At 44.2% G+C, this 144,179-nt stretch overlaps 1 protein-coding gene and 2 long non-coding RNA genes across 3 annotated transcripts; 1 reads left to right on the forward strand and 2 right to left on the reverse strand.

Moving 5' to 3' along the window:
* Nucleotides 1–17,133: 17,133 nt before the first annotated feature.
* LEKR1 (leucine, glutamate and lysine rich 1) lies at nucleotides 17,134–92,826 on the forward strand. The gene is made up of 12 exons (XM_083504212.1): nucleotides 17,134–17,272; nucleotides 19,381–19,474; nucleotides 38,815–38,934; nucleotides 40,617–40,792; nucleotides 42,600–42,785; nucleotides 62,246–62,327; nucleotides 72,308–72,385; nucleotides 72,867–73,070; nucleotides 79,065–79,158; nucleotides 82,968–83,123; nucleotides 85,718–86,017; nucleotides 91,741–92,826. The coding sequence occupies exons 3-12, from the start codon at nucleotides 38,879–38,881 to the stop codon at nucleotides 92,137–92,139; spliced, it is 1,731 nt and encodes a 576-aa protein (XP_083360338.1). The 5' UTR covers nucleotides 17,134–17,272; nucleotides 19,381–19,474; nucleotides 38,815–38,878; the 3' UTR covers nucleotides 92,140–92,826.
* An 11,412-nt stretch (nucleotides 92,827–104,238) lies between these two features.
* On the reverse strand, nucleotides 104,239–106,408 carry LOC310707502. Its single transcript, XR_014526519.1, has 2 exons — nucleotides 106,279–106,408; nucleotides 104,239–105,808 (listed from the first exon to the last, which is right to left on the reverse strand). It is a non-coding gene; the product is annotated as an uncharacterized lncRNA (long non-coding RNA).
* Nucleotides 106,409–143,197: 36,789 nt separating this feature from the next.
* LOC310707567 lies at nucleotides 143,198–144,165 on the reverse strand. Its single transcript, XR_014526587.1, has 2 exons — nucleotides 143,355–144,165; nucleotides 143,198–143,310 (listed from the first exon to the last, which is right to left on the reverse strand). It is a non-coding gene; the product is annotated as an uncharacterized lncRNA (long non-coding RNA).
* Between the last annotated feature and the right edge of the window lie 14 nt (nucleotides 144,166–144,179).

The following is a 144,179-nucleotide window of genomic DNA, read 5'->3' on the forward strand; positions in this document are numbered from 1 at the left end:
AGTGACACAGCTATCAGGAGGTCTGGTAAGCACCACTGTCCCAGCACACTGTCTGCTACTGGTTGTGGCTCCCTGGCACTTGGTGGCTCAAGGAGACGTTTTCTGTCCTACAATGTGTGAGTCAGTCCTTTAGGCCAGGAGTGGGGAACTTCAGGCCCGGAGCAGAATGTGGCCTCCACACCTATGTCTGCACCTTGGGACTCTCTCCAGGTTCTGCCCTCCCTAGCCTTCCTCAGGTGCTTTTGCCTGGCTGGAATGTGTCCTCGAACTCGATTATATGCACAGTGTGTACACTGAACAAGGTGTGGCCAATGGCTACTCCCTGATGACTGTGCTTGCACGCCAGACATGTTGGCAAGCACGTTTCTCGCGGGCAGGCTTTGCACTTTTAGGTGGTGAAATCTCTCGAGTCTGCCTGCATCCTATTGTACAAAAAGGATCTCGGGGCTTTGAAGAAAAAAATATTTCTAAATTAAGTTGAGCAGCTTCTCTTCACAGAATCACAGAATTGTGGAGCTGGAAAGGGTCATCTAGTCCAACCCACGGCAACAACAGGAGCCACAGCTATTTCTGGGGCTGGTTTCTAGTTTAGTAAGCTTTCCACGTTGCCTGATCTGAGAGGAAGGTGGAGAGAGAGAGCGAAAGGAAGAAAATAAACCTCGTTTATTTTAGAGCAGGAAGGAACGAAAAAGGTGGAGGAAAGGCAGCAGTGGCTCTCCCCATTGTTGTTGCCGCCACCGCCTGGGGCAGCGGACGCGGAGCGGGCGGGCAGGCGGGCGTGTGGGCCCGCGCGCGCCTTGCCTCTCCTCGCGCGCCCTTCTCTCCCGGCCCCCGCAGCTCCCGGCCTCTCACGCTTTAAACTCTGCTCTATACCGATCTGCCGGCCGTGTGAGTCAGCTGTTCCCAGCCGCTGCGCTTTTCAATTTTGCAAAAGGGAGAGCTGGGGCCGGAGCGTCGTTCGCGTGCGCAATTGGCAAGCGCCCCCCTTCCGCCCTCTCCAAATCAGGCAGTGCGAAGAATAGGCAGCCAGCCAGGGTTGCACGTGGGGAAGGAGCGGGGGGGTCCCCAGGCCTCCCTTCCCCTCCCCAGATTTCCCGGCAGGCTGCTGCGTGACTACTCCATTTCACCGCCACAACACTGTGGTTATTTAAACTGATTTCGCTGCCGATGTGCACGACGACACCCTTCGCCTGAAATCTGCACAGCGATAGCGTGAGAAGAGCGAAGGCTGCTCGCAGGCAACTGTCCCCAGCTCCTCCTCCCTCTCCCCATGCCCTCCGCCCGCAGCCCCGATGTCCCCCCCCCTTCTCCGAAACGCTCCCCACCGAAGCAAATTACCGTGCGAGGCTCACGCAGGAGGAACATATGTTCAAAGGGCAAAATCAAACACAGAGAGGAAGGCGCGCCTTTGTTTTCGAACGCTGATCAAAGGCACTGGCTTTTCTCTCGGATACATTCAAGGCTAGGAATTAAATATCTCCAGTGGTGATAAGAATTAAGAGTCAGGGGGAAGGTTCCATTTGTGGCCTCTTTTCTTTGCACGCATCCTGGCCAACAGCATTTAAAAGCAGGGGAGGCAGAGAGAGGGCCATTGCAGTTAGGATGTTCTACCGCTACCTGTGCGGTAGTTATATCGGGATAGTGAAGTTATATTGGGATAGTGAACTGCAGTTTACCTCCAGTTGGCACACATGTATAGACAAAGGCGCATGGGTGAGAATTGTAACCTAGCTGAATTGCAGCTGCTGCTGTTCAGGGTTTCAGATCCAGGCAATTCTCAACCCTACCTGAAGATGCTAAGGATTGAACCATGAACACACAAAAATCTTGGCTATGCCCATGTGACTGGGGATGGAAGTTGAAGCTGGTCTAGCGGGCCAAAGCACCCCCATGTTGTTCCTAACTAGACATTAGGTTGATTGCTACCAACCTGTGTTCTCCCCTCACAAGTCCCGTTCGAAATGTCTAGTCAATGATACGCGTGTGACATGACGTCATCACATCACATCCAGCATTTCCCTGCTCCTGCCGCAAGTCTTTAGGTACAAATTACTGCGTAAACCTGCAGGGGAGATAACAGGCCTCTAATGGATAGTTAGGCCTGGTTGTGAGATGGGCTTTGCCACTGCTGCACAAGGCTTATTTGTTGCTGCTGTTTTCAGTTTTAAAATGTGGTTTCGTTATTATAAATAATGTGATTTTGTTTTATTTTATTTTATTACGCACATTACATTGTACCCCACTATGAAGAGCTAAGCTAGAAATATCTTAAATAAATAAATGCGGTGGTAGAGGGGGGTGTACTTGCCGATTTTGAAAATGCAACATTAGTGAGTATTTTGCTGCAATTAAACGAGAGACTGAGGGGGGGGGATACATTTCAGAAGTGAAGATAAAGGCATGTTTCCTACACTGAAATGCTCATGTATGTGAGAAACAACCTGTTAAGGCATCATCTGAACCATTTCGGATTCCTTTGGCAACTGATGTCAGTGGGCTTATCCACGGTTGATTTAGGACTAAATAGCCAAAGGGGGAAGTCCAAGGATGTTGGAGAGAGAAATCCTAGGGTGGGTAGGTGTTTTAGTTAGTGTTAAAAGATGGAGCTTTAAGCAGTCAATTTTGACCTTTGAACATATGGCTTCCTACGTGACAGTTCACGATTTGTTAATGTTTGTAAGGAGCTTTCACCTTGTAAAGCGCCATACGAGTGCTAAGCAGTGCGCTAAAGTGATGATTTATTAAAAGGATCTGCAAACAGGGAAGGAGAAAGGGCGTCTGGAAATGCGGGATAATCTGACTGCGTAATCTAGGGCTGTACAGAGGGAATTTACAGCCTTTCTATTCATGTTTGCTCAGAAACCCCGGGCAAACTACACAAACCAGAGAACTGTTGGGATGCATGTGTAGCCTTCAGGTTGCAGGTGGGAGAGTTGTTCAAATGCTTCTCCCTGTAAAAATAAAAATCCTTGCCTGTAGAAAAGAAGCATGCCACAGAGAGAAGGATTGCACCGTCTCCAGTCTCCAAATGTTCTACTTTTTTATATGGAGGGAAACGTTACACATGATCTCCAGTCTGCAGTTTGAAGTGGTATAGTCCTTAGAATGACCTACCTGTAGCATTTCTCAGTATGTGCTGCTTCCAGTACATATCTCCCTATCTCATACCAAAAGGAGCAGGTGTGCAAACACACTAAGAACACATACTGCACTCCCTTTTTACCCTCTGGTTGCTGTGCAAGTCAATCCACAGATATAATAAATTAAAGGAAAGTGTGTGTGACAGAGATGAGAGAAGAAAGAGACTATTTCTGGTGCAACAGGGACAGATGGCAATTTCCTTGGGCTAAAATTAATGCAGCCAAAATAAAAAAGTATCTGCATGATCAGATCAAAGCCTTCCTCTCTCTCTCTCTGGGTGCTCTCACAAAGGACCACACTTTCATCCTGGACCACCCCGATTCTGCATCCTGGTAACTCCAAAGGCGGCTTGGGGTCACCACCCCACACACTGATAACTTGATATGCATTGAAAGAACAGGGGAAACCCACTGCCAGCTTTCACTAGGCTTTAGCCACCCCGGTGGTGGATTTAAAGAGATGGGTAATGTGCAGTGCTATTCATGCCTACTGAGAAGTAAAGGCTGCATCCAGCAAAACCATCCTGTTTGCAGAAGGACTTCCCCTCTCTCTTCTCTCCCCATGTTCCTTCCGGAGAGCAGATTGGGTGGGGTGTGGCAACAGGGTGTTGGGGAGGAGAGAGGGGAGATTTGCATTGTGCAAGCAGAAGTCCTTGCATTAACGGGTTGACTTTTCTGGATACAACCCCAAGTCCCACTGGGTACACAAAGGGCTTTACTTCCAGGTGAGTTTGGAATCGCAAGGTTCCCACTTACTGAGAAGTGCCATTGAACTCAATGGAACGTATTTCTGAGTAAAGAACACATAAGGCTGTACTTGAGTAGGCACTGCATACGGAAATCTTGCATAAGAATCCTTTATCTGACTTGGGCCCCAAATTAGAATGTTAACACAGGTGAGACTGCATTTAAGGCAAGGTGAGGTGGAAAGACAGATCTGATCCATGAGAAATTCCCTAAGCATGGGCTACCCAAAAGCAAGCTGGACAAATGCCCACTCTCACTCACCCAAACATGGTGCCTCCTTTTGTTTCACATCCAAAGCACAACAAAACAATTGATCTGTCCATTCAAGCATAGTCACTCAATACAGCAACTATCAAAGAATGAATATGCACCAGGTTTCCAAAGTTAAGGCTGCAATTCCACGCACCCTGGTCTGAAAGCAGGGGAAGTTATTTCCAAGTAAATATGCACAGGACTGTGCTGTTCAATTTCTCCCTTCCAGAGTTCACGTCTTCGTGCCTTTCTTGCTTACATAGCAAGCAACCTCCGCATCCCAAGACTTGCTTGCAGGACACTTTTACAACACTTGTGGAATGTTAGTTTAAATATTTCTGGCAGGCCTGTTGGAACGGCTGCTGAATCTTAAGTAGACCTTAGGTTTAGTCTATATATTGCATTTAATACCACACCATTTTTCTCCAAGAAGCTCAAGGTGGCAATACATGGTTCTCTGCCTCTTCATTTAAACACCGTAACAACCCTGTGAGGTGGGTTATGGCTGAGACACTGTGAGCTTCATGGCTGGGCTAGGATTCAAAACCTCGTCTCCTAGTCTAACTCTAACTTAGGGGTCAGCAAACTTTTTCAGCAGGGGGCAAGTCCACCTTCCCTCAGACCTTGTGGGGGGCTGGACTATATTTTGGGGTGAAATAAAAATGAACAAATTCCTATGCCCCACAAATAACCCAGAGATGCATTTTAAATAAAAGGACACATTCTACTCATGTAAAAACACAATGATTCCCGGACTGTCCGCGGGCCGGATTTATAAGGCGATTGGGCCAGATCTGGCCCCCAGGCCTTAGTTTGCCTACCCATGCTCTAACCACTACACCATACTGGCTGTCTCAGGACTTCTTGTGTGTGATTTTTCAAAACCCATCATTTTTTAATCTCATGGCAGTTTGCGCAAAATGGGGGGGGTCATTCTGAAGGAATAGTGCCGTTTCTTATCTGCTGGGTAGAAAATGGACTTGCTCAGTTTGTTGGGGGGGGCAGGGCTTTTGTTAGAGGAGTGGCAGAACTTCCGTTAGCTATGTATTTTTATTGATTTTTATTGATTTGGAGGAGGGCAGTTGCCCCTCCCTGCCCCCCCCACTTGGCTACACCCATGTGCATAGCTGTCAACCTCCCCTTTTTGCGGGAAATTCTGTTATTCCAGCGCCGTATCCCGTAGACTGTCCCCGGGACAGGTGAGACCGCTGATCCCTTATTTTCAAGGCTGCTGATCCCTTATTTTCAAATCTGAAAGTTGACCCATGTGCCTGGGTAAAGAGACTGGGACCCATGCCATAGCTGACTGTTCCCAGAAGATCACAGGTATAATAAAAACAAATATAGCACAAGGAAATGGCTAGGGAGGAAGGACACCAGGTAAATCAACAGTGTCCATGTATGGTCAGATTGACTCAGAGGTCCATTTTTGTCTGATGTTTAGCTCTGTTCATTGACTTAATGATGCCATGATGAAAAAAAAATATTATGAAACTTAGCAATGTTTTAATAACAGTAGGTAACGCGACCTGTAACATACTTCCTGCACCGTGTCCAGTCTCCACCCAAAACAGGTACCTCTACCGGCTTACTCTAGTTACACTAATGCTTAGTAATAATACTGCAATCGTAATGTGTCCTCCTAGATGCGTACACGTCACGTCTACACTTGCGAAGGGCACTCTGCACATGCTCGTGGGCATCGCCATTTCGCCTAGCTGCGTCGCCGAATCAGATACTCCAGGGGAACGAAACCGCGGCGGCGGGGGGAGTTCCTGGAACAGGTGCGGGGGCTGAGCACCCTTCCGGGACTGGAACCCCGCGCCGGATCCTCCCCCGCGTTCGCATTCCGAGAGCCCAGCAGGGGGGCCCGCGCGCGTGCTCTGCCGCCTTTGTATCTCAAAATAGCTCCGCCGAGTAGGCAGACGAGGTAATTGCCTCATCTCCGGCGATGGCTGCGCTCTCGGGTGTTGACAGTGGCCGCTTCCGGGCTGCAATTGGGTTAACGAGAGAGGAGGGGGGCGGCCGGCGGACGCGTGTCGCGCGTCCCTACGTCAAGAACCACGCTGTTTGGGCGCTCGGGTCGCCTCCCGTGGCAAGGCCAGGGCTCGGGGGTGGGGAGGAGGGGTGAAAGCAGGACCCCCACGGCCTCCTCCTCCAGCCAACCTGTCCCGCTGGAAGGGATCAAAGAGGCCCGGCCGACGGCGCTGCTGTTGTTGCCATTGCCAAGCTCCGGATTAAGCGAGTCAGGCCAGCTTTCGAGTCGGCACGCAAAGCTCCCAGCAGCGCATCTCCAAGCCCAGCCCGGAGGGAGTTGCAGCCTTCGAAGGCGGCTCGACACGCGAAGCGCAGCTGAAAAAGAAATAGAAGCGAGGACGCGCCAGGAGGAGGAGGAGGAGGAGGAGGAGGAGGAGGGGACTTTGGCTAGGAGTTGTCGGGTCGCCCGGGGCGGGTGGGAAAGGGAGGAGCTCCTCCTGGGGTCGTTGTTGCTCAGCGCAGCTGCAACACGAGCGATTAAACCGAGAGAGGGGCCTGAGCGAGAAGCCCTTCCGCCCATCCCCAAAGGAGCAGGGAATGGGCCAATGCTCAATATTGGGAGGGGCGCGTGCCTCTCTGTGCGTGCGCAGAGGCACTCTCGTCATGTCACCGCCGGATCTTCGAAACTGGCTATGGGGCTGAGCCCTGGGGCGCCTGGAGTGGCGTGCGTGACACCAGATCTATGAGCCTTAGTGGGTCAGAGGTTGCCATCCCTCGAACCACACGCCCCGTCCTGCTTTCATCCGCACCGATCGAGTAAGAGGCAGGGCCCAGTAGTTTTAAGCGGTTGGCCTAGAATGAGAAATCTCCAGCTCACGAGCCAATCGTTCCACCGGCTAATCTGCAGGGTTGTTGTGAGGGTAAAATGGAAGAAGAGAATCATGTGCGCTTCTTGGAAGAACAGGTTTTAATTCAGCGAATAACTCCGCACCTCCTTCTCCCCACTGGGCCTAGTCGTCAGTGATGTTGAGCCTGCCTTAACATGTCAGAAGGGGCCCTGGGGAGGGTGGGCGTGTGTGTTGCTGGCCATCGCTTCTGCGTTCACACACATCCAAGGGCCGGATTTAATTAATTTACCTAAGGGCTCAGAGCTCGAATAAAGGGGAGTGCGCCTCTCGCCACGTGTAGAAATCCTCGCCAAGTGAACAGATCGCACGCCCTTTGTATTCGCGCGATTGCCAGCTTTACATTCTGAAAGGGCGCTTGTGTATCTTTTTCAAAGGGGCGTGATAGTAGAAAAGCCCAAACAGAGCGGGGACCCTCTGCAAAATGTAGGGAAAGAAAGCGTCGTCACGCACAGGTTGAATTTCCGCCTGCCTTGTCGTTGCTAAGAGGCATAGGGACCGGGGGTAGGTAGCAACCCCTCTGCGAGGGCAGGTGGTGAACCTTTCACACGTTACTTGAAGGATGGAAATGGCGCACAGCGGGTACCCCCCCCCCGCTTCCCACCAGGATGATCGCCCTCTTTTCTGGATCTCAGCAGTGCTGTATAGCCAGGGAAACAGATCGTGCTCTGTCCCTGCTGTTTCCTTTTATATTATAAAAATACTCAAGATATTGAGGAACGAGCTTCCAAGTTGAGATCTCCCGTGCTTTGCAGTGCCAGCTCCCCCGCCCCTCCGATCGTGACATGCAGTGAGGCGACGGGGGTCTCCCTCTCCCCGCCCTCCCTCCCCTCTCCCCGGTGTGCCGAGTCGTGCCCTGCAGTGCCATCTGGCTCCTTTGCTCCCCGGGCGCCGCTCTGCGCCCAGGCTGCGTGTCTCGGCGAAGCAGAGCATGACTGCTACTGCGGCTGCGATCTGTTGCAGCGCCAGACGCTTCCCCGGGCCGGCCGGATCCTGCCCTGCAGCGCTGCGCTGGGGACTCCCTCCCACGCCCCCCTCCTCCCCTGGGGGGAGGGCGATCTCCTCGACCCGGGCTTGCTTGCGTGCGCGGGGAGGGCGCGGCCGAGTCCAGTGCGCGCGGCGGCGCTTTCCGTGCCGGGCGCCGTCGTGTGCAGTGCCTTGCGTGCGGCGCTGGCACGCAAGGCCAGCTGCCGCTGCCTTCTGGGCTCCAGGCTTGCGTGCTGCGACGGGATCAGCGGGCTGGCGGCAGAGCGCGCACGCACTCGCTTTCCCCTCCCGCCCCAGTGACCCCGGCGCCCTCTTCCTGCTGCTACCGCCGGGCTGGCGTGCAGGTGCCGCGGCGGGGAGGAGCCGCTTAAGCGCTAAGCCGTTGTGACTCCCGCTTGCCCAACGCGCCTGGCCCGGGGAGCCAGTCACGCGAGCGCCGGGGACGAGCAGGGGGCGTTCGTCCTGGGAGCGCGGCGGGAACGGGAACGCGACGTCCTCTCTCTTATCTAGAGAAAAAACGATTGCTTGCAAGCAGCCGTCGCCCCCTCTCATCCCCTCCTCGGCTGGTTGGCAGCCAGATCCTGCGCATGTTTACCCAGCAATACTCCTATGCATGTTTACTCTGCAATATTCCTGTGCGTGTCGATGCAAGTTCCACTGGACTTGCTGCTAGGTAAGCCTGCATAGGGCTGCAACCCGAGGGTGTTCCCCCAACTTCTCAACAGAACTTTTCCCAGGACGGAGGAAGGGAGGTTCCTGCGTTGAGAGATTAAACATTTCCCACGCCTCTCCAGCTGGTGAAAGAAGTTTTGAAGAGAGCGAGGCCCTTTTTAATGCCGTCATTCAGATGGCGGGGGCGGGGAGACCCTCCCCCACATTCCCTCCAGTGTTATAACTCTTGCTTTGAAGCAGTTTAAATGTAAACATGCGTTCTCTGAGCAGAAGAGGGAAAACGAAACAAATGGAGGCTTGGGTGGCTGTTTATGTTTGCCAGTTAAAATTACAGTAGACCTTTCTACAAAAGAAAGGGACCTTTGAAGTTGTGGCTGCCTGCGCTAAGATAATAAACATTTTGAACCTAAGTACAGTACAGTACACACTTTATGAAGCACAACTTAAAGTCCTTAGACTGTAGTGTAGGGTCATTCTTGCATTTTTCCTTTTGCAAAATATTTACTGAATCCACTTTGTTCCCATCATATCTAGGCTATGCTGGTGGAGCTCTGAATGCCGTATGGTTGTCTCGCAAATTATTCACAATAGCTGGAAGACACGCCAGGAGTTTCAGCAAGCCTAGACTTTAATTTGGGCGTGAGCTGTTCCGGTTAGGAACTTGTTATCATCTTGGCCCTTGGTATCCCTGCACAGTTTCTGCTTGTTCAGATGCTTGTGTTCCGTTTTACTTTGCATGTAGAGGAGCATCATCCTCTTCTCTGTGTCTCATTTACACACAGAGAGACACACACCCCACGCCAGAACTCTCCTTACCTCTGCTCTCCAATATGCTCTTGCTTGGGAGCCAGGCTCCAACTTTACCCTTGTCAAGCGTGGGAGGAGAACATTGTGGCAGCTTGGCAATAATAAGTAAACATTTGTTCCAGCCAGGTTGGCTTTTCTTATTGTACCTGGCAAGATCAGTGCTTGAAGAGTCAGCATTTCCTCACAGACATGCTTTGGGCTAGATTAGTCAAGTATAATAAGCTTATCGATTGCTGTTCATCATGACATGGTGAGGCTGAGTGTTCCAGCTCCTGCCTCCACGCCCTGCTTGTCGGGCTTCCTGGCGGCATCTGATTGGCCACTGTGGGATGCTGAACAAGATGAACCTCAAAGGATGCTGAACAAGATGAACCTTTGAGCCTATCCACCCAGCAAGGGATCTTCTCGTGTTGATAAGTATTTGCAGCAGGGACACCATTTAGAGAGGTGGAGGCATGTTTGAGATCGCACATGATTATTATTCAGGAGCACCTGTTTCTACACATGGAGTGACTTGTTCCCAAGAATTAAATGGGCCTGTTGAATATAAAGCATGCGTGCCCAAGGCATATATGTTTCTGCTTGTTTTGTATTGTTGACATTGCTATAGTTACGGAAAAGTACATAAAACTTCTCAATTCACAACATATGCCCTTAAAATCTACCAGACTTTTTTTTCAAAGCAGCATTTCCCCACAGGTTAACCTTCTCTGTGTTGTTGTTTTTAAGCAGGTTAACAGTGTGTGTGTGTGTGTTTAAGCAGGTTAACCTTCCATGTAGCCAATATGGCTGGGCCATTGCTACCAGTCTGGTTTCAACATTGCAATACAGTGGTACCTCAGGTTACAGACGCTTCAGGTTACAGACTCTGCTAACTCAGAAATAGTGCTTCAGGTTAAGAACTTTGCTTCAGGATGAGAACAGAAATCATGCTGCGGCAGCGTGGCGGCAGCAGGAGGCCCCATTAGCTAAAGTGGTGCTTCAGGTAAGAACAGTTTCAGGTTAAGAACGGACCTCTGGAACGAATTAAGTACTTAACCTGAGGTACCACTGTATATCACCAACTAAACATAGTGATATACCGATATATCACAATGTCTGAAGTAAGAATGGAACTTTGCAGAGGTGAACAGTAGCACTGGGCGATACCTGGTTTTCAGCTTTGTGATATATCGCCAGCGAAACATCGTGATATATTGATATATCACTATGTCTGAAATAAGGAGCTATGTAGATAGAACAATATCTGAGCAAGCCCTCATTTCACTGTGCAGCTCACTGGGAGGCAGATGTGCTTAGCAGTATGTGGGGGAAAGACCCTTATCCGGCTTGGTACTAACCAGCAGCAGAGCTTGTTGGGGTTTGGCATGAGAAGAGTTGTATAATAACTCTACTGCCTGTTGCATATTTACTCAAAAGTAGGTGCTACTTCATTCAACGGGACTTACAACTGTGCACCGAATTGCAGCCTGTGATCCTATGTACACTTGCATGGGAGTAAGTCCCCTTGAACTTAATGGGGCTTCTCAGTAGACATACACAGGATTTCGCTGTTGATATCGTATCAGCCACATTCCCTTCGTTTTAGAAGTAACAGTTGGTGGAATTGGCCCTGCAGGAGTGAAAATCTGCTTGACGAATGGCACCACAGTAATGCTGCTTTATTTCCCTTCCTTCGTGCTTGCTGAAAGCCCTTTATAATTCTGAATGGTAGCAGATGCTTGATCAAGAGTTGTGTTACATAATCAAACAGTCACAAGTAAGGAAATCAGTAACACACTTGGTCTCAATTTAGGGTTGCCATATTTTGAAGAGCAAAACAGAGGACACATTTGACGACTTCTACTTTTAACTATGGATCGCTATGACGACTCGTTTTACATACCCATGAAAAAGAGGACCTGTCCTGGAAAAAAAGGACACATGGCACCCCTAAGAAAGTTTAAAAAAATTATATCCTCTACTGTATTTACCAGTGCACAGGGGATGAATTATTTTAAAGTTCAGAGAGCTACAGGGATATAGGAACTTATCAGTCGACTGAGCTCAGTGTCGTCTTCATTGACTGGTAGCAATGAAGGGGTTTCGGAGAAGCCTTTGTCCCAGACGTACCAGGGACCTCATGCCGGTCGTGGGCAGGACCACAAGCAAACACAGGTGTGACACAAAAGTCAAAGGTGTTATATGCATAGACCTCTCTCTTTCATCTAGGCAAGCAAGAGACGCCATCACAGTTCAAGGACTTATTTCAGTCAGACAAAAGCATTCCAAAGAGGGGGCACAGGAGGGCTGTGACCTGGAAAGCAAGCTTGGCCCAGAGAGACCTGGTGTGCAGAATTAAGCCCCTGGGGGGGGTTGAGGTTCTGCATTCAATCAGCCGCTCTATCAGCTATAGCTCTTCCTTGAAACCTCCTTGTCTGCTTGTGGGCTAGCAGCAATCAATAAAGGGATCAGCACAGTCTCCAGGTGTATTTTGGGGAAGAAGAAGAGTTTGGATTTGATACCCTGCTTTATTACTACCCGAAGGAGTCTCAAAGCGACTAACATTCTCTTTTCCTTCCTCCCCCACAACAAACACTCTGTGAGGTGAGGCTGAGAGACTTCAGAGAAGTGTGACTGGCCCAGCAGCTGCATGTGGAGGAGCGGAGACGCAAACCCGGTTCCCCAGATTACGAATCTACCGCTCTTAACCACTACACCACACTGGCTGCATATCTGTCACTCAAAAAACCTTCCCGCCCCTTTGGAGTACCCTACGTGATCATTAGAGCATTCCACTAAGGCTGCAGTTTGTCTCCTTATTCTTCCCTAAGGTTGAAGGTCATAGTTTGGTGGGGTCTGTAGAAGCAGAGTATGTTAACAGGCCCCACAAAGACAGGATGTCACTCTGTGACGTAGACCAGGCCTAGATAGCAGGCAAACCCCTTCCAGATACTTAAGAAACCAGCTGCACAAAACTAGCTGCACAAAACTGCTCACAACAGCTATGAAATGTTGGTTGTGGCTTCTAATGAAAGCCCTCACAGTAGCTTCTGTTAGTGTGGACAAGCTGTGAGTAGGTGTGCAAATCTCAGTGCGTGGCAGTGGTGGCCATACTTGGCCCTCCAGCTGTTTTGGGACTACAATTCTCACTGGTCCTGTTAGCTAGGGATGATGGGAGTTGTAGTCCCAAAACAGCTGGAGGGCCAAGTTTGGCCATGCCTGGTATATGGGAAACGACTATGAGGGTCTTTTATCATTGGTTCACCCACATGTTTTATCATGATTGCAAACTCAAACGTTGTGCAAACGAGCCACCAAATGAGTTCACCCATTCCGCTTCCAGTCCTCAAGGTCTCAGTAACCAAGTGATGTACAAGTCATGTCTGAAACAAGTAGACACACCATGCAACCAATTCGTTCTGCAAACAAGCTGGTGGAATGAAAACCTCTGAGCCAATCTTAAGATCAATCTTGAGACCTCAGACAGTTAGCAGCGGTCTGGAAACAAAACAACTCAGCTGGGATGTGGGCATCAAGCCCTGCTAAGGCGTCTCAGAAGGCTTGACCTTGGTAGGTTTAGAAGGACTAATCACTGAGAATGAAGGGAAAGGTCTAAAGATATGAGTGGAATTAACTCCACTGCGATGGAGCCCTAATAGAAATGCTGCCCACTCCTGAGGATCATCTCCCTTATTAGTTTGTTTCCCTTTGCTTGCACGCTGCTCTGAAAGAGCTTTCCTCCAGGGCTGGCAGAGCAAAGGCAGTTCAAGTACAGGGTAAACAGATGTCCCAGTTTAGGGGGAATGACCTGGGTTGAAGGGACGGCTCAGGGTTCACAGAGAGTTCTAGTGAAATCAGGTTCCGTTAACATTAAAATGGTCAGGAGGTCCCTGTTTTCCTGGCTTCCTTCCTTCCTCTTGTGCCTGAATGTGCTGTGCCCGTCCAAAGCGCTGGCCGCTAATTTTAGCTGGGGGCACCAACCGGGCTGCGGCATCACAAGAGTGCATGCAAGGACATTGCAGTCTGTCGTGCAGCAGCAGTAGTAAGCCGGTAAGAGATGACAGCGTGCCCAGGCCAAGAGTTCATGGGAGCAGAGGCAAAACGCTACAATTAGGCTTAAGTCCCGTTCCGTTGCTCTCGGGTTCACTGGAGTTCAGCAGTTGCACAGCGGCTGAGTGGCAGCAGCTTTGGCATTACGTTACTAGAAAAAGGCTAAGAGGAAAATGAGTGTTGCTCTGCCAGCAGAGCAGACCTGGAACAGCTGCTGCAGAGCGGAGGCTTACAAGATCACAGACAGGGAAACATACTTGGGAGCAAGCCCCATCGATTTCCCTGGGGCTTGCTTCTGAGCGAATATACAGCGGTACCTCGGGTTAAGTACTTAATTCGTTCAGGTCCGTTCTTAACCTGAAACTGTTCTTAACCTGAAGCACCACTCCTGCTGCGCCGCTGGAGCACGATTTCTGTTCTCATCCTGAAGCAAAGTTCTTAACCCGAGGTACTATTTCTTGGTTAGCGGAGTCTGTAACCTGAAGCGTCTGTAACTAGAGGTACCATTGTACGCAGGATTGCACCAAATGCACGGCAATGCCAAGGTCTCCACCCCCATCGTTCTACCCGGACACTGAGGTCCAACACCGAGGGTCTTCTGGCGGTTCCCTCACTGCAAGAAGCCAAGTTACAGGGAACCAGGCAGAGGGCCTTCTTGGTAGTGGCGCCCGCCCTGTGGAACGCCCTCCCACCAGATGTCAAAGAGAACAACAACTACCAGACTTTTAGAAGACATCTGAAGGCAGTCCTGTTTAGGGAAGCTTTTAATGTTTGATGTATTACAGTATTTTAATATTTCTTGGGAAGCCGCCCAGAGTGGCTGGGGAAGCCCAGCCAGATGGGCGGGGTATAAATAATAAATTATTTATTAATTATTATTATTATTATTATTATTATTATTATTATTATTATTATTCTGGAGACCCCCCCCCACTCCCAACAGAGCTCCATTTCCAGGTTTTCTCTCAGAAAGCTGAGTACTTCGTGAGAAAGGCTTTCACTTATTTATATTAATGATTCCTATATGGCAGCAAAGCTTCCAGGACAGTTTTGCAGAACAAGGTAAGAGGAGGGAGAGGAATCAAAAGAAAGCAACATAAACAGCAGCATCTTAAAACACATGTAAACCTGGCACTATTTTTTAAAAAAATGTATTTGCCAGATGCTGATAAGAGGGTGATGTGATCTGCTTTTGCCTTTCTGATGTGATGTGTGTCCATCTGCATGGATACACACACGTTTCGGCCGTAAAGTCACATAGTTGTCATAACTACCAGGTCAGCTGTTGACACCACCAGGTGGATGAAAGGAACTAGGGGAAAATGGTGGAAATTGGGCCTTCAAGTATACAGTGGTACCTCTGTTTAAGAACTTAATTCGTTCTGCTGGTCCGTTCTTAACCTGAAACTGTTCTTAACCTGAGGTACCACTTTAGCTAATGGGGCCTCCTGCTGCTGCTGCACAATTTCTGTTCTCATCCTGAAGCAAAGTTCTTAACCCGAGGTACTATTTCTGGGTTAGCAGAGTCTGTAACCTGAAGCGTCTGTAACCTGAAGTGTCTGTAACCCAAGGTACCACTGTACTTCTCCAATCACAGAGAGTTCTTGATAGGATATACATCTATTCCAAAATATTCAAATCGGCTCCTCTGAATGGCTCTGCAAAGATAGAATGGTGGTGGTATTATGATACAGTAAGCCCATACCTTACATGGGGGGTTACGTTCTGGGGCTTGTGCCTAAAGCCAAAATCACGTACGGTTAAATGCATTGAGCTCAGTGGTGGGTTGGATTGTCAAAAATATTTTCTCCAGGCGCCAGACCCCTTTCTATTATTTATTTCTTTTTTTGGCCAAGCACATAAAACTGAATGCACGCAAGTTAAAAGTGTGTAAGCTGTATATATTTCTGGCCACAATTAGCACTACAGAGGAGGTCCTGCCATACAATCTGGCTTGTGGTCAGCCCTGCTCACTCCCCATTTCCCCCCCTCCATTGTAGCTCTAGGGTTCACTCTCACAGTTTCATCTTCTCCAGCTCCTTCAAAAACCATCCTATCCACCAGCAAGGATAGGATGCTTGAGGGCAATTGAGTCAACCACCCTGGTCATTTCCCCCCATCCCAGATGAAATATACTCGGAGTGGAGAGTGGATTTCATGCTCTTTATTCAGCTCATAGTGGTGAGGAGGAATAGAAGTTCCCCCAGAATGTCTGCTTTATATACATTATTTACACTATGGGCCCCATGTAATTGGCTAATTCCAGGATTCTCCTGTTGGCCAATCAGGTTGTGGATTCACTTACACCTGGAGCTGGATTGGGTGGCTCCTGCGGACCAATCAGACTGCTGCATTCTGGATCCTATTGTTCTAGGACCAATCAGACTGCTGCATTTTGGATCCTATTCAACTCAGTACATAACACCAGAGTTCAACAACAAGGGCATTGTGGCGACCAGTGGTGTCACTAGGGGCTTGAAGGATCCGGCGCACAGGCCTATGAGATAAATTTGCATGGGCCTGTGTTTTTCCGACAGTAGGTCACCCTTGAGTCATTCTCAGGCAAGGCCACAGCTTGCCAGGTGTCCTTTCACTTGCCTGTCCTGCCCCCTAGCTGTGCCTGCTGTCTGGAGCAATGCCAGCAGCTGCATACTCCTTGCATGCTGAGTAAAGGTCAGGTGGTGAGGAGGGAAGGGGAAGAGCTGGTAGAGAACCTGCTGAGCTGCTGTCAGAGTAGGCAGTACCAAGATAGATGGACCAATGGTCTGAGACTTTGTATAAGCAGCTTCCTGTGTCTCCATCTTCGGAGGGGAAAGGGCCAGAGGAGGAGGTGTTGAAGGAAATAATAGAGAAATGAAGGTTTAATATTTCTAATGTTATTAATAAACAAAAGAGGGAGTAGAAAGGAAAGGCATAAGAGGAAAGCTGTTGTAGGAGGGAGAAGCTAATGTAAAAGAATCAGGGGAGAGGGACGGAAGAAACTGTCAGGTATTTTGGGCAGGGGGAATTAAGGTAACAGGTTCAGTTTGAAAGGAAAATGGGAGAAGAAGTTGCTCTCATTGGAACTGCTACTGTATGGATGTTACCACTCAGCAGACATGTAAAGAGCTGCACTCCAAAACTCCATGCGGACTTGAGGGGCCAGTCTCATTGTGGTGAACATAATTTGCTCCCATGAGTAACTGTGTGATTTACGAGGGAATAATGTTTATACCATTGTTGTTGTTGTTATTATTATTATTATTATCCTTTTTGTTTTTTAAAAAAAGAAGTTTTATTGATTTTCAGTGCATAAACGCCATTACCAAGAGTTTTCCTCCAGATCTGTTTTGTTTTTTATGATGTATTTTTCCCCTTCTTATTCTACTTGTGTTCCTAGAACTGATCTGGTCTTACCTTGTACGTAAACAGCCCTGTGAACTTTCAGTGAAGGGCGGTATATACATTTAAATCCATGAAATTGCGCTCAAGCGGTGCTTGCTTCCCATCAAACGCGCGCAGGACCGGGGCTATAAGCGGCACGTGTTGACTGAACGCCGCGGAACGCTCGGCAGCAACGGCGCACGCCCGGTGGGAGGACGCGAAGCCAGTGGAGAGACTTCCGCCCGTAGCGCCTGCCCTACTTCTGGTTTCCTTGCCTGGCGGGCAAGCTGGTTGCCGGGGCAACGAGGAAGCGGCGCGGCCTACTCCGGTGTGTCCGCAGGGCTTACCGCTCCCTCCGTCTCCGCGCTGCTCTGCTCACCTCCTGCTTGGGTGAGTGAGCGCCTCAGTTACCGGGGAGTAAGCCTTACTCGGCGAGGGCTTACTTCTTACGCCTGAAACCCTGGGGCAGAGCAGCTGCCTGTCAGTGTCGGCACTACTGACCTAGATAGCGCAGTGGGTCTTGGCATGAGGCAGTTCCACGGGTCCCTGCGTTTCGCTCTCTGGGGCAAGCAAGGCGCTTGGCTCAGCGATGGCCTGCTTTTTGCCACAAAAGTATAGCCCCGTTGCTTTGGCTTAGCAGATTCCCAGCCGGGCTGCTGAAGTTTATTTTCACTTATTTCGCTTCCCTCGGAGAACCAGAGGCAAAGAAGATGAACATGGGGCCTTGTATTTTAATGGTTATGTGAAGAAGGGAGTGGATTGGGGCAGGGGCAGTGCTTTTTCTCACCTGTAACTTGCAAAATATTCATATTTTTTTTGTGCATTTGTGATTACACTTTTGCCACACTCTTCCTTCAGGAAGCTCTGTGTGCATAGTTATCCCTCCCCTTTTTTCGGCCCTGTATACAGTGATACCTCGGGTTACAGACGTTTCAAGTTACATACGCTTCAGGTTACAGACTCCACTAACCCAGAAATAGTGCTTCAGGGTAAGAACTTTGCTTCAGGATGAGAACAGAAATCGTGCTCCGGCGGCGCAGCAGCAGGAGGCCCCATTAGCTAAAGTGGTGCTTCAGGTTAAGAACGGATCTCCGGAATGAATTAAGTACTTAACCCAAGGTACCACTGTACTTGAAGGAGCATCTCCACCCCCCTCGTCCAGCCCTGACACTGAGCTCCAGCTCCAAGGGCCTTCTGGCGGTTTCCTCACTGTGAGAAGTGACGTTGCAGGGAACTAGACAGAGGGCCTTCTCAGTAGTGGCGCCTGCCCTGTGGAACGCCCTGCCATCAGATGTCAAGGAAATAAACAACTATCTGACTTTTAGAAGACACCTGAAGACAGCCCTGTTCAGGGAGGGTTTTATTGTTTGATGTTGTATTGTGTTTTACTCTGTTGGAAGCCGCCTTGAGTATTATTATTATTATTATTATTATTATTAATCCTCACATAAACCCTGAGATAGTTTAGGCTGAGAGAGAGAGAGAGAGAGAGAGAGAGAGAGAGAGAGAGAGACTGGGCCATGAGTTTCATGGCTGAGAGGGGATTTGAACCTGGATCTCCTTGCTTAACACACTAAACTCTACACCATGTTTATAAGATGGGAGGTGAGATAGGTGAGGCAGCTACCAGCTGCTGCTACTACTGGATACTTTCCTCCCCTGCTTACAGTACATAGGAACTTGCCTTACACCAGGGATGAGGAAACTGTGGCCCTCCAGATGTTGGGCTACAACTCCCATCATCCCTGACCATGGTCCATCCTGGCAGGGGCTCATGGGAACTGGAGCCCAACAATATCTGGCGGGCCACAGGACCCTTGCAGAGTCACACCGTTCTTCCATCTGGCATAGTCCTTTCTATTGTGACCGGTGACTAATATGCACAGGTGAGGTAATCTGTTTTAGTCCAATGAGCTTTATGAAAATGAGGATTGGTTCCCTTTTTACTGTAGTATCCCACGTCCATGTTTTACAGCATGAGGGGAGCTGGTGGGAGTGGCTATAGTATACTGTAGATGGAGTCTTCCTTCCCCCTTGTATTATCCCCAAAGCTTGGTGTTTCTGAAGAATTCAGAGTAAATATTCTAAAGCACCTCTTTTTCTTGATATGTAGGACAGGAGAGGTAGTATCTGTTGGTGCCTTGGACTCAGCCCAATCAGTGTAGTAGGTAACCATCATTGTGAGTGTATATGCTTCAAAACTCCTGCAGCAGCCACCTTCTATCTTCTGCCCACATCAATGCACTAGCAGCACCCTTGTGGGTCAGGTGTCAGACTCTGTCCCACAAACAGCTGATTTTTGTGTGTCCATGTTATAGCTGATTGCTTTTGAATGTCTTTCCATGTGCAAATGCTGTTGTCAGATTGTGCTGTTGGGTTGGAATATTGTACACCTGACATTTGAGCTGCCAAAGCAAAACACAAGCAAGGCAGGTCATACTGGGGAATTTTCATCTCAAACTTATAATCAGTTTTGTCTGTTTATAATCTTTTAACAGTTTTGTGTGCCAGTCTTGCAAATCTGTATATAAACCATAGAAGAATATGGACCGACATATTCCTGTGCATCCGCTACCTGAGGAAATACGAAAGGTATGCTACAGTGAGCAAACTTGGCAGTTTTGCTTTCTGGTATATTTTATTTATTTTATTTGTCTGCGGTTTGTTGTCATGTCCATAACAGAACTATTGCCATAGTTCCATTATGTCTGTTGCTCCTCAATATATATTAATATTTGCACATGCGTGCTGCCTCTTGGAATTGTGCGCCTGGGATTTTTGAAGAAATTATATTGCGCAAATAAACCTATGCACACACACCCAAAATTTGACAGATTGTGGAATCAGTTGGAGAAAAAAGGAACCTTGAGATGGGAGGGTTTGTAAAGCAGCCAGATTTAGCTTCTGCCAACTAAAAGCTATTTGGAAATGAAAGGGTTTGATAACGAAGGAGGAAGACTAGAAAGTTGGCCAGGCAGAAGGATGATATGGGTCTTATGTCCTCTGAATTACAGAAAGGTTTTTTTCTCTTTAATGAGTCACAGGTTTCAACAGGGGCTCAGCTCCCTTGGGAAAGAAAAAATGCTTTACAGTATATGTGTTGTTTATGCATTCTAACACCGTGACACCAGATGGCGCTGTGGAGTTCTGTTTTTGCTAACCTGATTTCTCATGCAAACTTTGCAACTTCTTTGATGTGTCTAGAATCCAGCCCATGAGAATTTTAAAAGTATAACATAAATAGTACTAGATCATTGAATGCAGTGCAGACTGTGCTCTTTTAGGATTGCTGGTATCCCGATTGTGCAAAATACGACTAATACACCATTAGAAGAGAAGAATCTTGCTTTAGACAGATATAAATATTTTCTTCCTCATGTTTAAAATACTCAAAAGTGACTGACATGTAATAGCAGCATAGGGAATGATTTTGTCTTTCTCTCTCAACCCATTCCCTCAATAGCAAACCTCTGTGCACTTAAAGAGATTCCATTTGACAGCCTTTTTCCACATGCTCAGTAATGTGTGATGCACATGCATTACTGAACATGGAGGAGGGACTGGCGCAAAAGTTCCAGAGATCAAAAGTATAAATTATCTAGAGCAATAGAATAAAAATAATTATAAATTAGTGAAAGAACAACAGTAGACGCACAAAAAACCACTTACTAATTAAAATATATAGAATGCATTTCTGTGAAGACCTGCACGTGATACGTATATGGCTTTTCTTACTAGTATACATTCATAAGCCATGCTGCTTGGAGAAGATGTTAAGAAATAAAGTCATATTTGTAATGGCATGCTGTTTGTGCCATGTCAAATTAAGAAGCACTATTTATGTTGGTTTTGAAGCCCTTAGTAGCTGTATAACAAGAACTGCAGATAGAAGTTGTTAATGAGGCAGCATTTTGCAATTATTCCAGGGCAGTGACAAAAATGACCAAAAAAATAAAAATAAAAATGGAAATTGAGTGAAACCTGAATATGCTAGTTATAGAAGAATTCCTTTGTTTCAGTTCAGTTTTTAAATGTAAATCATGCAATGAGATAAAGTACTCTGTACAAGCCAGTGTTTTTGGAAAGATAATTGACTGTATTTCAACAGAAATTGTAGTGTTTTCATATAGCTGTTTTTGAACAAATACCAAATAATTAAAAATGACACTTCGTTTCCCCTTTTAAGCCCTGGCAGAGAGAAGCCAAATTACCATTTTATCATGCCTACTAGAGACTGATGCTTAGGAGGGATTGAACGAGAGTGGGACAGGACTTTGAAGTACAGTAATTTTGCAAAATAGATTAAAGGGGGCTGAGGAGTAAGAAATAAAGAAAAATAACAGTAGCCTGGAAAGTGAGGACACTTTGATTTATATTGATTTTATATCAAGTTTTTTTGTGCTTCCCATTGCTGGATTTTCTGCAGCCATTTCAAGAAAACATTCTATATCTAAGGGCTTCATTCAATGGTTTAGCATTAATGAGCAAACATGCAGGTTCCTATGGAGAAGATCACAGCCGCTTTGCTCCACCTCTGGTCTTGTTACTGTGGTGCTTCTGTGAACTGTTTTAGCATTATGCCCAACCCAGGCCTGTGATTCATCTTATTCCAGTCAAAATACAAGCCATGATCTGTCTGGGAGCCTGCTTGTTTTCACAAGGCTCTGTTAGTATGTACCCACAAACTGGGTAACTGTATCTGCTTGCACTGTGTAATAACAGTATTCAGTGATAATGTTCTTGATGTGTAACTTATCTATTTCATTGTATTGGTAATACAGTCATGTCTAAGCCTGTGATCCTATACCTTTTGGATAAATCCCAGTGGGATTCACTTCTGACATGGGTATCATATATGATCACACTGCACATTTTTCAGCAGCCTTATAAAACAGGAATTATAATTCTGAAAGTTAAAATAATAATAATAATAATAATAATAATAAATTTTATTTATATCCCGCCCTCCCCAGCCGAAGCCGGGCTCAGGGCGGCTAACAACAATAAAACAGTATAAAAGTATAACATAAACAACACTCTAAAATCATTCATTGTAAAATTAATTAATTAATTTAATGAAAAGGCTTTACATGTAAATATTTTGCAACTATCTTTCAGTATGAGCTGTCTTTAAATATGACTATGGATACCAGAGTACACATTTTAAAAACAGATGTGGGTATGGGAACAGGATACAGTGGCACATGAGAGATTTATGTAATGCATAATGTGTCACAAGCCTGTTGGCATTTCATTTTTTTAAATGCAAGATTGAAGAAGTAATACTTTCGTTATTAAAGAGGGATTAGTATTCCAGTTTTCTGCCATATATAATAATTCTTAATTGAACAAGGGAGATTTGTGCAAGCTTCCACTCATAGATTCCCTTGCTGGAAGAGGATCTGCATGTGCATTCAGAAAATATTTATTACCTGTTGTTAGATCAGGGACTGCACTTGCAGAGTTCTGAGCAGGTAATTGGTCCTATTAAACATGACAGCACAAATTACCTGGAGGGGTAGGAGGGTCTTTCATAATGCATTGCGGGGAGTGGAATAAGAGCTATACTAAAATTGTGAGTCATAGAATTGTAGCGTTGGAAGGGATCCAAAGGGTCATCTAGGCGACCCTCCTGCATTGCAGGAATCTCAACTAGATCATAAGTGACAGATAGCTTTTCAGCCTCTGCTTGAAAACCTCCAAGGTCTCATGGGAGTCTGTTCTACTGTCAAACAGCTCTTGCTGCCAGAAAGTTCTTCCTGATGTTTAGTTGGAATCTCCTTTCTTGTAACTTGAAGCCACTGTTCTCGTTCTTGCCTCCAGAGCAGGAGAAAATCCTTGATCATCTTGGTCACCCTCCTCTGCACATAATCCAGTTTGTCAATATCCTCCTTAAATTGTAGCACCCAGAACTGGACATAGTGTAGTCTGGCCAAGGCAGAATAAGACAGGACTATGACTTCCCTTCAGCTGGACGTTATATTTCTGCTGATACAACCTAGAATAGTATTAGCAACTTTTTTGTGTGTGTGCTGCTTCATCACACTGTTGGCTCATGTTAAGCTTATGTTCTACTTACTAAGACCCCATGATCCTTTTCACATGTAGTACAGGCAGTGCAGTACTTTGCTACAAGTACTGATTCCTTTAACCTTTTAAACAATATTTACTCCTGTGTTTCTGTGTGAAGTAGTGCCAGTTCCAGGGGGCCCTTGGGCAAGATAGCTGATCCTCCACTCACGCTGTACCCATCTCCTTCTCCTCCCCACTGTTGCTATATCCATTTGCTTCCCTCTCCCCACCTCAGGCCAAATCCTCACCAACCTCCAGAGAAAGAGAAAGGGAGATGTTAAGTTGTGCTGTGGTCACTGCTGCTTCTCATTCTTTTCTCTGCTTGCTTGGTGAAGACAGGTGAACAGGCAGCAGCAGGAAGATGAGGAACATCACCAGAGCCAGGAGTCTCCAGGGATTGGAATCAGGCCCCCTACTGGGGCTTGATGAGCCTTGGCAGGTCTCCACGATGCTGACCTCTGACTCAATCCCTGGTTTGAAGCAATGTCTATAAGGAAGTAAACTTCTGTTTATAACACAGTTATACTTATCTCCATTTAACCCAAGGGATGGATTCTTGGTTGGATTGTGATAAAACAATACTGAGTTTGTTTCTCCTAGTGCTTTCAGTTAGTACTGGGGTAGGGAACCTACAGCCCACAGACATGGCGTGGCGTAGAAAGGAAGAGAGAGATGGGATGGCAGAGAGGTTTAGAAAGAGCGATGAAATCCTGAAAGGCTGCAAACTTCCTGCCTCTCTTGATTTTTCCTGTGAATCATCAGCCCTTCGTGGGCCAAAGGTTTCACAGCCTTGATTTTGTACATCATTACTTGGTGCCAATAGAAGAAGAACTCAAGAAGGGTCCTGGTGGATCAGGTCAAAGGCCCCTCTGGTCCAGCATCCTTTTCTCACAATGGCCAATTAGATGTCTAAGGGAACCCTGCAAGTAAATTCCTTTGCTTTCTCAAAACTCTCCTGCTTTTTATGGACAACCCTTAGCATTTTCTGTTCCGCGTCCTTCTGTCCCCAGGTCCCTCCCCACCTTAACTCAGCATTCTAGCCTAAAGGATCCTCCATGGGCAGGGCAACATATTCGTGAATGGTGGGGATATACAAATAAAAGGCTTAAACACACGCACGCCTGATGTCATGTTATCCCAGCCTCCCCTATATTCCCATTATGTGTAACATAACAAATTGGAATTGTTGCTGTATAACGTGCAATCTGGGCAAGAGTAGGGTCCTTTGTCACTTCAGAAATCATAGGCACAGACCTGGCAGATGCGGCTCAAATGCATGTTAAGTTGTGATCAAATTGATCCATTATGTTGCCTATGCTTAAAATGTATTATTGGCACTTTTAATCATACTTTAATCAGAGAGCAGTTAAGTTACTTGTGCTTGAAGCATGTATATGGAGAACTAAAATCTTGACAAGTGTCAGAGTGAGTCCCAAGATGCCCACCCCCTGCCCACCCACCCCCATGAGAGATTAGGGATATACAGTGAAAGGTACAATCAAGCTCTTGAAGAGCAAGGAAGATGAGCCTGTGATAATTCTCAACTAAACACAACCCAGTTTCGTTAGCAATGCTAAAAGCATCTTGTTCATTTTAGGAACTATAATGTAATTAACACTTCTGTGACATTTCCAGATAGACCGCAAGCAGGATCCCCCCCCTCCACTCCCCTCTCATACTGGAGACATGAAGTGGAATGTCTAAAACTGTTTATTTTGAAAGACAGAAGCAGTGATGCTGCAAGAAATCACAATGTTCTTTTTGGGATAACAGTCCCTCCCTTCCCTTCACATTACAGCTCAGTTTGTCCCCTTTCAATAAGTAATTTAAGTACTTTGGAACCTTATGGTATTTATTCTGAATAACAGTTTCATATTTCCAAGCACAGGTTGTAACTGCCAGGAAAAACAGAATTAATTTTTCATTTCCTTCAGAGCCACTGTAGCTATGATCAGGCTTCACGAGGCAAAAAGAAGAATTAGGATAAATAAAGGCTGGCATAGTAGTCCTGGAGCCAACATCTCAGACGCATAGTTTTATCAAAGAATACTTAAAATGCATAGCACTGAGGTATGGCATTGGAATGCTTAATTTGGTTATGGCTTGTCTCATAATTACATCTTATTAGTGTTCATTGTTTTGACTGCTGCAAAGCTTGACTGTCTTTTCTTCCCTTTTGCTTACATTTGAATCTCTTTTTCCCTCCCCCTTCTTCACAGGAAACTTTCTTATCAGATAACAGTCATCCCTCTTCTCTCAAAGGCTTTGAGTGGAATATAAAATTAAAATAATTGTAGTATAGTCAAAGTGTTTCTTCATTCATGGAAATATGAGGAGTTCTATATGCTGTGGGGTGGTTTGTTTGTTTTTTGGGGTTTGTTTTTTTTGACAATCTATTTGATAATTTGATGACAGGTCCTGTCCCGACATGGTTTTGGGTAAATAATCATGCAATTACTTCAGCATTATAAATGCTTTACTGGTTTGTGTGGTGATTTAAGCTGCATACATATTGCCAATTCCCTGTGGTGACCATTGGTGATCTCAGAAGAGAATGTCATTCAACTTGCATTGCTTGATAGGAGGCCTCTTTAGGTTGCTCCTTGCTTCTGCTTGCCCCATTCATTATGTTTCCCTTCCATGTGCCTTTGCTCATCTGATGACTAGCCTCCCCTATTTGTCTCAAATTGCCATTTCTTCCACTACTACATATTGCTCTATCCTACCCTTCAGAACCCTAAACTGCCTTCGCTGACTGGGTTTGCAGAGTTGCTGGAGGTTATTGTAATGGCTGCATGACGTTACATATGATCACTCAATGTTTAGAGGCCATATGCTTCTAAGTACAAGATACTGGGGGCAAGCAAATGAGAAAGCTATCACTGCCATGCTTTTCTTGTGAGCTGCCTACCTGTGTTGGTCTAATCTTGCAATACAGTTGTTATGTTCCATTCAAGAACATTGTTTAAGCTAAAGTCTGGTGCCGGTGTTTGTATGATTGTCTCCACAATAGCAAGGTTTCTTAGGTGTTTAAAAAGTAACATGGTCCGGTGGCCTGTGCACATGCAGGAGGGATTCATGCTGTATCATATTTTTATTTTTGGGTGGTCCTCCAGGTGGTGAATTGGTTTGGGGGGGGTGTAGGGAGTACATCACCAGACCTGTTACCAGGACTGGCTTCTGAGTGCTAAACCATAGTTTGCTGAGAACTTTTGTTACATCTGCACCAGATTCTAATGCCAAATTATCATTTGGCAGATTCTGGTAGCTTTAGAATTCAAATGTTTTTGATAAGGGTACCCTAGGAGCACAGATAGAAACATGTGTGCTCACATGGAAGTTCTATGGTTCTTGCCCTCTTTTCTCAAGGTAAAATTTTGCATGTCGTTAATATACCTGAAGTAATCCTACATGCTTGAGTAATGTTGTTTCAGTACTTCTGTTTCTGCACATACACACAAGCAGGAGTAATTAAATTGGGTTGTGATTTGCAGGGGAGAATTACTGAACTGAAAGTGTAGGGGAAACAAAGTTATGCTGCAGGGCTTAAATATATATATATATTGTAAGAAACTCAGCTTCACCCAAATAAGTAATTGTGTGCTGAAATACATCCTGTGTAGATGATTAATAATCCCACACCTGCCAGATTTCATAGTTTCTGTATGACTCGTAAGTGACACGTGCAGTGCATCACATGATGCTCTCTATGAACACTACCCTAATCATGGTTTTGGTGGACCGCAGATGTGGTTTTGTCAGGCAAGAGATGATAATTCATTTGTCTGAAGTGCTCCAAAGGAGTCAATAACTCAGTATCTTGATTTTTTTTTTTAAAAAAAAACCCTTTTAAAGAACAAAAGAGAGCACAAGTAGAAAGAGTGCTGTTGCTTGCAGTCTTCCTGTAGGCATCTGGTTGGCCACTATGAGAACAGGATTCTGAACTAGATGAACCATTGGTCTGATCCAGGAGGGCTCTTCTTACGAGAAATGCTTCCTCCCCTTGTTAGGTTATGTGGAGACCTTTCACAACTTTCAGTATCTTTTAACCAGGGGTTGGAGATAGGGCCCTGCCCCAGTTGCCTGAGCGCCACCATGTTCTATTTTTCTGTTGTCATCTCTCGCTGGTTGCAGCAACTAACAGATGGCAAAGGCAGAGTTGGAAGACTGGAACACAGCAACCCCTGACAGAAGACACTGTTCCCACTGTAGAAATGGCTTCTCCGTCTCTACAGTAATTCTGTTCAGAAGCAACACCCACCTACATGTTGCTACAGCTAGCAGGAAAAGGGAACAGGAGAGCCTCCCCAGATAGAAATTCCCACTCGCAGGGGCTCAGATGATCTTTGCTATTTACAAGTAGCAAGACTCTTCTTCTTTTTGGTCATATCTTAATCTCTGTTTTGTTCCTTCATTGGCTAATATAGCAAGCAGTCTAATTGATGGGGGAAATAGCTGTGATTTCTTGTTCTGCTGCCCCCTAGACTTTTTTTTAATGCTACTACTATCCAGTTGGGAAAGGGATGTAGCTCACTGCTAGAGCACATCCTTTGTATGCAGAAGATCCCAGGACAGCTCAGTTGGTTAGAGCATGGTGCTGATAATGCCAAGGCTGCAGGTTCGATCCCTGTATGGGACAGCTGCATATTCCTGCATCCTCAGGGTCCCTTCTAACTCTACAATTCTATGATTCTATGGACTCAGCTATACAGCTGCAAATATAATGTTTTAAGTGCATTATACAAATGTGACACTAGATGGCGATGATGAGCTTATGGCAAATCAATACAATTTTCAAAACGCTAAAAAAAAAAAAAGCATTTTCACAGCGTTTTTTATAGGTGTCTAGATTCCACCTATGACTCCAGTCAGAGATCCCAGAGATTCATTGCCCGTCAAAGTAAACAATTGAGGCTTGATGTTCCAGTGGCCTAACTCAGCTTTGTATGTGATTTGCTACTTCACTTCATTTAATCCATTCTCTAAATATATTGCTTACCATTTCCCTTCTAGATGTCCCGGGAAGAGACAGTGTGTAAATATTGTGGAGTCAGCTATTTGATCCTCCATGAGTTTAAGCTGCTGGAAGAGAAAGTAAAAGCAATGGAAGTGAAGGTGAAGTTTTATGAAGGCAGCATAGAACGGGAGAAAACACTTCAAGAGAAACTACAGCAGCTAAATCAAGATTTCGAACAGTGTGCAGCAGCTAGCAAATCAAAAAGAGAAAGGTTGGAATGTGCTATTCATCCTTGTTTTTTAAAAAGTAACATACTCATTAATGTCATTCAAGGAAAAGCAAACTTTGGCTGTCTTACCAGACCCAGCTTGCATCCCGATGAATTGATGCTCATTAAACCATAGTTTGACTGATTCTTTAGAGGTCAGTGTCTGTTCCTTGAATTGTTTAGTAACAGTCAGTAACGTCATGGTAGGAAAGTTTTTTTAAATCTTCCGTCATCAGAGGTGAAACTCCAGTTTAATAATTTTCTTAGCAACCTAAAGGTTTGCCCTGTTGTGAAAAAGACAGGTGAGAATATGATTTTGCCCTTCCAGCTGTAACATGGGGAATTCAAACTCAGTCATGGGTTGGTTTGCGAATCAGGAGTCAACATAGACAAGAGTTTCCCCACTTCCTTTTTTATATAAACGCCCCCTTTTCCTCCCTTGTCGGCTTTAACCATGGTTTAGTGTTACATCTGCACTAACACCAACGATGGTAACTGCTTACCAGGGTTCCAATCTTCACTAGAACTTGAAGCTAGGGTTGAAACACATTTGCAAACTCAGAGAAGTTGGTTAATGTTAAGCATTTGATGTAATTCCAAACTTTGAGACTACAGAAGGGGAGAGGGGAATTGTATGAGAGAGGTGAAGGGGAGGGGGAGCAGTGCATGTCATATCGACTAGCTTCTGAGTTCTAAACCATGTTACACAGAAACATAGAAAGCTGGTTTGCAGGCAGCCATTGTCACGTCTACACTGAACACTAATGTCGTTTGGCCAGTACTGGTAGCTTTAGGTTACAAATCCTAATACAGATAACACACCTGGCTAAAACAGAAATACCCCTGTACTTGTTTAATTGTATTGAAATGCAAAAGTTTTATCACTCACAACACTGGCCTCCAAAAATCTTTTTGTGGCACCAGATAGACTAGGTATGACATGAGCAATCTCAGCAAATAATAATAATACCTAGCATTTGAATTGGAATGTTGGAAGCACTTCATACATTATCTTAGTAAAACAGTTCTGTAAGGTAGGATAATAATGATTATGAATGATTCCTTAGAATGGCTTTCTAGTCTAGATTTTCAGTGGCTTGTGTTTCCCGTTACAGGTGGTTGTTTCTTTGCTTTTCTGCCACTCACCTCTACTTCCACATCTATTAAGATGGTTCTTGGCATCATAATCTTGAAAAATGACAGCACCAGAAAGCCTTATTAGAGGAAACAAGGGTGGGATTGGGTAAATGTGCAGGGCCAGTATCCATTGTATGATAACTAAGGCAGGAACAACAGGACATCAAAACTCAGAGGGGAAAAGGTTAAAAAGAATAGGTTTGAGGCCTGGGTGGACATTTGAGGAAGTGCCTTGTGTACAAAAGATAAGGGGCTATTGATCTTTTCTCTTGAATGCACTGCATTCGGAGCCCAGGTGTTGCCAGACAATTGAGCTGTGGACTTTTCTCCAATTTACAAAGGAAGAGTGCAAAGGTCCTTGAGGCAAGAAACACCTGAAGCAGGGGCGGAGGGGGATCTCATTGGCTAATAAGCCTTGCTAATCACCAGGGGACTCCTGTTTGAGAGCCCCAGCATTAACTGATTTGGCCTTGTTGGTCTATGAAGTTTGGTAAGCTGGTTTCATGTTGATTGAATGGAATATGTGTTTACATTATTTTAAAGTTGCTAGCTGTAGAGCTGTGATCTAGCAGGGCCCAGCCGGATGCTATCTTTGTGAAGTGTGGATCTGGATTTTTACCCCTTCTTCATATATTTGAATGACATTTGATGAATGTGTGACCTCTGACTTGGATACCCTCAGTGTGACTCATTCTCAGAAAAGGCTTGCAGATAGCGCAGCTGGAGGTTTTTATCAAGCACGCAGGATCCTGTAGGCTGTGTTATCTGTTTCAGCAGGTCATACCATGTGGGAAATAGGAATAGTTCTGATTGTTTTGAAAGTACATTTTTGGAAACAGAGCTATTCTCCTAAAACTAGTGTTTCACAAAGCATGGATGTCTCTTTACTCTTTCGAGCTAATATGCAAACTTGCTGGTCAGCAGACAGCTCAGGTTTCTTGCATGGGAACATGCTTCTCAATATAGTTATTTAGTCAGGGGTAGATGTTATTCTATAATTGGATTTATCACATTTGAACTGTTATCTGTGTAAAAATCTCCATTATCTTCTGACAATGTGGACTTTAGTTTAGGAAAATTGATGCTACATTAAATCTGTTGTTCTCTAAGGTGCCAAAGGTTTGTTGCTTTTGCTGCAGCAGACTAATATAGCTATCCCTCTTGAGTGCTCTTTATTTGTAATTTACAATTACTGATATTTCTGTCCTACAAACTCCTGTGTATAATTTTAATATGTAATCTGAAAGCTGTCACTTGTGTTCCATACCAAGATATAACCTAGTGCCAGAAGTATGAGAAACGTCATTGTTTTCCTTTTCAATGTATTGTTTTAAATTTAGCTGACTGAGCTTTATCTGACCCATATCTTTGTCAATGTGCTTATCGCCATGTATGTCCTCCCTGAAGGAGGAAATGTTGTGTCTGACAACCCTAGACTGTGAGACTGTGCTATTCTTTTCCAGTGGTTTGCACTACGGTAAGAGAAAACTTGCTGCTACAGTGGTACCTCTGATTACGTCCTTAATTCGTTCCGGAGGCCCGTTCTTAACCTGAAACTGTTCTTAACCTGAGGTACCACTTTAGCTAATGGTGCCTCACACTGCAGCTGCACCACCGGCGCGCAATTTCTGTTCTCATCCTGAGGTAAAGTTCTTAACTTGAGGTACTTCTTCCGGGTTAGTGGAGTCTGTAACCCAAAGTGTTTGTAATCCGAGGTACCACTGTAGTCCAAAGCCAATTCCAGACACAAGAAACTTAATATGTTCCTTGTTTTGAACAGCTGCTAAGCAAAACTCAGAGTCACTTAAACTCTAGAAAGAAACGGGCAAACCTAGCACAAGATGGCTTGCACACAGACGGGAAAATTACAAAGCTCAGAGCCAAACACATTTGTGATTCTGAGAAGGATTTCTTTTGCACAATTATCACCTTATGTCACTGAAAAACCTGATAAGATACAACAGTAACCCTGATTAAACAGTATTATTCTTCCAGGCACTGTATTTTAGTGTTTGCATATATTAATAAATCAATGCCTCCAAAAATATTATTGAAGGAATTGCTTTGTGTTGAATAAGATTATATCAATACAAATCAGTTTCAGATGACTGACAAATCATGATTCAGAATTCTACTTATTTTGCACATCAAATATCTGTATACTTGCTAATCTAAGACTAATTTTATTTATTTTAAAAATGTAGCCACTTTCCAGCTTTCAATTTCTCCACTGATTGTGTGTGCATGTGAAGTAGTCAAGTTTGCCATTGCCTGTGATATACAATACATAGGTAAAGGGGTAAAGGGACCCCTGACCATTAGGTCCAGTCGTGACCGACTCTGGGCTTGCGGCACTCATCTCGCTTTATTGGCTGAGGGGTCATGTGGCCAGCATGACTAAGCCACTTCTGGCGAACCAGAGCAGCGCACGGAAATGCCATTTACCTTCCCGCTGGAGCGGTACCTATTTATCTACTTGCACTTTGATGTGCTTTCAAACTGCTGGGTTGGCAGGAGCTGGGACCGAGCAATGGGAGCTCACCCCGTCGCGGGAATTCGAACCGCCAACCTTCCGATCAGCAAGTCCTAGGCTCTGTGGTTTAACCCACAGCGCCACCCACGTCCATACAATACATAGGCCTGGCCAATTAGCTCTGTGCACCCAGGGCAGCTTTGGGGTGTGTTTCTGGAAGATCAGCCCATGCTGCAGGGAACTCAACTTTTGAAACTGTCATTGCATAGGAATGCTGTTCAAAAGCAGGAGGTGTTGGGGAGAGAAATCCTGCCAGCCTAGGCTTCTCTACAGATGGTTCCCAACTACACTTCTCATCTACCTTTGGAAGCAGGCCTTCAGTTTCTTTATGTGTGCAAATACAAGTCTGTGTATGAAATTGAAAATGAATGTGGTCGCTAAGGTCCCCTAGCAAGATTGTATGGTGTTTGCTAACCATTTACACAGCCTTGAGGAAGGACCCGTCATTTTTTCCTGGATTAGATGCCTGCTGACCTCTTTTCTCCTGCCTTCTATTTTCCTTATCAGCACTGGTTCTCAAGATATCTCGCTTTGTGCCAATTTATCCTGTGTTTAGCAGATGACCATATGCTGGCTGTGATAGCAAGATGTTCAGTTTCACAGTTTATGTGAACTGTGCAAGTGCAGAGGAGATCAGTGTGTTCTTAGTTGTTATTCCCCCCTCCCTTTAGTGCCCAGAGTTAATTATCCATGGAGCATAGTATGCTTTTCATGGTTTCATGTGCTAAAAATTAGGAAAGTGACAAAGAGTTTTCTTTCTCCAGTTTGACTTTTTGATGTGGGAAACACAGCCAGGAGGACATGGTTTTGTTGCACATTTGAACCAAAAAAAATTATAATCAACCTTTGTCATTAAAGCACTGTGCTTGACACCAAGATGCACTGTTCAAGTTGTCATGACTTACCAGTATTTTTCATACTCTCATAGAGTCAAATAAATATATTGCTGAGAAAAGCAGGCAGGTCTTCAAGAAAATGAAGTAATCTCACCTGTTATGAACAGGCCTGTGAGGGGCAGTTTGAGGGGAGCATATCATGACACAGTAGTTGACCATATGTTTACATGCAGGAGGTCCCATGTTTAATCCTAGGTTTCTCTCCAGTTAAAAACATCTCAGACCAATGGACCAGAGGTGGTCTGTCTCAATATTCAGCAGCTGCAGCTTCATAGTAGTTTGAGGAGTCTGACTTTCTTCCTCAGAAGACTAAGAAGCAAAAAACACTTCTGGATGGTACTTGATTTAGGTCTTCACAGCAAAACAACCAGAAGTCCTGCAGCACCTTAAAGGCTTGTTTTATTTAAAGCAGTGGTTCTCAAACTTTATTCTCTGGGCCACACATCCAGGGGAAAAATTTGCTTGCACCACACCAATTTCTTATTTTTAAGAAATACATTGGAAAACAAAAAGATCTCCGCTAGGATTGTCCTCAGTATCACTTGATGCGCCTGCTCTCATTTTGAAAAGATCTATCCATATTGTGCAAAATAATAATAATCATACTATACTATACTGTACTGAAATGTTTAAATGTTTCTTTGATTGTCTTTGAATCTTCCTGCCACACTTGCCATCCTCCCCTGTTACACCTTTTGAGAACCACTGATTTAAAGCATTTTTACCCTGTTCTTCATCTGCAAAGGCTCCCAGTTTGACTTACAAAGATTAAAAATAGGACAGTTCTCAGGCTTACAATACTTTGAACAATAACAGCATAAAACGAACAGGGATTGGGAGGAAGGAGAGGGGAAAGCAAACACAGGCACTAGTTTTCAGTTACAAAGTTCTTAGGATGAGCAGCTGGAAAGGAAACAGTTCAAGGAGAAGGAGGCCAAAGTTGGTGGCTTATCAGCTGAGTTTATAGAGTGGGCCTCCTTCTCCTCCCTCCCTCCCTTTGCCTGCAACCTGACTTAATGGCTGCTGCCAGGTGATAACTGAGGGAGTGGAAAAGTCAGCTGAAGCTGGCTTCTCAGCAAAGCCTATGGAGTGGCCCTGCTTCCCTTAACTGTAACCCAACGGTCTATTTAATGGCACAAGCTTTTGTGGACTAGAGTCACCTTATAAGCTGCACGAATAGTGTAAGACAGGGGTCAGCAAACTTTTTCAGCAGGGGACCAGTCCACTGTCCCTCAGACCTTGTGGAGGGCTGGACTATATTTGGGCGGGGGGGGGGGGAGAAAAGAAAAAATGAACGAATTCCTATGCCCCACAAATATCCCAGAGATGCATTTTAAATAAAATGACACATTCTACTCACGTAAAAACACGCTGATGCCCGGACTGTCTGCAGGCCAGATTTATAAGGCGATTGGGCCCCCGGGCCTTAGTTTGCCTACTCATGACTTGGGTAGGCAACCGAAGGCCCGGAGGCTGGATCCGGCCCAGTCATTTTCTAAATCCAGCCTGCGGACAGTCTGGGAATCAACGTGTTTTTACATGAGTAGAATGTGCCTTTTATTTAAAATGCATCTCTGGATTATTTGTGGGGCCTGCCTGGTGTTTTTACATGAGTAGAATGTGTGCTTTTATTTAAAATGCACTGCTGGGTTATTTGTGGGGCATAGGAATTCGTTCATTTCCCTCCCCCCAAAAAAATATATAATCCGGCCTCCCAGAAGGTCTGAGGGACAGTGGACCGGCGCAGTGCTGAAAAAGTTTGCTGACCCCTGGTCTAAGATGTTACAGAATATTAAACCAGTATCACCCAAACTTCAGCCACGTTTGTCTCTCTTTCACTGAAGGAAGGCAACTTGCAAATGGAAAGTGAGGGAAACTTCCTTCACTTCCCTAGACACTAAGCTTGGGAGAGTGTCTGCTACTTTGCCCTTACTCTTACCCCATTTCAAATGGTTTCCCCCAAGCAGAGGTTGCAAAGCCACCTGTCATGTATGATCTAGTTGAGATTCCTGCATTGCAGGGGGTTTGACTAGATGACCCTTGAGATCCCTTCCAACTCTGCAATTCTATATGTTTCCCTGAAAATTCAGGGTGGGGGTCCCCAATTCCAGTCTACACCACACTGCCTCTTGGAAATTCAACTATGCCTTGAGAACAGCCACTGTCATGTAAACCTCATGTTTGTTTTCTTTTTTCTCAATCACACTGGGGGAACCTCAAAGAGGTGTGTTCCTACTTGGGAGAAGGAATGGACCAGCCAACTTCAGAAGTGCTGATCTAAAAATAATTGATTGTACTCACTTCTTTATTGCACACCCAGTAAGAATTATGTCATGTGCAATTTTCAGCTAAACTGGGAGAGCTGGCTGTTCTTTTCAAGGCATTCCTGGGAGATATTTATCACCCAATCCTGGGAATCAGACAAAAAAAATGCTCTTTTTTTGGCAAAAGAAAATGTGATGAAGTTGGTGGTGGTTCATTTTCCTGTTTATTTTTCAAAAGGGGGACAGTATGTAATTTATGGGTATCAAATGTTAGCCTGAATCCTTGCAGTAAAATGCAGATTAATATAATTACTTTATAAGGAACAATAAGCTCGGTTCAAGAAGTGTCACTGCAAGTTTTATTAGCTTAAGTAATTCAGTTTTCAAAAGCTACCAGTCTCTGGTATTGCTAAAGGCCTCTGTTGGCAAGGAATTGCTGGTGTGCATATTGATGGTGTAACCCTATACTTCCTTATTGTATTTTATACTGCCTTGAATAAAGATTAGATACATGTGTTTCATTTCAAAAACTTTCAGTATGTTTGATTAAAATGTCCAAGGAGAAGGACATTCAGTTCTGCCTTTAATAATGTTTAACGCCTTATTCACAGGATCCTGCAAACATCGGTCATTTTCATTAGAAGCCTGTTCACACACATTAAATTTTAGGGAGAACTCTCCAGTGGGTGCAAGTCTTCAGTGTACGGATTGCATCTGGTTTATTGAACTAGTGTCTTAATCCCATCCTTCTTCCAAAGACCCCAGGGCAGCATACATTATACACCTCCCCGTCAACAACCCTGTGTGTCAGGTTAGGTAGACAGAATGACTGGTCCAAGATCACTGCGAGCTTCATCATGGAATCCAGGTTTCTTCAGTGGTGGTCTGACTCTCCTAACCACTACCATGCTGGCTCCATACTGTTCTCATTGGCCATTCTGTTTTTTTGAAGTGAAATCTTTTTGGGGTCCAGTCAAGTGGTCAAGGTCAGGCTACTGAAAAATAACATAGGGGCTCCTCCATATTTTGGAGATGCATGAGTACACAGAAATGCATACATTTGTGAATTAAATAAAGTGGTTTTTAGGCGACTAAATCCTACTTGGAGTAGACCCACTGAAATTAATGGACATGATGACATTGTTGTTGTTTAGTCGTTTAGTCGTGTCCGACTTTTCGTGACCCCATGGACCAGAGCACGCCAGGCACTTCTGTCTTCCACTGCCTCCCGCAGTTTGGTCAAACTCATGCTGGTAGCTTCGAGAACACTATCCAACCATCTCGTCCTCTGTCGTCCCCTTCTCCTTGTGCCCTCCATCTTTCCCAACATCAGGGTCTTTTCCAGGGAGTCTTCTCTTCTCATGAGGTGGCCAAAGTATTGGAGCCTCAGCTTCAGGATCTGTCCTTCCAGTGAGCACTCAGGGCTGATTTCCTTCAGAATGGATAGGTTTGATCTTCTTGCAGTCCATGGGACTCTCAAGAGTCTCCTCCAGCACCATAATTCAAAAGCATTAATTAGTTATGTTTATTTCATTGAGGCTGCTCTGAGTAGAGCTTCATGGGATGCAACCCCCTGACTTCTAGCCTGGATAGCTCAGTTAGTTAGAGTGTGGTGCTGATAACGCCAGTGTTGCAGGTTCAATCCCTGTGTGGGACAGCTGCATATTCCAGCATTGCAGGGGATTGAAGTAGATGATCCTCAGGGTTCCTCCCAGCTCTATAACTCTATGATTCTATGATTCTCTTAAAAAGTGAAAACTGCTTGATAGCTATCTAAGGGCATCCGATTGGCGGAAGCTGGACGCCAGAGAAAAGGGCACAGCATAAGACTGTGCTATTCAGACACCATAGTTCTTACATCCTTTGGATCTGCTGATCGCGTCTGGTATTTCAGCATGTTTGCAGCTTCAGTGGGATGTGTTTTATAGGGTAAAGAAATGTACTCCATTGTGAGAGGTTTAACAAGGAACACCAAGGCTAGGGACAGATAGCTTTTTAAAAGCTTGCATGTGATTTAAGAGGTTTCACTTTTCATGTTGTATTATTCACATAGGAAACTGGTTTTTTATCAGGAAAAGGGCCCTCATTGTCTATCTAGTTCAGTATTGCCTACTCTGACAGCTAGGGACTTACCAGGGTTTCAGGCAGAGGTTTTTTACATCACTTGCTACCTGATCTTTTTAACTAGAGAAGGTGCTGGTGATCAGACCTGAAACTTTCTGCAAGCAAAGCATATGCTCTACCAGTGATATGGACCCTCCCCATATTTTCCTTTTGTTTTACTGTTGCCTCAGGTCAAACCAGTTTTGCAGGTTTCTGGAGTACAGAAAACTTGCAAATTGGTTTACCTGAGCTGAAAGTGGGGTAAATTAACACACCAGCTTTTTTCAGCCATTCAGAGCTGGAGATGATGGTGGTGGAACATCTTAATAGCAGGCTGTGCTCCCAAACTACACACTGGGTTGCATCCAGACTAAGAGTTGTATCTAGTATGTATGATACTCAGCAGACTCATTGAAATTAATGGACATAACCAACTTGTCTCTTTATTTTGGCACATCTTCTCTGAGTAGAACTTAGGTGGATCACAACCCCAAATGAGTTGAACTTGGGTCCCGTTGACATCAGTGTAAAAAATCATGACTAAGTCACCATTAAAATCAACTTAGCCTGGATTCAAGCTGTTCACAAAATACCCCTGTGCATAGTGGACATAGGTTGATTGGGGGCAGTGGCTGCCCCCTCCCATGCACATTGCCCCCCTTTTGAATACATGAAGATGGCTAGCATGAATCATTTTCAAACTACCTTCAGCTGCCTTTAAAAAGCCAGTTCTGGTTGTCACAAAGGTACCACAAAAAGATGGCTTTACAAAGTGTTTAGCAGACCTTTATTTACCAACAGAAATGAATGAATGAATGAATGAGCCAGTAATCTAAGGCAAGTTGTCTTTGCATGACTGAGTGGTCAGTTCTTCAGTATTCCATGTGTTGTATTCTACTAAAGGAATATCCACAGTAGACCCACTGAAATGAGTGAACTTAAATTAGTTACATCTCCAAGTATGACTTAGCTGCCCTGTCCCACTGCAGCAGGGATGAGCAGCAGGGCTACAGATGTGACAGTGGCTATGTCACTGTCCCCCCGCTGCCTACCAGGGCTTTGAATTGTAGTCTAAGAATGTTAACCACCTCCAGACTTTTAGTTTAATCACCAGGCTTTTAATTAATTGATAAACAGTCTTAAATTTAAATAAACTGTACGTAATCCGAATCTCGAATGCCTTTTGTGGTTATTGAAAGAGGTGTAAAATATCTTACAATTAATTAGTTTTTTAATTTGCTGTTAAGTTCTGCACCGCCACCACCCTCCCCTTATTCTTCCTGCCAAAGCAAAATCATGCCAGTTTCCGGCTGTAAGAATATAGGGAAATGAAGATGAAAATCCTTCTGCTTTAAAACTGTGCAGTGATCAAAAGATAATGGAAAGATCTGCTGTGCCAGCAAAAGAAAAGAAAAGAAAAAGCACTTATGTTGGAGCATTCTATCTGCTGAGTAGAAGATGCTGAGCAAAACATGACTTTACAACTGGTGTTAAAGGCAGATGTGTCAGTACAATATTTACAAGCAGGATGCCGGGGTGTTCCCCCCATCCCTCACTGTATCACTGCCCTTCCATGAACAGAAGATGCTTTTTTTCTCAAGGAAGGGTACTTTTGCATCCAAAGCATTGATTTCTTATTAGGCAGATGGTGGTGTTACCTTTTTTAACCCCCCTCCTTTTTCATTTTTTAAACTTCTTGTAGGATAAATTTTTTATCTCTGGAGCTTGAAAATAAGCAAGCAGCAATACAAAATCTAAATGAACAGATGAGGAGCCTCCAGAAAGAGAATGAAGTTTCATGCAGACAAACACAGCTGTTGCGGTAAGAAATTTCAGAAGGCAGTACGTAGGAGAACTAACTTTTTGTGATGCATGCAGTAGGATATATCTGGTAAAATCATAACATTAGCTGCCACATGTTTTTCTTGAAATGCTTCATTCCAATGATTTTCTGTAAACTATGATTAGTAGATCAGGTGTGTTATATTTGTATTTGGGAACTATGGCTTGTTCCAAACAAAGTTAGTTTAAACAAATCACAATTAAATGGTGGTTTCAGATTCTGGTTTGTTAACAAACTTTAATTAGAAAAACCACAATTCTCTGAGTTTGTGGTTGTTCTAAAGTGAATGTGGAGCCTTTCACTCACCTTCTGTCACATAGGGAGAAGTAAAGGTAAAAAGTACACACCCAAAGGCTCACTCTGGCTTTTTCCCAGTCCACCACAACGTAGATAATCATGTGACCCATGTCATAGGTTGCATCCAGATGTTATGATGTCAAACGAGCAGGTAGCATTCTGGTTTGCAAGCAATCACAAATAACAGATTGTATGTTCAAGTGAAAGTATATTTTGCTGTAACCTGGGATCAGAACTTCCTCATAGGGGAAGAAGGGGGACTGCCATTTGGTGAAGAAAGCAAAAAGACACATAGATATCTCCACATGCATTTCTGGGTTGGAGTTATAGTGGGTCTCAATTCTTTACTTCACCCCGTCCATGACCCCAAAGTGTATTTTTTTAATTGTGTCCAGTATTTTCTAGTGTTCATTATTTCTAGCTCTATAACCTTCTAAATAGATTAAATATTGGCAATGTCCAATGTTTGTGTGCCCAAGAGTTATATAATAGTGATGCAGCTGAGAAGTGAAGCATACATAGTCTTCTGTTGTCAACTGCTATCCTAAATTGAGCTTTGTGCTCCCGTCATCACTGTCCAACTTCCTGAAAGCCTCTGTCTACCTGTGTGTGCCTCTGCTTTTGCTGCTCTACCCAGCTCCCCCTTAACCAGCCTGCTTACTTCTTCTCTCAATTCCCTAGTCTAGCACATAATCCCTGGAAACCTCCTGCACTGGACCACAACAAGTCACCATGGTATTTCCCCATCTTCTCCCTTGATCCCAGTTTGTGGCTGGGAGTAAAAAGGAGAATGGCTTCAGCAAACTGAAAGCCCTCACACAGGAATTCCCTACAAGCGCCTTCATTAATACACATTCATTTGTTTAACTGTGTAGAGCTATACTCCATGAGCCAAAGTTTGGCCATCTCTACCACAAATCAAGATTTTTGACAGACTGATGTCTTTCCAAATCAGAAAATTATCCAAAAATGCAAGATGCCTACAAATTGTTTGGCATTAAAAAAATTAATCCATGAAAATTTTGTCTGAATATTAGCTGTAATCTTTTGTAGAGCACCCATTTTGTCCAAACAATGATATAATTCTAAAAAATCATGCAAATTAAATTCAAAAGTGCATGTGCTAGGTATGCCAGCTGCACAATGAGGTATTTGGTAAAGATAGTCATAATTGCCATATGAAGCTTAGCTGAAAATGTTGAAACATATTCCAAGTATTGATGAATCCAACTGCAAGGCAGAAAACTCAATAAGCTTCTTTTATTGATATAAATCAATATTTTTTTTAAATGCTTCTTTTTCAAAGTGCTATTTTGTTTTTAAAAAACCATTTACCAATTAGTTCTTCTTTTCCTTTTTGGCAGAAAAACATTGGAACGACATAAATTCATCCTAAAGAAAGCCTTTGTTCTCCTTCCCTTTATCAAAGGAGAGGTACACAGTGTTAAAGGAGGAATATTTGACTTTCTCAGCCAATGGAGTGCACTCAAAGGAGAGATTTTTTTACACATAAAAAAGATTAATTTAACAGCATTGACAGGTAAATTACCAGATTACAACTTTCCCCAGCATCTGATTCTTGGTCATTTCTACAGACTTTTAATAGTGATTTACACTTCTGATTTATTTTGTCTTCGCATCACCCTTGTAAAGTATATCAGACTAAAAACTAGTTATTGCTGAGGCAGTAAACCTGTGCACTGCCCGTACTACTTTAGATGGTCGGCTGCGATATGATGGGAACTTTAATTATAATAATGCTACAGAGAAAGCGAGATATCAGGGAGAAGCCTTGTGCCCCAGCCTCACCGAAATCTGTTTTCCTATGCAAATGTGCTTTTTAAAGAAAGTTTTTAGTTACCACTGTGCATTTAGTCTTGTGAGTTTCCACCTGTGAGTTGAAATGGGTACAGCCTTAGCAAGGGCTTCCCACTTCAATGAGGTCTCGGCGTCGGAGAGAATGGCTTCCTCGAGCTTCATAGCTGAGCTCTGATTTGAGTCCAGGTCTCTAAAATCGAAACTCAGCCCTCTCCCTTCCCTGCCAGCTTTTGCCCACAAAAATTAGCTGCATGCAGTAGCTTATGACTGTTGACCGTTTTTTATGGGTCACGTTGAAATGACTTGAACAAAATCCAACACAGGGAATTTTCTGCCTCACAGGAAAAACAACTGTCAACCTTCCCCTTAAGTCATAGAGATGAAGGGTCATGGAATCTGAAGTCTCCAAAGGCGCCTCAAGGGGTAGGCAATGGGAGAACTCGCTGTGCTTTCGTTCGCAAAGGGCAAAAGAGGCACATTGGCAGGATGCTGCCTCTGCCACTGCTGTTCTCTCTGTTTCCAGGTGATCTCAGGTTCTTGTGCAAGTGTTAAATTCACTGCAGCTTTTCAGAACAGAATAGCAGGATATAGGGATATGAGTGAATTATTTTGACATTGGGCCCCGGTCAGACATCTGACTAGATAATATATGTTATAAGAAAATCCATTTTAATGTTGTTTTGCCCTAGATATATGTGACCCTGATTCTTTTTTATGCACATTTTTTATTTTTGTAATCTGCATGAAATCCCAGCTCCTCCTATTCAGATGTGTTGTTATTTTGGTCAGTTAACTACGGAAGGTTTTGTAAATGTTGAGAGCAGCTGACTTGATACATGTGCTTTTCTTGCTGAATACGACACTGTCTCTGGTTTTTTGAGTAGCTGGTGCAGAAATGTTCTGACTATCTTACATGAGGCAAATGTAAAAATATGTGCATGCTTTCCCCATTCTTTCTGTAATACGTCATTCTAAAAGTGCTTCTTTTTTAATGTTGAGTTTGGATGGCAGGAAATTAAGGTTCAGGAACCTGAGAACATTGTACCTCTCTGCATGCAGTGCCATTTTGAAATTCTGTAACTGTTTATGCACTTGGCAATACAGACCACACTTAGAATTACCTCTGATTTTTGGTCCTTCGGCCCTGACTTGTCACAATTAATGTATATTCCAGCAGTGACTGGCAATAACTATGCATACTTAGCCAAAGGAAGTCTGGATAAGGAGCAGCAAATATGCTTGGTACTTGTCAAATACAGAAATACTATACAAATTGACAATTAAATTGAAGCTGGGACAAAGGTATCAAAATCATATTTATTTATTTATAATTTATTTTCACAGTGATGGCATCTTCGTAGGTGTAGGTACTGAATCTGTAGTACTTAAATAGCCAGCAAAAATTAATTGAAATTCATTCTTCTTTCCTGAAGAGTTGTTTCTGTACAACAGAGGACAGTCATTTTTATTGTGATGGTATCTGGAATTTTATTTTTTATTTTTTGATGAGAAATCCAATTACCTTTCAGAAATATCCAGTCTGAACCGAAGCTTGGGTGAATGCCAGAGGGAAAATCTGCTCCTCCAGGAGGAGGTGCAGCGTTTAAGGTTGATATCAGACGCAGCTGAGCAGCAAGCTGAGCAACTCCAGGCGACTCTCTTACGAGAGAGTGAATTACAAAACAGATGTCACGAACTACAGAAGAAAACACAAGGTAGGTGTTAATTTTAGAACAAGCAGCTGGCTTCACTGACAAGCAGCATGTTTAAAACTTCTATCTTGCCGTAGTCGGCCATTCTTAGAGGTACATGTGCAAATCTCCATGCGCCATCATTTCACATGTGCTTCCTCCTCTGTTTCTATGGTTTTCACTTCTGCTTTCAAAGTAACCACAGTTCCCCATTATTTTTGAGCTTAAGAGAACTGTGGTTTCTTTAAATGGTGGTATTGTAGCACCCTGCTTGTGGTTAACGCTTAGCTGGAATGAAATATTCAACGCAGCAATAGAGAATTTAAAATAATTATTTATTTGTCAGACAAATAAATGAGAGGCACAGTGGTATATGGTTACCAAGCTCTGGCCTGGCCTCCTGCCATTATGGCCAGCACTTATATTCCCTTAATCCAGCCCCCTTTGCTCCTCCTTGGGCTGCCTCTGTCCAATCAGCCTGGTTGGATTTCCTATTGGCTGATTGCTATAACCAATCACAAAAAGATACACCCATATCCTTCTGTCCTTATAAGGAACACAAACAGCTATATATTGTTACATCTATAAATGACAAATAAGTAGTAATATATCTTACATGTGTCTCAACAAGGAATCTTAATTACCAGCTCACCTCTTGCCCTCCCTGCCCTATTGCCTTCTAAAACAAATGGTTAATCTTAAATTTTTATCTTAAACATATGTCAAGGATCTTGAGTTTCACATCAACATTGAAATATCTACTTCATTTGAAGGTTTCTAAACAAATGTCTGACAGCTAATATATCAGGACAGCATTTGATGGCGTCTTCTTGTCTGGCAAGAGGCTGGACTGGTGGCTGACTTAATTTCAAGATAAATACAACTCTTCTAGCATTTGTTAAATCCTTTGCATAATTACATTTAAGCCAACATATTTAATACACAACACAGATAGCCTCTTAAAAGGAATAAGGCCTTTTTAAAGTAGAGAGAGAAAGAAAGAAAAGGACTCAGTTTAAAACAGTTTCAGAAGAAGGCTCTTCAGTTTACATCCCCCCCCTTCAGCAAGCTGCTTTTCCCATTATCTGTTTAAGGAAGAAACAGCTTTAAAAAGACTTCCCAGCTAGATGCTTTAAAAAGACTTCCCAGCTAGATGCTTTTTCTCCCATTTGCCTCTGGCCTTAGAAAATACAGCTCAAGGTTTAAAAGAGGCCCATGGTATCATTTTACTATTTGCCCATTCCTAATTATATTTATCTCTGCCTTTGTTATCTTCTGTAACATGTAGGGTCAGTGTCATTACTCAGTCTGTAATTTCAGCTTTTACGACTTTGAGAATTGCTTTCTGCTATCAATCAAAAGGGGCCCCTTGTCTAGGAAGACAGTGCCAGTGTTTTCTTAAGCAGCTAGCCTTCTTGCCTGGCATGAATACTTTTGAAAATCTACTTTTGAAAATCTAAGCCCTCTTTAATATACAAGTCCTGATCAAACATTAATAAAATGCAGGCTTATGCCTGATGCCTCATTCCCCCCTTTCAAGCTCAAGGACCTTCGTCCCAAGTGTCCTTGATAGCTTGACCTTCATCATATTCCTGAGGTAAAGCTCTGTATAGGGCCATGATATGAGGTAGAGTTTCATTTGAAACCATCTTGCTAATTGTACTTCTAAAACATGAAATGATACATGGCATCATACATAAAACCATTACCACTACTGTCAAGAAAAACAAGCAAGACAATAGTATCCCTTTGAGTCCTGTGACATTAGGTAACCAATTGGTGAGCCATCCCATATCCCATCCTTCCCATGTTTGTACTGGGACATGTGCTATATTCTCCATCTTTGTGGCCAACACACGGATTGCCTCACCATTATCTGAAATGTTAAAGCAACAGGCATTCCCTGTCAAGTTCAAGACTCCACATAGGCCTCCCTGCTTGGCAAGTACATAATCCATTCCCATTTTCAGCTGCAAAATGGCGGCTCTACTTTCATCCAACTGTTGTGCAATAAGTCTCAAACTCCGGGCCGTTGCATTGGTTACAAGTTCCACTACTGCTTGCAATCGAATTATTCTGTTTAGATTATAAATAGGATCCCGTGCCCCTTGTATGAGCTCACCAGGATTCCAGGAGGCAGGATCATAATAGGCTATAATGCGCTCTGGTGGCCAATCATCAGTACCGCTCCAACTTTGGGTACTTCCTCCTGCTATACGAGAAATATCAGCGTTTCTTCGCGTTCGCTTGGGCAAATTAGTAGGCATAATCCACATTGGTGGTAATACCCATCCCAGGAAACAAGTCCCACTCCATTTGGAGGGGAGTTTCTTGTATGCCCATTCTCCACATATCCACCACAACCATCGTGTCTGAGGTCTTTGGTACGTGGAGTACAGAAGGCGAAATAGCAAAAGAGGTAGAGAGTTCACAGTGCAGTATGTTAGATTGCCTTTTTCTGTCACAGTTATGTTCCATACCACTTTCCATGCATGAATAAAAGGAGGTGCACAGGGCAAGGCATCCCGAGTTCGATAGGTAGTATCGTGTGCCCAGGTATTCTTAATATTATCCCAAGTATAGTGACAATGAGAAGAGCCTATCATGGTAGAATCAGCTGCATCTGATGATTTATGTACACAGAATTCCCCTTGTACAGGTATAACTCGTAATGGTTTAGTTGAGTTCCATCCGGGGAAATTCTGTACTTCTGTCTGGTGTGGTATTTCGCTTACCATACCAATGGCATCTAATGGTATCGGTAATAAGGGCATACCTCCCTCTGAATCATCTGGCCCGAGAGAGCAAACAAGGCAATTGGTCCTATTTGCAACATTGGCTACCATTTCAGCTAAACCTACCCACATATTGTGGTCATGGTGGAATCCATATTTAGTCAATTTGGCCAGATTCAAGGACCCTTCCCCTTCCCAAGGGATCAGGATTAATAATAGAATCATGTTGATGTCTAGCATATGCATTCCTTCCACAAAAGATTACCTTATAGTGATAGCAAATAAATATTAGTCCCAATATAATTCCCCCAGTGACAGAAATGGGGAACCACCAAGACCAAAACATATATCCCGAGGATCCCCAATGAGTAATATCTCTGATAATTGTTCCACAAAGGGGTGGGCAGTCAATTAATTGTATAAGAGAATCTGTCCTTTCACAATCGCTGGTTCAGATGCTCCTCAAGCTTCAGGCGTGCGCAGGTCAGCCAGCTTCCAGGTTGTGGCTGCAGCAGGCCGGTCGTCTAATGTTGCCCGTGACCTAGCCCGTTCCCGGTAGGGCTAGATACAGGGGTTTTTGGAGAGAGTCAGTTTAAGAGGATTAGAGGGGTCACCTTTGCACGTCCAACTGCCTTCGGACTTCTTCAAACGAGAGTGATGAATCCAGGGGGTCACCTCAGCTACCTTCACCGCTGTTGGAGTAGAGAGCAAGACGGTGTAAGGTCCACGCCACTTAGGTGCAAGTGGATCACGTTTCCACTCTTTCACCCATACGCTATCGCCAGCCTGGAACTGATGAATCGGCTCGGCAATGCTGCACGGCGTGCGCTCGAGGACCCACCTGTTAAGAGAAACAAAAACACGGGAGAGAGATTGCACTTGTCCCTGTGTCACATGGTCTCCTATTTGTTTAAGATCAGCTGGAATATCCTGAACAAAGGAGGGCGGTCTCCCATACAGGAGCTCAAAAGGTGACAACTTAAGTCTTTTTGTGGGTGCACACCGAACACGAAACAGTGTTATGGGTAACACATCTACCCATCCCAATCCCGTTTCCTGGGTTAATTTTGCCAATTGGGTTTTCAGAGTCCGATTCATTCTTTCAGTTTTCCCTGAACTCTGAGGCCTATAGGCTGCATGCAGTCTCCATTTCACTTGTAAGACTCGACATACTTCTTGTACTACTTGATCAATGAACGCTGGCCCATTGTCACTTCCAATGCATCTAGGTAATCCAAACCTCGGGATCAATTCAGTGAGGAGTCTCTTAGTTACCTCTCGTGCCTTTTCAGTTCGGGTGGGAAAAGCTTCAACCCATCCGGTAAGAGTATCTACAAACACAAGGAGATACTTGAATCCCTTAGAAGGGACCAGCTCTGTGAAGTCCACAATTAGGCTTTCCATGGGGACATATCCCACATGTTGGATTCCAGGAGGTTGTACCGGTCCCTGCCTGGGATTGTTTTTAGCACAAAGAACACATTTCTGTGAAATGCAAGTTGCTAATTGTGATAGGTTAATAATATACAACTTCCGACTGAGACTCTCTCTGGTTGCAGTACCACCAAGGTGAGTAGATTCATGATAATTTCTTACAATTGTGCCTGCTAGATGATGAGGTACATAAATCCTATTGTCTGGCAGGATCATCCAACCGTCCTTCACAACTGCTCCTTCCAGTTCAGCCCACTTCCTCTCTTCTGGGGTATAGTGAGGTTTAACTTCTTCTGGAACTACCTCTGGTATGAGGGCTGCTATAAATCCTCCCACAGGCTTTTGGGCTGCCTCTCGGGCTGCTTTGTCAGCAGCATGATTTCCTCTGGTTATTGGATCCCTTCCTCGTCCATGACCTTTGCAGTGCATTACAGCAATCTGTTCTGGAGCCCATACTGCTTCTAACAGGATTTCTACTTCAGGTCCATATTTCAAGGCCTTCCCGTGGGCTCCTATTAGACCTCTTTCTTTCCATAGAGCACCATGTGCATGCAGGGTTAAGAAGGCATATTTAGAATCAGTATAGATGTTTGCCTTACATCCGGCTGCCAATTGCAGAGCTCTAGTTAAACCTATAAGTTCAGCTTTTTGTGCTGAGGTGCCAGCAGGCAAAGCTTCAGCTTCCACAACTTCCTCATTGGTGACCACAGCATATCCTGCTCGTCTGGCACCTTCATGCAGGTAGCTGCTACCATCAGTATAATATACAACATCTGGATTTTTCAATGGTTCATCTTTCAGATCGGGTCTACTGGAATAAACTTCATCCATTATTTGGAGACAATCATGTGATTCTTCATCATCTACCTCTGGTAGGGGCAGCAAAGTCGCTGGATTGAGCATATTCACTACTCGTAGATGAATCCTGGGATTTTCACACAATAGGCCTTGGTACCTAGCCATCCTTGGGTTCGTTAGCCAATAACTACCCTTATATTCCATGAGTGTCAGAACAGCATGAGGTACATTCACATACATTGTCTGGCCGAAGGTAAATTTATCAGCTTCTTTGACAAGGCTTGCAGTGGCCGCTACTGCCCTTAGGCATGGAGGCCATCCTTTTGCTACTGAGTCCAATTGTTTTGACAAATAAGCTACTGGACGATTCCAACTTCCTAATCTCTGGGTCAGGACTGCCGCTGCAATCCCATTCTGTTCATGTACATACAGCTGAAAGGGTTTTTCCGAATTAGGCAGTCCAAGGGCTGGGGCCTCCATAAGTCGTTGTTTGATAACTAAAAAGGCTTGTTGCTGCTCAGGTCCCCATACGAATGGGTCCTTTTCTGCACCTCGAGTGCTTTCATGTAAGGGCTTGGCCAGACTGCTGAAATCAGGTATCCATAGTCTACAAAACCCTGCTGTTCCCAGGAATCCTCTGAGTTGTTTCCTTGTGGTAGGTTCCTTGATAAGGCAAATAGCTTCTTTCCTCTCTGGCCTCAATGCTCGTTGTTGGTGTGAGATGTCAAAGCCCAAATATTTGACCTTTTCTAAACATAACTGTGCCTTTTTCTGGGAAACTCGGTAGCCAGCTTGCCAGAGCAAGTGGAGCAGTTCCTCTGTACCTTCTTTACAGGTATCAAAATCCTTTGCTGCTAGTATAAGGTCATCTACATATTGCAGAACCACCTTTTCTCCAGGTATTGAGGGGTAACTTGTTAGATCCTTCGCCAAGGCAGTGCCAAATAAAGTTGGGGAATTTTTGAATCCCTGGGGCAATCTCGTCCAAGTTAGCTGGCCTTTTGTTCCTGTTAAAGGGTCTTCCCACTGGAAGGCAAATATAGGTTGGCTCTGTGGTGCCAGCCGGCAACAGAAGAATGCATCTTTCAAGTCCAATACAGTAAAAAATGTTGCTTCTGGTGGGATCAAACTCAGCAGGGTGTATGGGTTTGGTACATTTGGGTGCAAGGTCTCGATAGCCTGGTTTACGAGCCTCAAGTCCTGCACTGGCCTGTATTCATCTGTCCCAGGTTTTCGAACAGGCAAAAGGGGTGTGTTCCACTCTGATTGGCAGGGCTTAAGCAGACCATATTTTAATAGGCGGTCCAAATGTTTCTGGATGCCCTCTGCTGCTCGCCGGGGTAAAGGATATTGCTTTACAGATACAGGGGTAGCCATAGGTTTTAAGGTTACTACAATTGGAGCTATATTCTTGGCCATTCCTGGTGGGCTATTTTCGGCCCATACTCCTGGTGGCACCTGTAGAGTTCGGAGGAGCTTGTTTAACTCTGTATCCAATGTGGGTTGGACTTGCAGGGCTGACATTAGGCGCCATGATTGTTCCTTAGGTACTGAGAGGGAAATTATTCCTGCTGCCTTTGATGGCAATTTCATTTCTGGACCTCGAGGAGTGAAGGTGATTTGGGCCTGCAATTTGGACAGCATATCTCTACCTAAGAGAGGTATTGGACACTCAGGTATATACAAAAACTGATGGGTTAAACGATGTCCCCCAATCTGGCATTCCAAAGGTTGGAGGAAAGACCTCTTAGCTGACTGACCAGTGGCACTTTTAATGACTACACTTTTGGATGCCTTTTTCTGCAATAGTTCTGGGAGTACTGAGTATTCAGCCCCAGTATCAATCATAAAGTCTATTAAATGGCTTCCTAATTGAATCGTGACCGTGGGCTCCTGGAAGCCTAACTTTATGGAGTCCGGTCTTTCCTAGTCTTGGGTAAAATCCTCCTCTGCCAGTCCAATGACATTGTCCCTACTCCGTCCTTGTCCAGGTCTCTGATATCTTCCATCTCGAATCATTCCCCGTCCCCGTCCCTGGTTTCTTGGGCCGGAGCCTGGGCCTGGGCCTGGGCCTGGGCGTACTTCTTCCAACCTCAGGGGTTCAGGACACTCCCGCTTCCAATGACCCTCCTTCTTGCAATTTGCACATTGATTCCTTCCCAGTGGTGGATTCCTTCCCCGCCCTCTTCCTCCATTTAAGGGGCGGTAGTCTTGCTTCACTGCTGTGGCTAGCATTACCATCTTTTCCTTCTGCCACTTCTTCTTCTCTTGTTTCTCAGCCTCATCCCTATTCCGATAAACTCGGCGTGCAATGGCCATAATTTGGCTCATCAGCATCCCTTCCCATCCTTCTGATTTCTGAATTTTCTTACGAATGTCAGAAGCGCACTGGGCCACAAATGTAGCAGTAATCATTCTGCTGTTTTCAGGGGCTTCAGGGTCAAAAGGAGTCCATATACGATAGGCTTCTTGCAGCCTCTCTAAAAAGTCTCCTGGACTCTCATTTGGTTTCTGTTCTACTTCTGAGACTTTAGACATGTTAGTGGGCTTCTGGCATGCCCTGCGGATACCTTGCACAAGCGTCTGGCGGTAGGTGGTAAGTCTGGCCAGGTGAATTACATTGTTTGGATCCCAATTAGGATCTTCCAAGGGAAAGTTGTCTTGGAGATGACGGTCAATATTAAAAATATTTCCCACTCTGGCCTGCTCACGCAAATATATCTGTGCCTTTTCAATTATGTCTCTCCTTTCCTCAGTGGTGAACAGAGTATTCAGGAGCTGGCGGCAATCTGTCCAAGTAGGACTATGAGTATTTATTATTGAAGTCACCAAGTCCATCATAGCCTGAGGTTTTTCTGCAAAAGATGGGGTGTGTGTTTTCCAATTCATCAGATCTGTAGTCGTGAATGGAATATATTGCAGGGTCGAAGTTCGAGGTGGCCTTGGTCCAGGTAGCCCGTTAACCAGCACAGGCTCCTCAAGTGCATCAAATACTCTTCTGAGAGGGGCTACTACGTGATCTTTCTCTTCGCTTTGCTCTAAGGGCCTCAAATCATAGGGGATGGTATTTGTCCCAAGGCGTTCTTTTAGCAGCTTTATACGCCTGGCTGTATTGCTTGCTGACCGATTAAGGTCTCCCTGTAACTTCTGTAATAATTCTCTAGGATTTGGATGTACAGGAGTTTGGGGTAGGCAATCAGTTGTTTCACTAAAAGAGACTGTAGATGGAGTTCTACTGGGACTCACAGATGGAATAACCACTTCTGCTTGGGCTTTATTATAGGCCTCCAATGCCTCCTGAAGATATTTATCATAATCTATCAAGGAATCAAGTTCTGTGACTCCAGCCCCATTATTCATTCCACTTTCTTGCCTTGGGGTTACAACTGGTGGAGGGTTTGGATTAGGCTCCCTTCGATGTGGAGCATAAGGTGGAGGTGGAAGCAGCTCTTCCTCTGGTCCCTCAAAAATGGGTTTGAGTTTATTTGGCAAGATTCCTTTCCTAGCTTCGGCTTTTACAGCCAATAATTTGCATCGTTGGACTTTGCATTCCCTTATCCATGGAGGATTTTTATTTAATGTGCTCAGCCAGGAATCTATATATGAAAATTGTTCTGGGCACCCTCCAATTTCTTTGGCGATGTTAGACCAAAGTTTGCTTACTAAATTTATATCAAAGGTTCCTTGAGATGGCCATTCAGTATTTTGCTTCGGCCACTCTAATTCACATAACGTTCTCAGGCGCTCTGGCGTCATTTTGACTCCATATGCCCCTGAGAAGGCTTTCTTAAAATTATTTAACATACATTCAAGAGGTGTATTTTCCCCTTTTGAACCCCCAACTCCCATTGTATGGCCCTGTGAAGTATCCACTCAGTCACTCACACACACGCTTCGTGGGTTTCCTTGCCCAGATGGAGTCGCCTCACTGGGAACCGAAGTACTACCCACTCCACACTCAGGTCAGCTACAGATTGCTCTGTACTTTCTCACACATACAATGCGCTAGATACTTCACCACACACTCTACCTCCCAACTTTCCCTTTTCCCCCACCAGACCACCATCTGATATACCCAACCACCTAGCGTACTCAGTTCCCACTTACTGAGACGCAGAAGTTTGATCAAGACTTCTCTTCCTCCCAATTAAGTGGAGGGCCAAAAATCCCTTTGTGCACTTACCCCTGGTTGGTTCCGTTTCCCCCCGGTCCGTCGCCGCCAGTGAGCAGGGTATCAGACAGACGAGACTTCTGCGTTCCCCCTGGAAAAATTTACCAGTGCGCGCTTGGGTAAGCAGTTTAGAGATCCTCTCTCTTGTACCCTGCTCAGTAGAGCGAAGGGGCTGCGTTCCAGCAGACCACTTATCCGAGTCACGGCACCATAAAATGTAGCACCCTGCTTGTGGTTAACGCTTAGCTGGAATGAAATATTCAACGCAGCAATAGAGAATTTAAAATAATTATTTATTTGTCAGACAAATAAATGAGAGGCACAGTGGTATATGGTTACCAAGCTCTGGCCTGGCCTCCTGCCATTATGGCCAGCACTTATATTCCCTTAATCCAGCCCCCTTTGCTCCTCCTTGGGCTGCCTCTGTCCAATCAGCCTGGTTGGATTTCCTATTGGCTGATTGCTATAACCAATCACAAAAAGATACACCCATATCCTTCTGTCCTTATAAGGAACACAAACAGCTATATATTGTTACATCTATAAATGACAAATAAGTAGTAATATATCTTACATGTGTCTCAACAAGGAATCTTAATTACCAGCTCACCTCTTGCCCTCCCTGCCCTATTGCCTTCTAAAACAAATGGTTAATCTTAAATTTTTATCTTAAACATATGTCAAGGATCTTGAGTTTCACATCAACATTGAAAGATCTACTTCATTTGAAGGTTTCTAAACAAATGTCTGACAGCTAATATATCAGGACAGCATTTGATGGCGTCTTCTTGTCTGGCAAGAGGCTGGACTGGTGGCTGACTTAATTTCAAGATAAATACAACTCTTCTAGCATTTGTTAAATCCTTTGCATAATTACATTTAAGCCAACATATTTAATACACAACACAGATAGCCTCTTAAAAGGAATAAGGCCTTTTTAAAGTAGAGAGAGAAAGAAAGAAAAGGACTCAGTTTAAAACAGTTTCAGAAGAAGGCTCTTCAGTTTACATCCCCCCCCTTCAGCAAGCTGCTTTTCCCATTATCTGTTTAAGGAAGAAACAGCTTTAAAAAGACTTCCCAGCTAGATGCTTTAAAAAGACTTCCCAGCTAGATGCTTTTTCTCCCATTTGCCTCTGGCCTTAGAAAATACAGCTCAAGGTTTAAAAGAGGCCCATGGTATCATTTTACTATTTGCCCATTCCTAATTATATTTATCTCTGCCTTTGTTATCTTCTGTAACATGTAGGGTCAGTGTCATTACTCAGTCTGTAATTTCAGCTTTTACGACTTTGAGAATTGCTTTCTGCTATCAATCAAAAGGGGCCCCTTGTCTAGGAAGACAGTGCCAGTGTTTTCTTAAGCAGCTAGCCTTCTTGCCTGGCATGAATACTTTTGAAAATCTACTTTTGAAAATCTAAGCCCTCTTTAATATACAAGTCCTGATCAAACATTAATAAAATGCAGGCTTATGCCTGATGCCTCAGTATGTTAAGGAGAAAGCCAGGATCAAAATGTACTTTCAGAACCCGGCTAATTTGAAACCACTGTTTAAATCAGCCACAGTTCTCCAACTACAGACATAACGAGGAACTGTGGCTACTTTGAAAGAAGAGCAGTGTTCCCAATCTCCTTACAGCCACATGGGGAGAGGGTTGCTCATGAACCAACTGTTCATTAACGTACTGAGAAACCATCATTCTTCATTACATCCAAACTAGCCCATAGAGTGCATTCATACCACCACAGCAATTTCATTCCACTTTGGTTTTGGGGGGGAGAGTACTGTTGCACTCAGATCCTACTTCTGGGCTTCCCATGTGCACTCTGAGAACAGGATCCTGGACCAGATTTGCCAGACTCCTCTAATAGCCTTACTAATCTCCAGAAACTTACTTCTGAGAAAACACAGAAGGCCGGGGAAAGGTGGATTTCTCCCATCTACCACTTCTACCCTTCAAATCTCTCCACAACATTTTTCTCCGACGTACAGGAAGCCAGAGCAGAACCTGGAGTACAGTGGTACATCTGGATGCGAACGGGATCCGTTCCGGAGCCCCGTTCGCATCCAGAGCAGAACACAACCCGCGTCTGCGCGTGCACGGGTCGCGATTTGCCGCTTCTGCGCATGCGCGTGACGTCGTTTTGAGCGTCTGCGCATGTGCGAGTGGTGAAACCCGGAAGTAACGTGTTCCATTACTTCCAGGTCGCCGCGGAGCGCAACCTGAAAACGCTCAACCTGAAGCAACTTCAACCCAAGGTGTGACTGTACCTGATACTACGTGTTTCTGGTGGCTCACACTTTTCACCAACTGAGAAGAGTCTTCTCAGGTTGCCTTACATAATCTTGTGCCATTTGCTTTTGCATCTGTGTTTACTTCCAAACATCTTGCCCTGTCACAGAGAGATTTTGTGATATGTTCAGAGATATATTAAAGCATCTCACAATGCTTTGTACGTACCAGCTTCCCCCCAATAACTGTGGGAACTGTCGTTGACCCCTCACGGGACTGCAATTCCCAGCACCCTTAAGAAACTATAGTTTCTAGGATTCCTTGGGGGAAGCCATGTGCTTTAAACATATGGCATGGATGTGGCCAAAATTCAAGGAGTCTCTTTTAAACACTGTGCTACACACCAGCTTTGTGTCTGCATTATGTGTCCTAAAGCTCCTAGCAGCTGACTGCCAAAGACAGGAGGAGGTCGTATTGCTTCCATCTTCGGCACTCAGCCGTAGGGCTCTTTGTTTGTCAAAGAGGAGAGATGAGGTGGCGTGATGGAGCAGCCCCCCAGTGGAGAAAAGCACATTCCACTGATGGGTTAGATAATATGCTGTATACATGTGTTATGGCTATCGGGTGGTTTCTTGAGAGCAATCAGGCAAGATGCCTCACTGGTCTGTTCTAGAGCTTTATTATTGGTGCTAAGAAACCTTTACAATGCAGAGCGCCTCTGTTCCATGTCTTGCTCATTCACTAGCAGAATCCGAGAGTGGGCGGTCCTTAAATCTTCCCCAGCAGAGGAGTCTCTTGACCCCCAGCCTACGCCTCCCCTCTCTGCGCGAAAGACTACTGCGTGAGGAAGGCTTGGGTAAAGGGGGACCTCCCTCCTCCCCGCTTTGCTCAGGCAAGGTGTCCTGGCACCGCCTTGCATCCTCCGAGCCCTGCATCTCCTCCCCACTAGAGGTGTGGCTTTCTTCCTCCGCTGAGGAAGTGCTGCTTCCCACGATCTTTGGGGGCTCTCTGTAATCCACCCGCCTTTCCCCCCCCTCGCCCCTGAGCTGATGGCAGTTCCCTAATAGCATGGATACATTGCAACAGCATGTGGACAGGATACAACTTTTAATAATAAATAAATGCATTAAAATGAGAGCTCAAAAGAGCATTCAGTATTGTGAATCTCTTTTTAAGATTCATTTAGAGGCGCCCTTTGTTCTAGCTGATCATTTTAGTGCCTTTGGCATCCCTGGCGAAGCTTGAATGGAGCCAGGCACAGAGTTCTTAGGCTCATCCAACGCCTGTCTGTTTTGGCACAATCTGGCACCTCTCCTAATTGTGTCTTGTGGTCGCCTCTCTGAAACTGAAGAAGTGTCGTGTTAGTCTCTCATTCATTTTACAAGTCCAATGCAGGCATTAATGGGTGTTGTTTTTTTAAAAGTGTGCTGCCTTTCTGTTTTGATTCAAAAACTTCATTTCGAAAGCCAACGCCATCATTCAGTCTGTGATCCTGACCGGCAACTAAAATATTCTAAAAGTGTACAGGTTGTGCTATTCAAAAAGTAGCTTTGCTTCATCAAAATGACAGTGTAATTGCAGAGCGCTGCTGCTCTCACAGTATGTGATTTCAAGTCCTGAACAGCGGTAGTTATGGTACGGAATGGCTTTCATTACAGGGCCAGTGGTAACGGTGATACAGCAGTGAACAGAGGAATTTGCCATTTTAGCATGTTCTGTTGTTGCAGAAGGAGCCCTTGACATGGAACGCCAAGGAATCCACTGGATCTGAGGACAATGAGGGAGATGTAAAACACCTGCCTGAGCCTCACAAGCTCCTGTGGCAAACACACACACACACACACACAGCCTATTTATTTTTTGACATTTGTTTGCTTCCCCACAGCATAACGTTCTCTGAGTGGTCTTCAATCCAGAAGTATACATTTAAATAAAAAATAAGGCATAAACCATAAGATATGCATAAATAACAGCAAGAAACCCAAAACTTTCTGCAAACCCTAGATAAATTACTTAGAAAGCCTGGGTGAACTTAAAAGACCACAAGGATTGCATCAGGCAAACCTACTTTAGGAGGGTGGTTCCATAGCAGAGGTGCTCCTTCCAAGACAGCCTTCTGGCTACCCACCTCATATCATTCAGCAGGGAAATTGAAGCTAGGCCTCCAGAGAAGACCTTGAAGTTATTGGGATACTTAAAGGAGAAGGTAGCCTTTCAGATAACCTGGTCCCAAGCTGCCTGGGGCTTTAGAGGTCAAAGCTGCACAATAATTGTACATGAATATGGATGGGGGCTCTGTGCAACTTGCAAAACACAGGCATCAAACTGCTCCGTTCCAGTCCTGGAATCTTGCAGTCCTGTTCTGGGCCAATTGCTGTTCCTGAGTTATTTTTAAAGACAGCCCCACGTATAACACATTGCAGTAGTTTAAATTTCTAGTCCCGTTGCTCTTCTTGCCAGATAAGATCAAGGTCCTCTTTACTATGTGCTGCAACATCACCACTGTAAGGGACAGATAGGAAAGCAGGCACAGACTGATATGCCCCTCCCTCCCCCTTCTGTAATATTCCATTGACACAGCGAACACACTTGGAGAAAGTTTAAGCAGTGGGCTGGGGGAAAAACCGCAAACATCTAATTACCTTGCTTTAATGAAGCTGCAGTTATCTAGAACTAGATGTTTTATTAAGAGTGATAAATGCATTGAGTAACAGGCAGTGATGGAGCAGTTATAGCTGACAAGTAAAAATAAAAACCACATATTAATAATTGCACATTTTGTTCTCACTGAAGTAGTTTTAAATATTCATATTTCTTTCTCTAATCTGCCTTTCTGTTCTTAGAGGTCAGTATGACCGGAAAATCAGTAAACTAAATTCATATTTATCCCCAGAAGAGGGTGTTCTCTTATTTTCAATAAACATTTTACATTGTAAACCTCCCTATGTTCCTTGGATAAAGGGTGGTATAGGTATTTAGCAAACAAACAGACAACAACATCATGACTGTCATGAAGGAAAATAAAAACAAAAACTTAATAGGCTGAATTACTATTTTCCCAGGAAATAACTAATCAAACCAAAATATATTTTAATCAGTTATGTTTCTGCTTTGCTGTAAATGGAAGCATTTTAAAAGAAATGTCTAACAAAACAATCTATTCCCACTAGGGGAGCCAGAAAGACTAAAAAAAAATGTGTGCAGAAAGCCATGATTTGTAATTTAATTTCCCATGTGCTTAATGTTTCATTGTACTAACCGGAATAGAACTTTTTGCAGAGAACATAACCTAAAAGAGACAGGCATGCAAAATAATTGTCAATTTTCTCTTGCTACTTGTAAAATAAGATCCTCAACACCATGACATCAACAAGCACAGTAAACATATTTATTGCATTTTTATCCCTCCCTCCCTCCCTCCCTTCAAGGAGCTCAGAACAGCAACAGTCCTATCAATAACCTGAAGCTGATCCTCATGTTATGCCCCCTACACCCTGACAGGAAACTGCAGTACAGTGGTACCTCGGGTTAAGTACTTAGTTCGTTCCGGAGGTCCGTTCTTAACCTGAAACTGTTCTTAACCTGAAGCACCACTTTAACTAATGGGGCCTCCTGCTGCTGCCGCGCTGCCGGAGCCCGATTTCTGTTCTCATCCTGAAGCAAAGTTCTTAACCCGAGGTAATATTTCTGGGTTAGCGGAGTCTGTAACCTGAAGCGTATGTAACCCGAGGTACCACTGTTAATGCTCTTTGTGGCAAGGGGCTGTATGCACAAGCTGTAATGTGCAAAGGCTGTTCGCACCACGAATCAGACTTATTACCTGGAGGTTTTACATACTTGGTGTAGTATGTGTTTTTAGTAGTGGCTGGCATGAATGTGGAGGCACATTCATGACAGGAATGGCCCCCACACATTGCAGCTTCTGCATGCATGCTGTCGTCAAATGTAAGCATTTCCAGTGGAAAAAGTGTAAGGTCCATGACAGATTTTAGTTGTCAGCCATGCAGCCCTGGTATTCTGTTGCCTTTCTGTGGTCTCTTTAAAGACCTAACAAATTTTATTATGGAATAACCCTTTATAGACTAGACTGACTCATCAGGTGCTTAACTTTTAGGTTATTTGTAACATTAATCCTACAATATTCCAATTTTCTTAAGGAACTTTTTGTTTTTTCATGTATTTTGATGAGGCCTGATAATTTGTGTGTGAGAGAATGAGTATGTGATATGTAAAGCATACTTATTTCTCTTATATTTCATAAAATCATCAAATTGTAGAGTTGGAAGTGACCACAGGGGTTATCTAACCCAACTTGGGGCTTGAACTCACAGTCCTGAGATTAAAAGTCTCATGCTCTGCCTACTGAGCTATCTCAGGACAAACTCCTGTTGGGTAAGGGGTGTGGCTTAGCCTTGCGGAGCACATTCTTTGCATACAAAGGCCCCAGGTTCAATTGCCAGCATCTCCAGAAAGGGCAGGGAAAGTCTGCTATCTAAAACCGTGGATATCTGCAGTCAGTCAATGTAGACCAGGTGTGAGGAACCTTTGGCCCTCCACGTGTTCTTGAACAACAGCTCCCATCCTCCCTGGATGCTGGCTGTGCTTGCAGGAGCTGATGTGCATTGCAGTTCAGCAACATCTGGAGGGTCAAAGGTTTCCTGGTGCAGACAGTACTGAGCTGGATGGACCAATGGTCTGCATAAGGCAACTTACTCAAGGACATTGATCTCTCCAACTGGATTAGCTGTCATGTTCTTGTTTAGTCGTGTCCGACTCTTCGTGACCCCATGGACCAGAGCACACCAGGCACTTGGTCAAACTCATGTTGGTAGCTTCAAGAACACTGTCCAACCATCTTGTCCTCTGCCGCCCCCTTCTCCTTGTGCCCTCAATCTTTCCCAGCATCAGGGTCTTTTCCAGGGAGTCTTCTCTTCTCATGAGGTGGCCAAAGTATTGGAGCCTCAGCTTCAGGATCTGTCCTTCCAGTGAGCACTCAGGGCTGATTTTCTTAAGAATGGAGAGGTTTGATCTTCTTACAGTCCATGGGACTCTCAAGAGTCTCCTCCAGCACCATAATTCAAAAACATCAATTCTTCAGCGATCAGCCTTCTTTATGGTCCAGCTCTCACTTCCATACATCACTACTGGGAAAACCATAGCTTTAACTATATGGACCTTTGTTGGCAAGGTGATGTCGCTGCTTTTTAAGATGCTGTTTAGGTTTGCCATTGCTATATTGAAATAATTATTGAAACATTTTTATGTAACAGCTCTTCCAGTTGTGTGTACTTTCGTTTTCCTCTCGGTAAATGAGGTTTTACTAAGAAGATGGGTTGGGGTGGTATGTAAAAGGTTCACCTATTGTTATCTCAACATTTGCCGTCATTGTGTGCCATCTTTAACATCTCTGGAATGTTCGAGCTGGAACGAAAGGGTCGCCATGACCGCTCCTGTTATAGCTGTTGACAATACCTTTTTGATATAATCTACTGTTATGTGGGTCGGGTTTTTTTTGTCCTTGTCAGATTTTTCACATGCTTATATCTGAAGGGCAGCATAAAAAACATTGTTCTATGAAAAACATAAGCTAAATATTCTGAATACAAATGAAGCTTTCCAATTTTTTTGCCACAAGTAAGTAAAGCAGTGGTTCCCAATTAGCTAAGAAATGCAGACCCTCTGTTTTTGAAAGGCCAAGCAATGGACCCCCTACTTTTGATTTTTTTAGATATATCTATGATAGTTTTTGTTATATGAATGATGCTGCAGACCCCTCAGATGGGTTACGCACACTTCCTCGGGTCCACGGACCACCAATTGGGAACCACTGAACTAAAGAAATAGAATTTAATCTGTCATGTGTCACTAAGTCCAAGGTACCTGTTGTCTTCCTACTGCTCTTATTAATTAAAACATTTATGAGTCACCTTTCCACTCAGAAACTAAGCACCCAAGGCTATATGCAACCAGGTATTTACAGGCTGACATGGCTGCTTTTCTGGAATGTTAAGCTCTCGGGTATTTTCCCATTATTGTGGCTGCGTGTGTTTGTGTTTGTGTGTGTGTGTCTTTCTCTGGGGTTGTATTTAGTCCAGGCATTTTGAAGCTTTGTTATTGTTGTACCCTGCCACTGCCAGTCAGTTGGCTTAAATGATTTCACTGAGGGGAAAACAGCAGGCTTGGGAGATGTACAATCTGAGGTGCTTCAGTATACCCACAGCAGGGTGCAGGAAGCAAGGCAAGTTGGCAGCCACTGTGTGCTAACAAAAGCTGACAGATTAACTCCTGGGGGTGGGGGAAGTGACTGTGAAACTTCTTTATTTTCTCCATCATTTGCAGTGATCATTTGCCCGTATGGCCCACTGTAATTGTTCAAAGCAAATTAATGTTTGGGGGGAACCATTTGTCTTCTTCTTTTGAACATCATCTTAAGAAGGTTCTATCTAAGTTGTCATTCATTTTCCATTCCTTTTTATTTAGATTACACACCTTAGGTACATGTAGTACCCAGGTGCTCTGGATATGCTAGACAACAATGACGATAGAGTTATCTGTGATGTGCATATGAAGTACATCAGGGTAAAAATAGTTTCAAATTCAAGGGGTGGGACATCTGTGCCAAGATTAATGCAGCAATTATCATAAAATGCTGTTTGGTTGTGAGGTTATTTATGGGGCACTTAGAGCCTAGGGCTTGCCGATCAGAAGGTTGGTGGTTCAAATCCCCATGATGGGGTGAGCTCCTGTTGTTCGGTCCCAGCTCTTGTCCACCTAGCAGTTCGAAAGCACACCAGGGTACAAGTAGATAAATAGGTACCGCTCCAGCAGGAAGGTAAACGGCGTTTCCGTGCACTGTTCTGGTTCGCCAGAAGCGGCTTAGTCACGCTGGCCACATGACCCAGAAGCTGTCTGCAGACAAACACCGGCTCCCTCAGCCTATAGAGCAAGATGAGCGCTGCAACCCCAGAGCGACTGGACCTAACGGTCAGGGAGTACCTTTACCTTTTTACCTTTAGTAAATGACTATCCCTTCTTGCTGCCCATTTCTAGCTTCATTGTACATGGGTGGCCTAGCAGTCCCTGGCAAGATGTTTCCACAGCTGAGGTCTGTGATCTGCCACTTTGCGCATTACACTGGCCCCATGGATGCTGATGGAGGAGTGACTCCTACAGCTGCAAAAATCTCACCAACTGTAAAGTGTGAATTTGCCCTCTCTGAGTTAATAGTATCATCACTTGTCTATACCAGCTGCCTAAAATATCGATCGTTTGAATTTTTAGAAATGTTCCCTAGGCTAATGATAGTGTATAAGAATTTATAGCACCTTAAGGATAGGACAGCACAAGAATAATTGTTTAAGAATCTCCTTTCTGAAATTGGATTTATTGGACTGTTGTATAAACCACTGGCTTTTATTTCCAGAATGATTTTTTAGAGTACAGGTTATTACAATATTATGTGCAAGTTGAAAATCGGTCTAGAGTAGACAGTAAGAAAACAAAATAAACGTACTAATTACTTCCTATCGGTAATGCAAAATCTGTTGAAAGACCAATTCCCATCAGTGCCTATCAGTTTCAGAAGTTGACGCTGCTTGACTTCTTTTTACAAAAAGCTTATATACAGGATGTTTATTATACACTTCTGGTTTCGCAGAAAGGTGCCTTGTTCTTGTATCACTTTAAATCACAGATGAAGTAAGGTGAATGCACAGCATGCTGGTGTATGATGCTGAAATCATGGGCGCTTGGTTCTTCCTTCATTCCTGCTGCTCCTGAACTGCTGGGAGCTAAGCTCTGATATGGCTGGAGCTGAACATTTGAAGATTCTGGACATATAAGAGAAAGTTATTCATGCAGCACACAATTAAACTATTGCACTAGCTCCCACAGGAGAGAGTGATGGCCACCAACTTGGATGGCTTTATGGCTACTAGCTTCAATGGCCATGTTCCACTTCCTTTAACTGCGGTTTAAAGTGACATGCAAATGAGAGCATTAAAAAAGACTACCTGCTGTAATGTGCGCAGCCTACTATGGGCTTTCGAGGAAGAACGCAGGATGGAATAATAATGTTAAATGATGATAATATATATTAACAATTTCTTATTTCAGATTTAACAAGTCAAGTAGAGACAATTGAGCACAAGTTCCAGAAAGCAGCTGCCGAAATCAGCCATTATAAAGAACTATTCGTGTAAGACACTTAATTTTATTCATATCAGGTATAAATTTTATTCATAACAGGTATCGTTTTTTTCTGCCTGATTCCCCTGTAATTATGTGCTAAAATGTAAGAGATAATGAATACTAGGTTAGTTTACTGAAGTCTGCTAAGGACTGAGAGTAGTGTTGATTTTTATTTTCAAAATATATAAGACATGGAACATATTGTTTCATGCAGCCTCAGTCTCCTTTCACACCACCCCAATCTCTGAGTGGTGCAAGATTCCAGGGGTTCCAGGCACTTACCTAGGCTTCATGTTTCCTTTCAGAATGAGGCTGCGGTGTCTTTAAGATACAGGGTTTATTTACACATATATACAACCTGAGCCTACAATGGAGGGGTTCGTAGCATTAGCACCTCATGAGGGTCTTGTTTCTCCCATAGTCACAGCCTTGGGTTCAAACAGACACCATTTCTCTCTCTCCCTGCCCCCAGCTTGCTGCTTTCCTTCTCAGTGACATCACTCCTAACACTAACTTCTCTAACCTAAGCTACGGCTTTATCTCTTAATAGCCCATCACCTCACAGCAAACTAGCCTGGCTTAATTAACTTTTAACACTTACTGGCTTAATTAACTTTTAACACTTACTGATTCCAGGGGATTAGAAGTGTCAAGCACACAGCTTAGCACCCCAAGCCTTAATTAAATCTTAACATCTACTGGACCCAGGAATTTAGGGGAGTCTGGGACCCACAAACTCATAACACTATTTTATTACCTTTGTGGTGCCTTATTACGTTGTAGGTTGTTGTCCTCTTCTGATCCCATGAAGCAACCTATAGACATCTTAGTGATCAACTTGTTCCAAGGAGAGCTGGAAATGAAATGAACCCTTTTGATCTCCTATGTTTCCTCTTCTTTTGGAGAGCAATAGTCTTTTAAAGAGACAGACACTTCTCTTATTGTGCTCCTGGATTTTCCACTCGGTGCACTCCCTGCACCATTGTACTGTACTCAGTTCCTCAGGCCTGGAAAAAAGTCAATCATTGTATCATTTTACTGTTGTTAGCCGCTCTGAGCCCAGCTTTGGTTGGGGAGGGTGGGATAGAAATAAATTATTACTATTATTATTATTATTATTATTATTATTATTATTATTAGTTTCCCGGCTGTGGTCCTGTGGGTCTTGGTGCTGCCTGCCAGTCTTGGCTTCAGTGGACTCCTGAACACCAGCATCATGCTTAGGGCCAGAAACCCAGTCTTCCTCCTCTGCTGGTGACCCTGTAACTTCCAACTCAATATCCTTGCCACTGCTAGATTTGGGGATCAAGAGAGTTAACGAGGTTATATGCATAGTGTATTTTTGAATGAGTAGAGAACTTAGAAAAACAATTCAGGAGATACTGGGAATCTTTTACACTGCAAGGAAATTGAACGTAGCAGCCCTGCTGGATCGAACCAAAGGTCCACTGCCTCCAAACATGGAACTCCATAGTAGTTATCATGCTCAATAGCCATTGGTTGGCCACTTTAAGGCTCCTGACTCTGCAGTGGCAGCTACGTCTCTACCTGCCCCACACCTGAAGGCACATATTATGTCACATGTGAGTCAGGCTGATGTGATTTGTGGGAAGTGACCAGTATGGACAAAAGCCCATTTTTGTTTCAGATTTTGAGTTCATGGCATCTGGCACTGCAGTGATAAGGAACAGTGGCACACAACCTTCTCACTCCTCCAACGTACAATTTCCAGCAGCAAAGAGGTGGTGGTGGTGAGACCCATTTGTACAAAGTGAATGCAAGAGCCACAAAGAAAACAGGAAATCCTGCCAAGTCAGAGTGTAGAGCTCGTAAAAGGAACACGCGAGGCTGAGAACTGAGTGAAAAACACCTGCACACACCCAAAGTCAAGGCAGATGCTTATATAAGAGATGCAGAAAAGCCTGCCGCAAAATATGGGCGGAGAATGCACTGTGAGCGAGTGGCTGCTTGGCTTGTTCAGACCGCAACACAGTTCTGTACGAAGAAGCCCAAACACTTGCCCCACAAGAGGGAGGCCTGCCACTGAGCATGTGGAAATGATATAGCCGGTATAAACAAACTTTAGTGGAAGAAGCATTCTTGGCAAGAATGGTGAAAAGTTCATTACCCATAATAGCAAGTTTCAGCTCCCTGCAACCCCTGCTTGTGAAGGCCAGAGAATCCTCACAAGAAGGACAAATTGTCAGATCCCTTTTTACATCACTGGATGGGCTATGCACACAAGCCTAGGTCTTATAAGATCTACCTGTACCAAGTCAGACTATTGGTCTTTGCTTCATCTGCATCAACGCTATTGACACCTACTAGTAGTAGCTTTTAAGGTTTCAGAAAGGAGATTTCCCAGCCCATCCAGGAAATGTCTGGGGTTCAAATTTGGACCTTTTGCATGGAAAACATAGCATGTGCTCTCCCACTATCATACAGTTCCCGGCATTCATTAGATACAGTCATGATTAGTAATTTGTCGTTTAGTCGTGTCCGACTCTTTGTGACCCCATGGACCAGAGCACACCATGCACGCCTGTCTTCCACTGCCTCCCGCATGCTGGTAGCTTCGAGAACACTGTCCGACCATCTCGTCCTCTGTCGTCCCCTTCTCCTTGTGCCCTCAATCTTTCCCAACATCAGGGTCTTTTCCAGGGAGTCTTCTCTTCTCATGAGGTGGCCAAAGTACTGGAGCCTCAGCTTCAGGATCTGTCCTTCCAGTGAGCACTCAGGGATGATTTCCTTCAGAATGGGTAGGTTTGATCTTCTTGCAGTCCATGGGACTCTCAAGAGTCTCATCCAGCACCATAATTCAAAAGCATCAATTCTGATTAGTAATATTTGACCTTAATACTTTTTTCCTTGCTATATCAAAAGTGGACTTTTAACCATAACAAATTCAGGAGTGAAATTCCTTTTTATATTTGTGGTACATTTTACATTCAGAGGTAGTGTACATGGATTGTTATTTCAAAAGACATCAGTCAGTATTCTTTTCAATAGGCTGTCCTTTCTTGAAATATATGTACAGTTTCTTTATGACAAGTAGGTTCTTGCATTCACATATTTTTTGGGGGGTGGGGGTGGAAAATCAAATCTACAAATACCCTGTTGCTAAGCGGTCCAAATATTTTAACAGTAATTGAAATGAAAAACACAGTGATTGCATATACATAAATATACCATAATGAGTTTCCATAATGAGTCTGGATCTAATTTAGCGAAGTAGTATATTCTATTTCAGTTTAAGTATAAATATAAAGATTAACTAGAGTTATTAATAGGTGAAGTAATGTTATAATGATGAGAAATTTCTCCAAGTTTCCAGCTTTAGCGGGGTTTGAATTGTTATGCTGCTTGCCTGTTTTCATTCCTGACTTACTGAAAAACCAGCACCACAAATTCAGTGTTTGGTGGTTGCTACAGTAAATGATCACATACTAGGTTTAAATTACATTGAGAACATACACTGCCCGCATTTAAAGTGTCAGGCAGCACATCACTCATTTGTAATACATGCCTGTCAACTTTTCCCCCAATCTGAAGGCTTTCCCCGCAATCTGAAGTCCCAATCTTCCGTGTTGTTTCACCTATAATTACCGTAAGAAAAGACAAGAAAATTAAGGATAGATTCATATATTCCTAAATATGTGCCTAATTTATATTTCAGAACTGAGCACTGGAATAACATTCTGGCTGACCTTAACCAGGAGACTACCAGTGCATCCGTTTCTGTGTGTGTGTGTGCCTGCCTTCTTCTGTGGTGCTCTCATAGTATTCTCTACTCCTGCATCAAATATTGGTGGTGTTGAGTCTGGCATCATATGACACATTTTGTTGTTGTTTAGTCGTTTAGTCGTGTCTGACTCTTCGTGACTCCATGGACCAGAGCACGCCAGGCACTCCTGTCTTCCACTGCCTCCCGCAGTTTGGTCAAAATGACACATTTAGCCTCTTGCAATTGCTACTTGACTCTATTTAGCCAGGGACCAGGAGCAGGCTTTGAGCATTCTTTCTCCCTTGCTCCCTACTTCCATCTAGTTTCCTCCAGGTGAGAGGGAAGTATTGTGCTCCAATAGATGCAGCCTTGCATGATGCAGTCACCAGCTTTCTCCTGCTCTGAGAAGAGCTGAGGAGGAAGTGTGCAGTGTGAGCTAGTGGCGGCTGGTGATGTGAGGCAAAGTGTAAAAATGAGCTTCTGAGTGGTACCAAAGGGAAGGCAGCCCCGCAGTCTTGTGGTGGTGATTGTGTGACATTTGTAGAAGCAAGATGGTTCAGTCAGAACTAGCCATCAGGCAGATTCAGTGACTGACCAGCAGTGCTCAGTGTGGGCTGCTGACACCATGAACCATCTGCCACAGCAGGAGTGAGCCTGTTGAGCTGGGCTTTAGGACCCACCCAGCGGCTGGTGATGTAGACTGGAAAATGGTACTTGGCTGGTAGTGGTGTTAGTTCAAGATCCCCTCCCCACCCCTGTCTAACCCAGGGCAGATTCTCAGGAGCCGAGGAATGAATGAGTAGGCTCATCGATTTCTTTAAAACAACAACAACAACAAACCAGTCCATGTTAAACCCACAAAAACATTTTAAACAACAATATCATTTTTTTTCTCAATAGGAAAAGGCCTTTCACAGTTCAAACCAAAAACCACAGTAAATATTTAAAGCAGTTAATTTTCTGATCTGAATAAAGAAGTGCATGTGCAACCAGCCCTGGCAAATGTGGAAGAAACAGCAGTTGTTCTATGTCAGACCCAGTGATGGTTAACAAAGAGATAACTAAGCAATGTGTCCATGCTCTGTGTGCACAGAATCAGGAACATGTTGGAGGGACTTTCTCCGTCTAGTAGGTGTCAGTTAGTATCACTCCTCAGCAGACATTTCCAGCAAGAATGATCACCCAGGGGCCTGGCTCCATTTGGGCGGCATACTTGCCGAGTACGATAAGAAATATCCCTTTTCCTCCTCCTTCATTTTCCAAAGCTCATCTTCCATTCATGCCTTTTGATTTCCATCTGCAAGATAGAACAGAAAGTTTCATTTTACAGAACTTCCATAGAAGAGAGCAAAAACTGAAAGCAATTGTCTGTATTTTGAAATTGCAGCTCAATCATGGGGTGAGAATGCCCAGTTCCTTTTGTTACTTCATCAGCGGCGCTACAGAAACACTTTTCCTCTGAAGTGTTGTGTAGTTATTCAGTAAATAGTCATTTAAGCAAGCCATCCATGTAAAGACATTTTGGATCGCACTGATAGCGGCTCTGTAACAAGAACAACCAGGCCAGGATTAAACAAAGCAAGGAAGGAAGTGAGTTGGTGCCAGCAGGGGGTCGATATCTTGACGCATGCCCTGGGGTGGGGGCTACAAAATGCCCCTGAGGCTACAGGAACAATTGGAGAGTAAGGGAATTGGGAGGTCTGGTGGTCTTGTCAGCAGAAGAGTCAAACAAATTTCTCCTGTCTGCTCAAATGAATCTCACTGAACCTGGATCACTAGGGCAAACAGGAGATCAAGGAAACGTCTGGTGAGAAGATAAATCCTTGGAGTTTCTATGTAGGCAGGGACTCAGGTGCCTGGAGATGGATGGATCAGCAGGCACACAGCTTCTGAGGCTGTGGGGATGGGGCAGGCCTCCTAAATCTTTCACACTAGAACCCTTGGTATATTGATTAAACCTTACCACATAAGTGCTTTGTTTCTTTACTTGTTTGTCATATACTTCCAGTTGATGTGCCTAGCAGAGGCCCTTTTCATCTATGGTAAGGTGTGTGAATAGCAAGGAAGGGCTTTCATTTACCTAATGTGGACGGTTCAACAGTGGCATGGTCTTCCTTGGGAGGTTGTGGACTCTCCTTCCTTGAAGGTTGCTAAGCAGAGCTTGGATGGCCATCTGTCATGGGATGCTTTAGCTGAGATTCCTGTATTGCAAGGGGCTGAGTACTTAGTGCAAAAAGTCTTTCCTATTCTAATTAATTGAAGAGGGTTCCGGAAGCTTCTCTATGTGAAAGAAACAAGCAGAAGGTTCATGATATTTGGGTTATTCCTTCAGAGAAGCTGAGTACAGCTGGCTTAAACTGTTTCTGTTATCTCTGTCAAGGTCATGCTGACAATAATAGTAAGGCCAGAAGGAGCCTAGGTTTCACTCTTTTCTATCTCTCTTTCCAACTGGTGTGGTTTTTTTTATATAGCGCGCTTAATGTTAAGGTTTAGTCTTACTATAAGTTATTGTAAGTTTAAGTCTGCTGCAACTGAATTTCTTATGAACAGTGCCAATCCTGAATGTATTGGATTTGTGACCATTATGTTCATTTGCCTTCAGTAGCAGTCAAGCTCTGCTGGATGAAATATTAATGGCCTCTGGTCTTATTTTGGGGGAATCCTGCAACGTGTTTTAAGTTTTTACTCTGCTAACTATACATTGATCTGCTCTGGTTCAATATTGAGTAGGATACATTACAGAACTAGATGAGCCTTGGGGTCCCTTCCAACTTGAATTCTATGATTCTAGGATCCTACGTACTTTATGCCCCTTCTCCTACTTTCCTCACTTTCCTCACAAGGATGATCAGTTGTGCAGCTTCGCAGGTTCATACAGAAAAAGTTCTATTCCCCCCACAAAATCTATATTCTCAGCTGGCCACCTGTACATATATATCACAAATGGCAACTTCAGTGACATCTGAAGCAACCAGGTTGCTTGGAAGAATGGCAACTTGCCCATGGCTAACAGCAGCAAGGTTCCTGAAATATTTATTCTACAAAAACAAGCCTCTCTCTCTCTCTCTCTCTCTTTGTGTGTGTGTGTGTGTGTGTGTGTTGTAGCAGCAGCAGCAGCAGTACCAGCACTGAGTTCACTGTTTTGACCTTATTCCAAAGTTTATCATGCATTATACTTCCTAGTTTTAGTTTTGGTACTCAGAATTAGGTCCTTTTAGTATATAATTAGCGGCATTCAGACTAAATTAGCATCTGTGGTGTCTATGTCATGGATTTACAGCTATAATCTTTGAATATTTGAATCATGTTGCCAAAGAATATCTATACATTTCAAAGGAATGCCTACTGGCAACATTAACACATAATGATATTAAGTCAAGACATCATTTTTCCATGCCACATGTAATGGCTGTAGAACTTTCTTTTGAACTGAATGCTTGAATTCAGCAATTACATAAATCATTGTGACAGCCTGTTCTAGAAATCATTGACTTGACAAATTTCAAAAGAAATTCTTTAGACTTAAAGGTCTTCTGACATTCTTCAGCAAATGTGTTTACTTTCATGTAGCAGTTATTTGACAATAATTAGGTATATGAATCATTGGACAGTTGTCTAATTATTTTTTTACTTCTGAAAGTAGAATAAAAGGAATGAATGAAAAGGCATTCAAAATTCTGCCTTCATTTTTTTTAAAGAAACACAAAGTTACAGAATATATGTAATTATGTACACTACATCAGCACCAAAGTAATTAATTTGACAACCAGTATCTTACATACAGCAATAAATAGTAACTACAATAAGCTGATACCTTCATTAGAGTCCAGCAGGCAAGAATGACTGCTTAACCCTTTTTTTGTACTGTTAATTATTCAAAATTGAGAAGAAAGCAACAGATACCTTCAGATAAGCAGAGAGTGCTGTTGCACGTACCATCTCAAACAAGGGTCAGGTGCCACAAATGTGATAGCAAGGTTCTACCTGATTCTTGTCTGAGTTGCTCTCAGTGCTGAGCCAAGTTTTTGAAAAGTATTGCTATACCATTTAGACATCAGTTCCTGCCTTTATCTGTCCCGACCCAGATCATGTTGCTGCCTGAAGCATGTCGTTTTTACCCTGTTGCCAAGTAGCAGGGTTGGCCCTGACCATTCGTAGACTACCATCCCCATTTGCTTCTTGGCTGAGCTTCCAGTTTGCCTCCAGATCCTGAGTTCTGACAGTACTGTGGGAAAACAGTGGGAGACTGGAAAGGTTTGAAGTCATAGCAAGTGTTTGAGGTTGGAAGAGTACGTCTTTATACTCCGAAGGCCCAACCTTAATCTGTAGAAGCCACACTTCTGGTACTGTTGTGTCTTACTTTCAACCTATATTTTAACAAAGCAGGATGAGGAAACGGTCAGTGAATGTGTTTGCACTATTTATCACAAACAGTAGATAAGAAAAAAAAGTTGAACTTTGGCATGGATGTGGAAAGGAAAAGGAAAAGTACAAAAACAAAAAAAATGTGGAAATAGATATTTTAAACAAAACCTATCTAATGCAGAGACTTCAAATGACTAAATATTATTATTATTATTATTATTATTATTATTATTATTATTATTATTATTATACCCCACCAATCTGGCTGGGTTTCCCCAGCCACTCTGGGTGGCTCATAATATATATCAGAACATACTAAAACATCAGGCATTCAAAACTTCCCAATAATGTATCCACAGCATGTTGTTGCTATTGTTGTTGTTGATATTTATATTTATACCCTGCCCATCTGGCTGGGTTATGAGTATGAAAAAAAACTCAACACAACACATGAGAGGTTTTAAATATTCTTTCATGGAGTTCTATGAGTACCTGGCATGCCAGACATGTTTCAGTTTGGTCAGCCTTAGTCAGTGGCGTGTACAGTGGTTCCTTATGCATGAGGTGAGCTGTTTCCAAATATTGGTTAATAGCAATACACAGCAGGCATTTGCCTTGTCCAAGTTATGCATTTCCTATTGGGCTTATGCTTGAAAGTGATGTAATGCTCCTGCAGTACGCCTGGATTTTTAGTTAATGAGACGTTTGTTAAGTACAAAATCTAAACAATAAATTAGTCAAAGTACAAGCCCCACATCTTTATACAAATGCAGTGTTTTCCGATGCCACAATGTGACTGCTCTCTCTTTCTGGATGATTGGATTAATCCTTGAGTCCTCATTCTGCCTTACCTGTCAGAAACGATGCCAGGTCTGGTATAGTTTTTTGTGACATCAAGTCACAAAAGTCAAGTATTAGTTATTCTGAGCCATCCTGATTTAAATCAGTCCAGGCAAAGAAGAGCTCTATGCAGACCCTTCACCCCACTCCCTAGCCTACCCGTATATTTTAAGGAAAGACAAGACTTGCGAGCAAAACAATCCAAAGGGACATGTCTTTTAAAACCTGGAAAAACTGCTGGAATTATAGGGAATGGACAATGTGGCATTGTACTACTGCATCAGAAAGAATTTGTCATCGAGAATTTGATGATGATGATGATGATGATAATCATCATCATCATCATCATCATCATCATCCTTTATTATTTATACCCCACCCATCTTTACCCACTTTCTACTTGCCCTTTATTTCAGATTCTCATTTCCTCATCCTTTTTTCAGCTCCTCCTAAGTGACATAGTACACTTCCTTTGTATGCTCATCTAACCTTTAGCCAAAAGGGTATCCGAAACAGGCCACAACCACGCAAAAAACATCAACTTCTATGATAAATATCTCTCCTGACTCTGTCCTAATACTTTTTCTGAATTTTTGGATATGGAGGAGAATTGCTCACAATTTTATTCAGGGTACCAATAATTTGGAGCATCAGCAAGGAAATGTAGTCACCACTAAAACGGAAGGGATGTGTGCATGTGTTAACAAATGCTCTTCAAAGTCATTCTTGTTGCAGATTTAAAAAAAAAACAGTTTTAATAATCCCCCATCTAAAGCTAAATAGTCAACGTAAGTATGTACTGAAACAAAATGCAGTTGCGGTTTGTTTTCAGAACACGAGAAGAGCTCGCCTGACTCAGACAGAAAACCTACTTGGTCCAGCATTTTCCTCCCACAAGCAGGGCAAAAGCGCAATAACACTCTCCTGTTTGTATTTTGCCAAAAGGTAAAATAAAACGTCTTATTGAGACCATTAACAAATAAAGGCTACTGTATGAGAAGGATTCTGTTGATTTTTTAAAGGCAAGTAGATTTATAATACTACATTTTATTTTCTAGAAAGAAGTCAAAAGAAGTTGAAGACTATCAAAGTGAACTCCAGAAACTGACATCTGAAATTGGAGCATCCACATCTCAGTATGAGTCAGAATTTATTACAACTGTATGCAGATGCTGCTCCGAAATGTGGAAAATCAAATTATTCTATTCACATGATGGTTTTACCGACATTTTTCATTTATCTTAGCTTTTCTCCTCTTTTGCTTTTTGCTGATTTTCTGTTTTTTATTCTCATATCTCCTCTTCTTCCCCAACCCTTTTATGATAACTCCCTTTCCCCTCATCAATTTCTGTAAAACGTTTACATTTTTAAGGCACAGAATTATTAATAACAAATGATGACAATAGTAATGTATCACGCTCTCTTTCTTGTGCTGTTTTATATATTTCATCGGTACACAGTCTGTTCACACTGGCGTAACTACACTGGTATAATGCAGAAGAGTTATTTGCATAGTGTTCGCATTTACTGTAAGGGCCATGTCAGAATACATTTTATATATGCTTACCGACTGCTTCGGTTATGACATGCGGTCTTTTTTTTTTTTTTTGCGTTTAGGTTTGCTAATACCCTGAAAGAGCGAGAAGAGTCTTTGCTTGCCTGCCAACAAGCATCTAGACGTTTACAGGAAGAAGTGATTGAGAAAGAGAGGAAAGAAGAGGAGCTAAAAAAACACACCAACCATTTGGAGAGCGAACTGGAAACGATTAAGAGTCTTCTCAAGCAGCGAGAGGAAGAAGTGGTAATGCTTAGGCAAGAAAGGTAATCAGAAATGACTTGCCATGCATAGCGTTACAGGACAGGATGTTCTGCCTAGATTTTCTTTCTGAGAATATCGTCGAACTGAAAGTCCCCTACAAGTTGACTCTTCACAGTCCTCCACACCCAAAATAAATCATTACAGAGCACAGCATATTAACTGTGCACTGAACTAATAATATTTTAAATAATAGGGGGGGGGGAAAATATTTTTAGGACAAGCCTATTCCCACTGAATGCAGAAAGGCTTAATCTCTAGTGGGTGTGTTTAGGATTTCAGCCTTAACTGCCTAGGATTAGAACAGAAATGCTGACCCCAATCTAAAAGAAATTAATCATGTTTAAATCCCATTTAAGTCACCAAGAGAATTTTGCAACAGCTAACAAACCCGGTTTGCAAGATGTGAACTGCCCTGAGATTTACCAATGAAGGGCGACATACACATTTAATATAAATAAATTAATTGGTTTCCAGTGGTGAATCATGACTAATTTCCTCTGGATTGGGTGCAGTAGATATAGTACTTAAAATGTCTCAGATGCTTCACATACTACCACCACCACTTAGCAGCAATCTGTGTGGAGGGAGAATTCACATCTTTACAAGTGTCCTGAGAGATAGCTCAATTGGTTGCGCATGAGACTTAATCTCACGACCGTGGGTTTGAACCCTGTGTTGACCGAAAGTTTCCTGCATCTCAGGAGGTTGGACTAGATGATCCTCGTGGTCCCATCCAACTCTACAATTCTATTAGTCTATTGTTCTATAAGTGGATGTTTCTTGGAAGGCCTGCACTGCCCCCTGCCTTCCACCAGCATCTGAAATTAAGGATGTGGGGCCCCAACTGCCTCGTTTGCTAGCTGCTCAGCAGCAGTGGCTATTTCCTGCCCTCCACAACCACCCTCCATGATCACTGCTGACATCTCTGGGAGATGATTCAGTAATATTGTCCGCATGTTCCTGATGGGGACCCAGTAGCTTCTCTCAAGCAACCTAGTGAGTTCAAGGCTAACTTGATGTTTGAATGATGCAGTAGTTCACATCAGACACAGGCATCACATCAGATCAGTTCTCAGCTACGACATATCTGTTTCAATGATGATATTCACGTATAACAATTATGTTCATCTCTTTTTATGTATCTATATATTTTTAAAAGCTTGTAAAATTGTTCCCTGCCTGTTTCTCTAAGCATGCTATCCTATGATCTTTCTGGTGCTTCTTCAAATAATGGTATCTTCAAATAATGCTTGCAATGGAATGGCATAAGAACATAAGGAGAGCCCTGCTAGATCAAACCAAAGAACCCACCCTGTTTAGCATCCTCTTCTCACACTGGCCAATGAGATGCCTATGGGAAGCTTAGAAGGGAGACATGAGGGCAAGAGCACTTTCTCCACTTGAGATTCCCAGCAAGTGATGAAGAACTTAACCACCAAGAGCTGTAGTCAATGCTAGTCCTACTCAGAGCAAACCCTTTGAAATGAATGAGCATGACCTTAATTTCATTAATTTCAATGGGTCTTCTCTGAGTAGGGCTAGCATTGGCTACAACCCCAGGGTTAGTAGCTAGGGATAGCCATGTCCTCCATTAATTTGTCTAATCCTGAATCTATTATCCTCAGTAGTGCAGCATCATTTATACAGCAGGTGTTTTCATTTTCATAAGAGTGCAAGCAAATATAATTGGCTAGTGAACACCTCATTTCTGCAGAACTCTCGTGGGATAACCTTTCCCCTCCCTGAGCTGCATGTTTTCAAGTTATTGCTCCCAATCTACAGTACTGTGGGGTGTGTGTGGATACAGTGGGGACATGCATGTAGAATTTGAACCACAGAGTTGAAAGCAACCTCAAAGGTCAACTATTCCAACCTCCTGCTAATGCAGGAATTGTGCCGCTATGACATCCATGATCGTTGACCATCCACCCTCTGCTTAAAACAAGGGTGGAGTTTCTCCAGCTCACAAGTCAATCCTGGCTCTCCAGTGGGTCCAGTTTGGTTTGCCATGCCATTTCCCCCAAGCAATAGCCACCTGACCATCAGCTGACATCATTGGCAATGTCAGCTGATAGGTCAAAGGACAGGATTTAATCATGCATTGGCTGCACTGCCCTTTTCCCAGCATAGAACAGGATTGTGCAGCCTTGGGAAGAGGATTTAATCACCTCTTGTCAGCTGATGAGTAGAGATTAAAGATCAAAGGTTGGGGGCTTAAAAAAGAAGGGTGGAGACTCACAAAGTCTTTTACAAACCACTTCCCACTTTTGAGAGGTGAGCAAATGGAATTTAGATGAGTGGGTGAAGCCACCCACTTGTCAAATTTGACCCCAAGTCAGATCCCAATAAACAATGTAGTCTTTGGAGCCAAAATGGCTTGCCACCCCTGGCTTAAAATCTCTAGCTAAGAAGAGTCCACCATCTTCTAAGGCAGACCCTTTCACTGAAGCTGAGATTGGTTTATTTCCTTCATGAAAAAATACCCATGGAGCATCTGTGTGGATTTTGCAAAGCTTTCGACATAGTTCTCTGCATGCATTCTTCAGAGGGAAACCATTAACAGTGAAATTGGCCCATAGTGGTGGTGTTTAATTTAACTACATTACCTAAGATGTGAATTCTGCAGACTGATTCAACATCTACTGACAATGGGTTTTGGATAGGCTCTTAAAGGTTCTTTAATCCAGTGTTTCCCAACCACTGTTCCGCGGCACACTAGTGTGCCGCGAGATGTTGCCTGGTGTGCCATGGGAAAAATTAAAAAGATTTTTGTTTTTTGTAAAAGTCAAATTAGGTCCTAATCTATCCCTCGAGCGCCCCTTGTCCGTTATTGTGACGCATGAAGCGTGTTCCCGCCCACTCCCCGCCCTCCCTTGCTTCTCTCTCTCTCTCTGTGGCGCTCTCCGCCGCTTCCTGCTGGGCATGCGCAGCTCGCCTCGCGCTTCCGTTCCGGCCCCTCCTTCCCCCGACTACCCCGCCGCTCCGTTCCTTTCTCTTTCTCGCGTGTCAGAGAGCGGCGGCGTGAGCGCGGCGGTTCCCTCAGGGCTGACGGAGGGCTCGAGGAGGAGGAGGCAGGACGTGGAGGCGGAGAAAGCGGCGGCGGCCACCCCCCACCTCCGGCTCCAGGCCCGTGTAGAAAGCTGAGGGGGAGAGATAGATAGAGGTGGGCGGCGGCGGCGGCGACCACGACCAACCGCCACAGTAGTTGTAGCGGCGGCGGCGAGCAGGGACTCCCGCTCTCTCTCCGTCGTGTCTCTCTCTCTCTCTCCCGGGCCCGTCCGTTGAGTCTCCCGCGCGCCTCGGCTACAAGATGAGCATTGAGATCCCGCCGGGTCTGACTGAGCTGCTGCAGGGCTACACGGTGGAGGTGCTGCGGCACTGGCCGCCGGACCTGCTGGCCTTCGCCGCCGAGTACTTCGCCAAGCCGCGCTCTCCTTCCTGCCTCGCTTTGCTGCCTCCTCCCCCCCACCCCCAAAGCTTGGAGGTTCCCCGGCGCCGAGCCGCAGGTTTCACCCCCTTCTCACACCTGTTCGCGCTCCTTGCACGGAATGGGGCGGATGGGGAGGAACGGGGCTCGCCGCTGCCTCCGCTCGCCCTCCCCCCCTCCGCCGGTGGTCCCGCGATTCTTGGCTTTTTGGCGGTTGGCACAGAAGGAAGGCAAGGGGGAGGGGAAAAAATTGAAACTTACACTTTCGTGCGTCCCTCCCTGCGTGACGCTGCGCGCTGACGTCACGGGGCTGTAATGGTGGTGTGCCTCGAGATTTTTTTCATGAAACAAGTGTGCCTTTGCCCAAAAAAGGTTGGGAAACACTGCTTTAATCCAAGCTCCCCCATAGCTGCCCTGTACTGAGTCAGACCATTGGTCCATCTAGCTCAGTACTGCCAACACTGACTGGCAGTGGCTCTCTAGGGTTTCAGACAGTGAGTCTCTCCCAGCTCTACCTGGAGATGCTGGGGATTGAACCTGGGACCTTCTGCATGATTTATAAAATTTTCAAACTGTGTCCCAGTGAAATACTGTAACATTACCAATTTATTCAATACAGTAGCCCCAGTAATACCATGTTTCTGCTCTGTAAAGGGCCCCTAAGTGGAAACACAACGTGGATTACATTAGACATGGAGTGGGGTTGAAATCTGGCCAAGACAAGATGTCTAGAGATATGTGAGCTGATCTCCCATTGTTTCTTAAAGTTTAAAAGCAGCAGTGAGGAGGGGAGGATTTCAGCCTGGAACTGCAGTGCTGGGGAAGTGGGGCATAACCCTTCTTCTGTGTCATGTTCCCAATCTATGTTGGGCAGCCCATTTGCTTCCTAGGGATAATATTCAGCTACTTGTGTGGGATATGCATTTTTTTCTCTCCTGTGGGGCAAATACCTTGGGTAGGGGGGACAAGAATGGTGCAGAGAAGAGGATTAACCCCTTCTCTCAGTGTCAGGGCCCCAATCTAATAGTGCTGTTTTAAAACCACCACAATGTCTTATCACCTAGTTTGACCCTTAGTCTTTCTCTTCCAAATACATGGTCTGTCAAGAGGCCCAACAAACTGTGGATTCCGTAGCCCATCAGTCACTGAGCAGATGTCATTTTGTAGCCTTTCCAAATGGTGCCTGCATTCTGTTGGAACATGTAGCCCCACTTAATTCACACAGCTCAATGGAAGTTGAGCAAGTGGGAGTTTCATGTATGTATAAATCCCACCACCGGGTGACTAATAATGTCACCGCATAGAAATTAAAGTTGCAGGTGAAACTTTGAATGAATGGGCTCTTGCTTCTTTCAGAACAGTGCAGTAGTAACGGAAATTAGGAGTCCAGCAAGTTCTTGCTTCACAGGAGAAGCTGCACTTGCTAAACTTCTCCACAGCAGACCTTCATAAGCTAGCAAACATTTATTTGTATAGTTAATTGAATAAAGTTTCACTGGCTGGGACAGAAATGCTAGGAGTGTTCTTTCTCCCTGCAACGTTCATTTTCCCATCTATATATGTTGAAAGTACTCCTTCTGACAAAGAGGCATTTAACAGGAACAGATTGGAGTAGATTGCCATCCAGATCTATCAGCAATCACAACATACCCACCTCTGCCCTGTGGCACCAACCAAGGGCTCTGATACATTCACAGTTCTTCATGTAAGCAAAAGCTGGTGCTTTCTCTTAACAGTGCAAAAATTCACAGACCTTCTTGCACAGAGCTCTGTGTACTCAGAGGAACCCTGCAGAGCATCTATTGGGCATCATTTCAAGCAATGAGATTTTAATTAGAACAAGTGTTCCCAGCCCTTGCCAGCTTCCTTTAAATCAAGGAAAATCTTTTCCAGGGCAACACACCCAGAATACTCTGCAGGTCACAGAGTGATCTCACTTTTAAATCTGGGGATCAGCTGGCTATCAGAATCATTTCCTTCTTCCCAAGCAAGAAGCTGCTTTTCTGGGAGATAGTTGAGTGGAGTATAAATTGTACCCATACCACCACCAGCTCCCATCTAATTGGGGCTGAGCATGTTAGGACTTGCTTTGACCTCTGTGCCCAAAGAGGACTGGGAAGAATGATGAGAGCCTTGAAATCAGGGCTGAGGCCTTTGCATGTGGCCCACGAGGCTGTTTTTGTGAAGCCATGCCCACCTTGCCTACATCTGATGCCACACGTGTCAATATTTATCCAGTCATATGAACTGAAAATTATTTCAGGCACAGAGAAGTATTTTACATCAATGTATTCACAAGATTGCACATCAGTAATATTACAAATACAGTGCGGTACATGAGAGAGTTGGAGTCAACTACATCAATATTTTTAATTATAATGTGAAGCATACACGGGCTCTGACTAGATTTCTGAGCCCATTGCAGTAATAGCAACCAAAATTAATTCGAAAGAGAGAGCATGTGTTGTAGTTGAATGGTGAGAGGGAAGGTAAATCTCATAAGCTAGAGCTGGTTTCCCCCACTCTTTCCATAGAAACTCTGGTGTTCATGGATATTTGTCATATTTAGGGAGTCTCTGCTGATTTCCCATCGGAGCAGAATGGAGCAACTGCAGGAAACATTGAGGCAGAAGGTGCTGAAGGAAAAGAACTGGCAGGAAAAGGTAATACTGGATTTCCAGTGTCACGTTTATTTGTTTTCTCCAACTTCAGTCAGTTGTCAGGCAAATGTGCCCGACACTCATTTCCTAACAGCTTCTGTTCAGCTACACTTTCATATTTTTTCATCCAAAATTAAGGTTACTGTACAAAAAAATACTGATTTATTTATTTAAAATGTTTATTCCAACATACAACTCCACAGAAACACAGGGCAGCGTATGGCATTTTAAAAAACATGGTGAGTGTAAAAGCTGGAGAGGCAGGGTTTAGCATTCCTGCTTAAAGACCCAATGCTATAAAACACATGACTCCATATATTCAGCCATTATGTGACCAGGGAGCACACTTCCACTGCCATTTTGTGTGTTCATCACCGTATTTGACGCAAAAGGCAACATTTGTCTGGGAAGGTGAGCTAGGATCCCTCAGCTGAGACAAAACATGTCTCAGACCCTCTGTATCAGCCTTTGCCAGCCTGGTGCCCTCAGGTGTGGTGGGGGTTGTAGTCAAAAAAATATGCAGGGCAACAGGCAAATGCAGCTCTATACACTAGCGTGGGACCTCCTGAAAATATTAGTGTCCAACTTTCCTCCAGTTCCTAATCTAATACAAGCAGAACTGTGTCACCTATTGACTGGCTATGGAAACGGCTGACAATTTGTTTGTTTGTTTAAGGTATTTATATATTGCTTAATTGCTGAAGTACAGTGGTGCCTCGCAAGACGAAATTAATTCGTTCCGCGAGTTTTGTCGTCTTGCGATTTTTTTCGTCTTGCAAAGCACGGTGTCGGGAAAGTTTTGGAAAAGCTTCAAAAATCACCAAAGTCTTTAAAAACCTCAAAAAAGGCTACCACACCGCGTTCTATGAGTTGCTCCTCGAAGTCAAGTCGCAACTGTATTAACGGTGTTAAGAAAAAGGAAACAAACTTGCAAGATGTTTCCGTCTTGCAAAGCAAGCCCATAGGGGAAATCGTCTTGCGAAGCAGCTCAAAAAACAAAAAACCCTTTCATCTAGCGAGTTTTTTGTCTTGTGAGGCATTCGTCTTGCGAGGTACCACTGTATCGAAATGGCGAGTTTCCTTTTGAACTCTTTCTCACGGTGAAGAATCTGCTGTTGGTCTCCTCCACTTCTTGCAAACCACACTGCTTGTTCATGCAATAAACCTCAGACATGTTGATATGCTGCTTTTTAAAACCCTCTTTGAGCAGTTCACACATGCGTCACTTGGTTACTTGCAGCTGAATGTGTGAACTTCACTGAAGGCTGTTGGGGTTTTTTGCAGGTTCTTTTTGTGGTGCCTCGTTTTCATGATTATAACAAACATATAATGGCTCATCTACAGACTTGATTATGTGAATAAGTTCCATATTAGACAGCTGTTCTCTGCCTTCTATTCAGGTGTCTGGGCTGAGGGATCTGCAATCTTTTGTTTCAAACAACTTCCTCAAAAGTCTACTTATGTTCTTTACTCATGATTGGTCATTAAACCCCAAGCATTCAATGCCAGGCTCTTAATGTTCACATCTTTTATCCCAGTAGGCACAGATTATACACATTCATCATCATTTTAGGCTTTTATTAATAAATATATCAAGCTGTCCTAAACAACTTAATTTCTCACATATAGGATATAATTTTAGCATGAGGTCACTCTGTTTGCACCATCAGAATTTGTTGTGCAGCTTGACATTTAAAATGGATAAAGAACTAAGAGAAATAAGAGACAGCACTTAGATTTGCTAACCAGTATTAAAATGTGCTGAATGTCAAGTGTTCTGAAAATGCTCTCATCAGACCAAAGAGATGTTGCTGTATTTTTCTTGGGTCATTGTGCCATTACATAGGCATAATGTGTTCCCTTTATTTTTTTAAAAAAATCAATCCACATGTTTTGTTGAATGGGAAAAAATCTCTTTTAAAATTAAGTTGCTTCAAGTGGTGTTTTGGCATTTAATGCACGGAGTTATAAAAATGCTCTGCAAGTAGAAGAAATCAATTGTTGCTATGCAACTTGTACAAGATAATTGAGAAATGTCTTTCAGAAACCTCATTATTATGGTTATTAGTTCCCCTGATTTCAGGTGTTTGCTAAATGGGAAACATTTTCATCCTGAGAGTAGTTTCCAGTGATGTGTCAATACTGCCAGTCAACTTTCATTTCAGACCCCCGTTAGTAATGTTTAAGTGTACTTCAGCCACTTCCCTGACCTGCACATGCAACATATAATAAACACTTGTGCTGCACTTCAGCAGTGATGAGGTCCACTTCTTTACCAGCACAGAGGTGATGTCCTGATAGGAAAAACACAATTATTCTGATTTGTAAGCAGAAGTATACACAGAATGGGTGCTGCCCACACATTTCACAGGGTTAAAAAGCCCGAACTGGGAGCTGAGGCTGTTCTCCCCTCTTTCCCCAAAGAGATGTCCAGCAGTACTCAATCTGACTGGGATTGGGGTTCTTTCTAGGTTGGGCATCAGCCCAGCAAAATGAGCATAGCAGACGGCAAGGGCACATTTAAAAGGCATCAGCCCTGCCTGCCAATGAACTATTGAAGGTGCATTTAAAGACTCCTGATAGTCCTTTGCTGCCATGTTCCTTTTCACCTGTGTCTTCAACATGCCCCACATTTGACATTATAGCAAGTGTGGGGAACATGGGTATGGCTTGCACCAAACTGCCTTGTGGGCCAAATCCGTACAGCTGCCAGGTTGAAAGGCTGGAGCTCCCCCACTGCTTGTCTGTGCCAAAAAATGTTGACATTTCTCGTAAATCTTCATGAAATTCTCATAATGAGAGCTTGAGAGTGCGCCAAGGTGTGAATCTCTGATTAGAAAGCTGCAATAACGAGATCATCCTTTTGTGTGGGCTCCAGTCATTCTGCTAATTTGCCTTTGAGATATAATCGAAATAATGCTTTTCAGAGCAAGCAAAAGTTCTGGGTGTGCTCTCACTTCCTTGAGCAATGAGAAATTCCTGAGGTTACGTTACAGAGCTTAGGTTCTGTTGGGAGAGAGGGGCAAAGAATAGTGGAGACTATTTTCACCTATGCAAATGGAAGCAAAGAGACGTGTTTAACAGTTTTTAAGATTTCCAGAAAGAGCCCGTACTTCACCTTCCACAGACAAATGTCCCACCATTCCCTCTCCCCAAATTCATTCTTCAGACTGGCTTCAAGCTGTTTCTTTGCATTGCCTTCTAGCTTTAAGAGGTGTTGCATTTTGGAGGTGAGAGTCATCGGGGAACAAATCCCTGAACCCATTTAGGCAACTCTTTAGGCAAAATCACTGTGTTAATCATTCACTCTTAGCAATACAACCCATATTCAGATCATTCAAAACAATATGTTGGCATGCACTTAAGTTCTATTGAAAACAATTGGAATGGAGCTTAGACTGCAGTCCTATGTACACTAACTGGAATTGAGCATCATCAAGCAGGGAGGTACTTGTTTCCAAGTAAACATGCATAAGATTAGCTGGCTGTGTGAAGTTTAGAGACCAGTGGTGCATTAGGCACTTCAGATGGCAACAACAGCTATCTGTATCGGTGTGTATTCATACAATATTGCTGATAGCTTTTATATTTCTCTGTGATTAGCATTATATATATATTATGGTTTTGCATGCTTTGTATATTTCATACTAATGAAAATTTATAGATATAAATAGATACATACAGGCTGTTCATCTTGATTAACAGAATTTTTTACCACCACCTTTTTCTGAATTGGGTGCCCGTACATTCAATGTAAAACAAGACACGAGTTGAACAGATACTTACTGACACCCAGGTTTTTCGCTTTCTAGATCAAAGCTGATAGAGCAAAGGAACAAGCTCATCACAAAGAGGAGATTCTCAGCCTCAAAGAGGAAGCCAGAATGGAACTAGAAATTGAGAAACAAAAGCATCAGGAATTGATTGCAAAATATCAGAAAGATCACGACGACCAGCTACACCTTAAGGTTTTAGCAACTAAAAATAAACTGCTTTGGGATTTTGACAAATGCACCGGGCAGGGGGGAATTCACTTAATTTCATCATGTAGATCACATGATACCATGGGGTAGTTGGACACAGTCAGGGTGTTAGACACAGACAGAGTCACAGTCTAGGTTTTGAAGATTTGGAGCTGACATCAATAAACAATCCCAGAATCAATAGTTATTGTTGACATGGGCAAGCAGCAAAAGAGTGTTTTAGTTACAGCATGTTGCTCAAACTGGACTTGTTTATACAGTCAAGACGCCCAGATTGTCATTTCTGAGTTGTAATCCTGTCTACAAAATTTGAGGAATCCCTGGGAGTTTCAGGCACACCCCTTTGCGACTCCCTTCGGACTTTTACAGATCACAATGTTCTTCTGTGTGACTGTGAAATCCATCAATCAGAGGCAGCAGCTCTGCTGTTAAACACATTTATCCCACTTCAGAAAAGAAATGAGTCAGGAACCCTCTTTCCATTCATTTTACTTCTTGAGCTCTGGCCCTTGAGGCTGATACTTCAAAGAGTCCAAAGTGACTTCCATGGTTGCTGTCCCAGGAAAACTGATCATGTAAACAGGGTAATTCTCACATGTCTATGTGCTTGAAGTAAATTCTGATTAAAAACTGATCATGTAAACAGGGTAATTCTCACATGTCTATGTGCTTGAAGTAAATTCTGATTATCAAATGATAAAAGAATGTGCAATCAATCTACTGCAGTGTTAACATCTTGGTATAAGACCAAAATCCCTAACCCAATTTTTATTTTATTGCTCTGGCTTCTCCTGTTTTGAAAATGCATAAAGATCATATTTGGGGCCAGGAAGGGGAAAGTGATCAAAGTTCAATAGAGGAGAATATGCAGAAAGTTCTAGGTTCCATCTCCAATAGCGCTGGACCCAAGTATCTTCCCAGTAATTTTTGTAAGTTTTGGAGAGGGAATGAACTCTCCCCCTAATCCAGTTGTCTGGAGGTGGGGGAAAGCAAATTCTTCACATTTTTGAGAGGAAGAAGTGTGTCTTACCTTTTGTATGCAAGGTGGCTAGGAGTTTCTTCCTTCTACACCCGCCACCCTCCAAAAAGGACATTTCCTCTTCAATGAAAGAGAAGCTGGGAAGAAGATAGGATTAGGGCACCATATATCCAGAATTTCCCAGTCATAGCCGGAATTCGCCCGTCAGAAATAGCGTCTGGGCGGAATTTGCAGAAATCGGTAAAAACGTCCAGGGAAACCTGAGCGTATATAGCAACTTTGCCAAAAAAAAACAACCCCAACCCTCAACAACTTTTGTGTCTGAATTTTCATTTTTTGAAATACATCAACCCCAAGTAAGACCGGAAAAGTAAAGGAAGCTGAGAAGGCATTGGCAGCCACCTCTGTAGAGGGGAACAGCCACCAACTTCTCTCACAGCCCCCGCCATGCCTTTGTGCAGCACTGCAGCTCACTTGGCAAGGATCACCTCAGAAATTCTGGATTTGAGAAGCAGGATCTGCTTTGCAGAGCTTGTCATTTGTTAAGATCAGACTGGCAGTCACTGGGAACAGGGCCTTTTCATTGGTTAGACTCCATTATGGAACTGCCTCCCTGAGAAAATCCAGCAGCTAACATCCTCACCTCACACAGAGTCTTCAGACATGTCACAAAGGCTTGTTTGTTTGTTTGTTCTGCAGGGCTTTCTATGAGCAAAACTTTCTATCTCAATGCTGACTTCTGGATACTTAAAACTTTTCTACTACATTATTTATGGATCTTTTTAGTTCTTTGCCGTTTGTTTTATTCGTTTATTGGAAAGCAAAGTAAATTAATGAATAAAATATATAACATAATAAATATTCCTTGTTCATTCATTTGTGATCTGTCCTTGATGTGGCGAAGTTTGCTCTCTCTCTTGTCCTGTTGCAGTAATACACTTACATAAAGAACAGGCATGCCCACACAGCTGTTTATCGTGGACTTGGATTTAAACAGATATTATATATGTATATAGTTTTAATTCTGTCATGGTTTAATTGTTTTTAATTATTATTTTCTATGTTTTTTGCAATACTTGTTTTTATCTTGAAGCCACCTTGAGTCCCATTAGGAAAAAGGCAAGGCAATAATAATAATAATAATAATAATAATAATAATGCATATTTTTGGCATCTTCCACAAAACATTATCCTCATCAAGATGCTGTCCCATGCCCCCACTTTAAACCAGATATGCCATTTTCCTTCTGCTTTTCCTTTCAACATCTAGTTTTTCCCCCTGAAAAGGTAAATCCTGATTAAATGGGAAAATAATACTTAATGGCATTTTAAGGAAGACAATATTGTGTGGGTCCACGGTGTAAAATGTGCAAGAATCAAGTCCACAATAAACTGGAAAAAACCCACCCCCTTTTAAAGAAAAGAAAGGCTACACATTTTATCTGAACTATTTTTAGCACTGCTGATTTATGAAGCGATGATTTCACATCTTTCTCCGTCATTCGAAACCTCACTTAACCCTATTGAAAATGTGTTTAACCAAAGGAGTGCCTTGCCATCACACCTTGCAAACCAATGGATGTCATTATTTGTCTTTCAGATTCCTGCATTGATATCAAGTGCCACAAATAACCTGAAGATGGAAGTGGGCACCCTTGAAAAGAAGCTCTGTGAAGCCCAGATCAAGCTTACAGAGAAGCACCGAGAGAGAGAGGAGGAATGGCAAAGTTTAAAAAAACAAGTTGCGGTGCTTGAGCTCCAGCTGCAGGAGGAACAGAGCACCCATCATTCAGTGACAGAAGACATGAGAGAAGAAATAAAGAAGAAAACTTATGAGCTGGAAAAACTGACTCAAGAGCAAACGCAGTTGATTCAGAAAATGAGTCAGGTTCAAGAGGAGGTATGAATTCAACCAGGGTTCACAATTGAATGTCTCATCTCTTAGGTCCTTTTCGTGCCTTGTCTTGGTTGAGACCTAACCATCCCAGTCCAACAAACTATGGAACAAGTCATGTACCTGCACAGTCTTTCTTCCCCAACCTTTTCCTCCTCTATTGTGTACCTTCCTGGTTGCTTAATGTGTACGTGTTTGTCCATGACATCAGAGCCAAAAACTAGAATATCTAACCAAGATAAACTTGTGTTTTGATGTCCTGGTATGTAGGGATCTTTCAAAACACAGTTTCCCAGTTTGGACATCATGAGAAACTGTCTTAAGAAATAAGGAAGTATTTAGTTAAGACACAGTGGAAGAGATGGAGGGAACATCAGGCACAGAGCTTGTTCCTGGTTGAACAAACCGTGGTTTGTTGCATTAGGATTGTTAAGCCCATTCATTATGTTGAACATGTGGAAGAGGGGAGTGGGGTTGCACATACTGACCTGGCTCCCAAATTCTACATGCTCATTTCACTGTCTGCATCAGTGTAGTAGGGTTCTCCCCACGTCCTCCAATACTTAAGAAACCCGCTTTCCCAGAAAGCCCTACATGTATATCATAGTACATGCATATGTTATTTGCTGGGAGGAGCGCAGAGAGAAGAAATACCATGGTGCATCTGTAGCAGCACAACCGGATGCCTTCATCTGCCCTAGCTACAACAAAATATGTCTCTCCCATATTGGTCTCTACAGCCTCAGCAGACACGGTAACCTTCCAACAGTTTGTTTTCACCCACAAAGGTGCACTCCTCCATTATCTCCCAAGACAGATGGATGCCAACCAAGTTCTTTGCAGACAGTCAGGCACAGGGAGGTCTAGAGCAGGGACACTGCACAATGCTGCTGAATTTCATATGTTCAGAGCAACATGCAAAAAGGTATCATTGCTTAGCACTTGAAAGCATCCATAGCTGTCTGAACAGAACTGGCTCCACTGATAAGTGTCATGTCAGGCGAAACAAAATTTTTGGAAGAGGTAAATCTTTGTGTAGCATTTGAACTGCAGTGACTTTCACACATTTGAGTGTTGCTGCCATCAAGTGATGAGCCATTGTATGTGAACTCATCCCTCGAGCATGTCTGGTTTGCAGGATACAACCAGGAATTTGGGGTATTGATCCAAGCCCAAGAGTATGAGGAAAGATCTAAGGAAACCTTTCTATTGGGACATATTCATGGAATTTTATCAGCTTGTAGAAACAGCAACAGTGATGTAGGAAAATCCATGGCAACATCATTCCTGAATGAGTGTAGTCTGGCCCCAGGGTGAAGGCATCCTTTGTGGTAGCAATGTCAGGGCCTCAGATTGACCAAGGTTGTCTCACTCTGCGCATGACCCTCAACAGAAGCTGTGTCTACATTTCTCCCCACTCCCGCTTCTCTTCCAACAAAGAGAACATATCCTTTTGAAGTCTCCAGGGAGTTCTCTGCTAGCCGCAGACAAAGTGCCCCAGACACAATAAAAGTGCCCTGTGAAATGTAGCTGTCAAGTTCAGTCAGACTGTGGTAGTGACCTTGAATCTTTCAAAATATAGTAGGAATAGTAGTACATAGGCCAGAACAAGACATTCCAAAATAGAATATTCCAAAATAGAATAAACCCCAAAGACTCAGCTGTGGGTGGGAATTACGAGCCAGATGTCAAAAATTATCAATCCAAATGGGACGTGCTAATTTTCCTTGTGACAACTGATTGGATTTCTTATTAAAAGTAATTTGTACCCCAGTTTTTGGTTTTAAAAAATGCCCAAGGTAGCTTATAATAAAATAATTAAACATTGAAAAAATGAAAACCCTAATACACTCAAAAAAAGGCTAAGAACTGGGAGGTTTATAAAAAATAATAATATTTAAATAGCTCAGATTCCTGAGAGTATGAAACATTTGAGAAGCCAAACACCAAAATCAAAAAGAGTTCACAAAATGGCAGCCATCTGAGATCAGGCAAGATAAGCCTATGCAGGGACATAGGCCATCTCAGGGTGATTACACCCCTTTCTACAAATTCATGCCATATTTTGGAAAGGGTACTGCAGATAAGGCAACCTAAGGGCCAAACAAGACAAGATTAATGTCTTTAGCCCATATGTGAATAAGCCCTTTCCTAAAACATGAATAACCAGCATGGATGCAAAGAGGCAATTCAGATAGGACTGTAGTGAGATCCTCTGCCACAGTACTGATCAACGGATAGAAACAAAAATCAGGTATGGGGGACCTGTGGCCCTCCAGATGTTGTTGGACTCCAACTCCCATCAGCCCCAGCTAGGATGGCCAATGGCCAGCCAGGATGGGAGTTGTAGTCCAACAACAACTGGAGGGCCACAGGTTCACTATCCTTGTCCTAGGGGAAAGAGATGCAAGTATGAAGGTTAGGTTTTGTCTTTTTGTTTGGGTAAAATGATGGCATGTTTTGCTAAATCTCCACAATCCAAATATTTCCCTTTGTGTGGCATTAGAACGAAGGTAGACAGGTGCAAGCTACACCTGCTGAAATTTCCTCTCCTATACAACTGTTAATGGCGCAGACCACCCTAATGATGTTCTGCAGTCAATAAGAGAGCAAGTCCTTGATTCATATCTTTTTTTAAAAAAACAAACCCAAAATTTTGCTAAATACAATATCAAATTGAGAGCAAACATAAACAGATACAACTAGGCCATATGGTACTGACCCATGTGAGTTTGGGTAGCTTTTTAGCTCATCATAAAACTCTGCTACTAAAATAAATATGTTTATCTCTGAGACTGTACCATATGTCCCCCTGTCTCCCACTGAAAGGTGGAAAAGTTGAGCCATTCAAATAGACATTTGCAACCAGAGGCTGTTCAGTTTATTTCTTGCCCCAAACTTTCTTCATCTTGCTTGCAGGGTGGGAGCCGGTCAATTTTGAGGTATTGATGAAAGAGTGAATATATCACCTTTAAATATTTTAGCACCACCTTTGATTTTAAATATTTTAAAAATTGCTTGATGTGATTTCGTCTCTCTCAACAAGGTCTTATTTTGGATTCATACTAAAATAAGACCTCATTATTCAGATTCAGACTGAAATAGGACTACTAATGAAATCAGACTGAGCTCATAATTTAGAATCAGATCCTTCACGATGTCCTTGACTCTATTGGGGTTTGTTTGCTTTTAATTCTTTATAAAATGCAAAACCGTCTAACACTTTTCCAGCCCTTAATGCTCAATGGTTATTGCATGCCAAGGCCCCATGACCCGCAGTTCCTTAGTAGATAATAAACACATGTACACAAGTATTTTGGCTTATGGGTTCAAATAGGCCGCAATTTTATTGGTTACAGATGTGAGTGGTTTGGCTTAGGCATTGGGTGAAGCCAGGCTGTATTTCGACTCCCACCTGTCTGCAGGGAGTCCAACTAAGAGTAAATCACCAATAAGAGGAGCCCTATAACTTACATCAAATAGGGGCACCCCGAGGGGTCCCCATTGGGGTCATGGCATGGTCCTAGCCCACATCCGGGCATCAGACAGAAGCCACACGTGTGTGTTAAAAAAATTCCAACTCACTCCTTCCAAGGGCTTGAGGCACATAGACATTGCCAAAGACGTTTCTGAACCATGTGAGCTTCCGGGGGGGGGGTATACGGCCTTTGCAGTTCTGTTGTCAGCAAATCTAAGTCCTATACAGTTGCTGGAAAAGGCATCCAACTGACATTCAGTTCAATGTGGCTTGCACAGTATAATTCTTAATGCTGGGTTACGCACTATGACTCAGGAAAAAGGGTTTTGCTCCATTTATTAACTTAAATGCAGCTTGAATATCTAGTATCATTGTGGATGTTTTCCTCTACCATTATCATCCTTTTCTAATTTAACCTTAACCACAATTCTGTTGAGAAAAGTGGTTGAAAATAAAATGGACAGCCCAAGGCAGATTTATAAAATTATGAATGATGTAGACATAATTTGTCTTGTTTATTTTTTGTTTATTTAATTTACAGACCATTTAGAGAGAGTGTGTGTATGAATGAGACACACATACATATACACACACATAATAAGTACAGTGGTACCTTGGTTTATGAACTTAATCCGTTCTGGAAGTCCATTCTTAAACCAAAGCATTTTTAAACCAAGGTGTTCTTTCCCATAGCAGTGGGGGACTCAATTTACAAATGGAACACACTCTACAGGAAGCGGAGCATATTCTTATTCCAAGGCAAAGTTCACAAACCAAAACACCTACTTCCAGGTTTGCAGCGTTCTTAATCCAAGTTGTTCATAAACTAATCTGTTCTTAAACCAAGGTCCCACTGTACAATAAAAACCATGTCAAATAATTTACACAAGAGAACAAATGTACAAAGAATATCCATATAGATAAAACCAGAGAGCATTAATAAGGCATCATAATGAAGATTATTCAAGCAATATAACATACATTCATGCAACTTGCCAATCTCACTCAGCAGTCCGCACAGCCACCAGAACCTTTCACTGCCTTATACATTTTGTCTTATCGACCAGCCACTCAAACATAAACTACTCACACTCAACAATATCACAACTCGCATACAAAGGATTACTGCTAAGGACCGTATAACACTGGTGCATTTGCTCCCAGTACATTTCTGAGCACAATTCAAAGTGTTGGTATTAACCTTTAAAGCCCTAAACAGCCTCAGTCCTGTATACCTGAAGGACCGCCTCCAACCCCACCATTCATCCTGGACACTGATGTCTAGCTCTGAGGGCCTTCTGGAGGTACAGGGAACCAGGCAGAGGGCCTTCTTGGTAGTGGCATCCACCCTGTGGAACTCCCTCCCATCAGATGTCAAGGAAATAAACAACTATTTTATTTTTAGAAGACATCTGAAGGCAGCCCTGTATAGAGAAGCTTTTAATGTTTGATGTTTTATTGAGTTTTAAATATTTTGTTGGAAGCCACTCAGAGAGGCTGAGGCAACCCATTCGGATGGGTGGCATATAAATAAAATGGTTGTTTTTCCCTTGATTGGGACACTATACATCGGTTAGAATAGCATTAGCTTTTTTGCTGCTGCATCACAGAGTTGACTCCTGTTATGTTTGTGGTCTACTAAGACCCCTAGATCCTTTCCACTTGTACTACCGGAAAGCCAGGTGCCCCCCCCCATCTTATATTTGTGCAGCAGGTTCTTCTTGCCTAAGTTACCTTTTGACTATGTGGTGTTTTTTTTTTTTGTATATTTGGTATTTTTAAAAATGAACAGTGGTATATAGTATTCTAATCAAGTTGTATCCAGGGACAGTTTTGTGTCTAGCCAAAGAACCAAGTGGAGCAAGCATTTCCAAAAAGCAAACCGCTTTGGAAGCTGAGGTGAGTTTCAAAAGCAGTTTGTGATGCGTCATGGCACTCTGCACTGTTCAAAGGAAAGACCGTTTTAGAGAGCCCTGAGCGCATCTGAACTCTAAAGTACCTCTCTGCATCCCAGGCACAGATGTTCTGTCACCACACCCAAGGCAGAAGAATGCGGCAGCCAATACTTTTACTGACATGAATACGTTGCTTATCTGTTTTCAAGCGTTTCAGCACATAATGCGTAGTGGCCTGTGCACTCTGTTCCTTGAGTCCTCTACGTTTTAAGAAGAAAGCACGCAATATTTATACCTTTCCTTTTTGTCTTCCCTGACAAATGCCTTATGAAATATGTGTTTCTTTATGCTCGCAGAATGCTCTTCTCCAGGACACAGTGCGCAGGGAGTGTGAGGAACGGTATGAGCTCACCGAAGCCTTGGCTCAAGCCAAAGAACAAGTCATGGAGCTAAAGAAACTCGGTGGAAACTTCCAATTGTCACAGTGTTCTCTCAGTCAGGGCAGCCTAACCTCCGCTGCATTGGTCAGCAATCACGGGCAAAGGAGCCCAAACTGTGGGAAAGGAATAACATTCTCGGGACACTGTGGGATTTCAAGAGCCACTAAAGCACCGCTCTCTAATAGGTACAAAAGCAGCATGAACGCAAGCTTGCCTGCTTTGCCTGTGCTGCAGTCCCCAAGCAGAAAAACATCTCTAGATGAATCCAGGAAGAGAATCACAGCAGTTCTAAAAAGACAGATGAGTGAGCTGTGATGAGTCAAGGACTGCGCTCTCTCTCTCTCTCTTTTATCGAGAAGAGTCAGGAAAAAAACAGTGGCATAGGTCATTAGGCCACCTCAGTGTGGCCCGCAGGGGAAAATACCAGATTTTACTGTCGGGCAATTAGCATGTTTCTAGTGCTGAGTGTTGTTGTTTTATATACATGCAACATCAAATTAAGCTAAGCAGTGGTTTTTAATCTCACACATGTTTATGTTTTATGCTGAAATCATGAATCGGCATTTTGCTTAGTAAATGCTGGTGACTTAGGTCTGGTTCCGACTAAAGTAGCAATCTTGTGTATGGGCTTCTGCCTGCAGATGGGGCTTCACATAAAGGATAAACTGAAGAGCAGGGTGGAAATGTTTCCCTACAGCAAAGTAGATGTCAGGGGTGTCAAGCTTAGCCTTGTCCCTGCGTATAGAAAACTAGTGTGGCAAGGAGAAGACTGGGCTAAAACATTTGTGTGTGTGCAGGATATGTATTCAGTCTGAAGTAGTACGATGCAGACACAGATATAGCACGTTAATGAGAATGAGGCCTCTCTACAACGGGTGTAGAGGATATAGTAAATTGATTAAAGTACTTCACACCTACACTATCCTGAAGTGGTATTTTTCACGCTGCGTGCCTCTGTTAAAAAGTTAATAAAAACATGCAAAAATTCCCCCCACCTCACAACCTCAGTTTTTGTCCTATGCATGATTGTACTGTGGTGGAATTGCTCTGTTCAAACGGAATAGTATTCGTAAAGGACCAGTATTTCTCATTCTGACTTCGAGGTTAGATGTGCAAATAGCCAAGCACTGCAGAATGAAGAGAGGTAGCAGAATATTTGCCTGAGGAATAAACAAACTGCTTGTGGGGCAAAGGAAACTACCGCAAAATTTTAAAAACATTGCACTGAGCGGAAGCCAAATCACCTGAAGATGTTGGCGGTGGCTCAGCGATGAGCTGAACAGCCATAAGTTGTATAATAACAGCAAAATTGTTGGAAGTTTTGGCTAACTGAGTGTCAGGAAGCAGCAGAAGCATTAGTTTCAAAAGTTCATCTTACAAGCAAATAAATTTGTGTGTGTGTGTTTATTTTCAACACCTCCACTGCTCTGTACCAACCATATTTGTCCTACTGAGATGCCCCCATCAAACCTAGATTCTATTAAACATGAAGAATCCTATCAGCCAGAACTAGCTTTATCACAATGTTTTCTTCTTCATGTGGCCAGTTATATTATTCACTAAGCAAAGGCACTTTCAGATTTGGTACTGTTTGTGGCACAAACTGTTTTGACAGCAGAATAGCATATTACAAGAGCATGGTTTTATTCTGGAATGTTCCTTTTAGTAAAGGCACATTTTAAAAACAAAAAAAGGCTCCCTCTGTAACTATCGTATCTTTTAAGTGCTCTGCTCAGCGGTGCAGCTAGATTTCACTAACAAGTGTGTGCCATCTCAAGCCAGAATGAAACAGGAATTGTTTCCTTTTAATTTCTGCTTTTACCTGAAGACCGAAGCTAGAAGAAGCTGGAATCATGGTTAATGAATCCAGTGAATGAGAGGAAAAAAACAAGGCATGTCTGGAGTAGGCAGAAAATATTGCAAGGTATTTTATATTAGGATGGATATTTTATTCCAGGGCATACAGGAAGACACTAGCTTCTAACTAGACAGAAATATAAGAACCTTTTATCAGTCTGATCTTCGGACCCGCTAGGCTGGAGTAAATGGATTTAATTAGTCATGATGGAGGCAAAGAAGCCATGTCATATTATCCTAAGTGCATGTTTCATGAAAGAATTCTCCATGGAGCTGCTTCTACGACTGAGGTGATGCTTTTCTGCAATTAGCAGGTGGAATTAGCGCTTAATACAGTGCTATATTTTCCATCAATTCCTGTCTCCCTAGCATAGCCAATAAATCTCCTTCCACAGTATTTACTCAGAAGCAAGCCTGATTCTGCAAAAGGCTCTCTTGAGATTTTTAATTAGGCGTTTCCTGCTTTGGTAGTTGCACGGAGGGTGCCATTTTATGTTGATCCAACCATCCCTAAAGTGGCACCTCGCTCCTGCAATTTTTTAAAAAAATATTTCACTTCCAGTCCTGGGGCAGACCGGTGGGCCCAGAAGCAGTCTTAGGAAAATAAAATGGTGGCTGCCTGGAGCCTTGCCAGCCATGGGCTAGATGTAAGGGGGAGAGAGGGGGGACCCCCACTGCTGCTTCTACCTGGTAAACTTGGAGGGAAGGACAATGGGGATTCTGTGGAAGGTGACTGAGGGGTGAGGAGAGCAGTGGTGGAACAGGAAAGGCAGCAGCAAATGGATGGGAAGAGTACTTTTTAATAAACACAGCTGCAGGGAGCTTTTCATGTGGGGGGCTATAGGGGTGAGAGGATGGGCCTGTTCCGAAATCAGTGGCTTCAGTGACAGGCTGATGAGCACAGTTCCTTCCACCTGCCTTCCAAGAGGGATCTGACCAAATGCCTGCATTAGAGACATCGTAGGAAATCTGAAAAGTGGCTCCCAGGCTTGCGCTGGTGGATTGCCTGGTGCTGGAGTGGAGAGGGGGCTGGGCTGGGCAACAGCGGGCCTTGGGCAACAGTTGGGTCCTGAGGCCCTGGCATCTGACTGGGAATGCTTTGGGCTCATGCTAGGCCTGGAAGTGTTAATTTATTTATTTTTAATCACCCAGCCTCCTACAGTCTGAAGCGGTGTAGTTCACGCTACCAATTCAGAATTCTGTTTTCTTTCAACAAGCCTTGTCGTTTTGCTAATATGTGCTCTTGATTACAGCAACTGGAAGGTATTTATTCCTCCCATAAGTACCTAGTATGTTGCACACACTCCAGAAGCAAATAATAATAATGAGTATTCATTTATGCTCAGTCTTCAGCAGCATCCATCATTTTCTGAAGCACATTATAATAATCACCGCCATCTTTTAAAGAGGTTGTTTCAAAAGCTCTCTGCCAAGGGGCTTTTTCTTTTTCTTTTTCTGGCAGAAGGTTTCTCCTGGAGATACAATTTGTGCAATGGACACCCTGAGCCCCCAATGTCATATTATGAACTCCTCCCTGGACCATAGAATTGTAGAGTTGGAAGGCACCCGCAGGGTCATTTAGTCTAACCCCCTGCAATGCCAGAATCTCAACTCGATAATACACGAGACACAAAATCTCTCCAACAAGGCCCTGCCTTTTTACATTATCTCTGTCCAGCCCTCAAGAGAGACTCTTCTGTCCACTGAGCAAACATAGGGTTACAAATATTGAGTTATTACAATCTAGCCACCCAGAACTCTGTGTTTGTCATGAATTTCTACTGGCACCAGGATAATAAATGACCTGCGTTCTCAATAAATAAAAGGAGGTTCTTTTTGTACCCACAAGGCAGCAAATATCCTGTTATTACAGAGTTACGCCGTTATTTAAACTAGAATATGCAATGGGGGAGAAACAAAATTTCCCCGATTATTAGAACAGAAAGTAGAGAGACGTGTACAGGAACTCATGCTGTTTGATGTTTTGCCACTGCTTTAAGTCTAATAAGCAAGCATCTGTTAAAGGTTCGTTTTATAGTTAATGCAGAGCAAGCAGACCCAAGGAGTTAAAAATATTTCACATAATTCCTTAAGGGACGATGACTGACGCTAACACAAGTCTCAGAATGAAAGCCCAACGTTACTAGTGAACGCTCTGTGCCTATCGCAGGACAGAATGTTTTTTTCATAGGCTCCCAAAACTCTTGACCCCAAAGGGTTAGTAATACGGCACAGCCTATCCAAAGACACCTAGTTCTGGACTGCATCAGCCCAAAGATCACAGCGTGCTGCGTTATTAGCACAAATGGTTTCACACATGCAAAAATGCTGGCTGCAGTTGGCTGCAAAGTCTGGCTCGGAATGAGGAAAGATTAGGGGTGGGGGTGTTTCTGCCAGGGCCAGCCCTACCGGTGGACCAAATGAGCAAGATGCCTCTGGTGGCAGGAGCTGGGGCTTGTGAGAGGCAGCTATAGTGGTGCCTTCCGTCCTGCCATTCTCCCTCAGTCCTCCCCAGCCATTTTCCTTTGCAGGAAAACAGAGCTGGGTGTGCCCTGCCCAGTGCCCTCCAATGGACCCTTCTGCCATGACACAGTCCCTCTGCGTTGAAGCAAGATTCACCCATCAGTTTGGTTGGCTTGTGAGGCGGGGAACGGCGGCTGCCATTTTGTCTCTTCGGGCAGCAAAATTGGGGGTGGGGTGGGGCACAGCTCTGCATGGCTTCTTCCATCTCACGTTGCAGGAGACTGACACAGCGTGAACCGACAGCACTGCCTTCTTAGACATACATTATATTGTTACCAGAGATTCATCACATCATAAAGGTAAAGGTAAAGGGACCCCTGACCATTAGGTCCAGTCGTGGCCGACTCTGGGGTTGCTGCGCTCATCTTGCTTTATTGGCCAAGGGAGCCGGCATACAGCTTCCGGGTCATGTGGCCAGCATGACTAAGCCGCTTCTGCCAAACCAGAGCAGTGCACAGAAGTGCCGTTTACCTTCCCACCTCTTAATCTACTTGCACTTGACGTGCTTTCGAACTGCTAGGTTGGCAGGAGCAGGGACTGAGCAACGGGAGCTCACCCCATCGCGGGTATTCAAACCGCCGACCTTCTGATCGGCAAGTCCTAGGCTCTGTGGTTTAACCCACAGTGCCACCCATGTCCCTTCATCACATCATATTGTTGTTAAAATAACCTTTACACTCTAAATCCTGCTCATTTTGGAAACTTGAACGTATTCTTTGAATAATGAGTTCCCTTCGGCAAGGCACAGCATATACCGTTCCGTCTTTGTACCTTGCAATATCTTCTTGAAAACAGGACTAGGTATTATATTTGGTGCACGATTCAGAGTCCAGCTCTTGTTAGAAAATTAGAGAAAGAGCATTTTTTTTCCTCCCAAGTTATGGCACAGCTGCCAGTATGTTGGGTTCTCCTTGATTACCTCGCAAGCAGTCCTTCAGCGCGATGCTTTAACGACAATGTAGGTTGTTAAGTCTTCTAATTAAAAGGAACGAGTTACTTGGGGGCCATTCCAAACATCAGCTTGCTGAGAGCATAATGAAGATGACATAATGGAACCATAAAAATGTCAAAGGAAAGACTTTAGAGGTCGTTATTGGCTGCAGTTCAAGGAAGGACATGCAATGCACTCTGCATTTTCCTGGGCAACCTGGGTAGGAGATGCTTGTCAAAATGTCTTGTTTATTTCTTGCAGATGCGATAAAAAAAAGGGGGGGAACCCATATTGATTCCAGGCATCAAGGTGTGGGGCAGGGTCCGTGTTTACAGCTGGAGATATTTCGGAGCTTTTGAATGTCTCAATTGCAGCAAAAAGTTGACGAACAATTTAGCATAAATAGGCATTTGATTACATTGAACACATTCCGAATCAAAAGGCCAGCTGCAGGGAACAGCATGATGGAAAAAGGTCTTTAAAGCTCTCCTCGGATTCTTTGCGTGTGTGTGTGTGTGTGTGTAACAAAGTTTCAAAAGGAGGATTGTGTATGAAAGTCAGAGTGAAATAAAAGCATTGATTGTAAAGAGGTCCCCACCTGTCTCATCCTGGAGGTCTGGTTTTGGCACCTGCGGCCGTTTGCAGTCAACAAATGGTACCCCATAGATGGGGGTCAGGATCTTGTTTGCTTTCATTACTGTGCAAATCAAGTATGCTCCTCTACAAATGCTCGACGCTTGTGCGAAACCCCAGAGACATTTACGAGGGGGAGTTGAAACTGAAAGAAGAGAAGCATCTGTATGCAAAGGATTACCAAGGCCTGACACTGGAAATCCTCAGCAACATTGAGATAAAGTCTAGGATTGCAGATCAGCCAGCATTTCCTGGGCCAAGGAGTAATACCATGTTCTGCCAGACAACTCATACTGGGAAGCCATAAATCTCTATAGTCTCTGCTTATATACCACTCAAGTGTGGCCATCGCTCAGCAGTGAAACATCCGCTTTGCATGCAAAAGGTACTCTTTTAATCCCCTGTATCTCTAGGTAGGGCTGGGAAACAGTCTTGTCTAAAGCCCTTGAGAGCTGCTGCCAGTCCGAGTACACAATGCTGAGCTGGAGGGACCAAAAGTCTGACTCAGTATATAAGGCAACCCATTGCGTTCCTCCATATGATTTACTAGGCTCCATCCTAAAGGAGACAGAGACATTTGCAGGGGGGAAACGGTGGTTGTTTTTAATCAAAGCATTAAAATATTAAAAGGTAATAAAGCAAAATGGGGAAAAACTAACCCATGCTTGCGAACACAAAACTGGGCTCATGTCTCAATAAAAATGTGAAGGTGCCTCTAGTGGCTGCTTATACATTGCCAAAGAAGAGGATGCAGCATTGCATAAGAAAAGCATATGCTAATTTATCTTTACACGGTAAATATAACAGAAAGCCCTTGGCTGGAGAGCATCTGAGAAGAAATAGCTTTTCAAGCCCAATTGCAAAAATAAACACAAGAGCCCGCCTTCCTCTTAGAATCTGCTTCACTCTGCCATGTCCTTTTAAATCAAAACATTACCTTTATATTTTTAGATGCAAATTTAGAAATTTAAATATAAGTACAATACCCTCACCAGATCAGGGGGACAGTGAGACCAGGTAACCTATGGAGTCTGCTTAGTTTGCTGTCCAAGAGAGAACTACTAGGGCTGAACACCCGATTTGGCTGAAGCCCATATCCTAAACCAATACCACAGGCTGTTATGACAGATTGGGGAACAGCTCTGACGGACTCTCAAGCCCTACTTGGACACTCCTTGGTACTCACTTTTTCTTTTCACGGTAGAGTGGAGCAGCTTCTAAGAGGAAGGAGGGCTCTTGTGTTTATTTTTGCAATTGGGTTTGAACAGCCATTTCTTACCTTCTCAGAGGCTCTTCAGCCAAGGGCTCTCTGTCTTCTGAAACAAAGCTGTTTCTGTTCACACCAGGTGGGTGCATTTACTAGTGATCCTTGCAAAACTTGTTTGGGCTATGAACCTAGGAGTAAAATCAGCAAGACTCACTTCTGAGTAAGGAAGCAAGCGTGCTTATGATTGCTTCACTGTGATGGCCTGGGGCTCGGGCTCGGAACCAGAGAAGACTCAGTCTGCACCGGATCCTTTGCCTCAGGTATCACCTGAACCAAGTCTGGGGCCTGATCCTGAAGAGTCCCAGTCTGCACAGGTTCCCCTGCAACAAACACCAGCTGGGCCGAGTCAGGGGCCTGAGCCTGCCCTGGCTCCAGATGCGGGGATTACCTCGTTGCCTTGGGCCATGACTTACAGCTGCTCCACTACCGGTTTGGTCAGGGGAGGCTGAGGCGGCTTCTGGGTCTAGTAACCCACCGACATCTCCTGAGCTGCAGAGACTAAGGTCTGAGACCTGAGTACTCGCAGGAGGAGTGCTCGCCTTTGGCTGAAACAGGGAGGTGAGTCACCGGGGATCAAGACTGGCTGTTACCCCGACAAAGATAAAAGGCTGTCGGACCTCGCCCCAGGTTGCGGAAGCAACATTGCTGTATGCTAGATCCTGCCTGAGATCCTGTACCTGTCCATGCCTGGTTTCCTGCCTCGTGTCCTGCCTTGGCCCTGTCGGACTGACTTCTAGCAGAACCTTCGGATTCTGGACCGGTCCTGGACCGCGTTTCACGGGTTACCTCTGGGCCCAGCACATTCACAAAGCTGCAGTTCTAAAAACACTTACTAGGGAGTACTAGGGAGCAAACCTGTTAAATACAGGGAGACTGCTGAGTTTGAACGCAGTGGATTTGGCTGTATGTAATCTCGCTCATTATACAGAGGCAACCAATCTCTATAAAGTCAGGCACCTGACTGTCAGCGCTATTCTTTGCTTCAGAGCAATCAGTTCCGAAAAGCCTGGAGGAATGAAACAGTCTTCACCTGCCGGTGGAAGAACAAGAAGCAGGGAGCTGGCCTAGCTTCTCTAAGAAGGGAGTGCCAAGTCTGGGAGCAACCACCGAGAAGGCCCTCTCCCACGTCGCCATCAAACGTGCCTGTGATGGTGGCAGGATTAAAAGAAGGGCCTCCAACCAAACAATGTGGACACAAATGCATCTTTTAGGGATAAGTAAGCATTAATAATATAATAATTTTATTATTTATACCACGCCCATCTGGCTGTGTTTCCCCAGCCCTTCTGTGTGGCTTCCAACACATATAAAAACATAATAAAACATCAAACATTTAAAACTTCCCAATGCCTTGTAAAAGTTATGTAGTTCTTTATCTCCTTGACATCTGATGGGAGAGCGTTCCACAGGGTGCCACTACCGAGAAGACCCTCTGCCTGGTTCCCTGTAACTTCACTTCTTGCAGTGAGGGGAGCTGCCAGAAGGCCCTTGGAGCGGTATAGTGCCTATATTTGTTAAAATAACATGCGGAAATGCCTTGTATTGTGGAAAAATGCTTGCCAAATATGTAGATTAGTCAAAACAACATTAAAAAGGTGTGTTGGGGGGGGGGGAATCACACTAAACCGATGAATTTTCAGAAGGATTTTTTAACACTGCAAATTTCTGTGGAAATGTACACAACTGAATTTAATGCTGGAAAAGTGAGAAACGGAGAGAAGCCAAAATTGATAGATTTGTTCAACCCGACTACTTACCCTACAATGTACCCCAGCTGTTACAAAGACCAACTACACCTCAGTCTTCCCTTCCCTTCTCTGATGCCTACAGACAGAACACATTCCATGAAAGGGTAAGTTTGTTTAAGAGCCTCGCTCTGCTTTTCTTTTGAGTCATGGAAAGAGGGAGGGGGAGAATGGCCTCATGTCCTTCTCTTTCAATCTGTTCTTTAGGTCAGCTGAATATACAGCCCAACAGCTGCACCGTGTTACTGCATTTCAATTACTTAAATGGAGCGCTCTGTTTTGGTGACACGTTTTATGGTCTTAACAGCCCATTAAAAATGTTCAGGGGAACATTCGCACCTTGCTCAGTGCTTAAGGTGTAGCCACTGCAAATATGTACTCAGCTGACTGACATCAAACAGGCCCACCAGGCACCAAACAGATCCCTAAGATATTAGAGGAGAGGGGAGATGAACCAAAACCACACTCTTTTTTGTAAGTATCTAGGAAACAATACAGTGGTACCTCAGGTTACAGATGCTTCAGGTTACAGACTCCGCTAACCCAGAAATAGTACCTCAGGTTAAGAACTTTACCTCAGGATGAGAACAGAAATCGCACGGTGGCAGCGGGAGGCCCCATTAGCTAAAGTGGTACCTCAGGTTAAGAACAGTTTCAGGTTAAGAACGGACCTCCAGAACGAATTAAGTTCTTAACCTGAGGTACCACTGTACAGCGAATATCTGAGCAGATCAGTAACAAAAATGAAAATTGGAAGTGATATTCAGTGTAACCAAGACTCAGGTGCTGAAAAGAAACTGTAGCTTGAAGCAGAAGCAATGCTGAATAAATATATTAAAATAATTGCAGAGATAAACTGAGTTCTTACATGCAGTTCCGCTGCTTGCTAAAGGGATTCTCAAATATCACTGCAAGATAAACAGCTTATTGTGGAGTCAGTGCAGCTTATGCGCACAAGTTTTTTTGTCCGCACAATGCCATTGTTATGAAAGCTTCCCCCCCCTCACTCCTTTGCAGTTACGTAATGCACAGTTCTCTTTACTGCAGAAAATCTGATAAGTAAAAACAACCTATTATACGTCTGCAGTCGCTAGTCGTGTGGAAACTTCGTAGGTCTTTTCGTGAGGGAGGGCAGTTCGTCCAACGCTGGGCTCAACGTTGGCCATTTTGTTTCCAGGAAAATACGAGCAGGCCTGTTCCTCCAATTGCCACATTGAAGGCATATTTGCATTTCAACAACCCAGTTAGGAGGCTGTGTTCCCTCAAGATCTCCACACAATGTGTGGGGGGGCGGGGGGGGGATTAACTCAGACACTCAGCGCTGTCTTTAGCATATGCATCACTGGGGTGCAAAGATCCACCCAGCACCCCCAAATTTAGTTTAGCCCTCAAATTAACTTTTATTATGCTTATGTCAGACACCACGCTTACACCTTATCTCTTGTTTATGAAAGAAGGGAAGAAAAAGAAACAAACTTTTTTATTTGCTCATTTATTTACAACACACTTATACTTAAGTATACAACACCACCACTCTTAAAGTTATAAGTATTGTTTAGGTACCTACTTAGGAGAAACATCAGTTGTGTCAAGGCAGCTGCTGACCCTGCTGCTGCATAGCAGCTCAATACAATACATAAAATAATATTTTGATGTAAGAGTTAATTTCGCGTGCACGACGCTGTTGAGAATGACAAGCGCCTGTCGTTGCGTCTGACAAGTGCCACTGTTGTGAATGACAAGTGCTGCCGCTGGCGTGGCGCGTCTTTGCTAAATGAGCGCACAAAGTTGAAAGTCCTTTAGTGAAACAGTAGGTATACATTTCGGTAATACCTAGGTATATATGTATTTTATTTTTCTAGCTTGATCAAAATTATTTATTATTTCATAACAGGTAGATAGTTAAGAGCTTAGGTGGTTTCAGTGGCGGGCGCCTGGCGCCCCCCAGAATTTGGCGTCCGGTGCCCTGCACCCCTGGGTAAAGACGGCCCTGCAGACACTATAATTGCACCACCAGAACTCGTGGCGCAGCAAGGCAGCAGCCCAGCAGTTCGTCCAGGGGGAGAGTGTGCATTGCGGGGCAGGCAAAGAGGAACAGCGCAACCTGTTGACGGAAATGGTACTGCGTACCATTGAGTACCACCAGGAAAAAAAGTACTGCTCCTAGCCATGGTGGTTATGCTGGAGAGAGTAATGCTTCTAAATGCCCGTTGCTGGAAGCCATACAAGGGCAGAGAAAGGGCTATTGTGCTCAAGTTTTGCTTGTTTCCCACAGGCATCTGATTGACAACTGTGAGGACAGGACAAGCTATTGGCTTGACCCAGAAGGCTTTCCTTATGTTCTGACAAGGCTGGAGAGCTCAGTCAGAAGAGCATGAGACTCTTAATCCCAGGGTCATGGGTTCGAGCTCCACACTGGGCAAAAGATTCCTGCATTGCAGGGGGTTGAACTAGATGACCCTTCGGGTCCCTTCCAACTGTACAATTCTATGATTCTATGTTTTTAAGCCCAGGGGTCAGCAACCCAGGCAGGCCCCACAAATAACCCAGAGATGCATTTTAAATAAAAGGACACATTCTACTCATGTAAAAACACACTGATTCCCAGACTGTCCGCCGGTCGGATTTAGAAGGCGATTGGGCGGCATCTGGCCCCCGGGCCTTAGGTTGCCTACCCCTGCTTTAAGTCAACATGCCAAATGCACACACAGAACTATTGGATCTGAAGAACTCTTTTGGGAGATGAGCCCCGCTACCAGAATCTGGAAGTAGGCGCAGTCATGTCGTATTGGGCTGGGCCATTCATGGTGCAATTCTATACATGTCTACTCAGGAGTGAATTCCAGTAAATGAAATGGGGCTTGCTCCCAGGTAAACAGGGAGAGGATTGCAGCCTAAGTAAAGGCCGGAGTAGGCTGCAGCTCTCACACAATTTGGAAGATGTGGAAGAGCTGCAATCTTTGTGAAAGGGGCCCGCTGTGTGAAAGATGTAGGAAAGATTTCTGCTTGTTTTTCCACTAGTGAAAGGAGGAAAAGTGCCTGGAGCAATGGAGGGAGAGAAAGAAGGCCCCTTTCCTGAACACTCATCTGGCTGTTAAAGTGAGACCACCCTTGTTATATTTACAGACTAGGGCCCCATCAGGCGACCTCTAGTTTGGGCCTTACAAAAAAAGAAGAAGAAAGAAATCTATGTGGGTTTAGTTAGTATACACTTTTGTTGATTCAGAAAGAATATCGGGTTTCAAACATTCATTGGGGAGAAGGTGAACAACTCTGCAAATGGCGATGGGGTCGGGGTGAGATGACCTGAGAAAGGGTCCTACAGTGCTGGCTTTAGAGGGAGGGGCAGCTGCCTGGGCCCCACACTTCTGGGCCCCTCCAGAATCTTGTACAAAATCCTGCCTGCCTCCTTTATAGTCAAGTCAGTCGCCATTAACTCAGCAACATTGCCAGTAAGCAAATCCCTAATGGTTATTATTTATTAAATTGGTACGATGCCCTTCATCCGTAGATCTTGGGAGAAACCTAGGCATTGGGTTTCTCCTTTAAGCCAAGCCCATCCACACCAGCAGTACACAAGATCCTTGACTGGGAGCTGTCCTGCCCATGCCCAGTTGCCCAGTTGTCCATTTCTCCCAGGACACAAGTAGGGAGGAGGCAGCCATCTTGTTTCACAATGAAATCTCAACAGAGCGAAGGAGATGCTGAGCTTTTGGGCCGTTTCTGTTCACGTAACAGGATCACCTCTGGAGATCACAGCTTATTTCCTCTTTAGTACGACTTGCATTCGTTCTGACGGTTGGTATGATGTATTCAGTAACATTCTTCGCCCCAAGCTGCAATTACCCACAGCGAATGCATTGTGATGCACTCACTGATGATTTCATGGCGCCATCATAGAATCGCAACGTTGGAAGGAACCCTGAGGGTCATCCAGTCCAACCCCCTACAGGATTCCCAACCGATGCAGGAATCTCAGTCCTATGGCGAGACCTGCCTGGTTGAGCAGCTGAGGGTGCAGCAGATCTCTGGCTGAGCCTGGAGCTTCCTGGATCAGCCAGAGATCTGCACCAGTGCAACTTGATCACCCTGACTCATCTGGGGCCGTTTTAGCAAAGTTTGCAAACAGCTGAGAAAGGGAGGCGAGAGAAGCAAGGAGGGCAAGGGGTTGTTTCAGTGACAAAAGGGAACCTGGAGAGATGTGAGTGCCGGCAGCGAGCTGCCCTTTAAGCTTCTTTTTTCTAAATAGCTCGGTGGGTGGCTGGTGCTTGTTCATGAAAGGAAGGTTGACCTTCTCCATGGAGGGGGTCACCGGGAGGCGCAAAGAGGGTCTTGCTGGCTCGTCCTCCGTGTCAAGCTTCTCAGAGGGGGGAATTCTGAAAGACACCAAAAGGGCGCGATTTGGGGGGCTCTTCTGAAACAAAGCTCTATGGGTGTCTGTCTGCCGAAAGGCTGAGGTAATAAATCTCTCAGGGTCGGGCCAAATTAATTAATTTTTTTTAAAAAAAGAAAATCACAGACTTGGTGGGAGGGTCAGGGAGGGTTTAAACGGCTTATGCAAAAGGTTAGCCTTCTTTTCTGAGATGGATTCCTGATGCTCCTGCAGGGAGAAGGGAGATGGTAGATCCCCCTAGCAAAGGTGGAAGTTAAAACTAATATAAACGCCATTGTCAATAAAGAAAACATAGGCCTTGCAGCAGAACAAGGCGACTGAGTGCTGAGGTTGCAGAGTGGGTTCTGAGAAGGAGATCACACTTCTGAATTCTTCCTTAATGTGAAACTCCAGTCAAATGTAAAGCCAGCAAAGCAGGGAAGATAAGAGGCTAGGCTAGCTATATTTCTGCTGTGCTGATTTTTCTACGTATTAAAGAAAGAGCATGGAGGAAACATGTAAAAATGGTATATCCCGCCTGCAGTCAGAAATGGTGCAGTCCATTCACACCTTGCTGTACTGCTTGGAAGAATTCTGAGAGGTTGAGTTGACTATACCACTCGAGGTTGCAGGTGCGTGAATCCCATCGTTGTTCCCTGACATTAGCAAAAGAAAAACGAAAATCCTTGTAAGAAGAGGACAGCACAGCAGGGAGAGAACTGGGCTAGAAGAACCTTTCTTCCCGATGTGCTGATTTTCTACTTGCGTGGAATTTTCTTATTAATAAGCAACTAGGAACTGTCTGCAGTCCGAGGCGGTACAGCAAGAAAAGCCCTGCTGGAGAAGATTAAAAGCCTATCTCGTCCACAGCAACCTGTTGTTTCCCACTCCCTTAGTTCTGCTGCTTATATAAACCAGGTCCTAGATGGCAAGCTCAGTCTTAGCTCAGCGAACATGAACAGAAGTAGGAATAGAAAGCCATTGGGGAGGAAGCAAGGGCACCTAAACCTTGTAACAATATTTGCAGAGCCATGGGGAGGTCTGCTTAGCACACAGGGAACTGTAGGAATCAGCTAGTCATAAACCTGAAGTCATCTAAGGCATAATTCACCAGCTTCTTCCTTACCCTTGGCAAGCTCCTGCAGCCATCCCATCAAAGCATTTTATTGTGACTTTCCAAGGAACAAACTGTTAATTCTGGTGATGCTCTGTTCTTCTTCCAGAAGTCAGAGGTGCCTCCCAGTGGCAGAATGCAGGCTGAAGTGAAGCAAAGGAGGGAAACGTTTATATTATCACCTGCTTTTTTCATTATATTGCATGTGGTTTGGTGGCATATGTGAATGCATTCTAAATTCAGGGAGTTTGCTAAGAGCCATATTTATTTCAACAGCAACAGTATTGCCTGACTTACTTGAGAACCGGACAATACTTTGTTCTGAAAGTTGCATACATGAACATTTCTATTTTTTTATTTCAAGAAAATTATATCCCACTTTTTAAAAAAAAACTTTCAGCAGTTTATCTCTAAGCGAAATGAGGTACGAACAAGAATCTATTATCTAGATGTGAATTTTTCACCACGAATTGTTTAAAAAAAATTAAATAATTCAACATTTGTCACCAATTGCTATAAAAGTGTTTCATTTCAGTTTGGGCTGAATTGTGTTCACAATCATGAGCATTGATATGTAGCTTTTCTTAAGCACTCGAAACATTTAACATATTTGAGCATTTACAGGTCAAGTAAGGTGAGCCTTTAATGTCATCCCAATATTGCCTATGCAGGGATGAGTCTCAACAATGATGTTTTGCCATACATATCCTGGCCAACACACAGAACTGATCAGGCATCTCCTAGCAAATACATAATGTGTGTGGGGGGGGGGGGTTTCCTATGCTAGGAGAAGAAGGGAATTTTGGAACTCACAAGGGCATATTTTAAAGGCCTGACAGCCTATATTTCCATGCTTTGCTACATATTTCGCAATTTAAAATCTCTGCTAGGGTTATGTTACCAAAGACTACTTGCCCCAAACTTGGTTCTTGGCATCCAGGAATTCTCTTTTATATCTATATTTATTTTTTCCTTGCAGTCATCAACATCTCCCCCAAAAGTAACAGAAGGTTGGATGTTCCAAGGCTGGAAGATAACTTTTAGCAATGGAAAGTTTGGGCAAACAAGATGGAGAGGGCAGGATGTCCTCTGTGCTCTGTTCCCTCGAGGCTAGAATAGAAATGGAAACATCATAACTTGCTCACTTTAAAACTGGACAGGGCGGAAAATCCCATGGAAAATATTATCTGAAGAACCTTTGTACATTGGCAGGACAGTGGACTCGATGGACAAGAACATTTTCCCTTCATTTCTCAGTTCCTAAAATAGGCATGGTAGTTATTTGTTTTTGTTTACCTCCTTCCCATGAAAAATGGCCTTTCAATCATAGGCTAGATTTTCGGGGGGGGGGGGAGTTGCTGAGGTGCGGGACACGTTTTTTCTGTCATGTTCTGTTGTTGTTGCCTCTTGATATCTTCCACAACTCCCCTGAGGATAGATAGACCTAGGGAAAATAATCAATTACAAGTGCATTAGCTCTCCTTGACATATGAAATCACCACTGCCCTATGTCAGGCCCAGCTACAAAGCCTTTAATTGGCAGGAGAAAACATGGGTGGATAAGCTTTTGGAAGGTTTTGTTCCATGCCCTGCATGCCTCTGTCCTGTGGGTAACCTATAACCAGGGGTTGACCTTAATAAGTAGTATAAAAACCATGATGTGAGGATCTTCAAATGAAAAACCAAAGCAATTCCATGTCTTGTCATGCACAAGGTAATATGTATAATTTACGGTGGTGTGCTGAGCTTTGAGAACAATGCATGGAGACCTCTACCTTTCCATATTTTGGAGGACAAAGCCCCCCATAGTAAGTGCTGAATTATTCGCTTTCTTACAACACATGTGAAAGTTATAAATGTCTACATTTTTATTCCTGCAGTGGTTCCTAAATCTCCTAATGCTAATATACGTCAAAACTGAGAACATGCTGGTAACATTGTGAGACTGTGTTCCAAGGAAGGCAGGTAATGTTCTGATAATCCAAATAAATATGGTTGTCAGGTAAGCCCCGGGAGTTAGTAGAAATTCAGCACCCACCAAGCAATTTTTAAAAAATGCTAATCTACTTTAAACAAACCTACCACCACCACCCCCCTGTTATCTTTCTCCCTCTGTTTTCCTTCTGTCTCTCTCTAACCCCTCCCAAAAAACCCCTTCTACTTATCTCTTTCTCCTTCTCTTACAAAACCTCTTTTAAAAGGATGATGAAGGGGGTGTTGCTGGTATAACCTGCTTCAAGCCATTCACAGGTCACAAGGCTGTCAGCACACCCAGGTGAAGACCTGTGCCACAGGGTAGTTGCTAGTTTCCTGTAACACGTTAGACAAGTTGCCATGCGTTCTTGATGTTTGCTGTATTCCTGCTCTCAGATCTTTTTATCAGAAAGCCAATGGAAAGGGAGAGGCCTGGTATGTCCTTCCTCACAATGAGAGTCTTGTCTAGATGGACTTCTTTCACTACCAATATTTTTTTGCTGATCCTCAGAGTTCAGATATGCAAGGGCTTCTGGGTGTCCCAGACCATAAAGTTTGTACGTTTGAGTCGCCACACCCACCACAAAGGTAGGTTGGTGACAGCCATTTACCTGCAGTCAATCAGCTCCGCGTTCGGAACACACCTCATTGTTGACATGCTGAAACGCTGCGTACGTGCGTGAACCTCCAGGCCATTCTGAGCCACATAAAACTGCACGTATGGTTTGTGACCAGCGACACCATGTTCCTGAGCATAAGCATGCCCAGACCCCATGCTAAATTGATTTACTAGCCAGTTGTTTCCTGTATACATGTGGGTGGAGCATTATGTGGGTGGCAAATTTCATTGTTCCAGTTATGAGGTCTAAATGTAAGCATTCGTCGCTGTAAAGCCCTCAAGAAAGGACCGCATGTGCAGACCAGACAAAAACCCAGCCTCAAATAGACACCCCATAAAGTAGAAAATAGTTCCAAGAGAAAGGTCATGTGTCAGCTGATTCCCTGGGTGTGGTGACCGAACCATTCTGCTTTCATGTTCCACCCATTGCTGGCTTAATCTCTGTTTGTGGCTGTTGACGTTGGTTTTCTCACATGCTGCTAAAAATAGCTGCCCTTCCTCAATGGGGAATGGTATAGTAATTGACTGGAGAAAGATTGTGAATGTAATCAGACTGCTGGTGTGTCTGATATGCTCTGGAGCCTCAGTCGCTTTCAAATAACCTTTCATGCACAATTCAAGATGACATTTTAATTTTTATTTTAGAGCTCAAAATGGCTTGAGCTGCGAAGGTAACCCCATCTCCCTATCAGGATTAAGCTCCTGAACAGGAACAAAAGTGCAAAGGTCAAGGTGAGATAAGGCAATGCTCAGAGGAATGCAGCAAGTCTAGGAAAGCCGAGAGGAGACTGGATGAGGTTCAGTGGGCTGAAGCTGAATTTATTAGTGTGTTGCTGTGTACAGTTCTGCTATCTGTGCAGAAAAGTTAAAAGACAACAGAGATGTGTCACTGTTTATTGACTTAATTTACCTTTTCGTCCCACCTTTCTTCTACCAGGGAGCTCAAAGTAGCATCCAAGGTGGTCTCTTATCCCAGCACTGACTGCAACTTAGCTTTAGCAAGATAGTGGCCCCATGTGCCTTCAGACCATACCGTGGGAATGAGATTTTGTTGGTTTTCATCGGCTTCCTTTATTGGGTTCTGTGTTTATAGTTTTGTTTTATAGTATAGTTTTGCTCTGCATGCAAATCTGAAGCAGATGATTACATGTTGAAACACAGAACACATGGAAAAATCTCAAAATCTGTCCCAAGATAGAGGATAATTATGAGAATGAGTTTGTGGAACCTTGTAGGTCTATGCATGCAGAAGGTCCCCCCAGGTTCAGTCTCTGGAATATCCAGTCAACAAGCAGCAGGCGACGAAAGACCAAGACCATAGAGAGGCACAAGCAGACGACACTGAGCTAGACAGACAAATAGACCGAGGCAGCTTCTTCTTACGTTTCTGAAATGTTCCAGAGCAGAGAAGATTCCTAAGCTGAGTGCATAGCCTGGCTGATTTTACAGAGTGTAGGGTATATAATATGGTCTGCTCTGACCTATACAGCATTGGATGGCTCCTGTAGGTCTGGCTTCCTGTAATTCTCTCCTTTGGCCAGAGTTCAGGGCCAATTTGCATACTATCTCAGCCATGCCAGCCTACTGAGAAGTGCTTCCCTGTGGCTGCCACTCTCCATGATTGGAAGAGCTGTAATCAGGGCTTTTTTTCAGCCAGAACTCACTGGAACTCAGTTCTGTCACCTCTCAGGTGACCGCCATTGCCATTTTAGGAGAATGAGGGAGGTGTTCATGGCGAGCTCCAGCACCTCTTTTTCTAGAAAAATAGCACTGGCTGTAATATATAGAAACACTTTGCATGAGATGACTCAAATTACATGGAGACTGCATGTTGACACTGACCTTTCCTGGCTGGAGTTAGTGGCATTCCATTTCATTCAGGGCAACAACATGGTGCACATTTATTGCCCCTCGTGTGGAGCCAACTCCATTTTATGATGGCTTCCATATGGTTGAGCTAATGTGTTGATTTGATTAGTCTGAATGTATGTGTTTTGCCCATCAGAATCAGGAGAACCCACAGATACTAAATTACGCAATCTCACACGCTATGCTCCACGGTATTTTTCTTTGTGTGTAAATCATATATATATATATATATATAGCCTTGAGTAACTCTGATTTCTGGCTTATGTAGCCATAAAAGTCAAGACAAGGCATGTCACAAATTAATTTGCAGTGATGCTCTGTTTTTTTACGACATCAGCATGGAGATGACTTTGTTCACTTGTCCAAATAATTGGTTGTGAGGGAGAACACACACGTTCCATATAGCTGTCGCATTACGTGCTGCCCAACTTTGTGAAGGTTTTGTACAGAGAGTTCCACACTGTACAAAAAAGAAAAAAAATCTTCTTCCACCTCTCCAGGCATGATTTTTCACTTACAACTCTCATAGATACCACTTCCCAGCCCCCTCCTTTTAACAGAAGCAAACTCTGAATATAACAGTTTCTCCAAAACATATATTCCTCTTCCATCACAGCTAAGAGTGGTGCTGTGAATTCAAGGTTTCAGCATAAAAATTTATTCTGGGCCAAACTTTGGACACAAGAAAAGCCTGTTGGATCAGCAAAGGGGAGGCTGGCCTGCCAAAAAGCCAGGGCGATGCTGTGCTGTTCCTCCCTCTCAGAGGAGGATTGGGGCCCGAAGAGGGCGCACAGGACAGGCAGCATCTTCGGCCTCGGCTTCAGCAGGCTGCTACAGTAGCCCGGGAAGAAGAAGAGGAGGAGTTTGGATTTCATATCCTGCTTTATCACTACCCTAGGGAGTCTCAAAGCGGCTCACAATCTCCTTTCCCTTCCTCCCCCACAACAAACACTCTGTGAGGTGAGTGGGGCTGAGAGACTTCAGAGAAGTGTGACTAGCCCAAGGTCACCCAGCAGCTACATGTGGAGGAGCGGGGAAGCGAACCTGGTTCACCAGATTACGAGTCTACCACTCTTAACCACTACACCACACTGGCTCACCACACAGGAAGTTGGCCTGGAGGGGAACAAAATGAGACTGGGCTGAGTAGCACCGGTCCTTTCCTTTCCTTCGCCCTGCCCCAGCCCGCAGCTGATTGGCCAGCTGGGTTGGGGGTGGGGCGAAGGCCCCAAGGCAAGGAGGGTGGCATCTGGAATCTAGGCCGCAAACCCCGCCCACCTCTCGGAGGGGAGGGTGGTAATTGTTGATAATTTTGTCACCCCCCTCAGGGTTGACACCCGGGGTGGCTCGCACCCACCACACAGCCCTTCCTATGCCTCTGTGGATTTCCAGCAACTGGTATTCAGAAGCGTTCCTGCCTCCAATTAGTAGCCATGTCCATTAATTTCAAGGGTCTCCTTTGACTTAGTTGGATATACCTAGAGAAACATAAGGGAGAGCAGACAGGGGCCTTGAAGTTGTCCATCAACACAGGTCAGCAGACTAAGCTCACCAGGCCACAGCCTTCCCTCTTACAGTGAGCTTAATGCATTTTTATTTAGATTATAGTAATTATTCTACATGTGCATCTAGACATATCAATTAGACTATGCAGATTGGAGGCAAATAGGTGCCCTCTTTGGTTGGTAATGCCTAATGCCTAGCTAGGGCAGACACAGAGCTGATCCACATGTATTTTTCTTCTGTTTTTACTCTAAGAAATCTCCCTGCTTCCAAAGGGGTTTCCAGGGTGTGATGAATCACAGCCTAGACACATACCGGAGCAGACACAAAACCGCTTTCGAAAGACCAGCCTGTATGACTTGATACTGAGTAGCTGTCTTCACTGTGGATTTTCTGTGCAGCAAAAAATAAATAAACCAACAAGCAGGCAGGCAGGTCACTGTTTTGCTGGGTTTTGGCTGATTTGCGAGGGCCAATTTGAAACAGCTGTTTGTTACAAGTCATATTTTATGTCAGCCACATTCCCCTTCCAGCTGGTGGTTTGTCAGACACTCCTCCAGATTTCCATGGACAAATTCGTTATTCATAAATATTTGCCGAACCATGTGGCTGAATCATTTTGTCAGGCAGAGGGCTGCTCAGAGAATTGCTGCTTAGACACTTGGCTGGTTCCTTTTTGTTCCAGATTGTAGGTTCCGCTTCCTTTGCTGAAGAATATACCACTGTAAACAGGAGATGAGTGTTTATTATTGTTTTCGACATATTTTCAGACTGATTATCTTCAGCGCCACATTTTGCTACTAGACTTTGGAACACTGGCTGTGTCAGCAGCACACTATTCAGCTGTTCTCTGAAATATTTTGAGTAACCACTAATACTTGAGGAAGCGTGTGGCCTTGACTCTATTTCGGTCGAAACTCGTTAGGAACCAAGTTTCAGATGGAAGACGAGGCAACTCCTAAGCTCTCTGAGGCTACAAAAAGGGCCTCCTTCTATTTTGCAAATTGTTCCCCTGTCCGCTCAGAAGTGTTAGGATTAGGTTTAATTGACAACAGTGTTACCTAGGAAATGGAAAGGGAGAGGACAAAAACAGAGGTGCAAATGACAACATAAGCTGCTTTCTTGTTACTGTTAGGAGCACCTCTTCAAAAAGATGTGCTCAGGTATCGGCCTGAACATGCAAACACTCAAAAGTGTGGACAGGATCGGGGTGTGCATGTTAACCCTGCCCCTTACAACATCCTTGTGTGCATCATACACCCACTTAGTCCCCATGTCCAGTGCTTTTTTTTCTAGGAGGACACGGGGATGCATACCCCTAAACATTTTGTGAATCTGCCAGGAGAAGAAACTAATTTTTTTTAAAAAAATAGTTTCTTCTCTAGCCCGGTGAATCGTCCATTCCATTGCATAATAATAATAATAATAATAATAATAATAATAATAATAATAATAATAATAATAATTGTTATTATTATTATTATTATTATTATTATTATTATTATTATTATTATTATTATTTATTTATTATGTATACCACCTCCCCAGCCACTCTGGGCAGCTCCCAATCGAGTGTTAAAAACAATACAGCATTAAATTTTAAAAACTTCCTAAACAGGGCTGCCTTCAGATGTCTTTTAAAGATAAGATAGCTGCTTATTTCCTTCACATCTGAAGGGAGGGCGTTCCACAGGGCGTGCGCCACTACCAAGAAGGTCCCCTGTCCGATTCCCTGTAACCTCACTTCTCGCAATGAGGAAACCGCCAAAAGGCCCTTGGCGCTGGATCTCAGTGTCCGGGCTGAATGATGCGGGTGGAGACGCTCCTTCAGGTATACAGGAGCGAGGCAATTTGAGGCTTTAAAGGTCAGCACCAACACTTTGAATTGTGCTCAGAAAGGTACTGGGAGCCAATGCAGATCTCTCAGGACCGGTGTTATGTGGTCCCGGCGGCCTCTCCCAGTCACCAGTCTAGCTGCCACATTCTGGATTAATTGCAGTTTCCGGGTCACAAAGGTAGAGTGCGTTGCAGTAGTCCAATCAGGAGATAACTAGAGCATGCACCACTCTGGCGAGACAGTCTGCAGGCAGGTAGGATCTCAGCCTGCGTACCAGATGGAGCTGGTAGACAGCTGCCCTGGACACAGAATTAACCTGCGCCTCCATGGACAGCTGTGAGTCCAAAATGACTCCGAGGCTGCGCACCTGGTCCTTCAGGGGCACAGTTACCCCATTCAGGACCAGGGAGTCCCCCACACCTGCCCACCCCCTGTCCCCCCAAAACAGTACTTCTGTCTTGTCAGGATTCAACCTCAATCTGTTAACCGCCATCCATCCTCCAACTGCCTCCAGGCAAGGCAATGTGGCCTATGGACTAAATAATGCTCCCCACCCTAGCTAAGAAATAAAGACAATGGGAGTAAGGGTTTTCTTTCACTGGTTTTATGCAGCAAAATAAATTAATTAATTTTCTCCCCTCCCCCCCCTTTTCTCTGGTGTTCGGATGACCCACCAGGATCAACAAATGTCTGCCGTCTTGGCACATGAACAAGTGTCTATGAACAGAAAGGAAGGGTGATTAATCGAGCTGAAAACCTCAGATGAGTGATTCACACCAAAGGCTTATCCTTGAGCACCAATTTCTACAGTTCATTTGTGCAATCACAGTTTTCCTGGGAATCAGGGCAAAGACTGTGTGGGGAGTTCAAGCACCAAACATCAGATTTGGGTGAGACATCAATGGCTATTAGATGCCAGCAGGTTTTTATTTTATTATTTTTTGAGGGGGGAATAAAAAGTCATTAAAATGAATTACTTGCTTCCCAAACTCAAAGTCTGATTGTTTCTGTTGACTTTTTAGCAGGACTGTTCCCCAGTCAGTTAAACGAATGTGGGAAATAGTTCAAAAGCCAGCTATTTGCTAAATACAGTTGCGTGTCACCCGTCAAATATTCAACAGTGCTGTGTGTTTTCTGCCAACTTCTGTCAAAATCTAAACATCACTGCCTGCCAGCTGTCACAATTCCATTGAAATGCTAAATACAACTGCATGTTGGCTGTCAAATATGGATGGCTTCGTGTCAGCTATCAAATACTGCTCTTCAAATGAAAAGATTTGGTGAATATTCAGTGTCAGTGATTTGCAATGGAGAATTTGGGGAGGCATATTAGTTTCATTTCTTTATCATATATGTTAATAGCAATTTCAGTTATCTGAGTTCCACTCCCTATATAGCAAAACGGGCACACTCCACACAAAATAGGAAAGTATCAGCAGGCTCATTAGGGGAACCCAAAGGTTTGCAAAAGTAGAGAGAAAGCAAAACCTGGAAAATAACCTACTGTGGAGAACCCTACCCCAAAAAAGAAAATTCAGGCAAATGAGGACTGACATTTGTTCAGTGGTCACAGAATGTCAAATGGTTGCTGGTTGTGGTGTTGATGTAAAATTCAAGTGGTATGTGGAATGAATATCTTGAAAGAATAGGAGCATTCCACACCACAACTGTTTATTGCCTGTACCACTTCTGTATTCTTAAATGGCGAAACTATCTAATTGGCAGTTTCCAAAACAATACTCAAATGTTAACACAGCCACACTTCGAAATTTGCATATCTCCGAATTTGCAATGCAGTTCTCCGACCAAGCAGTGTATACAAAATTGCATAAAGTAGGGAATAGTGTGCATTAAAATGAATACATTAGGAAAGACAATGTACAAAAATGTACTGCATTAAGGGAAATTGCCTGGTGAAAATAGGTACTGTAGACAAAATTGCTTAGAAAATAATGTTTATTAGCAGGAAATTTGCTCTAAAAAGCTGATGAATTTTTATGAGGATTAAAAAAACAAACCAAAATTGCAGGCTGGTTTGGAAATGTAGAGGTCTGAAATTAAGAGTGGAAACATGAGAAACAGAGAGAAACCAAAATGGATAGTTTGGCCCATTCCTAGCTGCAAAGCAAACGAGTGTTGTTTTTCACCATTGGGTCTTCTTGGATGCAGATCAGGAATTCCTAAATGACAGGAGCAGTAATGGCAGAAAGGCTTATGTGTAAAAGACAGCCTGCCCTCTCTACTGGTCTTACATCATAATGAATACAGTGGTACCTCTGGTTGCAAACGGGATCTGTTCCGGAGGCCTGTTTGCAACATGAAAAGCCCGCAACCTGAAGCGCCTTATCTGCGCAGGTGCACAGCCCGATTTGGTGCTTGTGTGTATGCATGCGCAAGTGGCGAAACCCGGAAGTAACCCTTTCCGGTACTTCCGGGTCGCCGCGGGACGCAACCTGAAAAAAATGTAACATGAAGCAAAAGTAACATGAGATAACACTGTGGGAGCTTGTGGGTATGCTGTAATCTAAGTCACACTTCCAGCTCAGACAATGCAACAATACCAGTGCCCTACAGGAATAGGCTGTACATGAAGGATAGAGGATGGATAGGCAGAATGTCGATCAGAGTCTACTGGTAGACAGATCTCTGGATGGTTTCCAGGGGTTTCCGACTCTCCGTCACTTAACAATAGCAATAACATAAAGGCTTTTCTCCCTTTTCTCATTTCTCTAAATTGGGCTGTTTAGAATCAATAGGAACTCAGGAGTAGGTATGCACTTCTTTCTATATGCAGATCTCAGTTTCTAAATCATGGGGTGCAATAGATAATTGGCTCTGCTCCATCCTACCATTTTGCTCGCTTCATTTGCTCAGGCATTTTAGATGCCATTTTGACAGCAGTTTATCCTTGCTGGGTCTTGGTATTAACCTGACTTTCATCATTCTTTTTCTTTTTCAGCTATTTATTCATTTTCCCTATGGGTAGGAGTAGTGTAAATTACAGTAGTACCTCGGGTTACAGTCACTTCAGGTTACAGACACTTCAGATTACAGACTCTGCTAACCCAGAAATAGTACAGAAATAGTAACTTTACCTCAGGATGAGAACAGAAATCATGCGGCGGCGGCAGTAGTGGGAGGCCCCATTTGCTAAAGTGGTGCCTCAGGTTAAGAACAGTTTCAGGTTAAGAACAGACCTCCGGAATGAATTAAGTTCTTAACCCGAGGTACCACTGTACCTAAATAAGTGTAGTTTAACGTGAGAGTTTTAATAGGTGTTTTTAAAATGTATATCCCCCCCCCCGACTTGTCAGTATTGAAGAGTGGGCTGCAAATAGAAATGAATGACCTGGGAGCCACAGCTTGTTAAGGGCTCTGGTAATTGTATCTCTGAGAGGAAAACAATAGTTCCCAGGATTCTTTGGGGGAAATCATGTGCTTTAAATGTGTTTTGGATGTGCTTTAAATGTATCATGTGAATCTGCATTTTATTGATTTGTAAACATCTTTAGGTAAGATTTCTTTTAAGCAAAGCAAAATAAGCTTTATTGTACTAGCCAAAGGCCATGACAAAATCATACAAGCACTTTCAGGAAAAGAAATATCTATATAAGTATATAACTACAAGGGTACCTCGGGTTAAGAACTTAATTCGTTCTGGAGGTCCGTTCTTAACCTGAAACTGTTCTTAACCTGAGGTACCACTTTAGCTAATGGGGCCTCCCACTGCCGCCATGCGATTTCTGCTGTCACCCTGAAGTAAAGTTCTTAACCCGAGGTACTATTTCTGGGTTAGCGGAGTCTGTAACCTGAAGCATCTGTAACCCGAGGTACCACTGTATATATAAAAAGCAGAGGCACTGCCAGAGCCATCAAAATCATAAAATGCAGGTGCATGTGTCAATTGGGGACCGCATACAGCATGCAGTATTTTCCTAATTAGACCTCTGTATCTCCCTTACAGTTCACTGCAATGTTGTCCAGATTCTTCCGGATCTTTTTTGCTGCCAGCGCAAAGGGGGCCACATTATAAGTCACTGGGGCATCACTGAGCAGCCATAGAACCTTCTCCGCCTGGGGGAGACAGCTTTCCTGGACAAACAAGGGATTTAAAAAGTGTCTCCTAGGTTCTGTGCATAGTGGGCACTGTGATAAATACCGGTAATCCTGGATGTTCCTCCACCTGCGGTTGCTCACAGATACAAAATCTATCTGCATATGGAACCCTATTATAATACCCATCCATGACTGCAAAAGGCATTACTTGGAAACGCAGCTTAGTAAAGGCAGATCTTAATGAAGCTGTCTGAAGGCTTAATTAAAAATAAATAAAAAGTGAAAGCCACCAATCAGCGACTCAAGAAAGAAAGACCAAACTGGTAGCGCTCTGACCCACTTAGGTTTGTGAGTTTAAGTGATGATTCATGAGACAGTAACAGAAACGGACTGCGCTTTGGTCCTGTTCTCCCAAACAACTCATGCTTTTTCATCAATGATTTGGGGAAGCAACAGCTGGTTAATATTTGCTGAACCCAAAGTGTGTGTGGGGTGTGTGTGTGTTCATAATCTCAGCTATGCGTCACATCTTTTTGGAAGGGAATGATGTGGCACAACTATAACAAACCTTTTTGTTTTTAATATTCGGTTGGGAGCCACCCAGAGTGGCTGGGGAAACCCAGCCAGATGGGAGGGGTACAAATATTTATTTATTTATTTATTTATTTATTTATTTATTTTTGTTGTTGTTGTTGTTGTTGTTGTTGTTGTTGTTGTTGTTGTTGTTATGTCACCTTGCTCCAGCAATGGGTGTGTTTGCAGCGAGGGTTGGAGAAGATATTCAATTAAGTTTTCTTTTAAAGTTGAACCTACCTAATTAGCATTTTCCGAAACAATGAGCAAACCAAAACCTAGCCACCTTTCTGAATTCACCCTTGTCAAGATTTTGCAAAGTTCTCCAGCCAAGGAATGTGTACAAAAATACATCTACTGGGACAACGTATGCATAAAAATGCATATATTGGTGAAAATAACATACAAAAATGCATTCTATTAGGGTAAGCTGCTTTGGAAAAAGATGTATTGTTAGAGATTGGGGAGACCGAAATCTAAACCCACACGAAAACGGATGGAGATGGAGACTATTAATTTCTTCTCCTCCAAAATTCCCTCATAATCAGATGTACCATCTTCGGTAAGAGAGAAATATATGCTGGTCAAGCTATTTAGTGTTCTGAATTTCAGGGAACATGGCTTCCATTGCATAGATTCCTTTCACATTAATTCTGAACACATTATTCCCCACTCTTCACCGTAAGGATCCAGGGCAGGTTATAACTATTTTAAAATGCAACATTAAAATCAATTAAAACAATTTGCAGTAAAGAGAATAAAGAAGGCCTTCCAGATGTTTTTGGACTACAACTCCCATGATCCCTAGCTAGCAGGACCAGTGGTCAGGGATGATGGGAATTGTAGTCTCAAAACATCTGGAGGGCTGAGTTTGAGGAAGCCTGGAATAAAGAATAAATACTATTCACGCACACACCCCTCAGGTGTCAAAAGCTGGGGTAACGAGGTGCATATTGAGCATATGACCATAACTGCACAATGAAGGTGCCAGACACGCCTCTGGGGAGGGGATTCCACAGCTTAAGGGCTGCCACAGAGAATGCCCTATTCCAGGGCTGTCAGCCCCTGAATTTCTGAGGGTGGTGGAACTACTAAGAACGTCTCTTCAATTGGTCAAAACACCTCAGATGTTCTATAAGGAAGGCCCTCTTCATGTTAATGTCAAAGGTTCGGCTAGCGGGGTGCATGGTCACTGGGCACATTGGCATAGGTAATGTCAGGAACATGGCTCACCAGAGGGACCGACTCTGCAGAGGAGAGCTGACTGACAGTTGACAAAGGGCAGTTCGACCCTCCCCCCCCCTTCCCAAGAAAGACACTGTCAGCTGTCAAGAAGAGGGAGAGTTGGAAGGCAGCCAGAGCATTGCTAGGCAATCAGCAGATAGGCAGAGGTCTGAGACTGTGTCAAGTGAAAGTGGGAAGGGTGAATGTCAGCCTCTCAGTCCCCATTCTAGGAGACAGGATAAGATCAGAGGGCAATGGAAAGGCAAGAGGGGGAAGGCGGGAGATTGGCACCCTTCCTGCTGTGGAAGGGGCAAAGATACAGACTGACCAACTATCGTCAATGCGAGAAGCCGTGCTCTGGATGTGTTTTGTTGTAAATAAACGTACATAAAACTGCCGGAGAGTCATTACTTCTTATTGGGGCTTGCTTGACTGCCAGAGATCGTTACAGGTAATGTGGGGGTGTCTTCTGTCTAATACATGGTTTTCTCTAAAGCTTTCGGTGATGGGACTTCAGTATACCCTGGAACAGGCCAGGCCATGTTGAGCATTTATGCATTTATGGTGAATGTACAGCTCAGGAGTCCTGCACACTAATTGTAGCCCTCATGTGATATCTTGATGAAACGCAGGCAAGAACTGTCTTATCGTATGACCATAAACAGAGGTTTTGAGAATGACAAAATCTGAATCCCAGTAGGAAGAGAAGTTTTAGGGACATGCTGTCACTGTTAGCTCCACTGTCGCCTTGTTGTCATGGTATTGGGAATATCGTTTCCAGTTACATTCTTCTTCAGCAGCTGTTTCTTCACTCATTCCCTTCCCCATTTTGTTTTGTTTTGTTGTTGTTCTGCAATTGTACACTAAAGCCGGGTGTTCCTGAGGTCGCTTGACTCCCTGTGCTCATAACTTCCTCATAGTTCTTCTGTGTGGAGTGGAATAAAATCGCCCCGCTACAGTTTTACGGTGCAATAATTTAGCCTGCAATAAAATGGCCCATTCTTCAATAAAACAGTGTACTATAAGACTCCTGGCAGCTCAACTATACCATTGCACAGGGGTGAGGTAAAACCAGAGAGGGCAGAGGACAAGAGCAGCACATAGGCCTCAGACTTCGCTTCCAGTTTCCATTGGAAGGCTGCCACATGTGGGGTAGAAGTATCATGCAGAATAGAGGAGCTGCTTTTTCTTTTCCTCTGTCCCCCAATCTACATATTTCTTTGGAAGTATTCTACTGGGTATTTGGGCCCTTGGGCAAAAGCTCCTTAGCACAGCCTTCATCAACCTGACGCCCTCCGGTGATTTGGAATGCAAGCCCCATCCGCACAATTTGGCGAAGGCCAAATAAACAGCCAGAAAATGGAGAATTTATTATTACCTCTAAGTGGACACAGCCGTTGTTCCTCCAACACAGGGCTGGTCCTGGCATGCAGCAGGAGGAAATGACTTGCATCGTAAGAGTAGGGCAGATAAAGGCAGAAATCGCTTTCTGAACAGTGCGATAGGACTTCTAAAAACATTGTTCTTGGAATCGTAGAATTGTAGAGTAGGAAATGTGTCTCGAAAGACCTGCCACCTGCCTTTTGGGCCTTCCCCACCTGGCCTGGGAGGGTAGGGTCCTGAAATATACTCAGAGTCGAGTGTGGAGTTCATGCTCTTTATTCAGCTCATAATAGTGAGGAATGGAAGTTCCTCCGAAATGTCTGCTTTATATACATTATTTACACAATGGGCCCCACATGATTGGCTAATCTCCTGTAGGCCAATCAGGTTGCGGATTCACTTCCACCTGGAGTTGGATTGGGTGGCTCCTGCGGACCAATCAGACTGCTGCATTCTGGATCCTATTGTTCTAGGACCAATCAGACTGCTGCATTTTGGATCCTATTCAACTCAGTACATAACAGGCCCTGACTGACTCCAGCTACAAAAAGAGAAGAGAATTTTATTGGCGTTGGTTTCTTTGTATCTTTGCTTTAGATCTTGTGGTGTATGTGGAAATTGTTCAGTTTGGCTGTGTGCTATTTTTAAAGTTGTTTTATTTATTGTTTATGAATACTTTTGTTATATAGTAGTTATGTATTTTTTCATGTTGGAAGCTGCCTTGGGCACAGTTTGAACTGTGGAAAGACGGCATACCAATAAAATGGGTGGGGGGGAAACTGGCATGTGATTATACTGCAACTTGTCTTATGCTAAATCCTACAGTGTTTATAAGTTTTATATTGTCTAATGTAATATGGTCAAAACCCAACCCTGTTGTAAACTTTGCCTCACTTCGCTACAGATAAATGTGCTATAGAAATGTTTAATAATGGGGACAAGCTGGGCTGAATCACCCTCACTGGCATTTCAGGGTGGAAGTAACTTTCATCTGCCAGTCTGCCAAACCAGCACTGCCGCATGGTTTTAAAAACGCTTGCGCACGAAACCAAACCTAATGAGCTGTAATTAATTATCAGTTTCTGAGAAATGCAAAATGAAAAAGGACACGCAGAGGGATTTTAAAATTAGGTTAAAAATATCCTTCCATTTATTAGCCCCAATGTGATTAAATGCGTTCAACAGGGATCTGGAGGAAGTCGAAAATCACTGCTGGCCATTGAGGATCGGCAGATAATAAAAAGATTGGTGCAGTAATGATAATGAGAACATCTAAAAGGCGGCTGGCCTGCCTGCCTGCCTGCAAGGTTCTCTGTGTTCAAATGCAGTGTGTTCCAATACAGCCAAATACAAGGTCACCTGTCAAGGCATCAAGATTTAGGCCAGGCGACAAAATGGGATATCTTGGTCTGCATTGAATACATAGAAGACGCAAGCAAGCCTGAAGCCCAGAAAGCAATAGCATGAATGATGTGCTGTTTGAAATACAGTAGTTTGGTCTCGGGTGCTTTTTATGATATTTTAAAAGCTTGGGAGCAGGGTACAAAATGCACATGCTTGTGTTGCTTAGAAACTGAATGATAGGTCAATCAGGTTGTGGATTCACTTCCACCTGGAGCTGGATTGGGTGGCTCCTGCGGACCAATCATACTGCTGCATTGTTCTAGGACCAATCAGACTGCTGCATTTTGGATCCTATTGTTCTAGGACCAATCAGACTGCTGCATTTTGGATCCTATTGTTCTAGTACCAATCAGACTGCTGCATTTTGGATCCTATTCAACTCAGTACATAACAGTTAGCATTTGCAGTGGCATCCTCGCCCCCCCCCCCCCAGTATCTGCATCTGTTTTGGAAGAGGGAGGGGGAAGCTGAGAGAGAGGGAGTTGGAAACACAGGGCCAACGTGAGAAAATGAAAACCAGAGCAAAAATTGCAGTAGTCAAGGCAAAAGCTGACCATCGGGACAGGCGCCACAGTTTTGCTGGGGCAACAGAGAGGAAAAAGCCATATTTTGCAATGCTTATTTATTTCTTCATTTCATTGATTCTACTGATGAAATAGCCTATGAGAATTTCGTTTGCAAAGCTTGTGAAATGAGCATGTGTTCTGAGTCCTGGCTTTGGCTGTTTCAGGACATTCTCCCTTTACTGCAATTCACTTCTTGTTTTAATAAGTTACACAGAGAGTACAGCACAGCTTGTGGTCCGTTAAAGGTGAAAACAGAAAATATTTCATAGGGTCAAATCTACTTGTGCAAAAATAAAGTGGTTAATGAGTGCTTAAATTGGCACATCCTGGTTTGCAGCTTTCCTAGTAAAGTTTCTGTTTCTGATTAACCATAACAAAATAGAGTTGTCAAGACAATCTTTGATTGTTGTGAATATGTTTGGGACAAAGCCAATGTTTCTAAGTTGCCCTGTATCTATACATGCAAGGTATCTGTTTATACATTGGAGTGTATGTATGTGTTTTGCTCCAGTACCAGAGCAATTAATTTTGCTGTTGCTTGGGCAACTAGGATTAGTTGGCAAACAAATAGCCCAAAGTTTTATTGTGTCAAGAGACAGTGTTGTTTATTTGTTATGCTTGGTTTCCTTGATAGCAAACCATTGTTCTGCAATATATTATTATTTGACTAGGAAATAGTCACATATAGGGCTTCTGGAATCAGGAAATATTTGTCTGAATCATCACGAGACACGAAGATGCTGTAAAAGTGATTTATCTTATATTTAAAAAGCATACCTCTGCCTGGAAATAGGTTACAGAGAGGCCATCTGCAGAAATGGAATTTATCAAAAGCATTTCTATTTCCTCTTATGTTTGAGTTTAATTTGAATTTAACTCAGACATAATTGATTTAGTAAAGACTCATAGCTGTCTATAGTTTCACACACCCCAGCCAACATGGAGCCATGGTTATGGTGTAATGTTCTAGGTACCCCTGAATGAACAGGGAGCCTTTTGTGCCATTAGTCATTTTATAAACAATTTACTCCACAAAATGTACTGCAGCTCAAGGATATAAGGACATAATGGTCCAACAGACCTCTTCCACTGTTACATCTACCCCCCCAGTCGCAAAAAAGGAGGGGGGAAAACTGGTTACAGGACTGGCCCTACCATTAGGCAGAGTGTAGCAGCTGCCTTGGGCAATGGATTATTTATTTTTCTTAACATTTATATCCTGACTTTCTTCCATCATGGAGCATGCACACAAATTCTTATATGTGAGTGCCTAGAGGCGGTTGGAGGATGGATGGCGGCTAACAGATTGAGGGTGAATCCTGACAAGACAGAAGTACTGTTTTTGGGGGACAGGGGGCGGGCGGGTGTGGGGGACTCCCTGGTCCTGAATGGGGTAACTGTGCCCCTGAAGGACCAGGTGCACAGCCTGGGAGTCATTTTGGACTCACAGCTGTCCATGGAGGCGCAGTTTAATTCTGTGTCCAGGGCGCTGTTTACCAGCTCCATCTGGTACGCAGGCTGAGACCCTACCTGCCCGCAGACTGTCTTGCTAGAGTGGTGCATGCTCTAGTTCTCTCCTGCTTGGACTACTGCAATGCGCTCTATGTGGGGCTACCTTTGAAGATGACCTGGAAACTGCAATTAATCCAGAATGCGGCAGCTAGACTGGTGACTGGGAGTGGCCGTCGGGACCACATAACACCGGTCCTAAGAGATCTGCATTGGCTCCCAGTACATTTCCGAGCATAATTCAAAGTGTTGGTGCTGACCTTTAAAGCTCTAAACGGCCTCGGTCCTGTATACCTGAAGGAGCATATCCACCCCCATCGTTCAGCCTGGACACTGAGGTCCAGCACCGAGGGCCTTCTGGCAGTTCCCTCATTGCGAGAAGTGCAGTTACAGGGAACCAGACAGAGGGCCTTCTTTGTAGTGGTGCCCTCCCTGTGGAACAGCCTCCCTTCAGATGTGAAGGAAATAAGCAGCTATCTTCTCTTTAAAAGACATCTGAAGGTAGCCCTGTTTAGGAAGTTTTTAATATTTAATGCTGTATTGTTTTTAACACTTGATTGGATGCCGCCCAGAGTGGCTAGGCAAACTCAGCCAGATGGGCGGGGTATAAATTATTATTATTATTATTATTATTATTATTATTATTATTATTATTATTATACCCAGAACAAACGTAGTTGGTCCCTAAGGTGAGACTGGACATTAATTAATTTATTTTTATTTAATATTATATGTTTATTCTGTGTTGCATTACCATTCGTCCTTTTATAGACTACCCTGCATTCTTAGGAGTGGAAAAGTGAGATGTAAATAGTAAAGAACAATAGCAAGAAGAAGAATGATGTGCATTGCATGACTCCAGTGTGTAATTCGTCACGTGTAAAAATGCCTATGCCTCTATAGGTGTACATGGAGCAAAATACACATGGGATTAATGCCATTTCCTATGCGGAAATGAGTTCAGTGAAAGCTACAAAGGCTTAGCATCTCTTGGTTCCCATTTATTCTTTTAAAAACAGTCAACTCGTATAACAGGCATGTGATTTATCAGCTGGAAAAAAATCTGTGTTTTCTTCAGAACCTTGGCACCAAACCGACTGCTATAATTTCACAGGAAATCTCTCATTAAAACGTCTCTATCCTTATTGACTTAGTAATTAACACTGGTGGCAAATATTTCACTTAGTCATAGAGGAATCAAAGGATAAGCAGTGGTGGGGAACTGCCTGAACTTGTTTATTTTTAAAGGAAGCTTGCATCAAATCACAGCATGTTCTTTGCCATTTTTTTTTAAAGGTTTAGCCATAAATTGATTTCCCTCTTTCCTAGGATTAGAAAGTGGGGTATGGTAGAGAGTTTGTGTGAAATCAGAAAAGCTAATATTGGAACTTTGAACTTACTGTGCAATCTGAAAGCAAAATTTAGAGAGCAGGCCAATTTTTTAAAAGTGTCTTCAGTGCATCTTTCTGAAGTAAAATGACAAGCTGTGGAAACCAATTGTTCAATATTTACTCAAATTCAGCTTCTGGCGTCAGTGATTAAAAACAACGCTGAGAATGGGTTAAAAAGTGCACCATGGCTGGCTTAGTTTATGCTGGAAGCTGCCCAGAGTGGCTGGGGCAACCCAGTCAGATGGGTGCTGTAAAAATAATAAAATAAATTAACAACAACAATAATAATTACTACTACTATTAGGGGCGCAGGAGGCACTGTGGGTTAAACCACAGCGCCTAGGGCTTGCCGATCAGAAGATTGGCGGTTCGAATCCCCGCGATGGGGTGAGCTCCCGTTGCTCGGTCCCTGCTCCTGCCAAGCTAGCAGTTCGAAAGCACATCAAAGTGCAAGTAGATAAATAGGTACCGCTGTGGCGGGAAGATAAACGGCGTTTCCGTGCGCTGCTCTGGTTCGCCTGCTGGCCACATGACCCGGAAGCTGTACGCTGGCTCCCTCGGCCAATAAAGCGAGATGAGCGCCGCAACCCCAGAGTCGGCCACGACTGGACCTAATGGTCAGGGGTCCTTTACCTTTACCTTTACTACTACTATTACTATTATGTGGCCTACACCCCCTACTCCTCATTTAATTCCCACAACACGCCTGTGAGGTAAGTTAAGCAGAGAGGCAGTGGTTGACGCAAGCTCACACAGAAAGCTTCATGGCTAAGTGGGGATTTGAATCCTGGTCTCCCAGGTCTTAAGTCAAACGTTCTAACCACTATGCCACACTGCCTCTTCATCTTAATTCCCTGCCTATGATCTTCCCAGCAGCACGAATCCCTGTGTGTACGTATTGAAAGTATGTGGAAAGTATATTGGCACAACAAGAAGCAGCTGGAATGAAATGATATGGAGCAAAGGGTCTTGCTTTAACCAAACTCTGACTAATGCAGTCTGGATATCGCCTGCCCCTTGATGTACTCTTGAAGCACAGAGCTTCAAGCATTTCTTTTAAAACACCCCTCTCTCCTCACATTTGTGTCTGCGTTCAAACCAGCTAATGAATTCCTTTCCTTTTCACATGTAGGTTCCTGGCCTAACCCTGTAGCCGCTGCTACAGTCATGGCCCAATCACGTTTAATTTTGTTCAACTCGAGTAATAAACTTAGTTATTTGTGCTGTCAGAGCTGCAACCTCACTTGAACTTTCTCTGGTTCCCTGAGCAGTAATCATGTATATTCCTTTCCACCAACCACCATAGTTTTCATTTGAATTCCCCTTTATTCCCACCCAGAATGCCAAAAATAAAATGTACAGTCAATGACCCTCTAGTAACAGTGCAATCCTAACCCTGTGAGTCTGACTGGATTAACAGGTCCGTGCGATTAGGACTAAGCCTTTATATCTGGTTCTTTAACTATTCAGAAAAACACTTGTACCAGTGTCAATTTTTTGGTTATTTGTTGAATGTGCTAAGGTCACAGCCGCACCATGCATTTAAATGGGGCTGCCATATGTCATAGAATTTCCAAAAAATGGTGTTGATTTCTTGGTGAACTTCCTTAAATGTCAAGAGATTTTGCAAATAAAAAAATTAAAATAAATCTCAACACCTTTGCAAAAAAACAAACAAACCCCAAAAGCTTGTGTGTTTTCACTTTTTGAAATATGGCGACCCTAATTTAAAGCATATTTAAAGCACTTGGCTTACCTCAGAGAGTCCTAGTCATTGTAGTTTGTTAAGGGTGCTGGGAATTGTAGCTCTGCGAGGGGTAAACCCCAGGGTTATTTGGGAAGGGGGAATGTGCTCTAAATGTCCTTTAAACGCGTGGTGCGTGCGTAGCCTTCCTCTCATGCACACTCACACAGAGCGCACAAACACACTCACCGCAGACAGGTTGTACATGCAGAACACACACACACACACACAAAACCCTCACATATTTTCACCCACAAGGAGACTGGAAATGCTAGTTGTACATGGAGCACATGCTCTTAAGTTCAGTGCGTTGGTTCATCTGAGTGGCAAAAGTTTGGCCGCACCCCACCACAGATGGAATGCACCGCGGAGAATTAATGCGCTGAAAGAGGAACAAACAACAAGAGGGAGTTTTCTTTCCCTCTGTACCCTTTCATTCGTGACACTGGTCAGTAGCCATTCTGTTCTGGGAGGCAGTGTGTCCAAGCCCTTCTTACTGTTATTACTGAATGCATCACTCGCAGGCACACAGGAAGGCTGTGTAAATACTTAAGCTTTTGTTCGTTAATCTGATCAGCTCTCTCCTGTTCCCTCTTGCTGGTGCATGCTGAACCCTGGCAGTTCATTCGGACACTGTGACTCCTCCTCAGTGATAATATACATGTTTGGGTCTGTTTATCCTGTTAGGTTTGCAGATAATCGGCAACCTTGTTTTTGTGATTGTTTTGGTGGATGCATTTACTTAGGGCTGATCCACACTTCCGACTGCCCCTTGCCTAGAAAGCATGGCTCAGAGCGATTTTGCACTTGGCTCATGCTTTCTAGACATGGATCTGAGTGGTTTTGGCCTGGGATGGGGGGGGGGGATGGATCAACGTTTGCTCCAATTGAATGCCAAAGAGCGGGTTCCTCAGGGGAAAGCTGCAAGGCAAGCAGAAGTGTGGATGAGCCCTCTGTTTGGATTGTCCTTTTGCAATTATTCTTGAGCAAAGGGCTGTTGTTCAGTGGTAGCACATAAGTTGAGCCTCTTGGGCTTGCCGATCAGAAGGTCGGCGGTTCAAATCCCCGTGACGGGGTGAACTCCTGTTGCTCAGTCCCAGCTCCTGCCCACCTAGCAGTTCGAAAGCACGCCAGTGCAAGTAGATAAATATTTACCGCTGCAGCAGGAAGGTAAACGGTGTTTCCGTGCGCTCTGGTTTCCGTCACGGTGTTCCGTTGCATCAGAAGCAGTTTAGCCATGCTGGCCACATGACCCAGAAAGCTGTCTGTGGAGAAATGCTGGCTCCCTCGGTCTGAAAGCGACATGAGCGCCGCAACCTCACAGTTGCCTTTGACTGGACTTAACCATCCAGGGGTCCTTTACTGTCAGAGCTGCTCCCAGATCCTAGCTCACAGAGGATCACGCTAGCCAGCGTTCACTTTATAAAAGTCTTTATTGAGTTACAGTTGCCATTTCCAAGCTGCCGCGTGCAGCTCTACGTCTTATAAGCTAGACCGGCGAAGCTCCGTCTGAGTCTCCGCCCCTTGTACACCAACTTAATACCCTAGCCTTACTCCACCTTTTCCGCCTGACCGTTCTCCTCTGGGTCCCTCTGCCCCCCGTGGTCTCTTCCTTCCTGGACTCTTCTGACGCTGACCCCCCGGACCCTCCTGTCTCCTTGCGTCGGGCTTTAGGACCTGGCTCCCTTTCCGGGCTGCTTACTGCGCTGCCTTCCGGTGCATTTGAACTTGGCGCGCGCGCCCAACCTTCCACTTTCCGCTTGACCGTTTCTTCGCTCTCCGATGGAGGTGTGGCCACTCCTGACTCATGCCCTCCCCCCTGCTGCGAGCTGCCGGAGCTCGATACCTGGCGCCTTTCCTCCCCACTGCGCTCTGTTGGTGACGCTGGCCCCGATTTCCAACTGCTGCCCTCTGAACCCTCTCTGGACCCTTCTTCCTGGGGTGTCCCCCTAAGCTCCCCCCTTGCTCTGGCCACTGGCGCTCCTTTCTGTGAATCTTCTGATTCACTGGACAGACTCGGAGATCTCGGGTCGTCGTCGTCACTCATCTTTTCTTCGGACTCCTCCCCCTCGCTCTCTGTTTCCTCCCTTGCCCTCGCCTCTGCTCCTGAACCCCTGACATTTACGTTTTAAAAACTTTTTTTAATATGCTTTGTGTGCAGAAGGTTCCTGGTTCAGTCTTTATTGTTGGCTCTGAGAACGCAGTTCTCTTGAGTTCCGTGCTTAAGATTGTACAGTTAGGTGAAACACAGTGTGTGCACACTCTTACAAAGCACATACTACCCTTTACTTGGGCTCCAGTGTGCTCCCACCACATTTGTTGGAAACCTAGAACACATGGTGTTGGCCTCAGTCCATACCTATCCTGTACGTTCTTGAGGAACGCTGCTCTTTGATGTGTTTTCCCTTAAACCAGCTTCCATCCAATTTGAAAACTTGGACCAGAGTTAAGCTAAGACGTACACATTGTTTGAGACAACCCTTGCACATGTGCAGATGACAGCTTCATGGATTAGGAGTTTGGAGAGGGGTTGCAGACCTGGGGAAACAAATTAGGTGATCGGGTGATGGAATAGAAAAGGCAGCCTGAAACACAGCAGGAGAAACGTCCTTGTCGAGTTTTATGCTCCTCATGTGTACATGCCCCGAGTTCATCGCTATGAATGCATCCTTTGATTTCCAAAATTCCACAAAGGTGTGGAATTCATCAGCCAAGGAATACAACAGAACTAGATGGATAGCACTGCTTTGTTTATTGCCTTGGTGCAATGGGATAGGGCAAGTGAGTGCTTCTTACTTATTTCACAGCAGGCAAAGTATTCCAACTGGAGTTGTGCAAGATAGTCCCACACCCCAGAACTTGTGTATCATCCCTCCTGGCATCCCCACACAAATTCCTTTTCAAGCATTGTACCTGCCACACATAAACAGGAAGCCTGGCTCAACCATGCTTTCTCTCCACTGCTCTTTTTCCACATCCAGGTAAAGGAGAAAAGTCACTCTGCGCTGATGAGCTGCTTTCTCAGTTAACAGAACAAATTTCCCTATTGCACTTCCTCAGCATTCAGGATGTGACTTGCATGGGCCATATGGCTCTTCAAAGAGTTTTACCTCATCCCTGTACTGCCTGTTGGCTGTTACTTAAAGCACTTTTACCCTGTAAAACACAACAACGTCAGGCAGGTGTAGATACACCCCCTCCCCATTGCCAGGACCACCCACCTCTGATTTCGAACGAACACACTGTGCGGTAATGCATAACCAATTTGCAATGAACTTACATTTTTTTCAATGAAACCAGTTTGTCAAGAAATGCTATTCAAAGGCAAAAAAAAGAAAGAGAGAGAGCAGTAGATCTAGACTGTCAGTGGACTACTTAGGAAAATCAATTGCTAAGGTCTCAAATAAGAAACAGGGACGCACGCAGGTGGCGCTGTGGGTTAAACCACAGAGCCTAGAACTTGCCAATCAGAAGGTTGGCGGTTCGAATCCCCACGACGGAGTCGGGGTGAGCTCCCGTTGCTCGGTCCCTGCTCCTGCCAACCTAGCAGTTCGAAAGCACGTCAAAGTGCAAGTAGAGAAATAGGTACCACTCTGGCGGGAAGGTAAACGGCATATCCGTGTGCTGCTCTGGTTGCCAGAAGCGGCTTACTCATGCTGGCCACATGACCCGGAAGCTGTATGCCGGCTCCCTTGGCCAATAAAGTGAGATGAGCGCCGCAACCCCAGAGTTGGTCACGACTGGACCTAGTGGTCACGGGTCCCTTTACCTTTACAAATAAGAAACCTTTATTTTTCTGGGACTTTGCTCACATTCTCTATGCTTTGGGCTGGCTGTCATGTTTTTACATTTGGGGGTTCTTTTTAACTGCTGCTTGTGCTTGCTATTTTTCAGTTAATTGCTTGATGGCTGTGATTTTATATTTGATCATGCGTCTTAAACTGTAAGCTGCTTTGGTGGCCTTTGGGTGAAAAAGCAGCTTCTAAACTATTAACACGTTTTGCATCCCGCCGGCTGGGTTTCTGGAATTGTTTCCAGGAGTTCCATTTGAGATGGCTTCCCGGTGCCCAAACGACCCCGCGAGTCCAGGGCATAAGATAAATGCCTCCGACGCCACCGCCCTGTTTTGCCTCTCTCTCCTAATCCCCTCTGACTCTCCTGAGCCCACGATGAGGCTGCTGGAGAGAATGCCCTGTTCACTCGTTTGTTTGTGCCGCAATAAATTAAGTGCCACGGACTTGTAGTGGAAGCACTTTTATGTTTGCAATTAGGCTGCTGCAGTTGGAAAGAGGAGCTCTTCCCCTGCCAAGACTGGTGAGTGACGCTGCCCTAATTGCTGCGCCGCAACACGACCGACTGGCACAGAGCAGAGCAGGCACCGTCATTCTCCCTGCGGGCCAACTACATAGCGTGCTTTTGGCTAAGCCTCTGATGTACCTGCCAGGAGGTCCTAGCAACCATATTAAAGTGTCTCCTTTGGCTATGGGGAAACTGTGCTGAAGAGGGACAGAGTGGGCACCATGCGTAAGCTTGATTGGGCACCTGACAAGGCCCACCCTTCTTCACAGGGCCCTCTGTCAACCTCTGGCTCTGCTTCTGTTGCTTCTCCTCACCCCACGCTGTTTGACCACCTGCCTTCTCTGAGCATGCAAGCAGCGACCAGAATGAGGAGATCTGCAGCAGCACCCCTCCGTTTGTCCACGTGCTAATCCTTCTGGGCTCAGAAGGAGGAAGCAAGTGTGAAATGGAAGAAGGAGGAGGCGTTGGGTCTGCTTGGTGAAGTTGTCCACTGGAGGCATCCAGCCCAAGGGCCCTTCAAAACAAAGAATCATAGAATCATAGAGTTGGAAGAGACCACAAGGGCCATCGAGTCCAAGCCCCTGCCAAGCAGGAAACACCATCACAGCACTCCTGACATATGGTTGTCAAGCCTCTGCTTAAAGACCTCCAAAGTAGGAGACTCCACCACACTCCTTGGCAGCAAATTCCACTGTCGAACAGCTCTTACTGTCAGGAAGTTCTTCCTAATGTTTAGGTGGAATCTTCTTTCTTGTAGTTTGGATCCATTGCTCCGTGTCCGCTTCTCTGGAGCAGCAGAAAACAACCTTTCTCCCTCCTCTATATGACATCCTTTTATATATTTGAACATGGCTATCATATCACCCCTTAACCTCCTCTTCTCCAGGCTAAACATGCCCAGCTCCCTTAGCCGTTCCTCATAAGGCATCGCTTCCAGGCCTTTGACCATTTTGGTTGCCCTCCTCTGGACACGTTCCAGTTTGTCAGTGTCCTTCTTGAACTGTGGTGCCCAGAACTGGACACAGTACTCCAGGTGAGGTCTGACCAGAGCAGAATACAGTGGCACTATTACTTCCCTTGATCTAGGTGCTATACTCCTGCTGGCACAACAGGTATCAAGCAGAAAAGAGACAGGAAATGCACACACACCCTGACTTCAACAGATGGAAGCAAGACACCCTTGTTTCACATTGAGTGAATCAGGAGCTCACTGTCAGGACGCCTTTCGACCGATGTGCAGTGACTGGGCTCAATAACTGGTTCTGCCCTGACTGGGCTAGGCGACTGGAGCACTTTCAGAGACCTTCCAATCCTGGAAAACAGGTCCCAGTGCACTGGACTCACAGCTGTGCATTGTAAGCACCAGTATAAATAACGCGGAATCCAGCTGTGAAGCATAACTCCTATTATTTCTAATAGCTACTACAAACTAATGAACTACTGGCTTGCATGAGTGTTACATCTCTCTCTCAGCCATCTAGTCACTACATAGACAGAGTCAGGCAATCAGTCAGGAGCAGTCAGGAGTAGAAGAGCAGTTTCCGCCCCCTCCTTTCTCAAAACATCAGATCAGGAGATTCTGTCAATGGGAGGGGTGAAAATCTCAACACTCGCAGGGCGGCAGTGAGCAAGCCAAGGGAATGAATCACTTCCATGGGGAAGTAAATGTGGAAGTCCTAACTGAATAAATATGCAAATGCTATTTAAATATGTTTAAATTTACGGAAATAAGCCATTCATTAACTTGGAAGTGTTAAATACTAAGGGAGGGGGAAGTATATCTACACTTCTACAGAGTTGGGAAAACACCATTAACACCACGCAATATTATAAATACTTCTCCGGCATTTCATTATCCTGCCCAGCCAAAAGAAAGCCCTGAATGGTGCTCGCCCTTGCAAAATTGTTCAAAAGCAGGGGAGCTCAGACTTGTGGGAGCAGAAGCACTTTCTTCAAGACAAAACTACCATTGGATACAACCTAAATCTTAGAACACTTGCAGAGTTTTTAGAATGTTGGGAATTTAGAAAGAAGCACAGAGAGAAGAAACGCCTTTGTCTGCCCCAGCTGCAAGGAAACATGTCTCTCCCATATCGGTCTCTACAGCCACAAGCAGGCACTGCAACCTTCCAACAACAGTTTGGCTTCATCCCGAAAGGTGCACTCTTTTATCGCTTCCTGAGACAGACAGATGCCAACCACAGCAAGACAAATCCAAGAATGGGCATCTCATTCAGCAATTCTAATGGCATGGTGAAACAAAGACAGATTGCTGTAACATAGTCTTTGGCAACCTAGAGCCCTTCAGATGCACTGCAGCTCCCATAAGCCCCAGCCAGCAGGGATGTTGTTGGGGGGGCAGGGGGGCCAGGAGCCGAGCAGCTGCCAGCCCAAGGGTGACATCAGCAGAAAATGAGTGCAGTGTCATTTGCTGTTGCAAATCAGGATGAGGACACAATCAATGGCACACAGTCTGTTTGTATCCGATACTGAATGGTATGTTCCAGTGCTAGGTTCAAATGAAATAGATACCAGCAACCAGCACACGCAGTGAGAAAACAGGCAGTGCAACTATTAATAAATGGGCACAACTGAAGCTGAGCCTATTAAGCCAGTACAGCTGTGCTGTGCTGCAATAATTCCTTGCTGTGCAATGCATAGGGGAAAAGGATTATTATTATTATTATTATTATTATTATTATTATTATTATTATTATTATTATTATTAGATGTATACCCTGTCCATCTAGCTGGGTTTCCCCAGCCACTCTGGGTGGCTTCCAGCAAAATATTAAAAACAGCCGCAGCTCTTCAGGCATATGTTGGCCCCGCTTAAGGTGCGATAGGGACGAAGGTGGCGCTGTGGGTTAAACCACAGAGCCTAGGACTTGCCGATCAGAAGGCTGACGGTTTGAATCCCCGCGACGGGGTGAGCTCCCATTGCTCTTGCCAACTTAGCAGTTCGAAAGCACGTCAAAGTGCATGTAGATAAATAGGTACCGCTCTGGCAGGAAGCGGCTTAGTCATGCTGGCCACATGACCCGGAAGCTGTACGCTGGCTCCCTCGGCCAATAAAGCGAGATGAGCGCCGCAACCCCAGAGTCAGCCACGACTGGACTTACCTAACAGTCAGGGGTCCCTTTCCCTTTCCCTTTAAGGTGTGATAAACTTCCTGTTTCTCATTGCCTGTTTGGGACTGCAAAAAGAAGCCCCGTCCTCCAAGCCCATATTGCGGCACTTGAGGTCTGGTTTAGTCAAGTAATGCAGGCTTGGCTACAGACACTCCCTAGCAATTTCCCATCTTCCTCCCTGGCTTCCCATCTATTTATTTCAAACCCTGAGCTTCGGCTCCACACGGCAGCTTGGCTAGTTCCATGGGCATGGCCAAGGGGGGACAGGGAGGGGCAGTTGTCCCCCCACAAAAATCAAGTAAATCAGTACAAATACTTAACTAACCGAGGTTCTGTCTGCCCCCCCCCCCCACCGGCATAAATCCTGGCTATGCCCATGGCTAGTTCTGCTGATGGATGGAGAAAACCTTTCACTGCAGTGGGCACTGCTGGGGCTGAGCAGTAGATTCAGCCCTACTTGTCTATTCAGTAGCCATCAGTCCTGAGCTAGATCTACACAGCTATTTTTTTCTAAAAAAAAAAACGCTCTGAAAACGCTGCAAAAAACCATTGCAAAGCTCACAATTGAAAATATCACCAAGTTGCGATTTCAGCTCTACAGCGCCACCTGGTGTTATGGTGTTATAACGCATTTATAATGCTGTGTTTTGACTAATGTAGCTGAGTCCCCAGACCAAAAAGGCTTTTGGGAATGCATTGAATAGCCTCAGCATGCTGTAGATGTGCATACTGACCTAGCCGGTGCATCAGGGCCGGTCTGAAGACTTCTGGCAAGTGCTGTCTGTGTGTTTAGACTGAAGCAGCTACTTCCTGACAGTAAGAGCTGTTCGACAGTGGAATTTGCTGCCAAGGAGTGTGGTGGAGTCTCCTTCTTTGGAGGTCTTTAAGCAGAGGCTTGACAACCATATGTCAGGAGTGCTCTGATGGTGTTTCCTGCTTGGCAGGGGGTTGGACTCGATGGCCCTTGTCGTCTATTCCAACTCTATGATTCTATGATTCTATGACATGCTCTCTTCACCATCCCGTATCACTGACCTGCTCCTCAACAGGCAGACGGGCTTAATGGACTGAGCCCATGTGTTGTAAAGGTTAGAGTGCTGGACTATGACCTGGCAAAAGATATCAGGGTTCGAATCCTCACTCAGCCATGAAGCTCGGTGGGTGACCATGGGCCAGTCACTATCTCTCAGCCTAGCCTACCTCATAGGGTCGTTGTGAGGACAAAAGGGGGAAGAGGAGAACCAGCCTTGAGCTGCTTGGAGGAAAAGGTAGTGCATAAACGTAATAAATAAAATAAACAACAAATTAACCAGAGTTTTTAAAAGTTGGGAATGGTTGCATTAGGCTGGGCCCTAGCTTCCTGTCTCCAGCCGGCTGTAGGATTTGCGCAGCATCAAACTGCATGAAGTTGCCTTATTCCAAGTTAAGCGTATCTGGCCCAGTGCTGTCTAGCCTGACTGGAAGCAGTTCTCCAGGGTCTCAGGTGAGGTCAGACAGGTCCCCAGGGGTGTGTACTTCTAACTCTGCTTTTGAGCTCTAACAGCCCCACCTCACTGTAACGCATGCTCTGTGCTCAAAATTATGCATTAAGATGTCTCTGCCTGATGCAAGACCTCAAGCGAGGATGCTTGGCATACCTGTGGCTGTGTAGCAAAACTGCCACCTACTGACCGGTAGTCGGAATTGCTTGCAAAAAGCAACAGCTGATCTCCGAAGAATGGATGCTTTTGAATTACGGTGCTGGAGGAGACTCTTGAGAGTCCCATGGACTGCAAGAAGATCAAACCTATCCATTCTGAAGGAAATCAGCCCTGAGTGCTCACTGGAAGGACAGATCGTGAAGCTGAGGCTCCAATACTTTGGCCACCTCATGAGAAGAGAAGACTCCCTGGAAAAGACCCTGATGTTGGGAAAGGTTGAGGGCACAAGGAGAAGGGGACGACAGAGGACGAGATGGTTGGACTGTGTTCTAGAAGCTACCGACATGAGTCTGACCAAACTGCGGGAGGCAGTGAAAGACAGGAGTGCCTGGCGTGCTCTGGTCCATGGGGTCATGAAGAGTCAGACATGACTAAACGACAACAAAAATACACTGCAGGGCTATTACACCTTTATCAAGCCAGACAGTTGCAAAATAGCGGGCAAGCTTTCCAGTTTGCCAGAACTCTTCATCAGGTTAGGTGTTAAGCAAAACACTGGCTGAGGGGAGAGCAGGGTGGGGGGTGGAAGCTGGCTGATGTTGATGGAGTTTGCACTTAGTCACAGTTTAAGGATGGATTCTGTCACTGGCAGCTTTATCCGTTGCTTTGAAGAAGTTGGGCTTGACCCAGGGCCAGCCCACCCATGAGACAAAGTAAGGAGACTGCCTCAGGCGGAAAGATCCACAGGGACAGCAGATCCGGCCTCCAAGGAATGTGTTGATTTCTGCTGCCGCCGCAGTAGCAGTAACAGCTGTGGGACTCTCCTTGGGGACCGGATCTGCAGTGTCCTTGGCAGACCCCCCCCCCTTGGCAGACCCCTCCCCCTTGGCAAACAGGAGGTGCTGCTGGCCCCCTCCCCATTTTGTTCCCACCCACTCTCTGCTCACTGCTTCTTCCCTAGTGGGGGAGCCTGCCAGTTTGTGGGTTGCTTCAGTGCCAAAATGTCTTGGGCCAGCCCTAGTTTCAGCAAACCTATCCAAAGAGCATGTTTTAGCTGCAGCTGCCCAGAAGAAACATCTGGCTTGCCGCAGGTACCAACCTCCTGAGCAAACGGGACAGAGGATTAGGTGAATCAATGAGTGCCGCCCTGCCCACCTGTTACTAGTAGCAAGTATTCACCTGAATAGTTGTTTAACTGGAAAAAGAATTGTGGGTAGGAAACAGGCAAGTCACTCTAGTATTGACAGTGTTGTATTGGGGTGTGTGTGAAAGTTTCTGGGTTTCTAGCCTAGCTAGAAGTCACATCACTGCCCTGGAAAACTCTTCCACTAAATTACTATTCTCTTCTAGACCAGGGATGGAGAACCAAAAGCTCTCCAGATTTTGCTGGACTCCAAGTCCCATCATCCCTGCATTGGCGAAAAAAATACCTGGGCCACTGTAGGTCTCATGCTTCAGAGCAAATGGCACAAAGGTTGGTGGGAGTTGTAGTCCTGTAACATCTGGAGTGTCACAGGTTCCTCACCGGAGTTTTAATGGTTATGTGCACCACAAAATGCCCATTTTGCAGAAGAAAAACTAATGATGCTCAGAACCTCTCTCCCCCAAACAGGCAAAATACCTACCTTGACCCACAAAGCAAATGAAATATAGGTCCCCCGAAGCAGGCAACCCTTAATGAAACAAGCACCACACTAACTGATTTCTCAATTTAAAATAGGACACTACTGCCAAAAGATTCAAATTTGCACTTCCAGGTGTCACTTTTTAAAAAGAATAATGATAATGTAGCAGCTTTATACAGTTGGAGTGATGCCCTTTCATCTAATTATATTGGTCCCCAGAGAGTAAGACAGCAGCCAGCATCTTACTGAAGGTATAAAAGCTCAAGGCTAAATCCAAAAGCACAAGAAAAGTATGAAAACACTGATATTTGGAAGGTTGAAATGATCTCCCTAGAGGAACAACAGCAACTCAGTTTGATGATACTTTGAACTCAGGACACCGTCCTCAAAAGAACTATCTGTGAACCCTCCAGAGCTCACTAGTACAAGCCCTGATCCTGTGCAAAGAAGCTGGTGAACCAAAACAATAAGGGGAAAGAACGTTACGAAGTGATCGCCCTGAACTTCCCTATCCCCACCCCAAACACGCAGAACTTTGAAAATGCCTGTTTAGAGAGAAGCCAGTGTTCTATGCAACATCCTCTTAAAACCTCTGTGTCCTAGTGACATGGTGTCGCCTCGGCCCAGGATCCCTCTGCGTACCTTTCTCAAAAGTACATGATGTGACCTGCTGCCACATCACATACCACTGCCGGCAACATCTTCCCTGCAACAGAGCAAGAATAAGCTGTTTCATTAACTGGCACTGCTACCATTTCAGCCTTGAACTCTGACCACGTTTCTTGCTTGTCTCAGTGGAGGATAGAGGATACGTGAGCCTGCCTGGGAACTGTGAAACTTGCATTTGTTGCTCTGGCCACTTTTGTGCCAGGGACTGGCAGGGCGCTTGATGAGGGTGCGCCAGGGGAAGAGGGCCTGGAGTCTGACTCGGGAGAGGGGTGCAGTGGTTTGTGTGGGCCTGTGCCAGTCAGGGGGCAAGAATCAGAGGTGGGGAAGCTTCAGAGCTGAAGGAAGAGGAGGAAGAGGCAGGCCAGGCAAGTGAAAGGCCGGGTGCTTCCCCACCCTCTCCTGCACCACTGGCTCCCAGGACCAGGAGAGGAGTGAAGCGGGAAGAGCAGAGGCAACTTCCATGCAGGCGTAGTCTCCAGCTACATGCATGCAGGCCATTGGGGAAAGGTACATCAACTGGTGGAGAGGAACTGTTATTTCTCTCAACTGTTATTTCTCTCAGTGAAGGCGCTGTGTGCATTCCTTTGGCTGGGAAGCACCCTTGCCATTCTGTCACTAGCATGTGGCCCTCAGAAGGTTCCTGGAAAGGTATGTGTCCCTTGAGCTGCAATGTTCAAGAGAGCTGGGAAATGCAAATTACGCTTGCCAAGTGACCCTATGTATAGTCTCCTGGTGGTCTTGTTTGCTGAAGCTACAGCTGTTCTCCCTCCAGCATATGTCAGAAAGGAGGTCATTTCGATTTCCATCAAGTTGTTGGTCAGGGTAGCCCCTACTCCACTTAGCTTCTCTTGCTAAATGTTCTTTGGCTTTCTGCACCTGCAAAAGAGGGAGTGTGATGACTGTCACCTCTCGCATTGACTATGCACAAAGATTATACAGATTACGAGGCTCCTCAACTCAGGACTCCTGGCAAGGCATGACTTCACCAGATGACTTGAGTTTCTGGGAACTTGCCTCGCCACTGGCTGCAGCTGCAATTACCAGCGTGAAGCTGTGAATTCTCATGCTCAGCCCGTATCGTGTTACAGGAGGGCAAAGCCTGTTTGTCGGTGTCAAGCCATTTAAGGTTGCCCTGATTTCACGTCAAGACAGCAGGCTGTCCAAAGCATTTTTTTTTAAAAAAGAGAGTTTAAAATAATAGTTCAGTTCATACAAAATACGAATTGAAATTAAAGGGTTTTGTTAAAAAATACTGATAAATTATGGTTGCGTAAATTTGTCTAAATCGTTATGAAGGAAAAAAGCAAAATAATCTCTCCTTTAAAAGGGGGGGGGGCTTAGAAAAAAAAATCACCATTCACTATCATTCAGGTGTCTGGTTCAGAGAGAGGTGTTCAGCAAACCGACAAGTCTTGAGACTGGGGATTCTCAAGATGGAGCCCCAGAGTATAGAGACTGCTGTTTTGCTTTCCCTTCTATTGAAAAAATTGCCAAACTGAATGCAGCTGTTCCATCCATCTGGGGCACACAATGGCCCACTTGGAATGCAACGCTAACCCAGGGCTCAGTGTGACCTGTAAGATGCTTCTGATCTCCTCCTGTATTTCTGTATGATCATTCTCCTAAGACCTTTCTCCCTCTCTGGGAGAGGTAAGAACCCTGAGGTTGGACCCTCCGTTTCAGACACATTAGCAAACCAGTTGCCATTATAAAAATGTAATCACTTGATGGATCAAAACAGCACTCGGCTCGTCACAATAGCTAGCCAGAGGCCTTTGGAAAGCACACTGGCTAATGGAGTGTTGCAAGTAGCACGTAAGAGCAATTGATATACATATTGTAAGAGAGACTTCTCTTTGAGAGCAGACAAATCACAGACACACTTCAAAGCACTACTGGTTTCAATGGGCCAAGAGTATAGAATCATAGAGTATGAACATGCCAAAATCTCACTGAGATCAACGGTAATGCAAAAGTGCTTTTAAGGATGGGAGGTTGTCCTGGGAGCATAACATACTGAGGACCTCCCTCACGCCCCGGAGATATTTCCGGTTGTAGCAGCATCGTCTTCTCTCCTCCACTGTTGGTGTTCCTACAGCAGTGAAGGAGGTGGGGGACGACATGCCAATAGTGACTGATGGGAAGCTTTGGGTCAGCCTTGGACAAAAGAATGGAACAGTCCTGGAGTAGGCATACTATTTCCTCAGCAGCTGCTCCTCAGCTGGTGAAGATTTGGCAGGCTGTGAGAAGCAGCAGAGGCCACACACCAGTTCCTCTGCTCAGCTGCTGTGCAAAATTGTGCATCTGCTTAGTATTGGCCTTTCAGCTGATGAGGATCTTCAAGCAAGGCAGGAAAACAGCAATCTGTAGAAAACCCAAGCCTCCTCGTTTAAATTGCTACCTTCTGTATGCTACTTTTTGATAGATCTAGCACAAGGGTCAGGAAGGTTTATCTTGCCTGGGCCGGATCGGTCCCATGGAGATCCCTTTGTGGGCTGGATCGCACATGTGTGCCTGCAACTTCCGGTGCCTGCGCAGATGCAATTTCCGGCGCCGCGGAAGCGAGTATCCCGAGCGGGCCACTCGGTTCAGGGGTGGCTCGTGGGCCAGTCAAACGACCTCTGTGGGCTGCTTCTGGCCCATGGGCCTTAGGTTGCTGACCCCTGCTCTAGCATATGCAGCTCTCAATGTAAAAATCATTTTTTAAACATTCTTCAAGTTATTGTGGACCATCATCAGAAATTCCTATTAACAAACACTGTCATCTAGTGGCAAATAGGTGTACCAAGAGCTGTGCTTTGACTAGCCAGTCGTCAAAGTTGGTATCAGAGACGCAGGCTGGGGTCAAGTAAATTTAATACTTGGGTAGCACCTTGCAGTCCTCCCTGCAATTAAAACGCTGAATACAAAATGTGCTTTTAGGTCTCGGAGCTCATCAAGCAAGGCTTCGCTATGTTTCTGAGGTCAAAAGGAATTTGCGACTTGAGCTATACAGCTCTGCTGGGTTTGCGAAAGCCATGATCATATGAGAACTTGGTTTTTTCCAGTTGAGGTCACTAGTTATAAAGGATTCAGCGTCCAAATAGCAGGCTATTAAATCTATCTTCAAAGAGGATACCACAGGAGGTCAGGGTTCATGGGACAAAGGGTGCAATCCAACTCCAATAATCAATGGGAGTCATACGTCGCTTTCAGCAAGATAATACAACCAGCAGTGGCAGAGAATGCAAGGTGGTGGCAGCTAGCAAGTTACCCGGACATCTGTCTAGCCCTCTTTCCACCCTAGCAGTAGTGTGTCACCTAGTTTCCTGCAGATGTTCTGGGCTGAGGCTCAAACTTAACCATAACCTGCTCCCAAATGTGAAAGCAGCACATGCCACCTTATAGGTAACAAACTGTATCCAAACTGTATACTTAAGTGTGTGTGGCTGCCATCAAATAATCCTGGGAATTTTTCTTTCATAAAGCTGCAAGTCCCAGTACCCTTAAACAGTAGTTGCCAGGAGAAGTGCTTTAAATGTATGGCATGGATGTGACCATAATAGAGGGAGAATGGTTGTTTTCTGCTGCTCCAGGGAAGCGGACACGGAGCAATGGATCCAAACTACAAGAAAGAAGATTCCACCTAAACATTAGGAAGAACTTCCTGACAGTAAGAGCTGTTCGACAGTGGAATTTGCTGCCAAGGAGTGTGGTGGAGTCTCCTACTTTGGAGGTCTTTAAGCAGAGGCTTGACAACCATGTCAGGAGTGCTCTCATGGTGTTTCCTGCTTGGCAGGGGGTTGGACTCGATGGCCCTTGTGGTCTCTTCCAACTCTATGATTCTATGATAATGAATGAATGTTCCTGGGGCTACTGATTTCAGTCTAAAAAGGGTGTGTGTGCACATGATAAAGCTCACACCAGTCAGTCAGCTTCTCAGATCACTTATTATTCCAAGGTTACTCAGGACAGGACATTGCCCTATGCTATTTCCTGACCTTCCTCAGTGATAACCATCACTATCGTTCATTTAGCCATCCCTAGTACTTCAGATGGGCCATGAATTGCAACCAGCGCACTCATTTTGTACAATTGCAGCACTTTAGAATGCATGTATGTATACACCAACCCTCAAAATTACTCTTTTTTGGACAATTTCAAGAGGACACCATCGGAAATATTTACACCAATTAAAAAAAACTAAGGTCAGTCTAATCCAGGCTTCCTCAACCTCAGCCCTCCAGATGTTTTGAGGCAACAATTCCCATCATCCCTGACCACTGGTCCTGCTAGCTAGGGATCATGGGAGTTATAGGCCAAAAACATCTGGAAGGCCGAGTTTGAGGAAGCCTGGTCTAATCACATGGTTAAAGCAGACTACTTTTTGGATGGAAAGTAATCCTCGAGCATTATTGTAAATAAGGCAACAGAATTCAAAGCCTAGCCTCCTACCATCCAGGCCTGTATTCTTCTTTTTGCATGGCTTTACAGTTATGATACAGGGTTCAGAGCAGGATACATGGGCCATGAACACTGAACAAGAAAATGCTACTTTTTCTGAGCAGTGCGAAATGCAAAATTAAATCAAGTCCTCCTGCAGCTGAGGTTCAATTCAAAAGTCTAAGTGGCATTCCAAATAGGAGCTTTAAAGGAAATGCAGTGGTCTGCCAAGAACAAAATCAGAACTAGTGGCATAGTCAAAATAATTTGTTAGTGTGCCATCTCTATTCCAGTTGGACAGTCTTATCCTTATTGTCTCTACGCATAAGCCACATCCCCTCAAAACTATGTCAAATTCTACATATAAATTCCTGTACAAGCTGAGGGTAGCATGTTTACAGGTCACCATTAGGAACATTGTTTTGTGGCAGAAAAGGACATAAGACATGAGGAATAAGATACAGGGGGTCCTCTT

This window comes from Podarcis liolepis (assembly GCF_965112155.1).
Source record: "Podarcis liolepis genome assembly, chromosome: 5".
NCBI classification, from domain to species: domain Eukaryota; kingdom Metazoa; phylum Chordata; class Lepidosauria; order Squamata; family Lacertidae; genus Podarcis; species Podarcis liolepis.

Excerpts from the sequence above, each read along its gene's own strand:
- LEKR1 (XM_083504212.1), top strand. The coding sequence starts at position 38,879 with ATGAGGAGCCTCCAGAAAGAGAATGAAGTTTCATGCAGACAAACACAG. Across the intron at positions 62,328-72,307 it reads CATTATAAAGAACTATTCGT|AAAGAAGTCAAAAGAAGTTG; the intron begins GTAAGACACTTA and ends TTTATTTTCTAG. Across the intron at positions 73,071-79,064 it reads GTAATGCTTAGGCAAGAAAG|GGAGTCTCTGCTGATTTCCC; the intron begins GTAATCAGAAAT and ends TGTCATATTTAG.